Source organism: Mustelus asterias, chromosome 16 (assembly GCF_964213995.1).
Source record: "Mustelus asterias chromosome 16, sMusAst1.hap1.1, whole genome shotgun sequence".
NCBI lineage: Eukaryota > Metazoa > Chordata > Chondrichthyes > Carcharhiniformes > Triakidae > Mustelus > Mustelus asterias.
In genome coordinates this window covers 29,292,383-29,436,561 of record NC_135816.1, presented here as the reverse complement: position 1 = coordinate 29,436,561, position 144,179 = coordinate 29,292,383, and the positions used below count along the sequence as shown (strand labels likewise).

At 42.5% G+C, this 144,179-nt stretch overlaps 1 protein-coding gene across 3 annotated transcripts; it reads right to left on the bottom strand.

Annotated features, from left to right (window-relative positions):
* Nucleotides 1–32,831: 32,831 nt before the first annotated feature.
* On the bottom strand, nucleotides 32,832–135,696 carry acsl6 (acyl-CoA synthetase long chain family member 6). 3 transcript variants are annotated; one of them, XM_078230809.1, is made up of 21 exons: nucleotides 135,442–135,696; nucleotides 107,152–107,372; nucleotides 102,751–102,865; nucleotides 99,857–99,921; nucleotides 96,803–96,904; nucleotides 96,583–96,682; nucleotides 93,471–93,649; nucleotides 92,664–92,696; nucleotides 92,429–92,480; nucleotides 87,235–87,308; nucleotides 74,012–74,089; nucleotides 72,561–72,695; nucleotides 71,216–71,350; nucleotides 69,592–69,687; nucleotides 58,637–58,709; nucleotides 51,465–51,553; nucleotides 49,136–49,252; nucleotides 47,700–47,843; nucleotides 45,039–45,140; nucleotides 44,333–44,404; nucleotides 32,832–36,797 (listed from the first exon to the last, which is right to left on the bottom strand). In XM_078230809.1, exons 2-21 carry the CDS (start codon nucleotides 107,344–107,346, stop codon nucleotides 36,657–36,659), a joined length of 2,097 nt encoding a protein of 698 aa, XP_078086935.1. In that variant the 5' UTR covers nucleotides 107,347–107,372; nucleotides 135,442–135,696; the 3' UTR covers nucleotides 32,832–36,656. The 3 variants fall into 3 exon arrangements, with proteins under 3 accessions (XP_078086935.1, XP_078086937.1, XP_078086938.1); XM_078230811.1 differs by lacking the exon at nucleotides 45,039–45,140; XM_078230812.1 differs by lacking the exons at nucleotides 74,012–74,089; nucleotides 135,442–135,696 and adding an exon at nucleotides 74,137–74,214 and having other exon boundaries at nucleotides 107,152–107,370.
* Between the last annotated feature and the right edge of the window lie 8,483 nt (nucleotides 135,697–144,179).

Below are 144,179 nucleotides of genomic sequence, written 5' to 3'. Positions count from 1 at the left end.
GGGGTCACATGTAGGTAGCATGGGAGTTCTCCCCAGAGCATGGACAAAGTCATAGTCAAGAGCTGCTCAGAGTACTTAATAAACTGTTATTATAAGTCCTTGGAACTTAGCACTTCAACAATATTTACAGTGTCTCAGAAAATGAATGCATAAATTGAATTTTTAAAAATTACATTACTTTACAAATAAGCCTGCTTATACATGATCATTGGGGAGAGCCAGATTTTGACCGTTAGGCTTAAAAAGTTGAATGTCTGAACAGCTGGCCCAAAGCTTTTACTTGTCTTTCCTACAGCTGATTCACTGCCTCTCTTTCCCACTCGATGCTCCTCTCCTGAGCTCTTGCGCACAGCAAGATTTCCAAAGAGGAAGGCCGTGAGCAGGAAGCAAGTAGAAAGAGTTCATACATTACTGAACACAGTAACCATACACTTGGTGTACTGTGTATGGATATGTGCTTATCCTTTATAATAATTTTTACATGTCTCTGAAGAATTAAATTACAATGAGTCTATAAAACTATTTTTAAATTCTACTTATGGTTTGATTAAAATGTTCCAATATCCCAATTTGCCCTCACTGTTTTTCTGGTGAATACCACTTATTTACTTCAATTGTGCTGTTCTCAAGTGCTCCTTCATTTGTAATCCCCTCCTCTCACATGGCGGCCACATTTCTTGAGAAACATCTGCCTTCAGCCAATCATTGGCTAACTTACCTCAGATTACCTCCTGTTGTTGTTGGATTCCAGTTGGCCAGCATAGCTGCAGACCAGATCAAAAAATCCTGTGGGTCAGATGTGGCCTGCAGGTGTCAACGTATTTTGTTACGATTGTTGCCAAACCAGCGGTTGCAGTGAAGGATGTGTACATTAATAATGGAAGTTGAAATTTTAGTGTAATTATTATCCAAAAGGACTATGGTAAGGAACATGAGGTAAAAAGGTACTTCTTTTGTTACTTGTGTTTTCAGGACTAAGGGAGTGATTCTCCCAGCCCAGTGGGCCGGGAGACATAAGCGAAGGCTGTGTAGTGGGCTCCCCGCTGAGTGCCACGGCCTCCGCACATCTCCGGGCCCTGGACTTCCGGCGGCGGCGGTGCTGCCCCACCAGGCATTGGGTAGTCCCTAGGGGACAGGACCTGTGGGGGAAAGGGAAATAAAAACCAGTGGGGTTGGGGGGGGGGGGGTCCCCACTGCCACTCTGCACATGGGATCAGTGGCAGAGAAAGGGAGGACAGTGATTGGGACTGGCCATCAAGGTGGGAGGGAAAGAGAGAGAAAAGAGATCGGAGCAGGCCTGGAGATGTCCAGGAGCTCAGCGATCGGGGGGTTGGGGTGTATGTGTGTGGCAGCAATAGAGGGTTGCTGTGCTGGCCAGCGATCGGGATGGATAGTGATCGGGAGTACGGCAATGCGCCAACTCTCCACTCTGACAGATCGGCGCATGCACAGTGGCCCGCTCAGCGCTATGCTGCCAGCCTTTCCAGCAGGAATAGGCCTCATCCCACAGATTTTTATCGCAATTCACTCTGCAGTGCTCATAGTGTTGGAGATTCATTTTGAAAATCCTGCTAAAAAAGCAGCAGTTACTCCAATTTTATGCAAATTTGGCACTTCGAGTTTTTTTGAGAGAATCTCAGCCTATATGATTTCACCTGGTTCTAGATACAGAAAGCAGGCAACCTAAGGGGGCAGAGAGAAGCTAGTTGTTTGGCATATTGATTTAAAACAGATACTTGGTTAAATCTAATCATTTCACAAGATTTAAGTAAAAGTTTTGAATACAACTTGAGTCCTAGGACTCCATTTAAATGACCAAAAACTAAGTCGTAAAATTAGTTTACATACTGAGGAAAATGAGAGAAAACTTGATAATTAAGAAATAAAAATAAATGTTATGATTTACAACAGCAAACACACCTTCCACTGCTGAAGACTAGGACTTCTGTTCTGAAAAGACTCAATTCTTTTTGTCTTCAAAATGTTTCTTCGTACAGTTCTTTTCATTTGGAACAAATGCAAGTTCCTTAAGAATAAAGAAATGATTTTTTTTTCCTCAAACTAATAATCTGACATTCCCCACTCCTCATGATTCACAACTATGCCTTCCACCATCATTGCTCTAGAGTTGGCTCCCTAAAACGCTCATCCTCACTTTTCTTAAGATTTTACTTAAAATGAACTTCTTCTGATTACACATCTGTGCATAGCCTTGAAATATAAAGAAGTTTTTTTATAGCACACTGTGGTGAACCATCGTTGGTTCCCACTGGATAGTACTGAGCCAGGATCTGGCCAGTACTACAAGGATGTACATATGTTACTGTTGGGTTGTGCTACCTGTTGCTGTTGGGGTTAGGGTGGGGTTGTTACACCTTTGTACTGTAGTGTTGTGGTACATCCCAGTCGGGCTCCGCCTCCTGGGAGAGGTATAAAAATCCCTGCTCTGGCTGGGACCCCTTCAGTCTGGGATCGTGTATATAATTATTGGCTGCTTCATTACAGTAAATAAAAGCCTTTATTTCCCGAGCATCTAGCCTCGTGTTTGATAACGCGCATCACACACTAAATTACATTTTTTTTTAAATTAAAAGTTTTTTAAAGTTCTAAAATAAAAAATTCAAGATTGGAAGTATTAAAAGAATCAGATTCATTTTTGAAAAATTAAGAGAGCAAGAAGGAAAATAAAAAGCCAAAAGAATTCAAAAAAAGTAACCTTGAATACATGGGGTCTGGACTGTTTTCCTGAGCCAGCAATTAAATTTAATGGAGGTGCAGGGACTGCACTGTGTAAGGAGCCGAGCAATGTATCAGAGGTGGGAGGTTGAAGCTCCATCACATAATTCCGTATATCCATGCACAAGAGGTAGGCAGAATAAATACAGCACATTTGCTGCCAGATCTATTCATCTGGAAGTGACTCTCCTGTAGACTGTTGCCTCTGACAATCATATCCCTTAGTGTTTGCGAATCATTTGGGAGATTAGGAGATAGCCTCCATCTTGTGGCACCCTCTCACTCTCTGGCTGCTTGAGTAGCACTTCCCTTCCTCAGTGGGACTGCTGGCTATCCCTTCCTTGGGCCCACCCGAGAGCCCCTCCCAGGTCCATCTCCTGCCCACGGTCCCTAATTAACCTGATGATTGATTGCCGCAGGGCACGAGTGGGGTTGGGATCCACAAATGGTCCCAATGCCTGAAAATTATAAGTAGAGAAAATTATAGGTGAGAGGAATAAAGGGACACTAAGCATTTGTTAAGAAAAATTCGATTTGCCTCAGATTATTGTTACAATCATTACATCAGCTAGCTTTGCAAATTATGTATCACAAGAACATCTACACAATATTTGGCATAAAATTCCAAGGTTGTGCTGCAGAAATACCAAGTTACTCATTCTCAGCAAAGATATTCTTTTATCTCATTCATGATTTTCCACTGGCAATAGACTCTGGAACAGTCCCTGCAGATTGGAGGGTAGCTAATGTCACTCCAAGATTCAAAAAGGGAAGTAGAGAGAAAACAGGGAATTATAGACCAGTAAGCTTAACATTGGTAGTGGGGAAAGTTCTTGAATCCATTATCAAGGACTTTATAGCAGAGCATTTGGAAAGCAGTGGCAGTATCAGACAGAGTCAGCATGGATTTATGAAGGGGAAATCATGCTTGACAAATTTGTTGGAATTCTTTGAAGATGTAACTAATAGAGTTGACAAGGGGGAGCCAGTTGATGTGGTATATTCGGACTTTCAGAAAGCGTTTGACAAAAGTCCCGCATAAGAGATTATCGTGCAAGATTAAAGCGCATGGGATTGGGGGAAGTGTTTTGAGATGGATAGAAAATTGGTTGGCAGAGAGGAAACAAAAAATAGGAATTAATGGGTGCTTTTCAAATTGGTAGGCAGTAACTAGTGGGGTGCCACAGGGATCGGTGCTGGGACCCCAGCTATTCACAATATATGTTAATAATTTGGGTGAGGGAACAAAATGTAACATCTCAAAGTTTTCAGATGATACCAAGTTGGGTGGGAGGGTGAACTGTGACGAGAATGCAGAGATCCTTCAAAAAGATCTGGACAGGTTGGGCAAGTGGGCAAATCAATGGCAAATGCAGTATAATTTGGGTAAATGTGAGGTTATTCACTTTGGAAGCAAAAGCAATAAGACAGATTACTACCTAAATGGCTGTAAATTGGGAGAGGGGAGTGTGCAGCGGGACCTGGGTGTCCTTGTGCACCAGTCGCTGAATGCAAGCATGCAGGTGCAGCAGGCGGCAAAGAAAGTAAATGGCATGTTGGCCTTCACTGCGAGAGGTTGAGTACAGGAGTAGGGAGGGATGTGTTGTTGCAATTATACAGGGCCTTGGTGAGGCCACACCTGGAGTATTGTGTGCAGTTTTGGTCTCCTTTTCTGAGGAAGGATGTTTTTGCTCTCGAGGGAGTGCAGCCAAGGTTTATCAGGCTGATCGTGGGGTGGCAGGACTGATGTAGGAGGAGAGATTGACTAGGTTAAGATTGTTTTCGCTGAAGTTCAGACAAATGAGGGGGATCTCAGAGACTTGTAAAATTCTAACAGGACTAGACAGGGTAGATGCAGGGAGGATATTCCCAATGATGGGGGAATCCAGAACCGGGGTCACAGTTTGAGGATTCAGGGTAGACCATTTAGGATGGAGGTGAGGAGACATTTCCTCACTCAAAGAGTGGTGAGCATGTGGAATTCATTACCACAGGAAGTAGTTGATGCCAAAACATTGAATGCATTCATATATAAAAAGGAATAGAGTGGCAAGAGTGAATGTTGGACCCTTGGAGGACGAGAGGGGGGATTTAATAGTGGGAAATGAGGAAATGGCTGAAACTTTAAATAAGTTTTTTGTGTCGGTCTTCACGGTGGAAGACACAAATAGTTTACCGACTATTAACGATAGAGGGTTGGTAGGAGGAGAGGTACTCAATACAATTAATGTTACCAGGGAGGCAGTGCTTGGTAGACTAACGGGACTGAAGGTGGACAAGTCCCCGGGCCCGGATGGAATGCATCCCAGGGTACTGAAAGAAATGTCAGAGGTAATAGCGGATGCGTTAGTGGTTATTTATCAAAATTCGTTGGATTCTGGGGTAGTGCCGGCAGATTGGAAAACGGCTAATGTTACGCCGCTGTTTAAAAAAGGAAATAGACAAAAGGCGGGTAACTACAGGCCGGTTAGTTTAACGTCTGTAGTTGGGAAAATGCTGGAATCCATCATTAAAGAAGAAATAGCAGGCCATCTGGATAAGAATGGTTCGATTAAGCAGACGCAGCATGGATTCATGAGGGGAAAGTCGTGCTTGACGAACTTGTTGGATTTTTATGAAGATGTGACTAGTGCGGTTGACGGAGGGGATGTCATCGGGACCGCACCCGATGCGGTGTTTTTGGATTTCCAAAAGGCGTTTGATAAGGTACCTCACAAAAGGTTGCTGAAGAAGATTGGGTCACACGGAGTTGGGGGTAGGGTGTTAGCGTGGATTGGGGATTGGCTATCTGACAGGAAGCAGAGAGTCGGAATAAATGGGTGCTTTTGTGGTTGGCAGATGGTAACTAGTGGCGTGCCGCAGGGATCGGTACTGGGGCCTCAACTATTTACCATTTATATAGACGATCTGGAGGAGGGGACTGAGTGTAGGGTAACGAAGTTTGCAGACGACACAAAGATAAGTGGAAAAGTGAATCGTGTGGAGGGCGTAGAAGGTCTGCAGAGAGATTTGGACAGGCTGAGTGAGTGGGCGAGGATCTGGCAGATGGAGTATAACGTTGACAAATGCGAGGTTATTCGCTTTGGAGGAAATAATAGCAAATTGGATTATTATTTAAATGGAAAAAAATTACAACATGCTACTGTGCATGAGACGCAAAAAGCCAGTCTGCAGGTGCAACAGGTGATCAAGAAGGCAAATGGGATGTTGGCCTATATCGCAAGGGGGATAGAATATAAAAACAGAGATGTCTTGCTGCATCTGTACAGGGCATTGGTGAGGCCGCAGCTGGAATACTGTGTGCAGTATTGGTCCCCTTATTTGCGGAAGGATATATTGGCCTTGGAGGGAGTGCAGAGAAGGTTCACCAGGTTGATACCAGAGATGAGGGGTGTTGATTAGGAAGAGAGACTGAGCAGATTGGGTTTGTACTCGTTGGAATTTAGAAGGCTGAGGGGGATCTTATAGAGACCTATAAAAGATAATTGAAGGGGCCGGATAGGGTAGAGGTGGAGAGATTCTTTCCACTTAGAAAGGAAACTAGAACTAGAGGGCACAGCCTCAAACTAAAGGGGGGTCAGTTTAGGACAGAGTTGAGGAGGAACTTCTTCTCTCAGAGGGTGGTGAATCTCTGGAATTCTCTGCCCACAGAAGTGGTGGAGGCTACCTCGTTGAATATGTTTAAATCACGGATAGATGGATTCCTGATCGGTAAGGGAATTAGGGGTTATAGGGATCAGGCGGGTAAGTGGAACTGATCCACTTCAGATCAGCCATGATCTTATTGAATGGCAGGGCAGGCTCGAGGGGCTAGATGGCCTACTCCTGCTCCTATTTCTTATGTTCTTAAGCAATTGATGTAATTTATGCTCACTAAAAACTCCACTGGATGTTATGTATCTTTGAATGCATTTTTATTGCTTCAGTGATAGTCACATCAATAATTAAAAAGTTTCCACAAGTGGATTTCCTTAAACATGCTGGGGGATATTTTCTGGCCTTACACAGATTGCACCGACCCTGGAAGATAGTGTGCGGGTCTAAAAATTGGCTCCACACTCGGTGCCAAGTGGTTTGCAATTGTCCCAGCCTCTTTCTCCTGGGGCAAACCGGATTGCGCAAATCACTACTGACCTTCACTAGCAGAGACCAGGCATGGTGACCATGCCTGGGGTGGGGGTTTGAAGGCCATTGAAGCCCCCAGGGTGCAGGGGCATGGCTGGGCAGTGTGCATTGGACAGTACCCCACCAGACACCTCACAATACCCAGAAGCTGGCAGTGCCAGTTGGGCACTGCTGTCCATTAGGGGGTGTGCAAAGGAGGTGGGGGATTGATTGTGCAGGTGCGGAGCATGAAGGGGGGGGGGCAAGAGGGGGTGGGCCCCGATGCCCACAACCCATGTCAGGGAAGGTTTGCGTGTTGCCATTGAGGGAGAAGGGGTGGGGAGAAAAGAGTCCTGGTGTCCTTCGAAGGGAAGGGGGTCTCCCAGTGTGCTCGAGTGCTCTGCAGCTGGGCTCACTGGCCATTATGACATTTAGTTTTTTTGTGGAAAATTCTGTCTGCTATATCTTATGTGCATAAATGGTGGTTAGATGACTTGAAACTTGAAAGAAAAATAAGTGTTCAATATTTCCTCCCTCTCCCATGTTCTACGCACAGGAACAAGACTTTCTCAATACACCTGCCCACACAAACCCCCTCTCCCCACCCACACCCAACATGTGCACATGTTCACACAATTGCTCGATCCCTTTGCAAAAAAAACAGGAAATTTATAACAGGAAGAAGTAGCTGACATAAAAATTGTGCCTGAAAGTAATGTATTTGGCAGTCATGTAGTGCAGACAGGATGTGCACACAGATGTTCGGGGTCTGAATATACAGAACCATTCAGCAAGATGAGTCAATATTCTTAAATAAAGTATTGATAGACTTACAAAAGACATTCATTTAAAAATCTGGTCAGGAAAATGTTTTTTGCAACATAAAGGTCAACAGTACCAAATCAATATATCCTTTTTTATTCTTACATGGGAACATTTGTTGCCCTTTCCTAAACTCCCCACTAAAGGGGTCTCCCTTAAAATCTACATTAACATCTTAATTTTGTGCATGCATTTTGAAAATACCTGGTCTCTCATTGGAACACTAACCTATGGGCATCAGAAGCCAGCTTATTCATTGGAGCTGATTCGGAATCCACTTCCTCATGGATGAATGACAATTTCTTCAACTTCGAACTTGGTTTTACATCTGCAGTTATTGTTTTAAAAAAAAAAACTGGTTTAGTTAGAGAGAAGAATAATAGAATCCCTACAGTGCAGAACGAGGCCATTTGGCTCATCGAGCCTGCACCAGTAACAACCCAAGCCAGGCCCTAACCCATAACCCCATGTATTTAGCCTACTAATTAGCCTGACACTAAGGGGCAATTTAGCATGGCCAATCAACCCAACCCGCACATCTTGGGAGTGAGGGGGGAAATTGGAGCCACCAGAGGAAACCCATGCAGACATGGGGAGAACGTGCAAACTCCACACAATCACCGGAGGTCAGAATTGAACCTTGGTCCGTGGTGCTGTGAGGCAGCAGTGCTAACCACTGTGCCACCTAATATAGCTGTGTAGCTCATGTTTTAACAATCATAAGAACATGATATGGCTGTATAAGTCAGCTTCTGCAAGGGGTGCAGCATTGGCAGTAGAGGATAGGTTGCTTTTTATTCACACTATCAGATTTTTCCTTCACATTGATGGTAATGGTAAGGAGAATTGGCTGAGCGGTATAATGGGAGAGCAATTTGATTACCACTTACTTTCAGCCACTATCAAAGTTTAATTTTACCTCTTATGTTTTATTACACTGTCAAGACACAGATTTATTGACAGCTAAATATGTTGCATTGTTCTAATATGAAGCAGCACCAAAAATCAAACTGCAAGTTCCAATTTTATATAAAAAATGACTAAGCAAACTTACACCAATGAGGAGGAATCCACTGACACTTCTCACACTGGCAACTAGGAATATGACATGTTGGGGAAAAAGCCCTGTAAATCCATACGACTTAAATTTCAATAAGAATTGTTGAATCAAAGAACAAAGAACAGTACAGCACAGGAAACAGGCCCTTCGGCCCTCCAAGCCTGTGCCGCTCCTTGGTCCAACTAGACCAATCGTTTGTATCCCTCCATTCCCAGGCTGCTCATGTGACTTTCCTGTGAGAAAAATGTGAGAAACAACTTAGGCTAAACAGAAGTATATTTGCTATAAATGACAGCATTACCTCTGAGTTGTTTGATAGGGGAGCAAAAAAAAAAAGGCTTCCCTTCCTGGAATTAGATTTATAGATGGAACTACACAGGCAGCAATGTTCCTTGGTAAAGTATTAATTCCGCACTTGTTTAGGTTCATTTGAGGGTCCACTAAACTTCACCTTACAATCAGCTGATATCTGAAGAAGTCTAAGTTAAGGGAGGAAGAATTGAGATCATCTACATGTACAGTCAATTGCATAGTATCAGTTACATTACTTCTCTTTCCGTAACATTGGTTCATCTGTGTATTTGCACGCATTGGTTTCCAGTTTGATTGGCCCTTCATGTGAGGCATTACGTCTCCTACAGGAACAAATAAAATTAGTTTGCAAATTTTAAAGAAAAATCCATACTACATAATCATGGAATTACTTTCTTTCCCCCACCCCCAGGTGTTGACTGATACTGAAGTATAGTTTCACAGAAATTTGCATTCCTTCAGATCCTCATTTGATTAATTATTCAAGCATGAAGTCCCATTATCATGAATCATTAGTTAGAAATTGGAACTCTGCTTAAATTTTCTACACTTTTCTTCCAAAGCTACAAATATTGAGGACAATTTCATCTATATAGCACTTTAAAAGGAAAGTATCCAAATCTATTTTAAAAATTGGATGTTCAGCCAAAGAAAGAATCCAAAACCTTGGTCAAAGAGATGGATTTTATTAAAAAGTGGACCAAGTTTAGGAAGCAAATGCTAGAGCATGCACCTTAGCAGAACAACTATCAGTGATCTTAAATTGGAGTTTGGAGACGGTGGATTATCATGCTGGAAAAGATCACATAACAGGGAGAGTGAAGCCATATAGGAATTTAAACCCAGGGAATGGAGAATTCTAAATTTGAGGCATTAAATTTGAGGATTAGACTATACAAGTCAGCATAGATGGGTTGTAGGCAAATAGAACAATTGGCGGCAGGGAGAAGACAATTTTATGCAGTCCACAAGAGCAGGAAATGTTGTGTACATGAAATTCCCCAGTGTTGAGATACAGGTAGAGTCAGTGACATGTTTGTTGCATGTCAGCCTGTGGTGAGTTTGTACATTTCCATGCTATGAATATCCAGTGACAAATTTATTTTAATAATGTCCTATCTTTAAGATAAAGTCACTGGCAAGTGAGAAACGTTGTACCTGGTTCACAAAGTGGCTTGCATGAGATAGCCTTGTCCAGTTGTCTGAAGTATGTGGTTTTTCTTGTTGAATGTTATGGCATATTGGAGGAGAGACGTGTATAGCAGCTTGCATGGAAGCTCCGAGCTGGTAAGGGTCAGTCAGTGGTATCAGGGGAGGGTGATTTCGGGGAGTGGAGTCAGAGGCATGGGAGAGTAGGTGAGGGATCCAAGGGAGGACAGAGGGCGAGTTGGGGGTCATGGAACAGATACGTGGGAAGGGCCTGCTATCCTGGGGTGTTGAGGACAATCAAGGCATGAGGGGCCTAAGGGCAGCATCAACACTGTCCAAGTGCAGGTCCATCTCAGAGTGTTGGCTGATAAGAGTTTTACTTTATTCTTTCATTGGATATGGGCATCACTGACAAGCCAGCATTGGCATCCCATCCCCAATTCCCTTGAACTTAGTGGCTAGCTAGGTCACTTTAGAGGGTAATTAAAAGTTGATCAAATTGCTATGGAATCAAATGTAAGCAAGCCAGATGAGGATGGAAGATTTCCTTCCCCAAAAGGATATTAGTTAACCAGATTGGATTTGCGAAAATCAATTACTGAGATTAGCTTTTAATTCCAGATTTACTAATTAAATTTAAATTCCACCAGCTGGCATGCTGCCACAGCATTAGCCTAGTCTCTATTAGCCCAGTGACATTACCACTATGTCCCCCTAAAGTACTTGTAGAGCTTTGCATTCACCTGTGACATTTCAATTATCCCTGCTGAGAGCAATCTGAGGCAATGGGTGGGATTTTATGGCCTCGCTCGACCCAAGATTGGAAAATCCCACCCAAGGTCAACAGACCTTCCCACTGTCCACCCCTTGCACCCTCCAATTCCGGCGAATGTCTGCAAAATGAATAGAGGCAAGGGCCAGCTAAAGCCTGTAAGTTCAACCATGTCCTATAAAACAGCAAGTACAACACCACGCAAATGTGAACATTTAATGAATAGTGAACAAACATTGTCAATTTCTTCCACAATAAAGGAAATGTCCATACTTTCCTGTAATCAACGCGTGTCAACCACGAGGCATTCTACTACATTTGAACTCAACTATTATCTTACTTTTGGAGAGCTCTGATTCTGTGAGGGATACTCTTCTGGGAGTGGAGGATAAAGGGGGCACAAGGCTTGGGGCTTCACTCGCCTTCAGGGAGTGGAAAGCATTGAACCTTCTGGGAGTGGAGGATAAAGGGAGCGCGAGGCTTGGAGCCTTCACTTAGCTTTGGGGAGCAGAGAGCACTGAATCTGCGAGGGACACTCTTCTGGGAGTGGAGGATAAAGGAACCACGAGGTTCAGGGCCCTGATTTACCTTCAGGGAGCGGAGCGCACCGGACCGGAAAAAGGCAGCTACCAAACAGAGCACTCAGTTTGAAAAATCCAAAAATGACGTCGCAGCAAAGCAGTGAGCTGAGGTTGGTGAGTAACTGATGTTAGGGACTTGTCTTTAAATAGCTGAAGCTTAAATAACTAAATAAGGTAACAGTTAGGGAACAAAGCTAAGAGGATAAAGGAGTAAAGAAAGAGTGAATCTAAGACCAGAAGCAGTGGTTAAAAGACTGGAGTGCAAGGTTACATTTCTCTAAATAGCTGTTTGGGTGAGCACAGTTGGGGAGGTACTTACTAATATTATGGGTTATAATTGTTGAGATGATTTCATTCTGTGATTCACTGTTTGTAAGAAATATATTTATATAATAAGAGTGGAGAAGAAGGGCCCTAGTTGACACTGTTTGATATTGAAAGGATTAATTTAACTTAAAGGAAGACATGGCAGGAGAGCTCCAAGTCATGGTCTGCCCTTCCTGCTCCATGTGGGAGATCAGGACCAGCATATGTGCAGGAAATGTCTCCAGCTGCCGCTCCCAAGAGCTCGAGTTTCAGAATTGGAGCGGCATCTGGGGACACTGTGGAGCATCTGCGAGGTGGAGAGCATCATGGATAGCACATATAGAGAGGTAGTCACACTGCAGGCTCAGACTCCAAAGGCAGGAAGAGAATGGTGACCACCAGGCAGAGCAAGAATCTTCTGTGGCTATTCCCCTGTAAAACAGATATACCATTTTAGATACTGTTGAGGGGATTGGCCTCTCATGGGATAACAGCAGCAGCCAAATTCATGGTGCTCTGCTGCACAGGGGAGGAGCAAAAGGCATAGAAATGCAATAGTAAATAGGGGATTCAATTAGAGGGCAACATATGTTTCTGTGGTCGCAAAAGAAACTCCAGGATGGTACGATGCCTCCCTGGTGCTAGGGTCAAGGGTGTCTCAGAGCAGTTGTATGACATTCTGAAGGGGGAGGGTGAAATGCCAGTTGTTGTGGTGCAGACGGCACAAAGTCCTAAAACAGAATATACGGAGGTGGGAAGCAGGTTGAAAAGAAAGACCTCATCAAGATTACTACCAGTGCCACGTGCTAGTTAGAATAGAAACAGCATGATATACAGGATGAATATGTAACTGAAAACATGGTGAGGGGGGAGGGTTTCAAATTCCTGGGGCACTGGGACTGGTTCTGTGGGAGATGGGACCTGTACAAAATGCATAGGTTACAGCTGGGCAGGACCAGGACTGATGTCCTTGGAAGGTACTTGCTAGAGTGATTGGGGAGGGTTTAAACTAATATGGCAGGGCGATGTGAGCCCATGTAAGGATTCAGAGCAGGGGAATCAAGAACAAGAGAAGTCAGCGAGAAGAGTAAGAAAAGTAATAGGCAGAGAAATCAAGGGCCAGAATCAGATAAGGACACTGTAAAAAAAAATAGTAAGAATGGGACAAGGAGCATTAAAAAGACTAGCTTTAAGGTTTTGCACCTGAAGGCTCGGAGCATTCAAGATAAAATGGATGAATTAGTTGCACAGATAGATGTAAAAGGGTATGATATAGTTGGGATTACAGAGACATAGCTCCAAGGTGGCCAAGAATGAGAACTAAACATTGAGGGCTATTCAATGTTTAGGAAGGACATACAGAAAGGAAAAGCTGGTGGAGTTGGTTGTTGATTAAAGAAGATATTGATACAATATCGAGGAAAGGTATTAGCATAGACGATGTGGAATCTGTATGGATCAAGTTAAGAAACACCAAGTTGATTGTGCCACATTGTATGGAGATTTCCTAAATGTCCTACTACTTTCTCCATAATGGATTTTAGCATTTGCTTCAATGACAGACTAACTGGCCTCGAATTTCTTTGTCTCAGTCCTTTCTTGACTAGTGGTGTTACATCTCTGGTTTTCTAATCCACAGAGACCTTTCCAGAATCTAGGAATCCTGAAGGATTACTACCAATACAGCTACTATTTCTATAGACACTTCTTTTATAACCATGGGATGCACGCCATTAGGTCTCAGGGAATTGTCAGCATTTTCTTCCATTAGTGTTCCCAGGGCGGCATGGTGGCACAGTGGTTAGCACTGCTGCTTTATAACGCCAGAGATCCGGGTTCGATTCCCTGCTGGGTCACTGTCAGTGTTGAGTTTTCACATTCTCCCCTTGTTTGCGTGGGTTTCCTCCAGGTGCTCCGGTTTCCTCCCATAGTCCAAAGATGTGTGGATTAGCCATACTAAATTACTTCTGAGTGTCGGGGGGGGGGGGGGTTAAATTGTGGGGTTATGGGCCTGGGTGGGAATGTGGTCTGTGCAGACTCAATGGGCCAAACGGCCTCCTTCTGCACTGTTGGGATTCTATGTTTCACTTTTTCTCTAGTTATGGCGATAAAGTCCCTCACTCCCTTTTCCCCTTGGCTTTCTACAATTCTGGGATGTCTGTCTTCTACTGTAAGCAGAAATGCAAAATACATGCTTAATTCATCTATTTCCTTACCATTAATTCTCCAATACTCACTTCAGCTACTCCCTTCCTTTTCATAATGTGGAGATGCTGGCATTGGACTGGGGTGGGCACAGTAGGAAGTCTCACAACACCAGGTTCAAGTCCTAAAGGTTTATTTGGAGTCACGAGCTTTCGGAGCACTGCTCCTTCATCAGGTGATGCCCCATGCCTCCAGAGCTCATGACACTCACTCCATACCAGATAGAGTGGGGTTTTTCCCCGGAACCTTTCTCGGTCCAGTCCCACTTAGGCCGAGGAGAGATTTCCTTACACTTTTGACTGACCTGGATGCGATTCCACCCCCTGCCCCCCCCCCCCCCCCCCCACCACTTACAAAGTGAGCATCTTGTCCCTGGGAGACAGCACACCAATTTCGAAAGCAAATGTCTTGATGTTAAAAGCAGGGGGTGGGATGCAAGTTATGGGAGGGGTCCATGAGAGGAGGTTCACTTGATGAAGGAGCAGCTTCCAAATAAACCTGTTGGACTTTAACCTGGTGTGGAGAGATTTCTTACTGTGCCCACCCCAGTCCAACGCCGGCATCTCCACATCATGGCTATCATCGACACCGCAAACTGCTGGCTCAAAGTGGAGAGGATTTCCAAAAAGATTGCGCATATCGACACAGACATCAAGTTTCTACAAAAGATGCAACAGACAAGATCCCGAAAGGACTACAGATCACGAACCCACTCAGGTCGACCTACAACACAACTATGTGGAGAGACTGTGTCGTCGCACCTCTCTCACACTCCTCAATCACCTTGTACAGTAGCTCTACAGCAGACACTGCAACTTGGAAACCAAGATAGAATCCATATTTTCAACTTGCTCTCAGGATGCAGCAGAGCAGCGGCGAGACACCGCCAAGCAGACGAGACAATGGAACTACGCCACCTACATGCACACCAAGAACAGGAAACTTGAGAAACTCGGCATTACCACCAGCAGCAACCGAGCCTCCCACTGTAGAAAACAGTGCCACTACAGGGAAGTCCATTGTCAACTTGTCGGACCACACCCTTAAAAATAAAAAGCTCACTCACCTGATGAAGGAGCAGCGCTCCGAAAGCTTGTGATTCCAAATAAACCTGTTGGACTTTAACATGGTGTTATGAGACTTCTTACTGTTCCTTTTCATAAGCAGACATGCAATCACCAACATATCTGGGTCCAACTCCATTGGAGATACTTCAGTTTGTCAGAGAAGTGTCTTCAGAACCCATGCTTGGTCAAGGAGGAGTTTTCCAGTTTATACTTTCAGTTATTGTACAAGAAGAATGCATAGGAGCATGTGCACAAATATGTTTCCAACTTTTATAATGGAAGTCAGATAACATCTGTAGGGGTCACCGAGTAAAAATCAGGAATTGGATAACATTCTCGGGATAATGAGGGGTCATCTTAATTGAATGTGTTACCGTGGATTTGAACACCCTTGGAAATTAGAGCGCGTGTTAAAAACCCCTTGAATGTTAGATGTGAGGTTAACCCAAAACCCATAAGGACAACTTAGAATGCCGGTTCTTAATTGCTTATTATGCAATTTGGTATAAATGGAAGCAAAGATATGCAGTGAGAAAAGATCCAGTCTTGTTGTGATCAAAGAAAATTTATTAAATTGCAAAACACACAATAAAGGCCACAATACAAAAAAAACAACTAATTACAGTAATGGCTACACACACAATATACTTGAATTAACCCTGTTCCACGTCTATGTTCCTAAACTCAGAATGTTCCTTTTCCCAAAAGAACATCTCAAAGTTTAACTTTCCAAGCTAAATCCAGCAAATAATTACCACACGATATGTATCTTTATTTTAGGAAGCCTTCAGCAGCAGTCTAGAAGTCTGCTTTCAGGAGAACTCGGTTTCCAGCAGGGAGTAGCTATGATCTTAGTTGTTCATCAGTTATGCTTCTCTCTCTGCAGTACAGAACTAACTCTGCCACTGATATATCATTTATCCCTTTTGATCATAACCTAAATAACTCATTTCAGAAGTCATGCTTTTAGCACACAAGTGCGACATGCATTATGTCCCCACTTTGAACTCCCATCTTCTGTAGTTCTCCACTTAAATAAATATCTGTTTACCTGGTTGGCCAGCTAATTCACATATCAAAAACCCTCAAAAGCACCTGAACCCTTATCAATTCCCTTTTATCCAATTCATTAATCTTTATTTTATCCAAGTTTGACACAAAGATTTAAACAGTACACTACATTTTCAATATAGCACGAGATACAATGAACGCCTGTAGGTTTGTGAGAAACTTTCACCTAGTTGAACAGCAAATGTGGAAGGAGTTCATCAGAGCCCTGTGTAACACATGCTGTTAAGAGATCTGCTTGTTATGTGGTTTCCTGAGTTTTTGTACAAATGTCAGTTTTCACTCAGAGATGTCACTTCTGCTCAGTTGGATGGTCATGGGGTTCAAACCCCACTCGTGGTTTGATGAACACAGAAATAGATGGACATTGCAAACTTTTGAAGGCAATGTCTTTCAGATGCAACTTTAGATAATTAATCTCACTATACGTAACAGATGCACAGTGCCGCATTTATTGCCCATCCCTAGGTGCTGTTGAAGGGTAACAACATCTTGTTTGAGCCACTGCAGTCAGTTCAGGAGTTCCATGGTTTTGACCAGAGTTCCATTAACCTGCTGTCCTTGTGCTATATTGAAGGACCAAGATGCAGTCTTTAAACAAAGGCCAAAGCTGCCCTTTCAAATGGATCAAGACACTATTCAAAGAGGAGGCAAGTTTTCCTAATGTCCTAAACACTTTTCTCTAAACTAATGCCACAAAGAAACAAAATCATTTGGTCATATTTCTAAAAACATCCGTTCTTCATTGGGATGCAATTTGGACTTCAGTATCGAAATAAATCAAATTCCTTGGACTGTTCTGAGTGTGCACCATTTCACTGTGCTGACATAACTCCAGCATATTGACTGACCAGCTGTCAAAGTAGAAATCCAGATACGCATTTTTCCCACCCCACTAGTTCAGTAGTGTAGCAGGAAATAAGTGGGAGTCAAAACAAAACACCCGATAGGCTGCAAATCTTTTGCGTAAATCAGTCTTGCGCTGGGGAATGGCATGAGACCGATTTAAATATTCATACCTCAATTTAAATCCTTTTAGTGAGCTCCGGACGGTATTGTCTGGACTCACTAGGCTCTCCGACCTCGTCGGTGAAAGCTCCCAGCAGCTGGGGATCACAGATGGGCCAGACGTTATGGCCTCGCTATTGGGACTGAAGGCCCCTGGGAGGTTGGGGTTAGAGCAGGCAGTACCCCTTGGGATCCTGGCAATGCCAGCTTGGCATCGCCACTGGACAGTGCCAAGAGGGTGGCAATAGAGGGGAAGGGAGTCTGCATCGAGGAGGTGGTGACTTGCGGTGGGGCCGGTGATCGGGACTGGCCATCCCATTTTCCCGCCCATTGGACACATTTTTTTGGGGAAAAGCTCTCCTATAAATCTCTCCGTTTGTTAGCATTGCTATTATATAAACAAAAAAAAAACAGGAGGAGTAAGTCATTTGGCCTTTCAAGCATCCTCTTCCATTCATTATCATAGCTGATCATCCAATTCAGTAATCTGTTCCTGCTCTCCCTACATATACTTTTATATCAAGCTCTTTGGGTGAAATAGATCACTCTTTCTTGAAAATAAGCAATGTTTTGGCCTCAACTGTTTTCTGTGGTAGAGAATTTCACAGGCCCACCCACTTGCTGAGTAAATAAATTTCTCCTCACTTCAGTCCTAAATGGTTTACCCCATATCCTTAGGCTATGAACCCTGCTTCTGGCTATCTCCACCATCAAGAACATCCTTCCTACATCTACCCAGTCTTGTTAGAATTTTATAGGCTTTGATTAAGATTCGTTCCCATTCTTCTAAACTCCAGCAGATATAATCCTAACCGACTTGGATGTTCTCTGAAGAGACCATCCTTCCTCAGATAAGGAGACCAAATAATCAGGTGTGGCCTCACCAAGGCCCTGTATAATTGTAGGAACAGTAAGAAGTTTAACAACACCAGGTTAAAGTCCAACAGATTTATTTGGTAGCAAAAGCCACACAAGCTTTCGGAGCTCCAAGCCCCTTCTTCAGGTGAGTGGAAATTCTGTTCACAAACAGGGCATATAAAGACACAGACTCAATTTACATGAATAATGGTTGGAATGCGAATACTTACTAATCAAGTCTTTAAGATACAAAGCGACTTTGCGCTGTCATGCGTCGTGAAGGCCGCCTTGGAGAACGCTTACCCGAATATCAGAGGCCAAATGCCCGTGACCGCTGAAGCACTTCAGCGGTCACGGGCATTCGGCCTGATATTCGGGTAAGCGTTCTCCAAGGCGGCCTTCACGACACAGCAAAGTCGCTGAGCAGAAACTGATAGCCAAGTTCCGCACACACGAGGACGGCCTCAACTGGGATATTGGGTTTATGTCACACTATTTGTAACCCCCACAGCTTGCCTGGACCTGCAGAGTTTCACTGGCTGTCTTGTCTGGAGACAATACACATCTTTTTAGCCTGTCTTGATGCTCTCTCCACTCACGTTCTTTGTATCTTAAAGACTTGATTAGTTGTAAGTATTCGCATTCCAACCATTATTCATGTAAATTGAGTGTGTGTCTTTATATGCCCTGTTTGTGAACAGAATTTCCACTCACCTGAAGAAGGGGCTTGGAGCTCCGAAAGCCTGTGTGGCTTTTGCTACCAAATAAACCTGTTGGACTTTAACCTGGTGTTGTTAAACTTCTTACTATGTTTACCCCAGTCCAACGCCGGCATCTCCACATCATAATTGTAGGAAGACATCCCCACTCCTATACTCAAAACCTCATGAAATGAAGGCCAACATGCCTTTTTACTGCCTGCTGCACCTGTATGCTTACCTTCAGCAATTAATGTACGAAGACACTCAGGTCTCATTGCACATTACCCTCTCTTAATTTATAGCCTTTCAGGTAATAATTTGTCTTCCTGTTTGTGCCACCAAAGTGGAGAACCTCACATTTAGCCATATTACACTGAATCTGCCATGTATTTGCCCACTCACTCAGCTTGTCCAAATCATACAGTGATGTTTTGATTAAGTTTGTAATAAGGTCAGGCACCTAGTGGCCTGGCAGAACCCAAACCTCGTGTCAGTGAGCAGGTTAACTGTCAATGTCCATCATTTTGCTGATGATTGAGAATGGATTAATGAGGCAGTAATTGACTGACTTGGATTTGTCCTTTTTTGTGGATAGGACAAACCTGGGTAATTTTCCATTGTCAGGTAGATACCAGTCTTGCAAACTGGAACAGTTTGGCCAGGGAGCAACTAGTTCAAGTCTTCAGCTCTGTTTCTAGGATGTGTCATGGCTTTTGCAATATTGCGTGTTTTTACCCATATCTTGACATAATGTGGAACAAATCAAACTGGCTAAAAACTGGCATCTGCTATGCTGGGGATCTCAGGTGAAGGCAAAGATGGATCATCCACTCAGTAATTATTGCTGAAGGTGGCTGCAAATGCTTTGGCAACATCCTTTGTACTGACGTGCTGGGCTCCATCATCATGGAGGATAGTGATATATCTGGAGCTCCTGTTAGTTGCTTAATTGTCCATCACCATTCACAACTAGACATGGCTGAATTAATGGTTTTATCCAATCTATTAGTTGCAGGATCAGTTAGCTCTGCCCATTGTATGCTGCTTCCACTGTTTGACACGCAAGCAGCCTCTTGTTGTGGCTGACCCCTCATTCTTAGCTATGACTGGTGCTGCTTGTAGCATGTTTTCTTCATTGAACCAAGGTTGATTCTTTGGCTTGATGATAATGGAGTAATAAGGTATATGCTAGGCTATGAAGTCACAGAGTGTGGATGATGACAATTCTGCTGCTGTGGATGGCCCATGGCTTCTCATGGATGCTCATTATTGAGTTGCTAGATTTGTCCTAAATCTATCCCATTTAACCTGATCAAACATTTATTTCTATTCCTTACTTCACTAATGTACCAGGATACGATCCTGGTTGATGTTACAACTGGATGGGGAGATCCCAGAATGGAACCCCAGCTCAAAAGACCATAACTTTTACCATTCTTCAGAAACCATGGAGGCACAGAGTCACGGAACTGGTAATTAGTTTTAAACAAGAAAAAACATGAAAAGTTGTATTCTGATACAGCACTCATTCCTCCCTTAGCTTAACAAATGCACAGCTTACAAAGTATATCTTAAGCTCCAATGGTCTCAGTAACACAAAGTCCCTTTAAACACACGTTCCTCTCTGAACTCAAGTGAATGTCTGTGGATTTCTCCTCAAAACTGCACCCCTCGCCCCCAGATGATTTTCATACCATGAGCCACCTTGTCTCACTGAACTCTGGGAAGCCAGAGTTCAACTTCCACTTTCAAAAGACACACTTGCAAATCTCATTTTAAACTATGCTCTCTCTGAACTGGGTTCATCAAGGATCACTTATAGGTTTTACACCTTCAGGAATCCCTTCAGGATTTCTTAGTCTTCACAGTTGCTTTAAATCTTGACTCTCAGACTATTAAATTGTATCAAACTCTGCTTTCCCACTTTAAAATCTGGTTACTGCAGTGGTCTCTCTAACTCAAAAGCATTAAATGCTTTTTCTTGAATTCTGCTAAACAATACCTTTAACTCTTTTCTCTTAACTTCAGTCTTCCTAACAGATTTTTGTCCTAATTCCCTGGCTATCTGGTGTTTGGGAAGTCTGCCTCTTTGCAGCTTACTTGTCCTATCCAGCTTGACTTTTCCAGCAGAGTTGAGATGTTCACTTCCGAGTGTCCTATCTCCAACTGCAAACAAATTCAGCGAAAACTAAAGCTGAAAAAGCTGTTTGACCTTGAAAGGGCCCCCAGTTGATAAGCAACAATCATTTGCTTCTGCTAGCTTTTATTTATTTTTCACACCATAACCCTCTCCAAGTAGAACAGAAGCACAGAAACATTATATTAAACCCACTTAAGACTATACCTTATTTCTAATGCTTATGATACATATTGTAAACAAACATCTCTAATGTGTCACATGATTACATGGTGACATCAGAGGCACTTCAAAAAATGAGAATTGACAGAGTCGGAATCTGAAAGCCCAAAGGTTTGGAAATCCCTGACATATGATCATGACTGAGTCAAATTCAGATTCTACACCATTTGAATTAACAGCATCTGTAGATGTTAACTTTCAGATATGTACCTGAACCCAATGGTGGACAGACTCCCGAAAGCATGAAAGCAAAGACTACTGGAGTGAAAGGGGATGGATGTTATGTATTATAAACCAATGCATTTCTGTAGTGTATCATATGATAATGTGGTGACATCAGAGGCATTTGAAAGATTTTCCCTCTCTTCCATCCTAGACCGCAAGCAAGCAAGCAATATTCATCTAATAAAGCTCCATGAACTGATTAAGTAACCCACTGTGTGGCAACTTTTGTCATTCTTGTATCTTTGCTGTTAGAGTGATTTGACCACTTTCGTAAATCACAGTTTACCAATACAAACATAAATCACTTAACACCTTGAATGCATCAAAGCTAGTTACCGCAGTCATTCCTTATGGTTGCAATTTTCACTTTCTAACCACTGTTGGGTTAAAGTTTTTTAATTCATTTTACAAGGTGTGGGCATCACTGGCTTTGCCAGCATTTACTGCCCATCCCTAACTGCCCTTCAGAAGATGGTGGTGAGCTGCCTTCTTGAACCACTGCAGTCCCTGAGGTATAGGTACACCCACACCCACAGTGTTATTAGGAAGCAAATTTCAGTATTTTGACCCAGTGATAGTGAAGGAACGGCAATATATTTCCAAGTCAGCATGGTGAGTGACTTGCAGGGGAACCTCCAGGTGGAGGCATTCCCAGGTATCTGCTGCTCATCCTTCCAGACGGTAGTGGTCATGAGTTTAGAAGGTGCTGCCTAAAGAAACCTCGGCAAGTTTATGCAGTGCATCTTGTTGATGGTACACACAGCTGTCACTGTTCATCAGCGGTGGAGGGATTGAATGCTTGTGGAAAGGGTAGCAATCAAAGGGGCTGCTTTGTCCTGTGTGGTGTCAAGCTTCATGAGTGTAGGTGGAGCTGCACTCATCCAGGCAAGTGGAGTGTACTCCATTCTATCACATTCCTGACTTGTGCCTTGTAGATTGTGGACAGGCTTTGAGGAGGGGAGGGAGCAGTTGGTGGTTAGGAGGGGAGTTACTTGGCACAGGATTCCTAGCCTTTGAGCTGGTCTGGTAGCCACAATATTTATATGGCTAGTCCAGTTGCTGGTCAATGGTAACCCCCAGGATGTTGATAGTGGGGAATTCAACTATGATAATGCCATTGAATGTCAAGAGGCAATGGATACATCTTCTCTTGTTGGAGATAATTGCCTGGCACTTGTGGGGCATGAATGTTACTCATCAGCCCAAGCCTGGATATTGTCCAGGTTTGCTGCATTTGGACATGAATTATTTCTGTATCTGAGGAGTCAGGAATGGTGCTGAACATTGTGTAGTCATGAGCAAACATCCCTATTTCTGGCCTTATGATGGGAGGTCATTGATAAAACAGATGAAGATGGTTAGTCTGAGGACACTTCCCTGAGGAATTCCAGCAGTGATGTCATGGAGCTGAGATGATTGACCTCCAACCACAACAATCATTTTTCTATGTGCCAAATATGACTCCATCCAGTGGAAAGATTTCTCCCCAATTCCCATTGACTCCAGTTTGGCTATGACTTCTTGATGTCATACTCATTCAAATGCTGCTTTGATGTCAAGGGCAGTGACTTTCACCTCACCTCTAGCATTCAGCTCTTTTGTCCATGTTTGAACCAAGGCTGCAGTGAGGTCAGGAGCTGAGTGACCCTGGCAGAACTGAGTGTCCATGAGCAGGTTATTGATAACACTGTTGATGACCCCTTTCATCACTTTGCTGATGAGAGTGTAGACTGATGAGGCGCTAATTGGCCAGGTTGAATTTGTCCTGTTTCTTGCATACAGGACATAGCTGGACAATTTTCCACATTGCCGAATAGATGTCAGTGTTGTAGCTGTACTGGAACAGCTCGGTTAAGGATATGCTAAATTCTGGAGCAATGCTTTCAGGAGCGCAAATTTTCAGGACTATTGCCAGAATATTGTCAGGGCCCATAGCCTTTGCAGTAGCCTGTCCATCACAATATCATGTGGAGCAAATCGAAGTGGCTAAAGACTGACATATCTGTGATGTTGGGGACCTCTGGAGGGGGCCAAGGTAGATCATCCACTCGGCACTTCTGGCTGAAGATTGTTGCGAATTCCTCAGCCTTATCTTTTGCACAGATGCAGTGGTCTCCTCTATCATTGAGGATGGGGATATTTGAGAGTTGTTTAGTTGTCCGTCACCATTCATGGCTGGACATGGTAAACTACAGAGCTTATTCATTGATTGTGGGATCGCTTAGCTCTGTACATTACTTGCTGCTTAAACTGTTTGGCGCAGAAGTAGTCCTGTGTTGTAGCTTCATCAAGTTGACATCTCATTTTTAGGTATGCCTGGTGTTGCTCCTGGTAAGCCCTCTTGCACTCTTCATTGAGCCAAGGATGGTTTAGTGATAATGGTAGAGTGGGAGATATGCCAAGCCATGAGGTTACAGATTGTGGTGGAATAATAATCTGCTGCTGATGGCCCACAGTGCCTCATGGATGACCAATCTTAAATTGCTAGATCTGTTCAAAGCATATCCCATTTAGCATAGTGGAGTGCCACACATGATGGAGGGTATCCTCAATGTAAAGACGGGGCTTTATCTCCAGAAGGACTGTGCAGCTATCACTCCTACCAATATTATCATGGACAGATGCATCTGTGGCAGGCAGGTTGGTGAGGCTGAGGTCAGGTATGTTATGTTTTTCCCTCATCACCTGCCGCAGTCCCAGTCTAGCAGCTATATCCTTTCAGACCCGGCCAGCTCAGTCTGTGATGGTACTCTTAGTGATGGACATTGAATTTTCTCACTCAGAGCACATTTTTTGCCACTCTCAATGCTTCCCCCAAATGGTGTGGTGTTCAACACAGAGTACTGATTCATCAGCTGAGGGGGACAATATGTGGTAATCAGCAGGAGCTTTCCTTGCCCAAGTTTGACCTGGTGCCATGAGACTTCATAGGGTCCAAAGTCAATGTTCAGGACTCCCAGGGCCACCACTGTGTCACCAGCTATGGGTCTGTTCTGCTGGTGAGACAGGACGTACCCAGGAATAGTGATAGTGACATAGAATCCTAGAATCCCTACAGTACAGGAGGCCATTCAGCCCATCATGTCTGCACCAACCATAATCCCACCCAGGCCCGATTCCCGTAACTCTACACATTTACCCTGCTAATCCCCCTGACACTAGGGTCAGTTTAGTATGGCAATCAACTTAACCTGCACATCTTTGGACTGTGGGAGGAAACTGGAGCACCTGGAGGAAACCCACGTAGACACGGGGAGACACAGATGGTGGCCAGAGGATGAAATTGAACCTGGGTCTCTGGCGCTGTGACGCAACAATACTAACCACTGTGCCATCGTGCCACCTGGCATCTGGGACATTATCTTAAATTCTCCCGAATGTCCTTTCGGATCAACTGATTACACCTGGTTTTGCTTGATTCCCCTCAAATGAAAGCATTTCTCATGGACGTAATAAGGGTGCAAACCAGCCTCCCATCCATTGAATGTGTCTACACTTCCCATTGCCTTGGCAAAGCAGCCAGCATAATTAAGGATCCCATGCACCTCAGATATTCTCTCTTCCACCTTCTTCCGTTGGGAAAAAGGTACAAAAGTCTGAGGTCACGTACCAATCGACTCAAGAACAGCTTCTTCCCTGCTGCCATCAGACTTTTGAATGGACCTACCTCGCATTAAGTTGATCTTTCTCTACACCCTAGCAATGACTGTAACACTACATTCCGCACTCTTTCGTTTCCTTCTCTATGAACGGTATGCTATGCTTTGTCTATATAGCGCGCAAGAAATAATACTTTTCACTGTATGCCAATACATGTGACAATAATAAATCAAATCAAAGGGCGGATAAAACCTTTCCTCTGCCCAGGTCAGCCTTTCCTGATAAATATCAACCTCTTCATCCTAAATGAGAATCAGGATCCAACTGCACATCCTTCTTCAGGGTCAGTGCTGTGAAAACGGAAAGGACGGAGGCTGAAAATCAGACGAGGCTTGATAATGGTGTCACACCGCTTTCCATGAGCTAACGAGCAAGTCACTGAACAAGGGCCGGGTCCAAAACATCCCCCACCCACATAGCATTACACATCTTCATAAACAAGTGTATTACCTCTATTGAGTACGTGGATGGGAAAAGATTAGAGGGATATGGGCTAAACGCTGGCAATTGGGACTAGGTGGAAGGGCACCATGGTCTGGTTGGGCCGAAGGGCCTGTTTCTATGCTGTATGACTCTACCAAAAGAAAACATAAATCTGTGCACTTTCCAGGGGAGAAGTATTGAAATGGAGACGGTGGGTTTCAGCAGTAAAATGGCTCCTCGCTGGCTCGCTCCATCCACACTATTGGCGGCTGCTCCCTTCCGCGTGCCGGCGCGAGGCTGCTCCCCACCCAGCGACCGTTTGGCGCGAGCGTGGAGTCTCCGTCGCGTGCTGCTGTCGCGTGCTCTGCAGCTGCAGCCCGAGGAGGCGGTGCCCCATTGACAACACTGAGAGCCGCCCGGACCTGGAGGTGGGCTGCCTTCTAAGGCTGGAGGGCACCATGGAGCTTCCTCCACCACCTGTCCGAAATGCATCGATCTCACGATGGGAGGGGGATTATGGCTGCAGCAGGTGATTGCTTCTTTCACCAAAAAAACAATTCTCACCAACTTCTATTAATACCCAATTACACCATCTCGAAAATAAGCGGGGAAGCGATCTACCTTCCTTCACCACCCTGGCAAAGCACATTGTTCACCAGTACCTTTCATTAAAACACGGGGAATCTTGCTGTGTGGGAAAAAAAATGTGCACAGTCGAAGAACAAAGGTACAAGCAGATTACCTACCTAACCAGCGAAATATTGTCCACATCCAACGGAGTCTGGTCCTATTGTCAAATTGGTTCCAGGAAAGCATGTGGTTCACCTCATGAGCTTAATATCTTTTAGAGTTACCACCAGCTGATGATCATTCTCAGCACCTATTAACAGGTAATCAAGATGAAAACGTTCCCCACTCCACATTGGGAAAGGAGGAGAAATTTATTTTGACTCAACTATGTAGTCAGCAAACCATTGAATCCTTGGATAAAATTGCAAAAAGAATGGGAATGAGGGTTTGCTTTAAAGGGATGTATTTGTATTGTTAAACATTAGAAATGAGGTATAGATTTTAAGTGGGTTTAATTTAGTGCTGCTATGTGAGGAAGGTAAACCTAATAAATTCATTCTAGACAAAGGTGTTTGTCTAGAACGTACTTCTATTGTGCTTAGAGAGCTTATGACAAAAAGTAAATGAAAGCTTGGAGAAGTAAAGTTGTTGCTCAGCAACCAAAGGCAGGTTTAGGAAAGGAAGGCTCAAGTTTAGTTTTGGCTGGATATATGGTAGTGAAGGAAGGTAGCTTTTAGAGCTCTGATGGAAACAGTTGGTTTTAGAAGGCTGGAAAAGGGACACCTCTCAGCTTTGCTAGAAGAAATGGCTAAGAAAGCAAGGAAACTTAAAGAACAGCTAGTTAAGGAAACTATAGAAAAGAGGAGAATTTCCCCTGAAGACTGAAGTTAAACAAACAAACAGGAACTGCCTTTGGGAACAGGATCATGTTTATGGAAGTTAAAGTCAGACCCGGGAAGAGCTGTTGAGGTTGGCTACAAACCAGCCAGATATCTGAAGCAACTGTAAGGTTGGGTGTTCTTATGTTTGAAGCAATAATATTCTATTAGGGACTGAGTACCTGAATTTTTATGAAAGCATTTAAGCCAAAGGAAATCTGAAAGGAGGTGGAAAACCTGGTGCTGGGTTCCTTGTTAAAAATGGAGCAGAGGCTTTGTCTGAAATAAGTAGAACATTTGGAGTGGATTTTTTAATGCAAACAGCTGCGTCTTTTTGGGAGTGGAGTTTGGGAAATTCTCATGTGACAATCCCCTCCTGGTGATTGAGAGAAATTCATGGAAGATTGGTTTTTGGCATCAGCTATTTGGTTTCAGAGTAGGGTGTTATCTTTGAACACTGTACACCTCTCGAGCTAAAGGGGGAATAAAGGAGTATTGTATCATAATCAAACTTGATTTAATAAATCATTAGCAGTCCTGTGACTTTGTTTTCTAAAAAAAAAGTTATGATCTTGAGCCAGGGTTCCCTTCTGGAACCTTCCCATCCAGCCGTACCCCCCGACTGAGATGGGAACAGTCACGTTTTCAAACTTAAGGGGAAGAGTTTGAATGTGTACTGTAGACAGTGGAATATTTCTTGAATAAACTAGAAAATGACTTGAATAAAGTTTTATTTATTTGGTGTATTCAAAACAATGAAAAGAGTATCTGTTATGGAGGAAGTGATTGACAACTAGCTTCGAAATTATCTTCCTCAATCAGACATGCACAGTTTCTGCTGCAAAAATAAAGGACTCATTGAAGGTGCGATTCCATCAATGAAGCAGAGTAAGAAAAACCTCATGTTTGCTGTATTCAACTTGAGAAACCTACATAAAAAAGTCATTTGGATTACATAATAAAACTAATATGCATCTATATATGAAGAGGGGAAGACCACCAGAGAATTAATTTACAATCACACCACCAAGGTTGTAAATCCAGGTACAAAAGTGATACAAGCTGATCAAGATGTTTCAAAAGAACCCTTTAATGTATCCCAGGTTATTGCTCCACAGTGTCCTTTGCCCAAACATCTTCAGCTACCTCAACAATGCCCTTTCCTTTTTCATAAGTTAACAGTAGAGATATTCACTGAGTTCAGCTCCATTCACCATTTCTGTCAATGAAGCAACTTGCCAGAACAACTTGGACAGCACCAAAACTTGGGTTAACAAGTAGTCTGTAGCAGTCTCATCACATAAATGCGAAGTAATAACCATCTCAAACAAGAAGAAACCCAACAATTTTTTTGTGATCTTAAATGTCACAACTTGTTGCCACATCCAATATTCTAAGTCATGTTTGAGTAGGAGCGCAATTAATAGTTTTACTCTCTTAACTTCCCACCAAATATCATACAAACCCCTATACACACACATGAGAAAAACATTCCTGCAAGCAGTTCATAGAAACGATTTTAAATCATCCATGTTGGGTATAGTTAATTTTCATACCTAAAGATGTAGCATTAAAATATCCCATAACAGATACAGTACATAGCTGGGGCCCAATACTACCAGGTAATATGCCAGTGCCCTGACAATGCTCCCTGCCAGGGGCAGATCCTGGTGGGAGCCCCATCCGGGGGGGGGGGGGGGGGAGTGTGCACATTTACATGTGGTGGGGGGAGTGTGGCTACTGGGATTGAAATGCAGCTGATGATTGGCAGGGACTTTTAGGGGAAAATGCTGGCAGTGATAGTTGGGGTGGTGGAAGAAATTTTTAAATTTCTGATCAGGGTGCCCTGTAAAGATGGCACCCCAATCTCTGTGGCACCTGTTGCTGAGGCTCCAAGAGTCCCCATCTCACAAACCATGCCCACTCTTTTTTTCCCTTCAAATTCTGCAGAGAAAACTGGTCTGTGCAACTGGTGAGTTAATGCCAGTTTTCTGACTGAGCCTGATACTTTGACAAATTCTGATAAGATCATCCCCAATAGATTTATCTGAAGAAGGTGTTGCAGCTCAGTTGGTAGCACACTTGTGAACTGGAAGTTCCATTCCAGGGTATTTAATTTATTTTAAAATAAATTTATATCAAAAGTATTTAACATAACTGACACAAGCTCAACCCACCACTTGGAGAACTATTGGGAAACTAATGTTACTTCTGATGGAGAGGCTTGACTCCGGTTTTGATTCCGGCCTCAGGTCACTGTGTGGGGAGTTTGCACATTCTCCGTGTCTGCATGGGTTTCCACCGGGTGCTTCAGTTTCCTCCCACACTCCAAAAATGAGCAGGTTAGGTGGATTGGCTATGCTAAATTGCCCCTTAGTGTCAGGGGGAAAAAAGTCCCAGTCTATCCAGCCTCTCCTTATAACTCAAACCATCAAGTCCCAGTAGCATCCTAGTAAATCTTTTCTGCACTCTTTCTAGTTTAATAATATCCTTTCCATAATAGGGTGACCAGAACCGTACACAGTATTCCAAGTGTGGCCTTACCAATGTCTTTACAACTTCAACAAGACGTTCCAACTCCTGTATTCAATGTTCTGGTCAATGAAACCAAGCATGCCGAATGCCTTCTTCACCACTCTGTCCACCTGTGACTCCACTTTCAAGGAGTTATGAATCTGTACCCCTAGATCTCTTTGCTCTATAACTCTCCCCTGTTGGGCTGACAATTTTCCTATATCCACGGAAGATTAGAATGTTGTAACAAGTCCTTCCAGTGTTCCATTGCCACTTCCTTTAAGCAGCTGGGGGACTTGCCATCCAGACCAGCTGACTTACTGACCCTAAACACAGGCAATCTTTCCAGTACATCCTCCCTTTCCATTTTCACACTTTCCATTCCCTACCTTACTTTGACTGATACTTTGTTAGACTCCAGCAAACACTGATACAAATAACTCACGATGGATTCTAGCTTTGTCCAGAGATGAAGTATACATCACCATCTTGGTCTTTCTGTGAATGTCCAGCAGAGGAGAGTTTTGGGTTCCTTTAAGCACAGCGGTGTGCCTCAGGGATCGGTACTGGGTTTATTGTTATTTGTCATTTATATTAATGATTTGGATGAGAATTTAGTAGGCATTGTTAGTAAGTTTGCAGATGACATCAAGATTGGTGGCACAGTGGCCAGTGAAAAAGGTTATCTAGGATTGCAACGGGATCTTGATCAATTGGGCCAGTGGGCTGATGAATGGTAAATGGAGTTTAATTTAGATAAATGCGAGGTGATGCATTTTAGTTGATTGGACCAGGGCAGAACTTACTCAGTTAATAGCAGGGCATTGGGGAGAGTTATAGAGCAAAGAGATCTAGGAGTACAGATTCATAGCTCCTTGAAAGTGGAGTCACAGGTGGACAGAGTGGTGAAGAAGGCATTTGACATGGCTTGTTTCATTGGTCAGAACATTGAATACAGGAGTTGGGACATCTTGTTGAAGTTGTACAAGACGTTGGTAAGGCCACACTTGGAATACTGTGTCCAGTCTGGTCACCCTATTATAGAAAGGATATTAAACTAGAAAGAGTGCAGAAAAGATTTACTAGGATGCCACTGGGACTTGATGGTTTGAGTTATAAGGAGAGGCTAGATAGACAGGGACTTTTTTCTCTGGAGCGCAGGAGGCCTAGGGGTAATCTTATAGAGGTCTATAAAATAATGAGGGGCACAGATCAGCGAGATAGTCAATATCTTTTCCCAAAGGTAGAGTCGTCCAAAACTAGAGGGCATTGGTTTAGGATGAGAGGGGAGACACACAAAAGGGTCCAGAGGGGCAATTTTTTCACACACAGGGTGGTGAGTGTCTGGAACAAGTTGCTAGAGGTAGTATTAGAGGCAGGTACAATTTTGTCTTTTAAACTGTTTAGACAGTTACATAGGAAAGATGGGAATAGAGGGATATGGGCCAAACATGGGCAATTGGGACTAGCTTAAGGGTTAAAAAAAAGAGGCGGCATGGACAAGTTGGGCTGAAGGGCCTGTTTTCATGTTATAAACATCTATGACTATGCTTCCAGAAACGACACAGGAAAGCTGTGCCACTCAGAATCCCTAGAGTGCAGGCGGCCATTCAGCTCATTGAATCTGCACCGAGCCCAGACTTTATTCTTGTAACCCCACATATTTACCCTAATAATCCCCATAACATCATGGGATACTAAGGGGCAATTTAGTATGGCCAATCCACCTAACCTACAAATCTTTGGACTGTGGGAGGAAACCGGAGCACCGAGAGAAAACCCATGCAGATACTGGGAGAACGTGCAAACTCCACACATTCACCCAAGGCCGGAATCAAACTCAAGTCTCTGCACTGTGAGGCAGAAGTGCTAAGCACTGCACCACCGTGCCATGAATCTTTTACATTTCCAAACGTTTTCTTAAAATCCCTGTTTTCTAATATTAGTTTATTGCAATGTTTCTTTTTAAAACAAGACGATTGAAACAAAGTAGGGTGAAAACCGGCCACGAGTCAGGAGCCAGTCCTCTATTTGTGACGATGTGCTGGTGGGAAAATATCAGTTCCAATTTGAGATGCACATTACGACAACCTGCACTGTTGTAAACTTGAGAATTACTGTACTTTTCAATTCTGCCCCTTTTAAACAGTGCTGAATTTGCTGTCGGCGTGGCCTTGCCAAGCTGTGGCGCAATGTTTGGCAACTGATATAGTGAGTTCTCTGCCCTCTCCCCAAATTCTAATTGTCTGGGGGAGCATTGGTGTCCACTAGCTTACTAATGAGCAGGCCAGTTTCCCCAGTGGGCCCATTCACACCTCCAACTTCATCATGGGAGGTTATCCTACCACTGGGGAGATTGATATGTGGCCTCTCCCGTGCTTAAATGGGTCTGGGCATTATGCTTTTCACCCTGACGGGCTACATTAACCAATCCCAGGTATTGACGGCCACTGCAGTGTTCATAATGCAGTTCATCAGACTGTTAATTGGCCTGTCATTCCTGCAACACTCCACATGCTTTTCTCCATTGGAGAACAATATTAGGATATGCATATGAATTTAGATTGATGAATAAACAAAATCAGTTTCAGTTGCCAAAATGCAAGATGTAGCACAAACAAATTCAAATAATACCACAGAAAAAATAACCTCATGTAATACTGCACCCATTTGCAAATTAATTACATGAAATTCTAACTATGCTACTTTGTATAAAATATCAATGTCACAAATGAAGAATCTTAAAAAAAAACCTAAGAGAGAGAAGCAGTAATTTCCTGTTACTTTTTAGGTTTAAAAAGAAAACCGAGAGTGGCATTGGAATATGAGGCGAGCTGCCACTGTTTAGAGAACTTGTCATGGGCCTCAGGACTTTTTTTAGACAACTTCCCCATAAGGAGTACATAAGTAGTAACCTTAAGGGGACATGCTAGATTCGCAACTAAATATTGCAATGGTGATCCAGAAACCAAGCTTCTCCTGAATGAACCTATGCAGTAACAGAGGCAGGTACAATTTTGTCTTTTAAAGAAGACAAAGAAGCAAAAGAAAATGGGTTGAGCTGCATGCAGATTCATTCATGAAAAACTGTAGAACATGAAGGGAGACGTTGCATGTCATGAAGATATGTCCCATTTTATCCATCAATTACGCTCAAATATATATTTTCCATCACAAAGACCAACAGAAACATATTTTATGGTTGTCAATTTTACATAAATTCATGAAGGACATAAAAAATATCGTTAGGGATAATTGTCCACATTTTCTAACTAAGAAAGATTAGGAATTTAAGTTATCTTGCATTTCCGCATTTTTATATTCAAATAATGTACATCTACATAAAACCATTTCTTTGTAGTTATATTTGGATGATATTTATAGTTTTTTTTACATATCATATTGACTGCATTCACTTCATTTAAAAGTCAACTAATGAAAATATTTGATAGTTATTTTATTCTGTTAACTATTTTTCTTTATTTGAATTTGAAATTCTTTGCAATATAACTCTGCATTACAGAAATATACATAATGTAAATATGTTGATTGATTTGCTTTCATGCAAAATTACTTTTTTCATTCGCTGCCCTTTATGGTAGCAATATAGCATCCTGTACAATATAATTTGTGCTTTGTCTGATCTCTTTTAAAGCTGCAATATATCTGAAAATGAAAGCAATGCTGCTTTAATTTCGGATTTCGACTCAAATACTTAAGAACGACATACCCCATTGTTTCTCTAGAGAAATATAACTTTTATCAAAGGTATGGAAAAAAGTCAGGTACCCTTTTTATTGTGGTATTATCATACACAAGGGATACAATGGCATTTTCACACCTCAAAAGTTAGTGTTATCACATTGCAAGATCAAAAAGTTTTACAAAGTATTTGTTAATAAAGATGGTTCTATTTAAAAATATAATGAAATACATGGAAATGTTAAATATTTAAACTTTGTTTGAGACAACTTCTTGAGCTTCAGAGCCAATGAAAACTTGAGCTCAGTTCTGCTCGGGTTTAGATCACTCAAGTTTAATTGAAAGTTTGAAGCAGAATGCAAACCCCTTTGCTGAATACAGATTATATTCTACCAAACTGTACTAAATGAAAGGTTTATGTATAGCATGAATTATTTTCTTCAAATCTCATCACTGAAACAGACAATGAAAATACAAGCAAAAGCAAGTTATGTTCATTGATAACTTTCAAAAGTAACATTTTAGTGCTCCAAGCTGATTTTATGTAGGATGCTGAAAAGCATTAGAAGGAATCATTCATTCCTTCGATCCAAACTGAGCTAAAGTCTAGGTTGTATTGATGGAAAGACTGTGTACTGATCCACTGCCACTCAAATCCACGCCAGGGACATGTTTCAAAAGTAACTTTACTTTCGGCAAATTGTATTCTCATCAAGGTGACAAATCAGTGTTGGCAATTTTTTTTTCCTTCACTGACGAGTATTTTTGCTAAACTAATAAATATATCCCTCGGTTTTACAAAATACTGAAGCTTTAATTTTCAATTTGTCTTCACATTTAAAATAATAAATTCGGTGTAAAAACTTTCCAATGTAATCCAATGTTTTTGTAAACATTGCAGTCATTATTGAATTTTCTGTCATTCATCTTTCCAACCTCAACACTGTAGTAGAGAGCAACTCCTTTCTGGTTTCTGCCAATATTGCTTTAATTGACAGGTGTGAAGTTTTTGAGTGTAATTTTATGTCGACTCTCCATCCAATCTCAGTATTTTGACATTCTCCTTCATTGGTATGGATAATATTGGAAACCCAATAAGATTGAACTTGCACGTGAAGTCATACGCTATCAATTTGTGGCAGTGTGTTGATACTTCAAAGATAATTGCAACTCAGATGTTTATATACAACTGATTATTCACACAAAACAAAAAGTGATGTTTGATTTTTGTCTTCAATAATAATCTGCAGGGTGAATCAAATTCTGTGTGATTTGGCTAATTATTATTTACTTAGAAGTCAAAAATCTACCCCAGTGCGTGAAAGAGCTGTGATATTGCACGATTGTGGGTTGAATTTCACCAGTAACCAGTTAAGCTCTAAAATATTGTCAGGAGTCATGCCATTGTTGCTGTGCCCACTGCTGGCCAGCCGTCCCTCACCTCCACCTCAATTTTACAAGAGGAAGGAGAGGCAGAGTGGGTTGCCTGCCCGTGGCCCAGTTGAGGCTCTTAAGTGGACAGCTGATATCAAATTAAGAGCTCCATCCACTGCCACTTTGATTTAACAGGCAACGAGAGAGGCTGGCCGGTTTAACCCTGTGGACTACCGGCCTGTTAAAGGGCCGAGGGGGAGATTCCTCTTGCCAGGCCGCTCCCCAAAGTTTGCCTCCCTATGTCCACCCTCCCCTTTCCCCACTGACTGCTCTGCCCAACATGATCACCACACCTGTTGCCAATCAACCTAGCCTCTTGGAGATCACGAATCATCACTGAACACCACTTCCTTGGCTTATCTGACAGCTTTACAAGGCAGGGCTTCCTCCTAGAAACGGATGGAAGTTGTACCTTTTTTTTCATTCCTTCACTGGGTGCGAGTGTCGCTGGCTGGACCAACATACAAGTGTTTGGTTGGACTGCAAATGCAAATCAAGTAGAATTCTTAAATAATTGTCCAAATCTCGATCAGCTGCCTTCTTTGACAAGCTGCTTCATGTTTCCAATAGTGTATATTTATATTCTGTAGGATTTGATCACTTCTAACCATACATCACTCTTACTCCCATATCTTTCCAGATATTCATCCAAGTTGTTTTGATAGAGATAACCCACACAGGATTTGTTATTTTAGCTTAATCTTATATTTATTCTTGAAACTCAGATTTCTGTAGCAATCAGCATGTCATTTTCACATTCCAACCCTAAAAAAGTTACAAGATAACTAGTGACTTAGCATAGTCAACTCTACTCAAATAATACAGCTTTTCTCTCAATCACAATTGGCAATGATGGATACTGCAATGTATAGGTGTCAGCCTCAAAAATCAGTGATGGCACTTATCTCTGATACAAAATTATCGCTTCAAGTCCTACTCCAGGATTTGAGCCGATAATCAAGGCTGACACCCTATCTTCCAATGACACAAAATCTCCCATTGCAATTTTCAAATAAGATGGAGGTTCTCCCTGGTGTCCTAACCAACATTTATCTGAACACTAACCCAATAGATTAATTGGCTTTTTATCCATTTGTAAGCAAATTGGCTTCTTTAGTGTACTCAGTGACAGCAGTAACGATAAGTGACCACACTATAAAAATCATTACGTAATTGTAAAGCACTTTAAGATGGGCAAATATTTTTTCCACACTTCATTTACTTGCTTATTTCAAGTTAATTTGTCTATCATTTTCCCATCTGATTTCTCAAATTACATTGATATGAAAATTGATTTCCTCTAGGTAGAGGCAATGCAAGCCCAGTTCTTGCTTCCACTTTATATCTCCATCATTATGAACAACAAAAAAAGATATCCATCTTCTCCCACAACATGGTTTTTGATCATGATAGGCAAATAAGGTAGAAGATTGAACTAATGCACAACTACAATAACAAAATAGTTCTAATTACACATTCTCAAGCCAAATGGTGTGATTTTTCTCCTTATACTGTACTCAATCTTTGCAATCACTCAATTACTTGCAAATTTTCTGAACATTTCTAATGCTATGTTCTCATGAATGTACAGTATTCACAATTATCTGAATTACAAAATAAATCAAAATACTTTTGGTTTTGGTACTGCTACTGCAGTCCTGAAAATGCTAATGCTTGTTAATAGGAAAAATAAACTTACAAAATCTGCTTCATGTATTTATGAATGCACTCAGGTTAAGGAAATTAAATGTTTAGATAACAGACAGATTTATGTACATATTTATATCTACAAATATATCTATAATCAATGACATTTAGAGGTGCTTAACCCTGAACCTAACTTTTTTCTTTTTACAAAATATGTACATTTCAATTGAAGCTATTAGTTATCTTCATATAAACAAAGCAAATATCACCGAAGAACATATAAAATTGGCTCTAGCATACTGCAGCTTTAAAAAAGAGCAAAACTTTATTATACACTGAGTTCTTAAAGTTAAGCAAGACACCTTCCAGTTGACTGAAGGAAATTAATAGGTCTCTCAAAATAGCCAAAGAATATATTTCGTATTTATGCATCATGATTACTTTACATAAAATAATCAGTACACGAGAATAGGAATGTTCATGTTCCAAATATTTTCATATTGAAGTATTAGCATAAAGCTCCTCAATTTGTTTCCGGAAGTAATTTCTCATCTCTGGCCTCTTAGCCTTTAGTGTTGGGGTCAACAGTCCATTTTGGACAGAGAACATTTCATAGTGGAGATTGATGGCTTTTACCTAGAAATCAAGAAATCAAAACGTTCAAATAGATTATTTATTCAGGTAATCACACTTAAATTTTCTTTTAAACCTCTTCAGATCACCTAAATTTTCTCCTAGCTTCAGCAATTTGAAAGACCCGCTGTTGGCCCTTGACCCAGGTTACTACTACAACTCCATCTTTATTCCCCTGTCTATTTTTATTCTATATTTCCTTTTCACAACCATCTGACCTCCATATTAGGGAGGTGGGAGGGTGCTGAAAATAGCATTACTGGCCAGTTTCTTCACTTCATCCCACTTCCAGGCCATTGGGCTGGCACGGTGGTTAGCACTGCTGCCTCACAGCGCCCAGGGATCCGGGTTCGATTCCCGGCTTGGGTCACGGTGTGGAGTTTGCACATTCTCCCGGTGTCTGCGTGGGTTTCCTCCGGGTGCTCCGGTTTCCTCCCAAAGTCCAAAGACATGCTGGTTATGTGAATTGGCCATGCCAAATTCTCCCTCAGTGTATCTGAACAGGCGCCAGAGTGTGGCGAGTGGGGGATTTTCATGGTACCTTCATTGCAGTGTGAATGTAAGCCTACTTGTGACTAATAAATAAACATTAACTTTACTTTAGTAGTTAGCCTCCAGGTTTTTAACCCACATTTGAACTTGATGGCGGGATTCAGAAGTCCATAGCAAAAATCCTGCCACCTACTTGATTTGATAGTCACTATGTTGTATTGATGGCTTCCACATTTGGTGGCATGGTAGCACAATGGTTAGCACTGCTGCTTCACAGCGCCAGGGACCCGGGTTCGATTCCCAGCTTGGGTCACTGTCTATGTGGAGTTTGCACGTTCTCCCCATGTCTGTGCGGGTTTCCTCTGACATTCTGAAAGACGTGCTAGTTAGGTGCATTCACCCTAACAGGCACCGGTCTGTGACGACTAGAAGAATTTCACAGTAACTTCATATTAGTGTTAATGTAAGCCTTACTTGTGACTAATAAATAAACTTCACATTTGCTCTTGTCCACAAGTTGAAAAATTGTCAACATTTTTCATATTTCTAAAGACTATTAGATCACTGCCACCTTTCACCACCACCCCAATTTCCACCAAATCCCAGCCTTTTCATGGAAAAATAGACCCAGACTGTTCATCCTTTTTTGATAGATATGATCTTGCAGTTCTGATATCATCCATGCAATTTTTCTTGACTCACAGTCCAGCTGAATCATTGATAATATGGTGGTCAGAACTTATATGGTACTTAAATCAAACCTTGATAGAACCCACAAGTTTAGCATTACTTCTCTAATTTTAAAATTTTATTTCTTGGGAAATTAGTCCTAGTGTTCGATTTGCTTTTGTTGCAGCCATATTCACAGCTCCAGGGACCTGGGTTTGATTCCCGGCTTGGGTCACTGTCTGTGTGGAGTTTGCACATTCTCCTTGTGTCTGCGTGGGTTTCCTCCAGGTGCTCTGGTTTCCTCCCACAGTCCAAAGATGTGTGGGTTAGGTTGATTGGCCATGCTAAAATTGCCCCTTAGTGTCCTGGGATGCGTAGATTAGAGGGATTAGAACATAGAACATAGAACATTACAGCGCAGAACAGGCCCTTCGGCCCACGATGTTGCACCGACCAGTTAAAAAAAAACTGTGACCTTCCAACCTAAACCAATTTCTTTTCGTCCATGAACCTATCTACGGATCTCTTAAACGCCCCCAAACTAGGCGCATTTACAACTGATGCTGGCAGGGCATTCCAATCCCTCACCACCCTCTGGGTAAAGAACCTACCCCTGACATCGGTTCTATAACTACCCCCCCTCAATTTAAAGCCATGCCCCCTCGTGCTGGATTTCTCCATCAGAGGAAAAAGGCTATCACTATCCACCCTATCTAAACCTCTAATCATCTTATATGTTTCAATAAGATCCCCTCTTAGCCGCCGCCTTTCCAGCGAAAACAATCCCAAATCCCTCAGCCTCTCCTCATAGGATCTCCCCTCCATACCAGGCAACATCCTGGTAAACCTCCTCTGCACCCTCTCCAAAGCCTCCACATCCTTCCTGTAATGTGGGGACCAGAACTGCACACAGTACTCCAAGTGCGGCCGCACCAGAGTTGTGTACAGTTGCAACATAACGCTACGACTCCTAAATTCAATCCCCCTACCAATAAACGCCAAGACACCATATGCCTTCTTAACAACCTTATCTACTTGATTCCCAACTTTCAGGGATCTATGCACACATACACCTAGATCCCTCTGATTAGTGGGTAAAATATGTAGGGATATGGGGGTAGGGCCTGGGTGGGATTGTGGTCGGTGCAGACTCGATGGGCCAAATGGCCTCTTTCTGTACTGTAAGGTTTCTATGATATCGATCTGTCGAACAATATTTAGTGATCACCCCATTTAGCTTTTTCTTACCAAAATGTAATGCCTCACACTTACCTACTTATTTGCCAATTACATGTCCATTCTGCAAGTTTATTAATGTCATCTTGCAGTCCTCCTCCGTGTTGACTACCCCCTCAACTGTGTTGTCTTCAAATTTAGAAATTGTCTTTTCCATTCCAAGATTTAAGTGGTAATATGAATTAGGAACAAGAGTGGTCCTGCCATTGATTCCATCTTCTGGCTCTCCGAATAGCCACCCTTTCCAGTTTAGTAACCAGCTAGATATTCATTCTGATATTTGTACTCTGACTCCACATGCTCTGACCTTATTAGTGCACTTTATTATATGGTACTTTGCCACGAAGGACGGGATTTTTGCACCTCCTGCCATGTATATCACAGTGGCGGAGGTGGCCCACCATTGGTTGGCAGCAGGATTTTCTGGTCCCGCTGCGATCAGAGTTTCCCGTTTTATGCACCCCCTGCCTCAGGAAACCTGCAGCGGTGGTTTGCCATTGGCAGGACCAGAAGATCCCACCAGCGGGAATGGCCAGATAATTCCGGCTCAATTCTCTGGCAACACAACTTTTCAAACAAATGGGTAATAGTGCCTCTGCTATTGTTTCCTTAGATTCTTTTAAAATGTTTGGATGTAATCCATCCAGTTTAGGGGGTTCCGCTGCTGCTCTGCAGTTGTGATCGGTCTGGGCAACAGGGCTATATTTCCGGGCAGTGTGGGGCTTGCGATTGTACGCATGCTCCCATCAATGCAGGGTTTGGGGGGGGGTTGCTGGATTGAGGCTGGCTGCATCAGCAGGAGGCCTGATAGCTCCATCTTTCTGTCAGCCCTCTGCTGTTGAACTGTGCATGTGCAGAGACAGAGGTCTGCACATGCGCTATAGCTCCCTTTGCTGCCTGATCAGGCTGACTGGTGAGTTAAGCCCCACCCACTGCTTTTAGTAGCTAGAAACAGTCTTGCCCATTTTTTCATGCACTAAGTGCATAAGATTGGGAGTAAAAACTCACCCAAAAAACAGATCTGCAATTCTCCCATTTCATGCTAGCTGGACACAGAGGTCATAAAATTCCACCCTATATTCAAATATTGGAGAAAATATGGGAGTTTTAAAAAAAATTCTTGGGCCACAGTGGCAAAGTGGTTAGCACTACTGCCTCAACGCCAGGGACCTGGGTTTGATTCCCAGCTTGGATCACTTTCTATGCAAAGACTACACGTTCTCCTGGGGCCCTATTTTACCATTGCGTCGTGCCCGTTTTCGGGCGTGAAAACGTGGTAAAGTCGGGTGTGAGGCCATTAACGCAGTCTGCGCAGATGGCCACTTTACTGAGACCCGGGGAATGGCCGCAATCTGATTTGCACCCGAAATGGGCTCAACGGTGCCTTTACCACCACATTTGCCAATCCAGAATCGTGCCGAAATGAACATGCTGAATAAAAGTCTGAGTTGGGCACTCCAGCTGCTGAAGAGGCGAGTTCAGAGCTTCCAACGGCTGTCTGACTCAGATCAGTGGTGGTGGTGGTGGTGGTGGTTGGGGGGGGGGGGGGCGGGTGGGGGAGAGAGAGGCAGTTCAGTTCATTCTCTGGTTGGGGTTGGGGGAGGGAGAAAGAGCTGGGAGGGGAGTGAGGCTGGATCATTCTTTCTCGGGGGCGGGGGGGGGGGAAAGAGAGTGACGCCAGATCATTCTCAGAAGGAGAGGCGGGGGGGGGGGGGGGGGGAAGAGGAGGAAAAGGGAGAGAGGAGGGAGGGAGAGGAGGGCAAGATGTATCTCTGGTGGGGGGAGGGGCAATCACTCACTGGTGGGGGGCAGATGGATCTCTGGTGGGGGGGACGGGGGGGTCCACTGCCACTCTGCGGCAAAGAACAAAGAACAGTACAGCACAGGAAACAGGCCCTTCGGCCCTCCAAGCCTGTGCCGCTCCTTGGTCCAACTAGACCAATCGTTTGTATCCCTCCATTCCCAGGCTGCTCATGTGACTATCCAGGTAAGTCTTAAACGATGTCAGCGTGCCTGCCTCCACCACCCTACTTGGCAGCGCATTCCAGGCCCCCACCACCCTCTGTGTAAAAAATGTCCCTCTGATATCCGAGTTATACTTCGCCCCTCTCACCTTGAGCCCGTGACCCCTCGTGATCGTCATCTCCGACCTGGGAAAAAGCTTCCACAGTTCACCCTATCTATACCCTTCATAATCTTGTACACCTCTATTAGATCTCCCCTCATTCTCCGTCTTTCCAAGGAATACAACCCCAGTTTACCCAATCTCTCCTCATAGCTAAGACCCTCCATACCAGGCAACATCCTGGTAAACCTTCTCTGCACTCTCTCGAATGGCTCCATGTCCTTCTGGTAGTGCGGCGACCAGAACTGGACGCAGTACTCCAAATGTGGCCTAACCAGCGTTCTATACAGCTGCATCATCAGACTCCAGCTTTTATACTCTATACCCCGTCCTATAAAGGCAAGCATACCATATGCCTTCTTCACCACCTTCTCCACCTGTGTTGCCACCTTCAAGGATTTGTGGACTTGCACACCTAGGTCCCTCTGTGTTTCTATACTCCTGATGACTCTGCCATTTATTGTATAACTCCTCCCTACATTATTTCTTCCAAAATGGATCACTTCGCATTTATCCGGATTAAACTCCATCTGCCACCTCTCCGCCCAATTTTCCAGCCTATCTATATCCTGCTGTATTGCCCGACAATGCTCTTCGCTATCCGCAAGTCCAGCCATCAGTCCAGCAAATCAGGGTGGGGGGGGAAGGGGGAAGCAAATCGGTCTGGGTAGCAGGGGTGGTGGGTGGAAACAGGGGACAGTGATGTCTGTGGTAGCCATCACTCCCACTTTCTGCGGCCTGGGAGTGATCTGACACGGGCACGCTTTTTCAATTTTTTTTTCTAACTGCACATGCGCAGTTCAGAGCTCCGATCGTTTTGGCCACGCTAAGCCCTGCCCACAGCGCGAATGGGACCCACAATTTTTTTTCAGGCTGAGTGTGTATGGGGGCGCCTGAAAGCAGATTTCCAAGTCGGATCCGAATTGCGCCCAGATTCAGCACTTAGAATGAAAATGGTAAAATCAGGCCCCTGGTGTTTGCGTGGGTTTCCTCCAGGTGCTCCGGTTTCCTCCCACAGTCTGAAAGACATGCTGGTTAGATGCATTGGCCATGCTAAATTCTTCCCAAGTGCGGTGTTAACGTAAGCCTACTTGTGACACCAAAAATTATAATTATGTCGCAGATCATGCCAACTTTTTAGTGGTAAAATCTTTATTTGGAACATCAAAAATTGGAATACAAGGGATTAGGTTACAAAGCAGGCTAGATGACAACCTACAATAATTTGCAGTTTTATGATCAACTTTTATGGCAGCTCTAGCTAATGTTTACCATTGCCTTTAGTTTGTGTTTATTTCAGTTGAGACTAACAAAGGTTACAGCTGGTGTACTCCTCAATGCTTTGCCACTCCTATTAACTTACTGCATGCACCTTGAGTCAGGGAGAATTGGAGTGCATTTACTATATTGTATTTCTGTATTGGACACTTAGATCATATTTCTAAAACAAAAATTGAAATTCTAGCATTATATGACTAGTGTTTTGATCTCTATTTACAGAGCACCGTATTTTGTCCAGAAATAAAAAAATGGCAGACTTGGATAATTCAGCTTAAATTTTGGACCTCTAAAAATTTGCTTGTTAAAGAGTATATGTTTCACAAGATAATTACAATTTTAAAAACATTTGAATAATTGTTAATGAATAAATCATCTTAATCAGTGTATCTAATCCACTATGGCTATCTGATTATCCAAAAGCCTAGAATTTTGAAGTTAGAAGTTCTAATTTTTTTTCTTCTTTCTAAACTAACCTAGAGATCACTGTCCCAGCAATTTGTGCTAATTATTGTGCCTTAACATTAAATTCATATCGTACATAATATGCATGGAGTAAAGAACTTGGCAAGTAGAATTATAAAGAAAATTTAGTTTTATTTCTCAAATTGGCTGTTATAAGATAAAAATGTTCATGATCCTTAAAATGTGATCAAAATATCTCTTTATTCTGTGTCCCTTATTTACCAAAAAATGGCAGTGTGTTGGTTCTGGTGAGAAAAATGGCATGTTTCTCTCCAAATCTTACCACACAGTTATAAAATAAACAGGTGTCTGTGTTTCACACCATCATGTAGAGGGAAGCCTGGCTTCACTGAGGTCATAGCCAGCACCCTCTCCACCTCCCAAACAGCCACTGCCAGTATCCCCAGCTCCCACGCCTGCTTCCCCGCCTCCGCGCACTGCAAATAAGGGAATACCCCTTCCGCATGGAGGCTCTAAGAGGTCTGCTCCTGGTACAGGTTGGCACTGCAAGGTTGACATGGGCATGGTGCCAACCTATGCCAAGTGGCACTGCCAGAGGGCATTGCCTGTCCACATCCCTCTTCCCCAGGGACTATACTCACCTTTATGCCCCCAGGGGAATCCCTATGGCAGGTTCACATCTGTTGTAAACCGCTTCACATCACATTGGCATGGTTTGAAAATCAGGGGGTGAGGGGGTCTTTCATGTATTGCTATGCATTTAAATCAGGTTCACGCCCATTGTGGGCCTGAACACGATTACGTCGCTGGTGAGGGGCGATGAAAATCAGAAGTCGCAATCTCACCAGCTAGATTTGCAACCTCCAGGTTTCACTGGATCTTGAGCCCTGCCTCCATTCCTGCGCTCACGAACTTCACCCCCAGTTTTACTAAAAAGAGACCATCAAAATTCTAGCAGCAAATACAAAGCAAAATTTTAAAGGAAATATTGCAATATTCAAAACTATCATTGCATATCATTTTACAGCTGAAATGGCTTCTCGGCCTTTTGGCTAAGGTCAAGCATCAGATCAAGTCTAAGATGGGGTGCAATGCTTATCCTGTCAGCTTGAATTTGATTTGTCTCTTGTTGGGGACCATGAATTGGATTTTGAATTTGGTTTTTGGAGCAAGCAAGAAATGGATTTGGGTTTGCCTGGTCCACTGAGCGTAGGCTTTGTAACTTTAAGGATGGAATAAAAAAATCATTTTACAGCTGAAATTTCCCTCATGGACAACTGGAAGAGAAGATTTTCAGCTTATATTGTCTTACCTGTTCAAATGAATAAAGGCCAGCCTGTTGCCCCAGTTTCACCATGTCCTCCATAATAGCTTTTTTAAAACCCTAAATTTAAACAATACATTCTATTAAGTAACACAGACCCAAAATGAATCCTGGTCCAAGAAATATCAACTCTTGCATAAAGAATAAATCAATAGTTTCTGACTTAAGTTACATAAAATATATTTATTCAAACAAGTTCATGTAAAAGATTAATAGTAGCATTTTATATATCACCAAAATACCAGCTTTCTGTGTGTAAAGTCAATTCACCATTTTTGTAGTATGACATCTATTTTGTTTAGTTCACACCGTGTCAAGAATATAACACAGCAGAGCTGTTGGCCTAATTTCTCCCGTCACATGGCAGATTTAGGGTGGGCAGGATGAAAATTGCTCGGGATAAAACACTGCAGAGTTCCCACCCCCTTGCAGTTCCTCACCATTTTCCACTGCTTAGATGTCAGCTTCACTTTGTTATAGGCATTCAAAGCAGAAACTGAAAACGCACCCAAAATGGGAATGTGGATTATCCATGATATTGATTGAGCCAAGTTGAAATCATACAGTACTTTTTCCTACCAACAGAGGTCATCCTATTAATACAATGTACCGAGAGTATAACTAGTCCTGTTGACTGTTCGGTCATGTCTAGCTCAAACACTATATAGTCTAGATATAATTAAAAAAAACATACCTCTGATTTACACAGTTCTGCATATGAACTCTCAAAACCCCTTTTCCTTGCCCAGGCATCTGTGGCTTCTGGATCTGGTACAACAATACCTACCAAGAAGGACTGTACCAAAACAGAGAAATAATGCTTGCATGTTACACAGAATACAAACCTGCAATTAAGTTTTAAACAAGTTTGAATATTCACCAACTTTCCTGCTGTTACCCAAGAAGAAATGTACAATAAAAGGCGACACTGACATTTGTGTTCACACACTAAAAATGCAAAATGAGTATAAAAAACTTCAAACTACATTGGGTTTCATTTTTTGCTTGTGTTTCACCCAATTTTTTTGCACCAAGAGGAATTGTTAGAAATAGTTTGAATAAAAACTATTTTTTGGGATGATTTTCTGTTTACAATCAGCTCTACTGAGCAATGGTTAAAGCACAGTTTAATAGGTGCAACAGAATATTTCATTCTTAAGAATACTAATTCTCACCTCAAGAAGCACAGTGATCACCACTGTAACTGTTTCTTTCTCCCTCTAATTTTCCCTTGCCCAAAACATGCACATTGCCCCAACACTTCACAGAATTTGCTAAAGTTACTCAAACTTCTAGGAAGAGGGTGAGATTGCTGTGGGTTGGTTTCAAGTTGATTTCTTGTTTTCCCCTCCACATTGTGAAAGTCATTGGGTGGGATTTTACACCTCGCTCAAGTGAGACTGGAAATTCCCACCCAAGACCAACGGACATTTCAGCCACTAAAAGCAACATTCATTCTACCTCAACCTTGTAAAGACTCATCAGGATCTTGTGTTTCCATCAAGTCACCTCTTACTCTTCTAAACTCCAGTGGATACAAGTTTCGCCTGTCCAATCTTTCCTCACAAGATAATCCTACTATTCTAGTAAAGCTTCTCTGAACTGCTTCCAACACATTTACATCCTTCCTTAAATAAGGAGACCAATGCTGTACACAATACTCCAGATGTGGTGAATGCGCTGTAAAATTGAAGCATAACCTCATAACCTCCCTACTTCTGCACTCCATTCTCCTCGAAATAGCAATAACATGCGACTGGCTTTCTAATTACCTGCTGTATTAGCCTTTGCAATTCATGCACTAGAACAGCCAGATTCCTCTGCACCTCAAGAGCTCACCATTTAGATAATACTTTTTTAAAATTCTTCCTGCCAAAACAGACAATTTCACATTTGCCCTCATTATGCTCTATTTGCCAGATCTTTGCCCACTCACTTAACCTATGTAGCCTTAGGAATCATACTTTTGGTCCATTAATCTAAGTAATTTATCCAAATTGTAAAAATTTGAGGCCCCTGCAGTATTCCCTGTGCCACTCGTTTCACCTTGCCAACCAAAATGTGATCCATTTATGCCCGTTCTGCTTCCTGTTGGTCAATCTTCTATCCATGCCAACATGTTGCCCCTAAACCATGAGCTTTTACTTTCCCACAATAACCTCTGATGTGGCACCTTATCAAATGCATTCTGGAAATCTAAATACAGCATACCCAGTAGAAGTTCCGCTTTTTCTACAGCACTTATTACTTCAAAGAAGTCCAGAAATTGGCTAAACACGATTCCCCTCTCTCAAAACCATGTTCACTCTGCCCGATTGAATTTATCGAGGTGATGTTCTTATAATATCTTTAATAACAGCTTCTAACAGTTTCCCACAGAGTTGTTAAGCTAACTGGCACGTAGTTTCTGGTTTTCTGCCTCCTCCCTTTTTGAATAGTAAGAAGTCTCAACACCAGGTTAGTGTCCAACAGGTTTATTTGGTAGCACAAACTTGAGGTGACCTGATGAAGGGGCAGCACTCCGAAAGCCTGTGCTACCAAATAAACCTGTTGGACTTTAACCTGGTGTTGAGACTTCTTACCGTGCCTACCCCAGTCCAACACTGGCATCTCTACATCATGGCCCTTTTTGATTAACAGAGCTGCATTTGCCATTTTTCAACCTACTGGAACCTTCGCTGACGAGGGAAAGTCAAACCCAATGCATCAACTATCTCACTAGCCAGTTCTCTGACTGTAGGATAAAGCCCACAGCTCCAACAATTTGTTCAGTACCATTTCCCTGGTGATTGTAATTTGAGTTCCTCCCTCCCATTTCCTGATTACAACCATTTCTTCTATAGTAAAGACTGATGCAGAATAAGTGTTCAATTCATCAGCCATCTCTGCTCACTCAGTTAACTCTTTTCTAAATATCTTTAGAAACTCTTGGTTTTTATATTTCTATCTAGCTTTCTTCAATTTTTCTCTCTCAATTAATCTTTTAGTAGTTCTTTATATTCTGTCCAATCTTCTGACCTGCCACCCATCCTTGCACAATTGTATGCTTTTTTAAATTCAGTGCAGTCTTTAATTTGTAGTTAACCACAGATGGCGGTTTCTCCCCTTGAAATTTTGCTACAGTATTGCATTGCTATAATAGACATTGTGACATATTTAATGTATTTCAACACATTAGTTGTAGCAATAGACGGTCGTAAAATACAAAACACAAAATGGGAAGTGGAGAAAAAAGATAGCAAATAACCAAAAAAAGGTGAAAACATATTCTTTAAACGAGTCACATAACTGAAATGTTCAGGTACAATTGTTATAATTCATTTTATCATTGAAAATATTAAAAATCCATTTTCACCTGCAAACTATCTCCATGCACATACACTTGGGCCACAGGCTCGCTCCGTACATAGATATTCTCAATTTTTTCTGGTGCAATGTACTCTCCTTGAGCAAGTTTGAATATATGTTTCTTTCTGTCTATGATTTTCAAAGTGCCATTCTGTGGGTAATAAAACAAAAATCCCACCTTCTTGTCATTAAGTGCATTATAAATCACAGTATTATTCCTTAAAAAAAAAGTGCATCAGAATGTACAAAAAGAGACAATGGCAGGGAGGTGGGGCGACTAACCTGATCGCTGGCCTCCCTCCCTCTGCCCAAATGCAGAGTGGCAACATGATCCACCAACTGCCCCCCAGAGGCTCTGCCCCTGCACCCCCCCCCCCCAAAAATCAGGCCATACTCCTTAGCACTGCCCTATGCCCACTGGACAGTGCCAGAGTGTCCCCTGGGCATTGGCACTTGGCCCCTTGGGCAGTGCCAGGGGCCCAGGCTGGCACTGCTAAGATGGCAACGCCCAGGGGACACCCCCCCACCCCATGCCCAACACTCTAGGGGACTTCGATTGCCCCCCCCTCCTTTCACTTCAGCGGGGTCAGGCCACCAGCTCCCCACAGGTGGGGAGCTACACTGAACCCCATTGGGGTGAACCACTCCTGGCAGGGAGCTGGGGAGGGGGGGGGGGGGGGAGAAGAGGCAGAGCGTAGTGGGCTGAGAGAATTGCCCCCTTGATGTGCCAATCAGTTGTGTAATTGCCCATCATTCTATAAACAGATAGATTTTATACTTATATTCATAATGTTTTGATATGAATCTAGAATAACATTCAGAGTTGTGCATTGTGTTTTATAAAAAGGCAACATTTTCAAAATGTATTGGAAGTGATTTTAAACCCACGTTACCCAGTGTAAACGGCAACGTGACCACGCAAGTTGGAAAATGTTCGATTTTCCACATCCCTCACTGGTGATGTAACAATGTCCCTCCCACCCAAAATGGGACAGGAACCTAATTTCAATAAATGTAATAACTGGGTAAAGGGCTTCCCCACAATATATCCCCCCACTCGCTGAATATTCTTACTCACCGTCCCCCGCTCACTGAATATTCTTATTCGCTAACATTTACAATCAGTATGTAAAAACTTGTCTGTGGGGGAGGGGGGAGTTTATTTCAAATGCAGAGTTACAAAATGGTGCCTCAATCCCTGACCTCTGGAGTCGGTGTTGTTGGCTCTATCAGGCCCACCCCACCAGAGTGATGGCAGAAACCACACCCCTCGATTCTCTGTGGAAAACCTGGTGTGCAGCTGGAGTGCCACATACCAATTTTCTCACTGAAACTCACATGACAAATTATCGGAGGATTCTGCCCATTATTTCTAAATCATTACCATAAATAAACAATTTCTCAGTTATACCAAACAATGATATTTAAATGATAAATTCTTACAGGTAACCATTTTCCAATGTCCCCAGTATGCAGCCAACTGTCTTTGTCCAGTGCTTCAGTTGTTTTCTCAGTGTCTTTGAGATAGCCTTTGAACACATTTGGTCCTTTCACACAGATCTACAATAGAATAATCATTTGCAATCATGTGTCAAAAAAAAAAACCCTGTTTCAATAATAGGTCACATTGCTTCTAAATTCAGACATAGGCTAGGCCCCAATGACTTGGGACAGCAAAACAGGTGTCAGGTTTGTGACTGGAATTGAGAATGGTGGTCACTAGCACTTTGAGTATGGAGATAGGAAAAGGGCTGCTGTTCCAATCCATTTGGGGTGGCACAATGGCAAGCACTGCCGCCTCACAGCACCAGGGACCCAGGTTCGATTCCCAGCTTGGATCACTGTCTATGTGGAATTTGCACTTTCTCCTCGTGTCTACGTGGGCTTCCTCCGGGTACTCCAGTTTCCTCCTACAGTCCATAGATGTGTGGGTTAGGTTGGTTGACCATGCTAACTTAACCCTAGTGTCAGGGGTATACAGGAATAGTGCCTGGGTGGAACTGTGGTCAGTGCAGACTTGATGGGCTGAATGGCCTCCTTCTGCACTGTAGGGATTCTACGAATACGCAAGGTTTATCTTTTTGGCGGCAGTACCTTTAAAAGATTTCATATCAAGCCCCAAGTGGGCCTAGCTTTTCTCAGTGTGGTCAGCACTGGCAGCAGGGACAATCCTATATTGCAGAAGGTCCTCAAAAACTGTTTATTGCTTGCTTCAGGCATATTGGTATACACTAAAAATAGATTTCCAGGGCACATGCCTAATATTGCCAAGTATTGTACGCTTTTAGAAAAACCAGGCCTACTTGGTGATTAAAATGCAGTATTTAAATATATTGTATTTACAGTGTTTAAAGGCCACCAAGATTATAAAATAAACCTAGTGGTGCTGGTATTGTTCCTATGCCCCCTGCATATCAGTTTGCGGGGAATAGAAAGTTTGCCCGCCCAAGCACAGAAGGCTGTCTATCTGCCTATGACAATCTTTGAAATAGCTATTGAATTAGCTCTAAACTGTTGCTTGATACTGAAAAATTTCCCTTCTTGTAACCTGCCAATTTAATTGAAATAATGAATGGTATTGAAAATTGAATACCTAAAATTGGGTAGGAATATAAGTGAGATAACCCTGGCCCTACACTCAACCCTGGAAAAACTGGATAACAAAGATACTTGTGTCAGACTCCTATTTATTGACTACATCTTAGCCTTCAACACCATCATTCCTACAAAACTCATCTGCAAACTCCATGGCCTCAGGCTTGGCTCCTTCCTCTGTGACAGACCGCAATCAGTAAGGATAGGCAATGACATCTCCCCCACGATTATCCTCAACACTGGTGCTCTGCAAGGCTGTCTCCTCGGCCTCTTACTATACTCCTTATACACCTATGACTGTGTGGCCAAATTCCGCTCCAACCCAATTTTCAAGTTTGCTGATGATAGCACCGTAGTGGGTCAGATCTCAAACAATGACGAGTCGGAGTACAAGAAAGAGAGAGAATCTGGTAAAATGGCACGACAACAATATTCTGTCCCTCAATGTTAGTAAAACAAAGGAGATAGACATCAACTTCAGGAAGTGTCTTGGAGGACATGCCCCTGTCTACATCAACGGGAATGAACTGGAAATGGTCGAGAAGTTCAAATTTCTAGGTGTCCAGATCACTAACAAACTGCTCTGGCTCCTCCACGCTGAAGCTATTGTCAAGAAACCCCACCAACGGCTTTATTTTCTCAGAAGGCTAAGGAAATTTGGCATGTCCGTTACGATCCTCACCAATTTTTACAGATGCACCATAGAAAGCATCCTTTCTGAATGTATCACAGCTTGGTGCAGCTCCTGCTCCAACCAAGACTGCAAGAAACTGCAAAGGGTCATGAATGTAGCCCAGTCCATCACGCAAACTAGCCTCCCATCCATTGACACCGTCTACACTTCCCACTGCTTGGAAAAGCAGCCAGCATAATCAAAGACCCCACGAACCTCTTTTCCATTAGGAAAAGAAGTCTGATGTCACGTACCAACCAACTCACGATCAGCTTCTTCCCTGCTGCCCTCAGACTTTTGAATGGACCCCTCTTATATTAAGCTGATCTTTCTCTACACCCTAGCTGTGACTGTAACACTATATTCTGCACCCTCTCATTTTCTTCTCCGTTATATGCTCTATGAACAGTATGCTTTGTCTGTATAGCACATAAGAAACAATACTTTTCACTGTATACTAATATATGTGACAATAATAAAATCAAAAGATAATCATTTACCCACCTCTCCTTCTCCTTTTGCAGAAAAGTACTTCATTTCATCTACATCAATAAGTTTGAGATAATTACATGGTAGTGGAGCCCCAACATGACCTACAGAATGAAAATGAGGCAACTTAATAACCAAATATCACAGAAGGAGAAAGTGTAATTTAATTCAGGGTTACATGATAACTAGGTTTATAGGCTGAGCACAGAACTAAAGGACATGGAGACAAAATAAGAACACTTTTACATAGAGTAGGGGGACCATGGCATTCAGATACAGAGGTCGTTAAAGGTAGCAACAAACCTTTACTTTAGCGATGGAAAAGGATAGGTATATACCGCAGGGCAAGAGTTATAGCTGGGGGAAAGGAAATGATGATGCGATTAGGCGAGATTTAGGATACATAGGATGGGGAAGGAAACTGCAGGGGATGGGCACAATTGAAATGTAGAGCTTGTTCAAGGAAAAGCTACTGCGTGTCCCTGATAAGTATGTACCCGTCAGGCAGGGAGGAAGCGGTTGAGCGAGGGAACCGTGGTTTACTAAAGAAGTTGAATCTCTTGTGAAGAGGAAGAAGGAGACTTATGTAAAGATGAAACGTGAAGGCTCAGTTAGGGCGCTTGAGAGTTACAAGTTAGCCAGGAAGGACCTAAAGAGAGAGCTAAGAAGAGCCAGGAGGGGACATGAGAAGTCTTTGGCAGGTAGGATCAAGGAAAACCCTAAAGCTTTCTATAGGTATGTCAGGAATAAAAGAATGACGAGGGTAAGACTAGGGCCAGTCAAGGACAGTAGTGGGAAGTTGTGCGTGGAGTCCGAAGAGATAGGAGAGGCACTAAATGAAGATTTTATCATCAGTACTCACACAGGAAAAAGACAATGGTGTTGAGGAGAATACTGAGAGATACAGGCTATTGGACTAGACGGGATTGAGGTTCATAAGGAGGAGGTGTTATCTATTTTCACACTTTCCAGAATTGCTAAGTCCCCTGGGCTGGATGAGATTTATCCTAGGATTCTCTGGGAGGCTAGGGAGGAGATTGCAGAACCTTTGGCTTTGATCTTTGTGTCGTCATTGTCTACAGGAATAGTGCCAGAAGACTGGGGGATAGCAAATGTTGTCCCCTTGTTCAAGAAGGGGAGTAGAGACAACTCTGGTAATTATAGACCAGTGAGCCTTACTTCTGTTGTGGGCAAAGTTTTGGAAAGGATAAGAAATAGGATTTATCATCTAGAAAGGAATAATTTGATTAGGGATAGTCATCACGGTTTTGTGAAGGGAGGTCGTGCCTCACAAACCTTATTGAGTTCTTTGAGAAGGTGACCAAAGAGGTGGATGAGGGTAAAGCGGTTGATGTGGTGTACATGGATTTCAGCAAAGCGTTTGATAAGGTTCCCCATGGTAAACACAGAGGGACCTAGGTGTGCAAGTCCACAAATCCTTGAAGGTGGCAACACAGGTGGAGAAGGTGGTGAAGAAGGCATATGGTATGCTTGCCTTTATAGGACGGGGTATAGAGTATAAAAGCTGGAGTCGGATGATGCAGCTGTATAGAACACTGGTTAGGCCGCATTTGGAGTACTGCGTCCAGTTCTGGTCGCCGCACTACCAGAAGGACGTGGAGGCGTTAGAGAGAGTGCAGAGAAGGTTTACCAGGATGTTGCCTGGTATGGAGGGTCTTAGCTATGAGGAGAGATTGGGTAGACTGGGGTTGTTCTCCTTGGAAAGACGGAGAATGAGGGGAGATCTGATAGAGGTATACAAGATTATGAAGGGTATAGATAGGGTGAACAGTGGGAAGCTTTTTCCCAGGTCGGAGGTGACGATCACGAGGGGTCACGGGCTCAAGCTGAGAGGGGCGAAGTATAACTCAGACATCAGAGGGACGTTTTTTTACACAGAGGGTGGTGGGGGCCTGGAATGCGCTGCCAAGTAGGGTGGTGGAGGCAGGCACGCTGACATCGTTTAAGACTTACCTGGATAGTCACATGAGCAGCCTGGGAATGGAGGGATACAAACGATTGGTCTAGTTGGACCAAGGAGCGGCACAGGCTTGGAGGGCCGAAGGGCCTGTTTCCTGTGCTGTACTGTTCTTTGTTCTTTGTTCTTTGTAAGCTATTGCAGAAAATAGGGACGCATGGGATTGAGGGCGATTTAGCAGTTTGGATCAGAAATTGGCGAGCTGTAAGAAGACAGAGGGTGGTGGTTGATGGGAAATGTTCATCCTGGAGTTCAGTTACTAGTGGTGTACCGCAAGGATCTGTTTTGGGGCCACTGCTGTTTGTCATTTTTATAAATGACCTGGATGAGGGCGTAGAAGGATGGGTTAGTAAATTTGCGGATGACACTAAAGTCGGTGGAGTTATGGACAGTGCGGAAGGATGTTGCAGGTTACAGAGGGACATAGATAAGCTGCAGAGCTGGGCTGAGAGGTGGCAAATGGAGTTTAATGCGGAAGAGTGTGAGGTGATTCACTTTGGAAGGAGTAACAGGAATACAGAGTACTGGGCTAATGGTAAGATACTTGGTAGTGTGGATGAGCAGAGAGATCTCGGTGTCCATGTGCATAGATCCCTGAAAGTTGGCACCCAGGTTGATAGGGTTGTTAAGAAGTGTTAGCTTTTATTGGTAGAAGGAGTGAGTTTCGGAGCCATGAGGTCATGTTGCAGCTGTACAAAACTCTGGTGCGGCTGCACTTGGCATATTGCGTACAGTTCTGGTTGCCGCATTATAGGAAGGATGTGGAAGTATTGGAAAGGGTGCAGAGGAGATTTACCAGGATGTTGCCTGGTATGGTGGGAAGGCCTTACGAGGAAAGGCTGAGGGACTGGAGGCTGTTTTCGTTACAGAAGGTCAAGAGGTGACTTAATGGAGGCATACAAGATGATCAGAGGATTAGATAGGGTGGACAGTGAGAGCCTTTTTCCTCAGATGGTGATGGCTAGCACGAGGGGACATTGCTTTAAATTGAGGGGTGATAGATATAGGACAGATGTCAGAGGTAGGTTCTTTACTCAGAGTAGTAAGGGCGTGGAATGCCCTGCCTGCAACAGTAATGAACTCGCCACCATTAAGGGCATTTAAATGGTCATTGGATAAACATAGGGATGATATTGGAATAGTGTAGGTTAGATGGGCTTTAGATTGGTTTCACAGGTCGGCGCAACATCGAGGGCCAAAGGGCCTCTACTGTGCTGTAATGTTCTATGTTCTAAAAGTAGGTAAAGATGTTCAAAAGGATCCCCAGAATGCTTTATTTTCAATCTGGTCATTGAATGCGAAATCAGGAAAATATTGACCATGATGGAGATGGGGAAAATAGTGGGAAAAGGAGTTAGGTGATAGCAGTATGGGAAGGGAGGAAAGATAATTCCCCCATGAGTTTTTAAAAACAGGAAATAAAACAGCAAAATGGAGTAAACGTAATAATGATCAATGAAGGGACAGACACCAATGTGATTGACAGAATAACCAAATGGAGGGACAAATTGGAATTTAATTACTAAAGTTCAAACTCACTGTCCTGACTGTCCCTGGGTCTTTCCCCATCTCCTCCTCCTCCCTCTCTTCTAATTCCTCATCTCCTTCCCTTCCCCTCACCCAGTGTTCTCTTATTGATGTCTTTTGGCCGTGGATTCTTCTACAGATAGGAACAGTTTCTCCCTTTTCAAATCTTATCAAACCTTCCCTTCGCCAAGGAGAACAGCCTCAATCTTTCCACCCTATCAATATAACTGAAGTTCCTAATCATAGAAATCATAGAAACCCTACAGTGCAGAAGGAAGCCATTCGGCCCATCGAGTCTGCACTGACTACAATCCCACCCAGGCCCTACCCCCACATATTTACCCTCTAATCCCTCTAACCTATGTATTTTAGGATTCTAAGGGGCAATTTTTAACCTGGCCAATCAACCTAACCCGCACATCTTTGGACTGTGTGAGGAAACCGGAGCACCCGGAGGAAACCCACGCAGACACGAGGAGAATGTGCAAACTCCACACAGACAGTGACCAGAGCCGGGAATCGAACCCGGGACCCTGGAGCTGTGAAGCAGCAGTGCTAACCACTGTGCTACCGTGCCGCCTGGGACCATTTCTCTGGGACCATTTCTCTCCAATGCTTTAATATCTGTAGACCGAGCCACCATGCGAGAACGTGATGACATGGTTATGTAGGTCATGTAGTGGGAGCCATTCCTGGGATCTCGGGCAGAGCACAAATACTGTATGTAGCTGCTGAACATAGTAATAAACTACGTTTGTTGGAAGCCCTCAGCAGCAGTGATTTGAGGAATCCACAACATTCTACAATATCCTTCAAGTGTGATGCCCTGAACTTGTCACAATTACCCAACTGAGGTTGAGCTAGTGTTTTGCACAGGTTTATCAAAACTTCTTGATTTTGTACTCTAGACCCCTATTTATAAAACTCAGGATCCTGTTTCATTAACCACTTTCTCAACATGTCCCACCACCTTCAATTATTTGTACACATATATGCCCTAGGGCCCTTTCTCTGCTCCTTCATTCATTTAGAATTGTTGCCTCTTCTCGTTTATCCACCAAAATGAATCTCTTCACACTTCTGCTTTAAGTTTCACCTGCCACTTATCTGCCGATTCCACCAAGCTATGTTCTTTGTTCTACAAATGGTTCACAATTTAAGCTTTGTATCATCTGCAAATTTTGAAATTGTGCTCTTTACATCAAGGTCTAGGTTATCAATACATATCAGGAAAAGCAGGGATCCCAATACCAATTCCTAGGGAACTCTACTATTAACTTTCATCCAGTCCTGTCAACTATTCACCACTATCTGCTTCCTGTCACTCGGCCAATTTCATTTCCATACTGTATTTTCTTCCATGGGCCCTACATTTTCTGACAAGCCTATTCTATGGCACAAATGCTATTTGGAAGTCCATGTGCACCACGTCAACAGTATGACATTTACCTCATACAAAACTCAAGTTAGAATAAATACTTTTTGCCCACAACAAATTTGTGCTGACTTTCTTTAATGAATCCACATTTATCCAAGTTACTGGTACCATCATGCTCATGATTCCACTCTTCACCTCTTCCACTCTACTACTACTTTGCCCTGTGTCTGCGTGGGTTTCCTCCGGGTGCTCCGGTTTCCTCCCACAGTCCAAAGATGTGCGGGTTAGGTTGATTGGCCATGCTAAAATTGCCCCATAGTTTCCTGAGATGTGTAGGTTAGAGGGATTAGTGGATAAAATATGTAGGGATATGGGGGTAGGGCCTGGGTGGGATTGTGGTCGGTGCAGACTCGATGGGCCGAATGGCCTCTTTCTGCACTGTAGGGTTCTGTGATTCTGTGATTCCTCCTTTTCTTCCTCTATTCCTTGAGATGTACAAGGCAAGTATTTTTTTTATACAGAGGGTGGTGGGTGCCTGGAACTTACTGCGGGGGAGGTAGTGGAAGCAGGTACGATAGTGACTTTTAAGGGGCATCTTGACAAATACATGAATAGGATGGGAATGGAGGGATATGGTCCCCAGAAGAGTAGGGGTTTTTAGTTCAGTCGGGCAGCATGGTCGGTGCAGGCTTGGAGGGCCAAAGAACCTGTTCCTGTGGTGTAAATTTTCTTTGTTCTTTGACTTTGTCCACCATCTACTTTCATTACTCTTCTCATCTCCCGAAATTTTTCTGCTTCCTTCCTCCTCTTTCACCATCTCCACTTCCCCCAGTCTCCTCCGCTTCCATCATCTCCACCACTTGTGTTCACTGCTTTCCTCTCTCTCCTCCATTCACTGGGCCCCTCTCATCTCTCTTTTTAACCACAATTCCACTCTATTCTTTTATCCTAATTATTATTTCACCCTCCCTCTTTTGGCCTATTCATATCTTTCTCTATGCCCCTCTTCTCTCCCCCCTCTCCTTTTCCCTCATGTCCCGTCCCCATTTCCTGAACAGTTTGGCCCAGCCATTCTCACACGTGGGATCTTCTGGTCCCACCAATGGCAAACCCACGCCAGAGGTTTCCATTTTGGCGGGGTACAAAGAACGGGAAACCTGGTTGACAGAGGTGGGATCAGATAATCCCACCGCTGGCCAATGGTGAGCCTCCTCTGCCCGTGAAACATGCTATGGGGTACAGGAAATTCCACCCCTTTGCCTTTCTTCCTCTTCCCTCCGGTCTCCTTTTTCTCCTTACCTCTTCCCTGTAATTCTCTCACCACTTTCCTTCCCATCATTTTTAGCTCTTCTTTCAACCTTCATTTCCCTTATATCTCTCCTTTATCCTTCTCCCCCCTCTCCTTAACCCCACCCTTCTCTCCCCTGCCATAACTATCATTACTATTATCTCGTTATTCCTCCTCTGCTCTCATCCCACATTTCCTCTCACTTCCCCACCTCCAGCCCTCCTCCATTTCTCCCATAGTTTCATGCCCCCATTTCTTTCTCCATCTCTTCCCATGTTCTCAATCCATTATTCTCATCCTTGTTCCTCTGGCTTCTTTCCTGTTTTTTCCTTCTCTCTCAACCTTTTACCAGCTCCTCTTGTCCTTTCTTCCTCCACCTCATCCATCCCCCTCCGCCCTATCATTTGCAAAATTCTTCCTTAGTGCAACTATCTTCTTGTTTTCTATCCTTACTTGATCTAAAATGTGCCTCAGTCTCAATATTGTGGGAGTAATTTTGACATTGGCCATTAGTTTAAGATATGCAATAATGCTTTGTCCAGCCATTAAATACCTCTCCCAATTTGTATTTCAATTAGGTGGCCAAACTAATAAAAGTTCCATATTATTGTCCACTGTCAAAATTACCTCCCCAATATGTGCAACGCTATGGGAGATTAACAATTTTTAAAATTCCAAATATAAAATCCAAATTCCTTCACAAGTAATATTCATGATTTCGCCTTTCTTTGGTCTCGCCATGTCACCAAAATCTTCGACTGAGTTAGAGGATAGGTAAGCATGTAGCTCTCAAACCTCTGCTAATTCTGCTCTGAAGTCAACCAGAGAAGCTCTTCCTTTTCCCTAAACATCATCTGGCTGATGTTTCCCAAAGGATAGCAACTAATGTTCAGAACTGAAGAGTTAGGGCATTTTGCTATTAACTCTCTAGTACACCATATTATAACAGAACCTGGGGCATACTTTATATATAGTGCACATTTCCTGGAAATAGCAATAGAGGCATCATTTAGTACCTGATGTCCAGTCTCCGGGTGTGGTGAAGGTACATCCAGCTGTGCACTCAGTCTGTCCATAACCTTCGTAGACCTAACCACATCACACAATGGTTACAGATATGTGGGAAAAGAAGAAAATTACAAGATTAATGCCCATTCACATAATTTCTAGTTCTATCATGTTCAGTTTATTCACAAGCCTAAACAAACAATTGCTATACAATTACTGACATCTCTCAATTATACTGTTGAGCTGCTTTTAGCCAATAGTTGAGATGGACACATCTATAATAAACAAAAAAATATGGTAAACAGGGCAACTGACAAAGGGGCAGACAACGCGGATTGACAGAGTAGCCATAATGATAGAGACCACACTATACTTGACAGAGTAGCCATAATGATAGAGACCACAACATACTGTGAGCAATTTTGGGCCCCACACCTCAGGAAGGACATACTGGCACTGGAGCGGGTCCAGCGGAGATTCACACGGATGATCCCAGGAATGGTAGGCCTGACATACGATGAACGTCTGAGGATCGTGGGATTATATTCATTGGAGTTTAGGAGGTTGAGGGGAGATCTGATAGAAACTTACAAGATAATGAACGGCTTAGATAGGATGGACGTAGGGAAGTTGTTTCCATTAACAGGGGAGACTAGGACGCGGGGGCACAGCCTTAGAATAAAAGGGAGTCACTTTAGAACAGAGATGAGGAGAAATTTCTTCAGCCAGAGAGTGGTGGGTCTGTGGAATTCATTGCCACAGAGGGCTGTGGAGGCCGAGACGTTGAGCGTCTTCAAGACAGAAATTGATAAATTCTTGATTTCTCGAGGAATTAAGGGCTATGGGGAGAGAGCGGGTAAATGGAGTTGAAATCAACCATGATTGAATGGTGGAGTGGACTCGATGGGCCGAATGGCCTTACTTCCGCTCCTATGTCTTATGGTCTTATGGTCTTAAACCATCTTAGTTGACTGATTGCTGTCTGTGAACCAAAGAACCCTGAAGCCTTTTCTTTCAAGGCGGATAAAACAAGCACCCATACTTTAAAATACCGGGGGTGAGGAGAAAGAGCTGTAAACTGCAGGACTGCCCAGAGTGTCATAATTCCCATCTTGGAACACTTCTAAACTGCTTTCAATAGAATGAGATATCAACACAACTTCACCTAGTTGCTTGTTGAACATATAAATGTGTGCATATATATGTTTTGATTAGCAAAGCAAAACTTAACATTTGTTGTTGAGAAATTATCCACACCTATAATTAAGGATGAGGGAACTGAACATTTTGAAAAATTTCAACTGATCACAGTGCCAGCGTGGTTTTGTAAAGGGTGGGTCATGCCTGACAAACCTAATTGAATGTTTTAGAGATGTGACTGAAATTGTGGACAGGAGAATATTAATGGATTTATAATGGACTTGCAGAGGCAGTTGATAAGAGATAGATACCTCAAGTTAAAGCTCATGGAATTGAAGACAAATTATTTACTAAGCTAGGAAATTGGCTGTGTGACAGGAGTGTAGGGATAGCAGGTAGGATTTGATTAGTGGCATCCTACAGGGGTCTGTGTTGGGGCCTCAACTATTTCACTATATTTATTAACTTACATGATGGGGTAAAGAGCTAGTATGCAAGTTTTCTGATGTCCCAAAGATAAGCAGTATTGTGAGCAGGATAGATGGAGCATAAAATTACATAAAAATATTAATAGATTAAGTGAACGGGCACAATTGTGGCAAGTGGATTTTAAAATGAGCAAGTTTGAGATCACCTACTTCAGACTCAAAGATAGATCAGAGTGCCTTTTGAATGGTGAAAGGATTTTGGGGTCCATGTTTATTCATCATTAACATACCGTGGGCAGGTACAAAAATAATCAAAATGGCAAATTAAATATCGACTTTTATATCTATAGGACAAGAACATGTTACAATCCCAGCTAATGTTAATACTGGTCAAGTCAATTCCCACAATGAAACCTGGCTTCATAGATCCTAACCTTCATGGAGGGCAGTTACTAAACACATCCAGGAGTCTGCTTGTGTACTTTTAACACAACGAATAAACAATATTAAATAAGAAAAAACTATATGCTAAATAAAATCTTGGAAAGAGTTCAATACAAACATCAGTAAATGAGTCAAATCAATCATCCTTCACCCCAACGATAATTTTACAGGTACCTACAGATTAATTATACTTTAATGTGAATTATATGATACACGTAAATTATTAGGTGAAATGTGGTCAGACCCACCACGCTCCATACAAGTGACAGACGCCACCAAAGCAGGATTCCAGGAATTTCTTAATCACCCAGACATCTTAACACCATGAACCAAATAATCTCACTGAAACTCTCTCTCTCTCACACAAAGGCTTCCAATCTCCACACTTGATGGACTCATCCTTGGTATATTCTCCCAAATGTCACTTCCACTTGGATGCCTTTAATAAGGATCCACCTCTAGGACTTCAAACTCATCTTCTGATGTTCCCTTTCCCATTCTCTCTTCACCTTCTAAGCACACTTGAACAAATATTCGGCAATTCCAAGCAGAACACCACCGCTCCAAAGGGTACCTTTGCCCTTATGCTCACAGCAGAGTCACCAACCTTCAGCTGTCCTTGCGGACCTTCTGGTTCCTCTCAAGTCCACTTTGCTTCAAGTCTGCTCACCGCAGCTTTCTAACTCAGACCAACTACTCTGCTCCTTACATGAGGCACATTTCAGATTCCTGTTGCTGTTCCTCAACTTGGACTGGCTTGTGTGACCTCTTTCTATCCATCTTCCTGATTTAGGGCCTTCTTTTTGGTTTCAAATAATCACCCTGTCATGTCCCGCTTCTTGGGACACCTCTGAAATAGTATTCCTCTTCAGGTTGCCTGACCTCCAGTTTCATACTTTCATTTCAACTTTCGTTTCTGGGCAGGTGCAAGGCCAGTTCCCAATCTGAAGCAATTAAAAAAAACTGCACATTGCAGAGTGTCGCAGCCTGAAGATGTGAAAAATCAACAAACTGCAGATGTGTACCATTCTTCAGCTGATGCACGGGCAGAAACACGGGCCTTGCACCTGCCCAAGGCCAGCTGGGAACTGAGGTTTTCAACCTCCGATCACCAATTTAAGTATTTTTTTTTCCTTGGGGTTTATCACACCCTCCCCTTAAAGAAAAAGTTCCATTCCAGTGAAGATTTCTTTACAATGGCATTATGGCCTTTATACAAGAACCCAATCTCATTTCCCAACTACACACATCATATTGCATAACTACAAAGACTTAAGAAAAGCTCAGCAGGAAGAATTTACACATCATTGCATTCTCATCATGGTTGGTGTAATTCCATTCTCCAGCTCAATTTCTGAACTAGAATGTGGCAAATTCTTATTGCGTCAGGTGAAAATGGCAAATTTATGCATTAACAACTCATTCTCCCTTTGACCAAAATATATTTTAGCTATTTCAAGGAATGTGGAGATGCTTTTTTACATTCACACAATAGGGTTTCATATTCCTGCTCGGTTTTAAATTTGAACATTTTACAATCATGCAGATTTCTCCCAATCAATCCCAATCCCATTTTCAATGGGTTTTTAGTCCTTTGAGTAACATCAATCCTTTCCACCTCTGGAATTTTATGGTTCTCACTAATTCACAAGCTACATCATTCCACTCCTGGGCACGTTTTGAATGGTGTCTTGAAAACTGTCCACTTGCCTGGATTCTAACTGCTGTAGCTTGTGCATCAACACTGGCAAGCACTATCAGTATCTCTAGACATTGATTCCTCCTCATAACATATTTCCTCTTAGATGTTCTCTGGATTTCATAGAGGTTTAAGAACCTCGTTACTCTTTTCACAGGAAAGACTTGTTTCTCCTAGCGGATGGGTCAATTATCAGGGAGCATCGATTTAAGATGATTGGTGGAAGGATTAAAGGGACATGAGGAAAAACTTTCACCCAAGGAGCGATGGGCATCTGGAATTCACTGCCTAAATTGGTGGTTGGGGCCAATTAATTTAAAAGGTATCTGGGTCTGCATCCAAAATGTTGAAACCTGCAAGGCTACAAACAAGGTGCTGGAAAGTTGGCTTAAAATAAGTGGCTAGTTTCTTTTGCTCTTTTTTGGCTGGTGTGGAAACAATGGGCTGAATGGTCTCTTTCCGCACTGTAATTTTTCTATGTTCCATAATTTTAAAATTTTAATTTGCTTACTTATTTTGTTGGAGTAGTAAGGATACAATTCTCCTCAAGAGATAAAATATGCAGAATCTCCCGTAGCCAAACTTTCTTTAGCAGTAATTGAGGAAGAATTCTCTTGACTATCTTGAGCTATATCCTCTTTTCTAGTAGGCTCTGAGGGAACACGTTTCACCTTTTACCACTGCTATGGCTGCAAAACTCATTTCCTTTTCTGGTAGAATCTTTTCTGAGAATTCCCCTAGAGTTCCTACTGCTGCAAATGGGTTCCCGTTTAATTTCCGATAATTAGCTTTGTTATGTCCCATCTTATCACAATGGAAGCACATCATTTTCTTTGTATCCTTTTAGATTCTAGCCAAGCTCCTTTCTCACATTTGCGCCCATCTGTCTATTCTCTAGAACTATTTTATCGTTCATCACCAGATTTTCTATTTCTCCAATTTTCCTTTCAACCTCCCTATGACCATCTCCTCACACTCTACTTCCTGTGTAATTTATCATTAGGTATCCATTAAAACCACCATTTCTTGGAGTTTTTTTGCTTGACACTCATCCAATTCTTACTGGTTACTGGAATGTTATTTCCTAATTTTTCCATAATCATGATTTCCCCTCACCTTTACAACATTTTTATCTAACGTCAGTGATCCAAGAGCATTTCTTTTTTTCTCCCAAATTCTGTGAAGGTCTGATTAGATTTATCTCTTATGGTCCTAACCTTTAGCTGATGGGCTTCAGGGATCAGTTCTGAACATCAAATATTGATGCTTTTAACACTTCATAGTTTGCAGACTGCTCTTCTGACAAACTAGTGTACACATGTACTTTTATACCTGACAGGCCACTTCATAACATTAAAGGTCCAAGCTTCTTTTGACTAATTCAACTTCACAGCTACATTTTCAAATGAGGTGAAATTTCTTTCAATGCTATAGTCTGCTAAGTTACGTACTAACAGAAGATTTTTGGTTAAATCTAATTAGTCAGAGGACCTTCGGTCCTCCAAGCCTGCACCAACCATGCTGCCCAACTGAACTAAAACCCCCTACCCTTCCGGGGACCATATCCCTCCATTCCCATCCTATTCATGTATTTATCAAGACGCCCCTTAAAAGTCACTATCGTATCTGCTTCCTCTGCCTCCCCCGGCAGTGAGTTCCAGGCACCCACCACCCTCTGTAAAAAAAAAAACTTGCCTCATACATCTCCTTTAAACCTTGCCCCTCGCACCCTAAACCTATGCCCTCGAGTAATGGACTCTTCAACCCTGGGAAAGAGCTTCTGACTATCCACTCTATCCATGCCCCTCAATCTTGTAGATTTCAATCAGGTCACCCCTCAATCTCCAACGTTCCAGTGAAAACAAACCAAGTTTCTCCAACCTCTCCTCATAGCTAATGCCCCCCCCCCCCCCCATACCAGGTAACATCCTGGTAAATCTTTCTTTGTACCCTCTTCACAGCCTCCACATCCTTCTGGTAGTGCGGCGACCAGAATTGAACACTATATTCCAAGTGCAGCCCAACTAAGGTTCTATAAAGCTGCAACATGACTTGCCAGTTTTTAAACTCAATGCCCCCGCCGTTGAAGGCCAGCATACCATATGCCTTCTTGACTACCTTCTCCACCTGCATTGCCACTTTGTGACCTGTGTACCTGTACACCCAGATCCCTCTGCCTATCAATACTCTTAAGGGTCCTGCCATTTACTGTATAATTTCCTATCTGTATTCGACCTTCCAAAATTTGAACGATCATTTCTTCTTTTACCCCAAGGCATGTTATCTGATTTCTTTCATGCTCTTTCTTCACTTGCCAACCTCTGGATTTCAAGTTCTTGCATTTATTTTGCTGTTTCTGCTTCTAATTCAAGTTTTACCCACATTCTCTCTCTGTCACTCGCTCAAGCTGTTTCATTTGCAACTGATTCTTAGCCAACTCTAGCTGAGACACCCCAACATAGGGTTTCTCTCCTGATGGGCAATTACTTTAAATCGTGTCATACTAACAAAATCCTGCGATTTACCTGCTAACTCACAGTTTAGCCTTAGTCAAGAACTTCAAATAATCTACTGTTGCAACTTCTACATTCAGAAAAGCCTTGGCAACTGTCAAAATTATTTTGATAAAATATTTCACAGCAAATCAGATTCCTATGCACAGTACCTCCACATACACATATTCACAGATTCCACTGAACTTCAACAATTTTTAATCTTGCAAGAGACCTCACCTTACTACGAACTCTGATGAGCCCCCACTTTGTTACAATCCCAGCTGATATTATACTGCAAAAGTCAGATCCCGGAGTGAAAGCTCATTTGATAGTTCTCAACCTTATTTTTTTTTAAGCAAACCACGGAAGGCAATTACTGAAGACATTTACAGGAATCTGCTAGTGTATTTTTAAACACAAAGGAATAAAATATTTATTAAACAAGAAAAATGAGCTAGATTTGCACTCGACAAAAAGTTGGAAAGGTTTCAATACAGATATCAGTAAGTGAATCAAATCACACTACTCCTTCATCCACTAAATCTTTACAAATATATACAAATTCCCCCAAATAAAACAATTTATCGCTCATTTTGAGATATTCACAGCAAATATGCAGTACATGTAAATGAATAGATGGACCATAATTGGACACACCACACTCCAAAATGAGTGACGGATGCCACCAAAACAGATTCCAAGAACTTCTCAATAGCCCAAGACACTGGTTACCTCACCAGCCAACCAGTCTCACTGAAGGACTTCCAATTTTCTCACTCCCAAGAACTCACCTTGGAATTCACTCTCAAATGTCAGTTCCACTCAAAAACTTTTAAAAGGATTCACCTCAGGGTTTCAAACTCCATGTTCCTTTCCCCAGATCTCAACGTACATTCAAGCTTCAGCTTCCAGGCATACTTATATATTCAGCTATGCAATGCAGAACACCAATGATCCAAAGGGGACCTTTACCCTTACAGCAAGGGGTCACTAATCTTTAGCTGTCCTCTCCGATCTTCTGGCTTCTCTCAAGCCAGTTCGCTTCAAATTTGCTCACTGCAGCTCTCTCTCAATTACGAGCTAACTGCTCTGTTCCTCAACAGGACCCCATTCAGATTCCTGTCATTGTCCCTTAACTTCGACCATCTTGTGGGACCACTTTGTCTCCCTCCATAGTTTGGGACCATCTCCCTGTCCATCCCTCCCAGTATCCTGCTCCATTTGTCACTTTCTCTGGAATGGCATTCTCTTCAGGTCACCCAACCTCTTTCAATCTTTCTTTTCATTCTGTGCCAGCATAGGGCCAGTTCCCAATCTGAAGCAATAAAAAAAAAAACTGTGCAGGGTCATGTAATGGCCTGAAGATGTGAAAAATCAACAAACTGCACATGTGTGGCCATTCTCCATCCGTAGCATGCAGAGAAACTTGGAACTTCCTTCGACCACCGATTTCATCACAAATACAAGGGGTGAAGTTATATTTCCATTTCAAAGCAGTGGTTAAACCAACCACATCTGTTAGTGACTCAGTTCTGGGCACCATACTGTTGAAAGTACATATTAGCCTTAGAAGGAGAGCAGTATAAATTTAGTAGAACAAAGAGGGATTGTATATAGTGTTTTTTCATTCACTGGAATTTATTAAAGAGCAATTTTATTGAAGTTTTTGAGACCTTATGGAGAATTGATAGAGCAGAGAGAGAGAGAGAGAGAGAGAAAGAGACAAAAAAATTTGGTAAATGTTTGGAACACTTTTGCAAATGGCAGTTGATGCTATGGTCAGTTATTAATTTCAAACCTGTTGAGTTGTCAGTAAACTTCGCCTGTAAAAGGATATGGGCTTGTTTCTGTCTAAAGTCCATATCCAGCACTCCCGGCCTTGCAGGCTCCATTGCCAAGATAGGCATTTCCTACTCCTCCGCAATTTTCATGCAGCTGAGCTAGATATTGTTTTTTAAAGTTGTAGTTCACTGCCCCTCAGAGCAGTCAGGAACCTAGTCTGCGTGAGGGGATCTTTCAACAGGTACATTCAAAAGGTCCTCATCATGCCCCCAGGCTCTGCCTTTCCCACCCATCCCCATGGCTCTTCATCAACCACCTCAAACTCTGCCCTTTCATCCACATGCTGTGGCCTCTCACGCCCAGCTCTGCCCTTATACCCACTCATGGTCCTTCATGCGCCCTATGCCTAGCTATGGCACTTTGGTTCTTAGTAGTGTATAGTGGGTCAATAGGCATCAATGAACCCTGTGGTATATAGTGGTCTGTTTAAGTAAAATAAAAGCAATTGATTCACAACTTCCTCCCATGTTGAAAAAGTAATTTCATCACAAGCTAAAAATGTCAATCATCCCTTTTCAAATATTAATAAAAAATATATAAACCCTTGAAACCACTTACAAACAGACATTGTGAATTTTCCTTAGCTGAAGAGTCTAAAACCAGGAAACACCATCTCAGAATAAGGGGCAGGCCATATAAGACTGAGATGGAGGAGAATTTCACTCAGAGGGTAGTGAGTCTTAGGAATGTTCTGTCCCACAGAGTTGTGGAAGCTCAATTTGGCAAGACGTGTTGGATTCTGGGGAACTGACGAATCTCAGGTGGACGTCCTTGAATGGCATACCATCCATTCATTGTACCTGAAAACTACTTACATCCCAGGGTCATAGGATCCTGATACAGCTACTTAAATGTGTGAGTCATGGAACAGCCCAAGAAGGGTACAGGTTTCAATATGAAAAAGAAACAGTTACGTATCGAAGTTTGCTGATGATACAAAGCTGGGTGGAAAGGCAAGTTGTGGAGAGAGCACAGAGGCGGCAAAGAGACATGGATGGGTTATACACGATATTTCGGAAAAACAAATGAAATGGCAAAGAAAGAGGGGGAGTTCTGATAGCAAACATGACAAGAGAAGGGATCTGGCCTCTGAAATCATGAAGTAGAATCAGTATGGATGGAAATTAGGAACAGAAAGAGTCAAAAAAACATTGGTGCAAGGAATTTATAGGCCCCAGAGTCATCACTGGGCAAAACGTTAAACATGAAATCACTGAAGCTTGTAACAATGGCGACATAATAATTGTGGGACTTCTTCATATAGGCCAGGACAATCAAATTGGCAAGGGTGGTCTCAAAGATGAGTTTGTGAAATGCTTTTGAGAGTTTCTTGGACAAATACATTTTTGGAGCTAACGAGGGATGAAGCTATCTTAGACCTAGTGTAGGTTAATTAATGTCACAGCAAAAGATCCATTGGGAAATAGTGATTATAATACCATCGTATTCCAGGTTAAAATTGAAAGCGACATACTCTGAACACAAACAAGAATCTTAAACTTAAGCAAAGCCAATTACGTAGGTACAAGGGGAGAACTGACAAGGTAAGATAAAGGTAAGTTTAAAGTTTATGTGTGTCACAAGTAGGCTTACATTAATACTGTGTGTTGGGGTCCCAGCTAGTTCTAATCTATATTAATTACTTAGATCAGGGGTCTCCAAACTACGGCCCACGGGCCACATCCGGCCCGCAGCGGGCCGCTTCGGATCGGAGTTGAGACCGTTGACTTAGATGAAGAAGAAACAGAGTAATGTATCTAAGTTTGCTGATGATACAAAGCTAGGTGGAAAGGTAAGCTGTGGAGAGAACACAGAGGCTGCAAAGAGATATGGATGGGTTAAGGGCAACATGATGACAAATGGATTATATAGTGTAGGGAAGTGTGAAGTTATTCACTTTGATCAAAAAATAGAAGAGCAGAGTATTCTCTGAAGGGTGTAAAACCTGTAAATGTTGATGCCCAAGGAGACTTGGGTGTGCTCGTACAAGGAATGTAAAAAGTTAATATGTTGGGACAGCAAGCAATTAGGAAGGCAATTGGAATGTTGGACTTTATTGCAAGGGGACTGGAGTACAGGAATAAAGACATGGTGCTAGGATTGTACAGGGCCTTGTTGAGACCACATCTGGAGTTTTCATCTCCACATTTAAAGAAAAGATATACCTGCAATGGAGGTGGTATAGCGAAGGTCCATTAATTGGCCCTTGGGATGTAGGGGGTTGTCCGATGATGAAAGGCTGAGCACATGGGTTTATTTTGTCTTGAGTTTAGAAGAATGAGAAGCAATCTCATTGAAATGTACAAGATTATAAAGGGTTGATGCTGAGAGATTGCTTCTGCTGGTCAGGGAATCAAAAAAACGTGGGAGCACAGTTTCAGTTTAAGGGGCCGATCATTTAGGATGGAGATGAAGGAAATTTACTTCACAGCATATCTTTGGAATTCTCTGCCCCATCATTGAATAAATTCAAGATGGAGATAGACAGATTTTTGAATTCCCAGAAATCGAGGGATGTGGGGAACAAGCAGGGAAGTGGAGTCAGAGCCCAAGATCAACCATAATCATATTGAATCGCAGAGCTGGCACAATGGTCTACTCCTGCTCCTATTTCATGTGTTCTTTATAACTTCTGAGGCTAAGATGACAGTCAGTCCTGTTGTGCATCCATACCTGCTTTTGAATTGATTTTATGAATCATGAGACATCTGCCTACGCTGGCATTTATATTCAACCATCCCCCACAGAATCTATCCCCAAGTAGATCAGGTACAACCAGAAGAGAGGACTGAACATATGGTGGTATTTGGGAATTTTTTTGGAAAGTAGGTAAAAAAAAAAAACACCTCTTATTTGGATTTTAAAACATTATGAAAAACTTAAAAAGTTGTAATGAAAAGTGCTAGTTTTCATACCTGGCAACCCAGTGCTGCTCTTAGGAAGCCAAGTACAGCAGGAGAGGCAGGAGCAGCCCCCGTTACAATCATTCTCACCTTGCCCCCAAGGCTATCCTATAGAAACAAAATATATCCAAATTAGCAGAATACAAATTGGCCAAAAACAAAAGCAAGGCATAAATTGCACAACCGCTTTATGCTGCTGGAGGCAGCTACTTAAGCTGGGTTTCAAAGTGCAATCAAAAAATGCTCTTAATCGGAGTGCTTTCAACAGAAATTAAAAATACTAAAGATTTGCATTCCTTTCAATCCTGAAAGAACAGCGAGGAGGTGGCTGAGCCACAAAAACCCAGTATTGGTTGACGGTGCTATATTTTTAGCTAGCTCTATTTTTACTCATCTTAGATCCCTCCCATGTGGCCCAAACACCAATTTGCAAGACTCCCCATGGAGCATCAAGCTAATAATCCCATTGTTAATGTCAGTAGAACTGCTCTCTGAAAAATGGAAATAAAAATAACTCTTAAAACACTATACTAAAAGTGGGAACTAGCACAGAACATTGAAATCAGTTCTTATATTGCAGTCCTTTGACATAATAGAAGGTAATTTGGCGATGACTGTAGCCAGTCTTTGTTTTATTAAGTGAGCCTGGTATAGGCTGAATGGCTTTCATTATCCACTGAATGCCATTTCTCATCTCCTTTTATCATGTGTGATGTGATTATTGATAGCACAGAAGTTGTTGAAGAAGATTTCACTGGTGTGCAGGAGGGTACACCATTTCCTTGCTGTAATTAAAAATCATTTCTAATGGGCGAAAATATAATTTTTTGAATCAAAGATAAACCATTGACTTTACAATTTTTTGTAATAATATGCTGACCTATATTTTATATGAAAAAAAATTCAAATTAAGAGGTAATCGTAAAACGTACAAGATCCCGAGGGGATTTGTCAGGGTGAAGGCTGATAGAATGTTACCTCTTGTGGGAGAGACTAGAACTAGGGGACACAGTTGGAAAATAAGGGGAGAGATTCTCTGGTCTCCCAGTCGCATGTTTCCTGCTGGTGGGAGGTGGTGCGTTGTTTGCTCGCGGCGGGATTTTCTGGTCCCGCCACCGTCAATGCGAATTTCCATTGACATCACCCCAATTTGGCCGGAAACCCGCGAACGAGGTGGCGTTGTCGGCAAGACCAGAGAATCCGCCGACCTGAATGGCCGGAGAATTCCGGCCAAGATCTTCCATTTAAGACAGATACGAGATGAATTTTTCTGTGAGGGTCATGAATCTTTGGAACTCTCTTCCCAGAGTGTGGTGGAGGCAGGATCAATGAATATGTTTTAAATTGAGGGAAGAAGTAGATAATCAAAGGTTATCAGGGGTAGGTGGAGTGTTGCGTTGAGACCATAAACAGATCAGCTATGATTTCATTGAATGGCGGAACAGGCTCAGAGGGGCTGAACAGACTCCTCCTCCTCCTAATTAATATGTTCAAACTGCAAGAATTAATTTTTCAGCACATCATTTTAGGAGCCAAAATGTATTCCAAAGCGCTTTCCAGGAGAAAATTCTACAGACAGGAATACTGATGTGTTAAGCCTTGTCCCTAATGGTTTCAAAATGAGCAATTTTTTTACCTGTATTTTTTTGAAAAAGAGTTTGTCCCATAGGCTGTCATTCCTTATAATGCCATTCCGCACTTCGATTGCTTTTCTTCTAGCAGCAAATTCCAGTAGCCAGCGTTTTACTGGTGTACCTGCTTGGCTAAATATCTAAATTAAATTGAACAAAAATTGTACTTTAGTCTACCACAATCATAAAAATTTTCACTTGAGCATTTTTAAGGCTGTTCATTTGGTGGAAGCTGGGCAGAAGTGCAGTTAAAATTGCCAGTGGGACCAGCCTGCTAAAATCCTGCTTTTTTCCCGCAGAAGGTTCTGATTTTAACCCGCTCTTCTGAGCACCAGAAATTGTCGACTTCTGACTAACCAAAGGTTTGTGTGGGAAGCCAATCTGTGTTAGGTTTATCAGCTTGCCTTGCCTAATCAAGATGCTTGCTGGACTGCAAAAGTAAATTAGTGTAACATTTTATGTTTTAATAAGAAACATTTGGGCTGGATACTCAATGAATGCTTCTAAGCATAAACAACTGATAAAACAGGCAAATGCAAACAAGGCTCCTGAAAGCTAGTTTGAAGACTGCAGATGGGCTGTCTTGAGGGAGTTGTGGAACCGTTCATGGGAAACGGCATATGAAAAGATTGGGAGGATGATACAAAAGCCTGGTTGATCAAGGACAGATGGCAGGGACAAAGGCATTAGAAGCTCATGGAAGGTGAATGATGTAAAGAATTGTAACTAGCAATATAGAAACCACTGGTCTTACAACACCATTGATGCCAATCTCCATCTATTCCAGGCACATTAGCGACTGGAGCCTTAATAAATCCTAAAAGGTGTTCGGGATGCACCTCATGGTCGAAGATTTCACACAAAGGGAAAACAGAACCAATTTCTGCAAGGTGTTGCGCGCCCCACACTCATCATTCTCCTTCCATCAACGCCACCTTGGCTATAATTTTACCTGCACTAAGTTACAAAAACCCCATCTCCATGCATCAAATATATACTTATATTCAAATTCCTCAGTGTTCTCTTCCCATTTTACCTTTGTTATCTCATATCTCATCTAGTCTTATGGCTGCCCAAATCCTTCAGGTCCTAATTCTAGACTTCTCTACATCTTCCCCACCAGTGGTCAATAAAAGATAGTGCTTTTATCCCAACCTCAAATTCATACTCTCAAATCACATGGCATCTATTCCCCTACACATCTTTTAAAATCTATTTTAATTTTATTCACCTCTTTATGAAGTTCTTTGATATTTCTTGATTTTCCAGGCACAATATAAATGCAAGCTATTCTTATTACCTTGTAACACGTTATTTATAGATTGTGCATTACTACACAATAGAACTAACCTTATCATACATTCGATTTAGCAGTCTTGGAACAACAGGAAAAATAGTTGGATGAAGAGCCTTCATATCATCAGATAGGAGCCTAATGTCACCTTGGAAGAAACCTATCCGGCCTCCATGGCATATAACTACAGACTGAAAGAAAATGAAATCATATTTAATGAAAACAGCCCCAATAATGCCGTTATACCAATTGTTCAAAGCATCTCAGGTTAGCCATGAGCAGAGAGAATGTTTGCAAGTGGCCAGTCTGTGGGGGAACATTTGACCAAGAGTGTCCATTGTATCCTAAGGTTTAGATTAGTAAAGAAAAAGGAACAATCTTAAGTGAAATTTCTAAATTTTTTAGAGTATTGATTTCAGTGGGATGAGGGGGATCTAGCCAGGGTAAAATTAAACCAAAGATTGACAGCAAAACTAATGGAACAATGGGTGATCTTTAATAAGATGTTTTAGGTACAGGCCTGGGTACATTCCAATAAAGAGGAACCATGGAGGAACCAATGCCAGAGATACTTGGATGATGATGGAGATAAATGCCGGATGGGAAAACCTCATTAGAATTTTAAAAAGTACCTGGATCTGCACCTCAAGTGCTGTAAACTATAGGTCTATGGACAAGGTACAGAAAGGTGGGATTAGAAAGGGTACCCCGGGCTAGCATGGACAAATTGGGCCAAATGGCCTTCTGTGCTGTAACTTTTCCATGGTTCTATGGACACCATCAACCTCAAGAATGGGTAATCTTAGGCATATGTTTACAGACGGATGCAAAGTACATGAGACAAACAAAATATTACTTTCAAAATCTGCCAGATTATAAATAAATACAGAACTGATATCAGGAAGTCTTTCTTTGTACAAGAGGATCAGCATGTTTAAAATGGTAGCTGGAGGGTTGGGGGGGGGGGGGGGGGGGTGCGGAAGTGGGCCGGCCTCAGGATTAGCTTCAGAAACATCTAGATGTTGTTATAGGAAAATTAAAGGGTTGACATTCTGGACAGATCATGTGCTGAATTACCATTGTCCTTCAATCCTGATTTGTGGGCACATTAAACTGAACTCAGTCATGATAATTGAGAAAAAAAATGCATCATGTTACATTGACTTTGAACAATTTGTTAAGCTGTGTATGACAATATTGATATAGACTATCACAGAATCACAAACAATGTATTTATAAGGTAATGAAATTGAAGAATCTTAGAAGGCACAAAAACGTACTGTGATCAGTGGCCACAGTATGTTACTGTTCTAGTCTGTTAATAAACAAATGCTGCAATATTACTGTTACAGTTTGTTAATAAATAAATGCCTACACTGCTCTTCACCAAGACTTCACTGAAAAGCAGGAAAGACAGAACAGCAAATTAGTGTAGACTTTTGAAGATGTGAAGAAGAGTGGCAGACATTAGTTTGCTGCCCATATAGACTCAATGGGCCATTCTTACCTGTACCATTCTTTCAAACATGTGTGCTAATGGCAAGTAGGAAATATGTACATCATCAGATGTAGGCAGCCATTGGCTCTGTAAAACATAATAAGTGGCACAAGCATGGTGAGATAGACTCTTACCTGGATAACTCTCTCAAACATGTGCGCCAGAGGCAAGAAGGAAATAAGGACATCATCCTGTCTTGGAAAGATCACTTTCTGCAGAGGGTATGAGGGAGTGTGAGACAGAGAGGAGAATACACTGACAGAGAGACAAAGAGAAAGTTACAAGAGAAAAGAAAATGACACTAGAAGAAGCGGACATGATTTTAAGGGGCTTTGTTATCTAACAGAGTATGTGCAGAAGATTCAAAAGGTTAGTAACACCTCAAAACTCCGCTGTCATCACAACACACTTTACAACTGCAAACTTGGCCAACACAACTCGGGTGAAAGATCAATCCGGGCGGGTGGACGGATGGACAGACAATCTTAACCTGCTGAATCTTGCCAATGTTTTGATTGTATTTCAGATTTCAGTGTCCGCAATACTTAGGCTTTTGCAAAAATGTATACATTTTAAAATTAACATTGTTCTCCATTTTTAAAGGTCAACTTCCTCAAAACGTGCTGTTCCCTTGACTCCTGGCCAACAGGCATCTGTTAATTTACTCTACAACCAATTGAAGCGATGGTAACCGCTGTTAAATTTTTCTTGCCTCAAAATGAGGAATGCTCCTTTATGGCTAAATCAATAGCTTGTCAGAGTGATTGGCTATCAAAAGCTAGGATAAAAGCAAATTACTGCGGATGCTGGACTTCAAACATCAGCTCTTTTCTCTCCTTACAGATGCTGCCAGACTTGCTAAGATTCCCAGCATTTTCTCTTTTGCTATCAAAAGCTACATTGCTTCACGAAAGACTATTGCATTAACGGCTATAATTCCCTCCCTCACCACCCCATCCCATCCCAGCTTTCTGCAGTCGCCTGCAATATCAGGCGTCTAAACTGGCTATTCCTCAGCTACAAGTTGGGTGTGAATGATGCCATTGACATCACAGCTAAATGTTCAGATCACTTTGTGACATAGCCCCTTTAAGAGTAAATAACAGCGTGCAAAATATTAGCCAACACAAACATTGGTAAATTGTCAATCTTGAGGTTTTCAATTCAAACAACAGAAAATGTCTTTCAAATGACATTTGGAAAAAACATTTTTTTCTTTAATTCAGCTTCTCTCATTAGGTTTTGTCTGCTTTACATTTAATTTCCTCAAGTAAAATAGGGATAGGTAACCCGCTTCCAGGCTCAGCCAATCCAGACTGTTCAGCCGCTGACAAGAAAGTGCGCATGAGAACTGTGCACCTGCTCTAGATATTTAAAATTATTTCACTGCTTGTCATATTTGCATTGCAGCAGGATGCAGCTGGAGATAATTACAGTAAAGGCAAATATTCAACATGACAGTCTGGCATAGTAACCTAGTGTGAAATGCAAAAGTAAGTTGGCCAGAATTGTCAACATTGCAGGAAAAATCATTGGTAGACAGCAGACACAGCTCATTAATCTATTTAGCGATGCAGTTAAGAGGAGAACTCAGGCCATCATTGGTGATCCCTCTCACTCTTTATATCTGTAACTTGAAAGGCGCCCTTCAGGCCACACTTCAGAATACCTATTGCCAGGAAAAATCTGTTCAAGAGATCTTTTGTTCCCAATGCTATACGTTTACTAAATAACAATGTGAACTCAAGCCACAGTTTTTATTTATTCAACTGCAGTAAGTGCGTTAATGGTAGAGAGCAATGTGTTATGCATATGTGGTATGGATGTGTTATATATGCACAAAATGTATGAACGTAGATATCCATGAAATATTCACTACTTTTAAACTAATCACTGTACGAGTATACTGGAGGCGAAGCCAAAGATAAATTTCCACTTTTGCATGAACAATAAAAGTTCTATTCTAATTCTCTCAAATGACCACCAGCAGGAACACAAATTTCCTGCAGCTGTCATACCAATATTCAAATCACAGATCTCTTGTTCTGCAAAGGAAAAATCAAACAATCTGAAGTCACCATGCCATTATCAACTAGAGAAAGCATCGTTTCTTCCCCTCTCAACGTGGGAAAAATATTTGGTTGCTGATAATTTCCTCCGTTAGATTCTTGAAGGTTACAACCCTTACCTAACCATTGTGCGTTGCAATAATTTGACTTCAAATGCATGCAGCTAAAGAATTTTTTAAACATGTGTTCTCCGAATTTAGTAAATCAAGTGCAAAGATGAGTAATATAGTTTGTTTTCCACAACTACCTTCAACACTTCAGAGCTAAATTGTGAGCCAAATTGCTTCAGCCTCCGCTGGCAAAGAAATAATCAATGTTTTTTGGGGGGCGGGGACGGACACATAATTCAAGGATAGTGAGTGTGGAGGAACAAGACTTTGTGACAAAATCCATTTCTGCTGATGCTCTCATTTCTGGCAGGGATAAGACATTTCTGATAGAGGGCTTAATTTTCTTTATGCTCCCCCTCAATGCATCATATTTAATTTCCTCAATGATGGCGGCTAAATTCAATAGTTCCCAAAATGATTGAGGGGAACACAATGCACAATTATCGTGGTTCTGTTCAACATGGATGCAGGGCTTTGTGCTGCTTGCCACCTTAAATAATTTCAGTGATCAGTCAGTGATAAATGTGGGATTGAGTGGCAGAGTATTTCAGGAGGTGACCGATATTGTAAGTGGCTAGCATCAGTTAAAACACTGCTTAAAGCCAATCAGCAACTTTCAAGGGAGGTGTATTATGGATGGGCTTGGGACCTGTAGTTGTGCAGAAGAGAATCAGACATGTAAAACATTGAAGAATGGCATCACATGAAAGACAGCAAGCGCTAAGGTTTTTGGACACTGCACTGAGGTCTTTATGGATAGGAGAAGGATGTCCTACATCCACAAGGTGCCAAGAGGCTCTCCAGATGCACATTCAGAAGCCAGCGGGAGCAGAGAGGTCAATACTCCGAGGACTTGAGGCAATGTTGTAAGAATTTCAATAACCTCATGAGTGGTCAGTGAATAAATCCACAAATGTCATATTCGACTAGCCATATCGGCCCCAGACCAATGCTTCTCAAAACCTTTTCCACTGTGTGCTTCCATTTTAATATTTCACATTTGGTGTATCTTTGATGTTCAAAAGGGAGGGGTTTGGTTGGGATGAGAGGAGCAAGAGTTGAATGGAGAAGAGTACTGACCAGGGTTTTTTTTATGGGTGGGGTGGGGGGAAGAAAAGAGGGTAGATTACTGACCAGGTTTAGGGGAGTTTAAACACCTGGATTATTGGCACACAAAAATAAAAACAAGACACCTGCCATGATTTTGCAGGCTGTTGCTGTTGACAGCTATCAGGCCTGACAGTTTATGTTAATCCATGTCTATCACAAAAATCACATTTAAAAAGGGGCCTTGCACCCAATCCTAGGGTTGTCAAGTCTCAAATCTTCACTCCAGTCACCGTGGTCATCTCAGAGCTCAGGACCCCACTGTTCATCCCACAATGCCATTGGGGTCACAACCCAAAATGTGGAATTCCCTGCTTCAGACACTGCTCCAGTCACGACACCCCACCCCACAATATTTCACTGAACAACAATCTGGCTTAGTCAGGACTCGAACATGACTTCCGTATGTTCCACTGCACCCTCAAAACACTGCTGCAAGCCTCATTTATCTCACAGCTTGTACACACTGATAACGATAACAACCACATAACCCAAAAACAGGTTTCGGGACACTCATTGACATACTTCTCCCTCTTCCAGGACATGGTGGTGCACAAACAAAAGCAGCAAGTGCTAACCACTCATATAAGTGAGCCTGAACCTCCTGATTCCCATGGAGGATACATGACTGGCCATTACTGGGTTGACCGTTGCTCAGACCATTGCCAATAGAGAGGCTGAAACCACCGAAAATGACAGAATCTTCCTACTTAATCCTCCTCCTCACCCCACACGATCTTCCGATTTACAAATTGCAGATTGGTGAGACCATGCCCCTCAATTCCTTTTGTGTCTTAAAGAGAAATATAAAACCCAGCCAGGCAGCAGGGAAGCAAAGAGAAAACAGTGATGTTGAAGGCACAGCCCATCACATTAATCAGATACTGTTTGTAATTTAGAGGATAGCATAGAAGTTGGACCTGCGTACAGTGAATCAGCTTATATTAATCAGCTTCACCAGCCTTCCACTAGCAATAGCCATAGGGGTAGCAATACAGAGAGCCACCAGGATGGGCAAAGACAAAGACGACAGGCATTTAGGGAATGCCCAAGAGTGATTAGTTCATGACTCTTGCAATATGGAATAATTTCGTACATAAATTTGGTTTGTCATTTGTATTTTGCACCAGTGTTCATTTTTGCATTGAGCAAGCAAATAGGACAGAGGAAAGGTAAGGTGCGAAATTGTTGGCTAATGGGGGAATTAGGGTTTTTAAAAAAAAAACTGGTATTACATTCAGATGAGTTTTTTATGGCCAGGCAGTACTGTCTAGGTTTTGTCTACTCTTCCTTATTATTCAGTAGCCTTCCTTTGATATTTCATGTTGCCTGGGTGACTATAGGAAAGAATAGTGTCGGCTTACACTATTCTTTCCTATAGTCACCCAGCAACTGATGGGAAATATTTGGCTCTGGTATAGAGCAGACTTGTGCATGCAATCTTTAGCAACCTGCACCACGGGGAAAGCTTACAATTCTCATGAAGCTCATGCTCACTCTACATGCTGGTCTCTGGCAAGAGAATTACATGTAGTCAGCACTTGAGTGTATTCAGGAGGAATTTCTCATTCAGTATGTGGATGGCCCAACTAGAGGGGGAAAAACTTGACCTCCTCTTGGGAAATAAGGAAGGGCAGGTGACAGAAGTGTTAGTGAGGGATCACTTTGGGACCAGTGACCATAATTCTATTGGTTTTAAGATAGCTATGGAAAATGATAGGTCTGTCCCAAAAGTTAATATTCTAAATTGGGGCAAGGCCAATTTTGATGGCATCAGGCAGGAACTTTCAAAAGTTAATTGGGGGAGTCTGTGGGAAGGAAAAGGGATGTCTGGTAAGTGGCACGCATTCAAAAGTGTGTTAACCAGGGTTCAGGGTAAACACATTCCTCTTGGAGTGAAGGGCAAGGCTGGCAGAAGTCAGGAACCCTGGATGACTTGGGATATTGAGGCCCTGGTCAAGAAGAAGAAAGAGGCACATGACGTGCATAGGCAGCTGGGATCAAGTGAATCCCTTGAAGAGGAGAGGGGGTGGAGGAGTAGAGTTGAGAGAGAAATCAGGAGGGCAAAAAAGGGACACAAAATTGTTTTGGCAGATAAGACAAAGGAGAATCCAAAGAGCTTCTACAAATACATAAAGGGCAAAAGAACAACAAGGGAGAGAGTAGGGCCTCTTAAGGATCAACAAGGTCATCTATGTGCAGATCCACAAGAGATGGGAGAGATCCTAAATGAATATTTCTAATCAGTATTTACTGTTGAGAAAAGCATGGATGTTAGGGAACTTGGGAAAATAAATATGGATGTCTTGGGGAGTGTACATATTACAGAGGTGGTAGTGCTGGAAGTCTTAAAGCGCATCAAGGTAGATAAATCTGTGGGACCTGATGAGGTATATCCCAGGACGTTGTGGGAGGCTAGGGAGGAAATTGCGGGTCCCCTAGCCGAGATATTTGAATCATCGATAGTCACGGGTGAGGTGCCTGAAGATTGGAGAGTGGCAAGTGTTGTGCCTTTGTTTAAAAAGGGCTGCAGGGAAAAGCCTGGGAACTACAGGCCAGTGAGCCTCACATCTGTGGTGGGTAAATTGTTGGAAGGTATTTTGAGAGACAGGATCTACAGGCACTTAGAGATGCAAGGACTGATTAGGGACAGTCAGCATAGCTTTGAGTGTGGAAAAATCATGTCTCTCAAATTTAATTGAGTTTTTTGAAGGGGTAACCAAGAAGGTAGATGAGGGCAGTGCAGTTGATGTTGTCGACATGGACTTTAGCAAGGCCTTTGACAAGGTACCGCATGGTAGGTTGTTGCATAAAGTTAAATCTCACGGGATCCAGGGTGAGGTATCTAAATGGATACAAAATTGGCTTCTTGACAGAAGCCAGAGGTTGGTTGTAGAGAGTTATTTTTCAAACTGCCTGTGACCAGCAGTGTGCCTCAGGGATCAGTGCTGGGCCCACTGTTATTTGTCATTTATATTAATGATTTGGAGGAGAATATAGGGGGCATGGTTAGTAAGTTTGCAGATGACACCAAGATTGGTGGCATGGTGGACAGTGAGGAAGGTTATCTCCAATTGCCGCGGGATCTTGATCAATTGGGCCAGTGGGCTGAAGAATGGCAGATGGAGTTTAATTTAGACAAATGTGAGGTAATGCATTTTGGTAGATTGAGCCAGGGCAGGACTTACTCAGTTAATGGTAGGGCGTTGGGGAGAGTTACAGAACAAAGAGATCTAGGGGTACATGTTCATAGCTCCTTGAAAGTGGAGTCACAGGTGGACAGTGGTGAAGGCAGCATTCAACATGCTTGGTTTCATTGGTCAGAACATTGCATACAGGAGTTAGGGCATCTTGTTTACAAGACATTGATAAGGCCACACTTGGAATACTGTGTGCAATTCTGGTCACCCTATTATACAAAGGATATTATTAAACTAGAAAGAGTGCAGAAAAGATTTATTAGGATGCTACTGGGACTTAATGGATTGAGTTATAAGGAGAGGCTGAATAGACTGGGACTTTCTTCTCTGGAGCGTAGGAGGCTGAGGGGTGACCTTATAGAGGTCTATAAAATAATGAGGGGCATAGACAAGGTAGATAGTCAATATCTTTTCCCAAAGGTGGGGAGTCTAAAACTAGAGGGCATAGGTTTAAGGTGAGGGGGGAGAGATACAAAAGGGTCCAGAGGGGCAATTTGTTCACACAGAGGGTGGTGTGTGTCTGGAACAAGCTGCCAGAGGTAGTAGTAGAGGCGGGTACAATTTTATCTTTTAAAAAGCATTTAGATAGTTACATGGGTGTAGAGGGATATGGGTCAAATGCAGGCAATTGGGATTAGTTTAGGGGTTTTTAAAAAAAAGGGTGGCATGGACAAGTTGGGCCGAAGGGCCCGTTTCCATGCTGTAAGCCTCGATGACTCAATTAATAAAGAGCATCAACTGGCCTTGTAGACAGCAACTGAGATGCTGGAGTTATCCCCAACATCAGCCTGGTGCCCAATTCAGCCCAATGCATAAACAGTTAATCACCGCCATAATGTTCATAGTCACTGGTAATGGTCATTGCCCTGCTCTGAGATTATAGTTACGACTGTAAAAGGTGACAGATTTTAGTGAGAATCCCTCCTTGCATGGGGCTCCCATGAGGGTCCCTTGCCGACACAGGCTTCCTCAGAGACTATACTTGCCTTTGCTCCCTGGACAGATCCCCTCGTTTTGCAAGAGCTGTTATGAAATTTGCAGACTTCAATATTCAGTGGTAGGAATCAAAATGTATTTAAATGAATTAAAATGAGGTTCTCACCCCTTGTGGGCGTTAACTTAGTGATGTCACCGATCAGGGGAAAAAAAAAAATCAGTAAACTTGATTTCCTTCGGAGAGAATTGTGCTTCCCAATTATCTGGATTTTCTGCCTGCGTATGCGGTTGTTTAAAGTTTATTTATTAGTGTCACAAGTAGGCTTACACTGCAATGTCGTTACTGTAAAAATCCCCTAGTCGCCACATTCTGGTGCCTGTTTGGGTACACGGAGGGAGAATTAGCACGGTCAATGCACCTAACCAGCATGTCTTTCAGACAGCGGGAGGAAACCGGAACACCCGGAAGAAACCCATGCAGACATGGAGAGAACGTGCAAACTCCACACAGTCACCCAAGCAGGGAATCGAACATGGGTCCCTGGCGCTGAGAGGCAGCAGTGCTAACCACTGTGCCACCAATCCGTCTTTGTGACACTGTAGACCACTACTCGATCAAAATCTCCTCCTGTTTCCACCCCTCCCAGGCGTGTTTTGTGGCTGCAGTGGTGGCATCTTCCAATCCTGCTCCTGTCAAAAGGGTTCCCAGTTATCTGCACTCTCCAACCCTGGGGAACCCGTGGCAGGGGGTCCCCATCAGTGGGATCATACCAGGAGTGGCCAGAAAATCCCACCCAATTTGTAGGGAGCTACAACAGGTTGCTTCATAGCTCTATAGATTAGCATGCATCATTACACCATTTATATTTAAAACTTAATAAGGGTGATATAGAAATGATTTAACATACTGGATGCTCACTTATCATTTAAACTAGGATATTTTAGACTCATTAGGATTTGGAGTTTGACACATCAACCTACGCGGAAGTGAAAAGTCTACCATTATTTTTATTTTTGGACAACAGGTCAGTTAAGGGAACTTACTCATTGGGAGAGCCAAAGCAAACTACCTTTTTGGCAGATTTCAGTTTCAATGTAGTCATTTTTTTAAAAAATCATGTTCAGCGTGGGAGGTAGTGAACATCAACTATGAAAAGATAGATTTAACACTGGGTCACCACTGACCTGCTCATCTTATCAGTATATAGCTACTTTTATTCAATATCATTGTATTTGCTAAAAAAGACTAAAATTGTTTTTATTTTCCAAGAAGGATTTGGCCCAATTCGATATACTTTTGTAAAATATTCTAACAAAAATGACTGCAGTGTCTCAAGGAGGAAGGTCCACTGCCTTCTCAAGCAACTACTGATGACCAACAATGCTTTTTCATAGTCATGATGAGGAGATGCCGGCGTTGGACTGGGGTAAACACAATAAGAAGTTTACTGGTGTTGTTAAACTTCTTACTCTTTTCATAGTCATCCATTGTCCAAGAACAAATTCAATTAAAAAATTATAAACATGACAGATTTGTACCGAATCTTGCTAACGGAGATAATCGGGTTGACAGAGGAACCATATCGACCTGGTAAGGGTTTTTGAGAGAGAAAAAAATGTCGAGAATAATTAATATCAGCACAACCATGGATACCATGAACTGAGGATGTTACTAATAAAAATGGAGAGGCTTGTTATATTCTGCTTTCCAATTTTACTGCACGTTAGGGGGGGGAAGGGGTCAGCTTAAGTAAACAATCTCTAGCCTTTTTCGTCTTCTGTCAAATAGCTATTGGCATCTGTTTCACACATTGCATTGTATAAATGGTGGGAGGAGGAGGAAATAATTGTATCTTATACTTAATTAAGTCTCAGGAGCACATCTAAGAAATCGAGTGAAACATTGGGCTTATTAGTGGCTGCTTTTTCTCTGCTACAAGCGCCCTTAGAGCTAAAAAAGAAATGGCATCCGTGGTGGGAACACACTGTCTATGGTGAATGGCACAGGATATCATATTGGCGAAGGTGTCAGTGCAGACAAAGCTACTGGAAGTATGCAGAGCAGGCAGATGTCAATTAGGATACTTGGTGCCAACATTACAATTGTGCTTCCATCAGTGCTATTTGATGCAATTATCAACCATGTGTAGGTCACTTGCTGGGTATTTTCTATGATTCCACAAGTCTTTGCTGGTTCTATTGTTGTTTCAAGTTATAAAAAAAAGACAGGTAGATACTGAAGAACATTTTGCTGATTTCAAGGCTTCTGGTCAAAATACAACACGACTTTGAGACTGAAAAAAAAGCCGTGCTGCTGGAAGGAGGGAGGAGGAAGGAGAGAAGGGCTTTCAGCAGGGATTCAGGGAGCAATTATCTCAACTGTATCCCAGCTAGAGCCAAGAGACAAGCTATCTGTACGTCAGTCCTCACTGAAATTTATCACCTGCTGCAACCTCAGGACAGGGCAAAGCCCACATCATCAGTGACTGTGAACTTGACCACAGCAATTTTTATGCATCTGGTTCCATATAGGCTGGAGATATTGGCAATTTATGGATCACTGAATAGAAGGACAGTCACTGAGGGTGGAATTCTCGCTTGCCCTGCTGGTGTGTTCAATAGTGGACAGGGGACGAGAATGTGGCACAAGTGTAATATTCTGTTTCACACTGATGTGAATTTCCCCACAGTATTTTCAGTCAGTGCTCACCATAGAAGGTCAGAAAACACGCCTGGGGCCGGCGTGAAATGGATTTGCATTCCGCTAATGGGATGCAGATGTAGGGCTGACCACCCAGGCCCAATTCTCCACAACGGCAGTGGGAAAACCGATTGGCGCAAAGCACGTCTGGAATAACAGAATGCAGATATCATGACTCAGTTGAACAATGCCTGGGGCTGCCTCCAGAATTCGGAGCAGAGGTCAACAGCAACCCTGGACCACCATAGCAGTGGGGGTAGAGAGCACCTCAAGGTGGACCTTCCAGGTTGGGTGTCCAGGAGATCTATCTTCCAGCCTCTCTTCAATAGTGGGTCAGTGATGTTGGGCATTCAGATGCCAAGACAGACTTCACACCTTTTTGTCTGCGCTGCCACACAATATGGTGCAAAATGCATGGTTAGATAGTTAATGAGTTTGGGACTGGAAGATATGGCATGTTTTCCTGCTGCCTTCACAGTGGAAAACACTTCACATTCCCACCCCCACCATGGGGCTTCATCTCAGATGGGAGAATTCTGTCCTGACATTTAGATTCAATGAGAGCCAACTATATTTTATTCTCTCTTGCCAATGCTAAGCAGATGGAGTGACTGTATGCTTTTGCTGGATTGTAGGCATCCCAATGACTCAGGATGCCATTGACTGTGCATACTTTTTTTATGGATGATACATGTCAACTCTGCACTGGGATTCCACTCCCTCCCAATGTTCAGCTGGTGTGTGTGTGACCATGCTGCAGGTTTGGGAAGGGGGCAGCCCATAATCATGCAGGTCAAATGCCTGGTATCCTGGCGGCCATCATGACGACAGTCCACTGTGGTAGCTGCATTTGAGCCTCCATAAACCACGGTTGACTACAGGATGATAAAGACTATCCCCTGATGACTGTGGCACAATTCGTCAACATGCATACAATAAAAGCCATATTGCCACATGAAACGTAATAGAGCAGACCACTAGTATGCTGAGACAATGTGTCCACCACCTGGACCACTCTGGACTTTATCCTGGTCTGTTACAAGCTGCGCAACATTGCCTGCCATCCAGAGCAGACAGAGAACAAAGAACAATACAGCATAGGAACAGGCCCTTCGGCCCTCCAAGCCCGTGCCGCTCCCTGGTCCAAACTAGACCATTCTTTTGTATCCCTCCATTCCCACTCCGTTCATATGGCTATCTAGATATGTCTTAAACGTTCCCAGTGTGTCCGCCTCCACCACCTTGCCTGGCAGCGCATTCCAGGCCCCCACCACCCTGTGTAAAATATGTCCTTCTGATATCCGTGTTAAACCTCCCCCCCTTCACCTTGAACCTATGACCCCTCGTGAACGTCACCACCGACCTGGGGAAAAGCTTCCCACCGTTCACCCTATCTATGCCTTTCATAATTTTATACACCTCTATTAAGTCTCCCCTCATCCTCCGTCTTTCCAGGGAGAACAACCCCAGTTTCCCCAATCTCTCCTCATAACCAAGCCCCTCCATACCAGGCAACATCCTGGTAAACCTCCTCTGTACTCTCTCCAAAGCCTCCACGTCCTTCTGGTAGTGTGGCGACCAGAACTGGACGCAGTATTCCAAATGCATGCAGCAATCATCTAAATAAACAGACAGAACAAAGTGGGAATGTTTTCTGCATTACATTTAACATGTGTAGACTAATTATACATCACGATTCTCCACGCCTGTTTTTGGGGATTATCCAATTTACCCCCTATATACACTTTAAAGTCATTTAAACATTTAAATCTGGGATTTTCCAAAACGTACTAAACATATTGAGAGTGAAACTCAATGTTCCATTTCCCTGCCTAACTTCCTAATTCACAAAATACACTAAGCTTTACTGCTGCCTAAACCAATGCACTTAAAAAGCAAAAGACAATCAAATGTTTTAAGATGCATCTAAAGGGATTGAATTGGTCACAGAAATCATTGCAATAGTTATAATTTCCAACAAGTTATTCATGAGTTTTAAGATTGCACATAAACCCTCACTGGTGATGATATCTCAGATATATGTGGTTCAAATCTTCACAATCCTGGCGAACTATAACAATGATGTGGAGATACCGGCGTGAACAGAATTCCCACTCGCCTGAAGGGGCTTAAGGCTCCGAAAGCTAGTGGCTTTTGCTACCAAATAAAACCTGTTGGACTTTAACCTGGTCTTGTTAAACTTCTTACTGAACTATAACAAGTCAGCACACTGCATTGTAAGATCAAAAACCAAAGTTCCACTTCTGCAACTGTAACAAAAGATCTGACTTTCAACCATGCTATCAAAGAGGTGCCAAAAGAGGCAGTTTAAGAACTGCATTGGGAGCATGTCACCTACCCACCTTAATGGCTGAAAACTAGTGTATTACCCAGGATGGGGAAATCCTGAAATAAGAGTATTTAGAAAAGCAAAGCAAGATATTAAGCCTTTCAATGAGTTTTCCCTCCATGAATATCAAACCAAGGGAATTAATATATTCCAAGAGTGACTTGAATTTTAAGACTTTGGGATATTTTTATTTAAACCAAGGGCTGGATTTTCCTATTGCGCTCACCCCGAAACTGGAAAATCCCACCCAGGTCAACGGACCTTTCCATGGTCCGCCCCTCGCCCACTATTATTCCCATGGCCGGCTGAATGAGAAAAGTTGTCCCTATACTTGTAGGCACGGTATTATCAAGGACTGAATTATTGAGGTCCTCAGGAGATTAATCAGAAGGAGAGTCAATGCTGTCACATTCAAACACTTTGCATCAACTTTCTCAAGCTGGATTCTCCCATTTATAGCATCTGTCGGGGGAAAAAATTCAGCATTTTCACAGCAACAAAGCAAAGCAAGTTCAAATCACAGTTCTTTGTAGCTGCACTCACATGAGCCCTCTTTTCACTTATTACAAAGAGCAGGTTAAAAAAAAAAGCAATTTAATTCAGGTCAAACTAAAGACAGTACAAGAAAATATTAAAGAGCTAGATAGAACTTCAACTTTATGCAATGTTAGCAGAGTAACAGGACAGAAAAAAATACTTTCAACAGAACTTTTGCAACATTTTACTTGCAGCCAAAAATCTGTGTGTATATATATTCACCTCTGTAACCTTTAGAAAGCCTGAAAAATCAGCCACCACATTTCCATGTGTAAGCATGGCCCCCTTGGGGTTCCCTGAAAGGAAAAATTACATGGTTAAAACAATTATTTGAAAAAAAAAGCACAAAATAGAAAACACATAAAAATCATAAACAAAAGCCACATTCGAAATAAAATTGAGACTTTTACATAGACAAAAATCTCCAGGATCTGATGTTTTATTAAAAATTATTTCACAGGATGTGCGCGCAAGGCCAGTGTTTGTTGTCCATCCCTTGAACTGAGTGGCTTGCTAGGCCACAAGAGTCAACCCCATTGTTGAGGGTTTGGAGTCACTTGTAATCCTGACTAGGTAAAGATGGCAGGGCATTAATGAACTGGATAAGTTTTTAATAATAATCAATGATAGTTTAACTGTCACAATTAGTAGACAATTCCAGATTTTAATAACTCAGTTTAAATTCCACAAGCAACTGTGGTGGGGAATTGAACCCTTGCCCCCAGAGGATTAGCCTGGGCCTCGGTTACTAGCCCAATTACATTACCACTTCCACCTCGGGGCATTAAATGTAAATGAAAAAAATGTAGATGCTTTAGTCATGAGCTTCCAAACTCCTCTTGATTCAATAATTAACCCCTCCAAATGAAATAGTCAATGCCACTGCATTATTTAAAGGAAGATGAGGAAGTTAATAGAATCGGTTATCAAAGGGCAGAGCGACTGAGCACTTGGACACATTTGAGTTGATTAGAGAGCCAGCATTTTTTAGATAAAGTGCAAATTATATCTAACTAAGCTGATGTTCAGTGGCCACTAACATGCTACATCAGGCAATGAATTTTATTTATATGGATCTGCAGAAGTCATTTGATAATGTTCCGCAAAAGGAAAAACTGAAGTACATGGAATTTGAGGCAACCTTTCCATATGGGCAGAAAATCAGGCATGATAGACAAAGAATAATTGGCAGGTACTCTAACTGGCAGGAAAGAACTACTGATAGTCCCCTGGGATCTGTACTGGGCTTCAGCTTTTCAATGTATTTAAGATCGACTTAGGTGAAGGAACAGAGCCCCGTTATCCAAGATTAGTGATGAAACTAAAATGGCATATAAGCAATGTGAGTAGCAGCAGAAAGCTGCTCCTTCAGGTACCATGTCCGAAGGAGACAAAGGCAAACATTGTCTTCCTTTGGAAGAATTCACCCATGCACTTGGTATAGTATTACCAGTAAAGGTTTGGAAACTTTCCTGGTCTCTCCACCTGCCATCAGGTGTATTGGGAAGACTTATAGGCTGTTAATTAACCTGTTTGGTCACATTACGTACACACCTTCCATAGCCATCAAGTCCTGAAGTGGGACTTGAACCCAGAATTCTGGAGCAGAGGAAGAGACACTGCCACTGTGCCACAACCTCCTGCAAAAGGGATGAGAAGTTGATAGAATAAGTGAATGGGCACATTCATGGAGTTCAACACAGGGAAGTGCAAGGTCAACAACTTTGAACCCAAGATAGATTAGAGTGTTTTCTCAATGGTGAAGGAGATTTAAGACACTTGAGGAATCAGAAACTAGTGGACAAATACAAACAGCTAATGAACTGTTGATCTTTATCTCAAGAGGGTTGGAATACAGTGAGATAGATGTGTTACAGTTATATAATGTTGTGCTGAGACTGCACTTGGGAGAACAAGTGTTGAATTCTGGAAAAGCACCTCAGAATGTATGTACTGACTTTGGATTGGGAGCAACACAGATTGACCAGCATGATGCAGGAATTAAAACGGGTAAATCAGTGACACTAAACAGCTTCCCACAGTGATCCCATTTTAATGTTAGAGGGAGGATGTCGTGTGTTTTTATGTCCAGGACTCAAATTAAATACATATCTACACTACTTCTGCATCTCCCAACTGACCCCTGCCAGCTGTCTCGCTACTTTCACACAGCTTACAGAAGGGACATTCACACAATCATGCTTTGTGTGTCATATGAGGGCTGGTACAAAATGTATCGGCATTAAAATAATTTCTGTTCCAGTGGCACAGTCACTTTTGTATACTATGGAGCACAATGAGCCAGATGGGTTTTAACGACAACAGTTTCATGGTCGCTGTTACTAAGACTAGCTTTCAATAAGTCTACCAGTTGCTTTAGTGGGATTTGAATCTATGATAGGGCCTCAGGAATACTTGTTCAGGGACATTACCACAATGCCATTTCTATATTTGACAAAAGACCTGATCTCAGAGCATGCATGTGACCTTGCTCTGCATACAACTACACAATAAATTGCAAAATGTACCCCCAGAGAACAGGTGGTTCAAATTCAGGCTGAAATGTGTACTTGTGGGACCTGTAACAGAAATACCACCACCTTGCTCCTGCCTCCAAGGGTAGCCTTGTGAATCCCACTAGATCAAACTTAAGGCAGCAAAATGGTGGCTGGCTCGAGCAGATTTCACAATAACCAGTCGACTCTCCCCACCAAGCATGTTGGGAAGTTGTAATTCTATTGAAGTAGCCTGTTGCTAGAGTTACATTTGGCCACTCTACAGCTATCAAGTCCTGGAACTTGTAAGCTCAATATTCTATTTTACAACTCCACTGGAGGTCATGACCTATGATTTGGGAACCCGTGTGTTAAATCTTCAGGATGGTTAATTAGATTCATATTCCCACAAAGTAAATTCAAGGGGTGATGAGATATTCAAGGATTTATTTTTTTAAAAAACATTCATCTGTGGGACATGGGCATTGCTGGCTGTCCAGCATTTATTGTCCATCCCTAATCGCCTTGAACGGAATGGTTTGCTAGGCAAGTTCAGAAGGCAGTTGACAGTCAACTACATTGCTGTGGCTCTGGAGTCATATGGAGGACAGACCAGGTAAGGATGGCAGATTTCCTTCCCTAAAAGGACATTAGTGAACCAGATGGGTTTTTCCAACAATTGACAATGGTTTTGTGGTCATCGGTAGATTCTTAATTCCAGAAATAGGTTAAGTCTTCTAGTGGTGGTGTCCAGAGCATAGGTGTTAAAATTAGAGCTAACCATTTAGAGTCAATTTCAGGAAGCACTTCTTTAAAAAAAAAGGACATTGGAAATCTGGAACTCTCTTCTACAAAAAGCTGCCAAGTCAATGGCAATTAAAAATATCAGACAGAATTTTAAGGAATAAATCTGAACTGAGAGCTAGTTTCAGTAATAATGACCATGAAATAGAATGCTTGCATACAGCCATCAAGCATAAAATAAGAGGAAAGAATTCACACCCAACACCAGTGTCCAGGTGCTACTTCAATATTAAACCCAGAAACTAAATTCAAGGGAAATTATACTCAGTTTATACCATGAAGCATAGAACCATGGAACCCCTACACTCCTGAAGGTGACCATTCGGCCCATTGAGTCTGAACCAACTCTCCAAAGGAGCATCTTACCCAGCCCTTTCCCCCGCATGTATTTGTCATGGCTAATCCACCTAAACCTACACATCTTTGGACAGAAATGAGAAAGGTGAATTTCACAAGTAGCAGATATGGAAGAATGTTCCAACACCGAGCAGAAGGAAACAGTGTGACCTTGATTAGGTGAAGGAGTTAACACAGTAGGGCAAGTCAAGGCTGAAACAAACCACTTAAGTTTGGTCACTGTTCTGTAAAAACAAACATTAGATTTTTAAATATAGGAAATAGTCCATCATCACTTCCTATAGTATACTTTTAGCAGGGCGTCAGGACCTACACTACATTTGTGAAAGAATGAAATTGAGGATTAACAATTATTAAAACCCTATTGTGCTCAGCTTGTCCCGAGTAAACAAGTTTGTGTTTGGAGGTTTGTATCTGTAGCCAATACATTCCTTGGAACATGCACAGAAATATATTCCCTCCGGTCTGCTGCTAATCTAAAACTTTTGCAGCCTTCTAATTACTCGCCAAAAGGCCTCCATCTCAGATCCCATAAGGGGACAAGAGATCCAGCATCATAAATCTCTGGCTTTTTTTCCCTCTGCACTTGGAAACTGAATGTTCTCTAGGCAGAGTGAAAATTTGCCTTAATATGCCCAACAATTAAAGCTATTAAGAGAACATATACACCAGTTCTCCAAAAAGACAAATACATAAATGGTATTAAAGACAAGCTGTACATTTACTCAAATAAATGGAAATGAATGGGAATGGAAATGGAAATGAAATTGTCAGACCATAGAGCGCCAAAAATAATTTTGGGGTTAAAATATCAATAGTCGGACTTTCACATCTGGGAAAATCTAGAAAATTGAGATCTGGGAATTGCTGGAAGGTATATTGGTAGAATGAGCTGAAGTGCAAAATAGGATCCTGGTATATGCCTTGCTTGATATTCAATTCCATTGGGATGTGCCAGTCTTGCACTACTACTTAAATGCATTTATCCCTGAAAAGCTACAATGAATTTTGTGAATGTTTGGTAATTTGCAGTGAGAAAGGCATTGTGAGCACTTTAAAATCTCTCAATTCTGGACTCCAAGAGATTTTATTAACAAAAGATCCCCATGTCAATGTAATGCTCGAGAGCAGAAGTATCAGCAGGATTCTTAATAGGTCATTGCAGGGGAAAGCTTTTCGGGAGGGAATAGATACCATTTTGCTCAGCAGTTACTATGGAGGGCAGCAAACTGCACGGTGAAATGATCTTTCAAATGCAAGCCATTTGGAAAAATGTTAGAAGGCAAAAAGTAGGCATAATCTGTTACTGTACTAATTTCATTTAATTAGAGTATGTGAGAAAGTTCTACACATTTAAAGAAAACTGATAAAGAGTAGTGATCCCTAAATTAGAAAGACAGAAAGGTCTATTAGGAATAGAGATGGTTTGTAGAAGTGCGAGCAGTATTACTGATCGAGACAGAATCATGGATTCTGATAAAGATAAAAGGAGATACAATCCCCAGATAGTAACTGAGTGACCCCTTAGTCTACCAAGACAAACAGACCAAGAATGAGGGCACCTAATGCCCAACCATCACAAACATGTATGGTAATTTAACTCACTGATGTCTGACTGTCACATTTTTCTTAACACACTCACAAGCACTGATTCTAAACCAGCTTCTATGATCATGGGCAGAGAGAAAGGAATGCCAAGTTTATTCTAATATTCAATGCTATTAATTAATGTAACCAACTGTATTTCTTGTGGCACATACCTGTTGTTCCACTAGTAAAACAGACAATAGATAGATCCTCAGGGCGTGGGGGCTGAGTAGAAAACAAACAATAATTAAGAAACTAAAGGCAGTGCAAGTTGCAGAAGAAACATATTGGTGTCAAAAGAGCAATGCGCATTTATAATGCTGGTTGTTGTTGATGCACATATCCAAGTTACTGTCTCTTGAAACATGAATGAAATATCTACAAAACAGTCAATCATGTTTCACTCACCACAGGAGTGCGCCTGTTCACCCGTCCAAGGTTCTGAAAGCAAGAAAGGATGAAAGTAACCACACCGTGAAAATGTGACAATTTTATTCTAAATGACATTTGTTTTTCCCCCAAAGAGTACGGCAAAGATTGCTCTTCACTTAGTGGCTAACTATCAAATAGTGGAAAAAACCCAAGTGCTGGCATGTGGTTTTATTCTTTATTCTGAGCTTTGCGTTGAACACTTGTTTATAAAGTACAAGATAATGTAAGCTATTCTTAAAAAGCAATTAAGCATCAGAGAATGAATTGTAAAGGATCTGCAATTGTACATCACTATTTCCATAATCTATTTTCTCTGGCATAGGAGCTCACCAGGCCCTCCCACTGATGTCCTTTCCAAACACTCAGTCTCTCTCTCCCTCATCAGTGAACCCCATCTGCAGCCTGGTACCACAAGCCCACCTCAACCAAGAAATAGATTCTAAAAAGAATAATCTGATTCTCCCAGGCAGAACTAAAGGGTAATCTGTTCTTCAGGTTTTCCAGTCACAAAATATGCAACCGCTCCCCCACTGGCACCATCACCCCTCTGCTTCTCTGTAAATGTTGTGGCCTTAACATCCAGGTCTCTCTTGCTATTTTTGAGTCAGTTGCATATGGTACACACCAATTTATCCTCCAGCTTTCTTTTTATTCGGTGTCAAATCACCTCGTCTTTATTTGGCAACTGGGCTAAAATCCAGATTTATAATCAATAATGTGACTAATACATACTATAGCATATTTCTCTATAACTGCATTATGCCACTGATATTATTTGCATACCTCCACTTCCTGGAGTGCCAGTATTTGCACCCCACAGTCATTTCCCATCTCAACCAAGTCCATCTCAAATGGGTCCATGAGGATGACAATCTTCAAGCCTGGAGTCTCCTTCTTCTCCACATTCTTCAAAAGAATTTTAGCTTTTTCCACCTTGTCACAGATAACTGTGGAAATCTCAGCTTAAAAAAGGAGGTGCATGCATTAAGAGTGTATAGTGAAATGTGAGAAATTAAAGATCAAGATACAAATAACTCTAGAAATTTGGTAACTTGCTTTCTGCATTGCCCCACACACAAAATAAAACACAGCGAAGTAGAAATTTTGCTGGGGAACAGAGGTAATGCTCCACTTAGACCTCATCATTTGTAAAAGTGGTATTTAACGCTGCAATGAAGTTACTGTGAAACTCCCCTAGTCGCCACACTCCAGCGCCTGTTCGGGTACACCGAGGGAGAATTTAGTATGGCCAATCCACCTAACCAGCACATCTTTCTGACTGTGGGACGAAACTGGAACACCTGGAGGAAACTCACGCAGACACAGGGAGAACATGCAAACCCCACACAGACAGTGACCCAAGCTGGGAATCAAACCCGGGACCCTGACACTGAGGCAGCAGTGCTAACCACTGTGCCACCATGCTGAATTTAGGACTAGAAGACCATGAGGAAGACTTCACTCTGTAATTTAGTAAATAAAAGACAACAATTACATGCAAGGCCTAAACCCAATCAGAATCTCAGTCAATCAAGGATTTAAAGGTTATTTTTAAGGTAATGGCATTCTCAATATGCAAGGTAAGATTGCATTTTGATTGCACTCAGAATCAATTAGCAAGATAATTGTCACAGTAACACATGCCTAGCTTGAGTTCCATTATTAACTATCTGAAGCTCGTTTAAATTAAACACTAATTACGCACGTCAAACTGCTTGGGAAACATTTTGAGGAGTCAGAATGTATCATTTTCATTATAATGATGATCTGCTTCATTTTGTGTATCCTTGAGAAATTGTTTGTCAAAATACTTCTTAATGCAGACAGTACCTTTTAAAATTTAAATCAAAAAATGAAGTCAAATGATTTTTGAAAATGCTATTTTTTGGGGAGAGGACATTATTTGAATACAAGTTTTCTGCTAACAATAGGTTCAGCCACTGGGAAATATATGAACAGCTGAACACAGTGGGAACAAAATCCTGTGGCCCTGACAGATTGGTATAGGCATTTTATGCTGGAGGTTGGACTCTGAAAGAATGGCATTCAAGTGGCAATCTACTGGGGATAAAATTCAACTTTGGCATGGGTGCAAACCATGTTCAACATCCATATTGAAGTTTAACTTTAAGTTTAACTGGGGTGGCATGGTAACCATGATGTGGAGATGCCGGCGTTGGATTGAGGTAAACACAGTAAGAAGTGTCACAACACCAGGTTAAAAGTCCAGCAGGTTTATTTGGTAGCACAAGCAGCGCTCCGAAAGCCAGTGGCTTGTGCTACCAAATAAACCTGTTGGACTTTAACCTGGTGTTGTGTGGCATGGTAACACAGTGGTTAGCACTGCTGCTTCACAGCGCCAGGGATCCGGGTTTGATTCCTGGCTTGGGTCACTGTCTGTGTGGAGTTTGCACATTCTCCTAGCGTCTGCGTGGGTTTCCTCCGGTACTCCAGTTTCCTCCCACATTCTGAAAGATGGGCTGGTTAGGTGCATTGACCCGAAAGGCGTCGGACTGCAGTGTAAGTAAGCAAGCCTTAATTGTGACTAATAAACAAACTTTACTTTAAACTTTAACCCCCATATCCGAGTGTGACGTTCTCCTAATATTCGTAGAATCATGGAATCTGACATTGCAGGAGATGGCCATTTAGCCCATTGAGACTGCACCGACTCAGTGGGTCTTACCCAAACCCTCTCCCCCATACTATTCCCATAACCCTGCACATTCACTGTGGCTAACCCATGTAACCTACATGTCTTGAAGTTTAAAGTTTATTTATTCGTGTCACAAGTAGGCTTACATTAACACTATCTTGAAGTTACTGTGAAAATCTCCGGCACTTGTTCAGATACACCGAGGAGAATTTAGCATGGCCATTTGCATCTAACCAGCACGTCTTTCAGACTGTGGGGGGAAACTGGAGCACCCAGAGGAAACCCATACAGACACGGAGGACGTGCAGACTCTGCACAGACAGTGACCCAAGCCAGGAATCGAACGGGGGTCCCTGACACTGAGACAGCAGTGCTAACCATTGTGCCACCATGTCTTGGGATGCTAAGGGGCAACTTAGCATGGAATATCCACCTAACCTGCATATCTTTGGACTGTTGGAGGAAAATGCCACACCTGGAAGAAACACCACACAGACACAGGGAGAACGAGCAAACTCCACACAGTCACCTAAGGCTGGAATCGAACTCAGGTCCCTGGCGCTGTGAGGCAGGAACCTGTGCCACCCATGCACTTGAGGTACAAATTTTTAGTTCAACAGAAAGAATGATATGGTATCAATTTAAAAGTGACACAAGATATCCTAAAGCACGATTCTCTTCTGAACATTTGTATTTGTAGAATCTACAACTCATCTTCAGATTTACTGCCAAAGCAGGAATATCACTATACTGGGGAGAAAATTTAATCATTTGCTTCTGAAAAACCAAGTTTTTCACATTTCCAACAATACAACATTGGTGGTCCCAAGGATGTGGATGCAGCATGAATAAATATATTAAGGAATTACTCCAGGAAGCCATTTTTTGTCCCAGTCATGATAACAGTGCTTTAATTTATTTTGCAATTCATTCATTTTCCAATCTCATCTCGGATTAGAAAACTCTAAAAATCAAACGTGTTTTTAATTTTGGAATAATTTTTTTTAAATGCAGATTTGAGAGATGTTATATGGAATTGTTAATTATTCCACTACCACCGTCTGGATTTCAATACGATATTTATTGCCAATCATAATTTAACACGAGGAAGTTTGGAGCTCAGAAGATTGTTACTTCTAACTCCTTGAATTTAAGCATCCTTTGATTTCATCTTTTTGGCATTTAAATTTTGTAAGTGGCATATAATTTTGAGAAGCTGCTCATTATTTTTTTTTTTACCTGTGTTAATTATGTAACGAATGGCTTCAGGTCCAAGTGTGTCATAAAGTGGCACTATCACCATGGAGTAAGTATAGCATGCCAGCTCAGCAATAATCCACTGGTAGAATGTTGCAATTATGAAAATACAAAAACAAACAAGGAAACAAACTTCATGTATGCAAATAAATACCACAAAAAGTTGTAAAAGCACTTCTGAATACTTATTACCATCTCTCACCTCAGGTCTGTTTTGTGCAAAAACACCAATAAACTGGTCTGATGAGGACCTGCAGTTTTTTTCAAGCAGTCCAGACCCCAACTCCTCAGCTCGAGTTGCTACCTGTCAGGCAAATAATATTGGTTATGTGTCATTTGTTTCCAAACCTCAACTAATTAAACAGAATTGAGTTGCCCTGTGACTATTGCACCATTAAGTTGCATCTTTGCATCTGATGGCTCGTCACCACATAAATAAATGGAATCCCAATGTACTCAACTCTGAAGCATCAAAACCCTCCACAAGGGAATGATTTCCCTGGATGCCTCCAAAGAGAATGTGAAACAACAAGGGTTGTGTGCGCTGTTGCTTTATTGCTACTGAAACGGTGTAGATTCAGTCCAAGCTGATCGACTCCCAGAATTACTGCTACTGGGAGCAGCACTATAATATTAAAGCAGGTGGCTATGCTGTGTAGCATAGCTGCACATTCTTACATGTCTAACATGAAAACAGGGACTGACCAATCCAACCATGAACACTGAATACACAATGGGGGAAAAACAGTTGAACTGGGTCATAACGTTATATACTATGAAAATTGACACCCATTGTTTACATACATAAATAATGCTGAAGTTTTGGTTTAATATGCTTTTCAATCATTTTGGATCAAGGCTATACTGAGATCAGAGTTGGACAAAACAGCTGAATATACATGCAAATTAGCAGACCACTTGGACGCTTGAACCTGCTTCGCCATTCGATAAAACATCAACTTCTCATTCCTGCCAATAACCTATCACTCCCTTGTTCATCAGAAACTATCTACTTCTGTCTGAGGCATAATCTTTGAATATCTTTCAACCACCTTTTGAGGAAGAGAATACCAAAGTCTCAACTCTCAAGAGAAAAATCTTTTCCTCATCTGGACCTTGGGCAACCCTTCACTTTCATATAGTCCTCCCGAGTTCCAAGTTCTCCTATGCAGAGGAAACAATCTCTCCACAAGCCATCCTGCCAAGTCCCCCAAAAGGACTGTTTCAATCAAGTTGCCTCTTACTCTAAACTCCAGTGGATACAAGCCTAGCATGTCCAACTTTCGTCATATGACAACCCACCCATTCCACATACTAATCTAGTAAGCATTCTCTGAATGACTTCTAATGTATTTACATCTTTCTTTAAAGGAGATGGCCAATATTGTACACAGCACTCTAGATGTGGTCTCATTAATGCTCTGCACAACTGAAGCATGACCTCCCTACTCTTGTATTCAATTCTCCTTGCAATAAACAATAGCATTGTTAGGTTTGCTAACTGCTTGCTGCACGTGTGCACCAACCTTTTGCAATTCATTCACCAGGACATGCTCTGCATCTCACAGCCCTCTCACCATTCAGATACAAGGTGGGATTTTCCAGCCACGCTCGCCCCAAGGGTGGAAAATCTCATCCCAGGTCAACTGACCTTTGCACGATCCATACCCCACCTGCTACGATTCCCATGGTGGGGGGGAGGGGGGAGGTGAAATTCTGCCCAATGTGTTTTATTCAGCCTGCCAAAATGGGCAATCTCATTTTCCCACATGATACGCCATTTGCCAGATCTTTGCCCACTCACCAAACCACTATATACTTTTGTAGCCTCCTGATGTTCTCTGCACATCTTGCTTTTCGACCTACCTTTGCGTTCATCAGCAAATTTAGTACTTTTGGTCCCTTCATCCAAGTCATTTATATAAATTGTAAAGAGGTGAAGCCCCAGCACTGATTCCAGTGGCACACCACTTGTCACATCCTGCCAACCAGAAAAAGACCCATTCATGTCTACTCTCTGCTTCCTGTTAGCTAGCCAACCTTCTATCCATGCCAAAATATTACCCCCCTGCACAATGAGCTTTTGTTTTTGCAATAACTTTTGCTGTGGCACTTATCAAATGCTTTCTGAATATCCACCTACAGTTCATCCACATGTCCCCCTTTATCCACAGCAGATAAGACTCCTTGAAAGAACTCCAATAAATTGGTGAAACATGATTTACAAAACCATGTTGACTTGGCCTGATTACCTTGAATTTACTTAAGTGCCCTTGTAGATAGAGACTTGGGAATATGGGTGGTATGCTGGAAAGGCAGCTGTGTGAGTCTATACATTAATTAAACTGGGAGAAGGTTAATAGAGACAGCGCGTCTGTGAGGGTTGAAAGGTAAATGGGGGAAAAAAGGTGCTAGGTGTATGCATTTGCAATTAGAGGCTATGGTGAAGTAGATTTCTGCAATGAGGGGCTATGGTGAATGTGGATTTAGAATTTTGCATTCGGAGTTAGATAGGAACTTGGCTTTTTAGCTGTTAAATTCCAAAAGGGGATTTAGGACTTTGAGTTCCTCCTGCACTTCTAATTTACAGCAATTTCTGGAATGTTACTCGTATCCCCTCTGGTGAAGACTGGTGTAAAATACCGGATTAATTCATCGGCCATCTCATTTTCCATTAACTCCTCCTCAGACTGTACAGTACCAATGCTCACTTAATTTTTTAGCTAGATTTCTCTCAAATTTTAATTTTTCTAGGAACTTGACAACATCCAGGACAAAACAACCCACTTAATTGGCACCTCATCTGCCACCTTAAATATAACTGGTGCACATGGCTGCAGTCTGCATTTGCAAGATGCACTGCAGCATTTCAACAAGGCTCCTTTGACAGCATCTTCCGAATTGGTGGTCTCTATCACTTACAGGCAGCAAGTGCAAGCGAACATGGTCACCCTTAATTCCCCTTCAAGTCACACACCATCCGGACTTAGAAATATATTGCAGTCCTTCCACTGCTGTCAAAATCTCAAAACCCTTCCTAATGGCACTTTTGGTATACCGATACCACATGGACTGCAGCGATTCAAAAAGGTGGCTCACCAGCACCCCCTCAAGGGCAATTAGGGGCAATTAATAAATCCTGGCCGAGCCAGCGATGCCTATATCGCATGAACAAAGGAAAAGGAAAATCATGAAATTAAACAGCATCATGTACAAATGAATGCAAGAACAATGGTTCTTTCAAATCTGTTCTCACCTGTTTATAAGAAAGCCATTGATAAGGGTGTTTGGGTTTTCTGAATCCTAAACAAGGTCCATCACCTAAAATAGAAGCAACACCCAAATTACTTTGTAACATTAGGTAATATTAAGAGATTAAACTGCTGCAAGGGTTATTTCACAATAGCAGAGGGGTATTTTTTTCAGAAAGACATTAACCAGTAATTTTCTTTGCAACAATAAAGTATTTTTGACTGGTTACTGATGAATACTATTTTCTTTACCTATTGCAGGCAGATTTCAATAAATAACTTTGCTTCATCACGCTCTACATATAAAGTGCATTCCTGCAAGCAATTTAGGAAAACAACTCTTCCCATTCATAGATCACATATTCAGATCATGGGTTCTCCAATGAATGGCATAAAACAAGGAAATACATTAATTTCTATCTTTACCACAAAAAACTCTCAAGTCTTGCAAAAATATACATGTTTAAATTCAGAATTTATTAATTATCTCTTCACAAATTGAATCTAGGTCATATTTTCAAAAGTTTATAACACAATAATTACTTTGAATAGGAATGAAACAAAATAAAGGAATATAACATAGATACTTGGATTTTTTTTTACAAAACAGCTTTTCCTATCTTCTGCTTTACTATTGAACTGACCAACAGGTAGTGTATATGAACATGTAGATTTGGAGTAGGCCACTCGGCCCACTTTGTCATTCGATGCAATGATGGCTGATCTAATTTTAACTAGAACGCCACATTCCTGCCTACCCTTGATAACTGTTCACCCCCTTGCTTTTCAAAAAGCCATCTACCTCTGCCTTAGAAATATTCGAAGACTCTCTTCCTCACAACCACCAGAGATGAGATTTTTCCTCATCGGTTTAAAAAAAGTGGCCCCTATTTCTAGATACCACCACAAGGGGAAATAACCTTTTGTTAGGAAAACAATGATAGTTTAAGGGATTTATATTTGTATGGGTAAACATTAGAAATAAGGTATAATGTTAAGTGTGTTTAATTTAATCTTTCTGAACCTGGAAGGATAAAACTTAGTTTGATGCTGGCCAAAAGGTGTTCATATTTGTGAGGATTGGTTAAGTTCCAACTGTGTTTCTGTTGTTCTTAGAGAGGGCTACAACAGTCCAGCAGAGAAATGTGGGCATTGCTTAGCAACTGGAAGACCTTTCAAGGTAAAACAAAGCTTTAGGTTTAGTTGGATATATTGCAGTTGAAGACAGGATACTGGGGAGTGAACATCTCACAACTGTGTCAGGAGAAGCGAGTTACAAAGATGCAAGCTTCCCAAGGAACAAAAGTTACAGTCCAGATAAGCAGGGAATTGGGACCAGAAGAATGAATTGAGTTGAGAGAAAAGAGACCGAAGCATTGTTCGGATTCAAGGAAGAGTAAATAAAGCGTTCGGAGTTGAAGAGACAGTGGCCGGAATTCTACTGTCTCGCCCGCCACGGAATCAACGCGGGCAAGAGTCCGACGACAGAAATCTCTGTTGATCTCGAGCGGGAATTTCTGGTCTCGCCCGAGCGAGGCCGTAAAATCCTGCCCAGTTACAATGATATGATTTTAAGTGGAATAGCTGCCTTCAAAGACAAATCAAATGTCTGATGCAATTTTAATACTGTCTGGGAATCGCGTGTTAAAGCAATTGTGAGCAGTTTGAATAGCAGGAACTGTTCTGTTGACAGGGAATGAAGCAGGCACTGTAACTGGCTTTCCCATGGCCATTACGGTGGACTACCAAGCCCCCCCTTCACTTCCAAAGCACTTCCCCCAGTGTCGTGCATCCCTGCTGAGAGCAGAATCATAATTCTGCAGAGCATAGGGGTGTTGTGTCAACCCACTGCATTTCAATCCAGAAAGAAATGCCATGAAATTCAAATTAGAAATGCTCTGGGAATGACTTTATTTGGAACAAGACTTTACTTTGTTAAAAAGGAAAATAAGAGGGGAGGGGTCTCGGAGGCTGGAATCATTGGTAGAAAAGGAGTTTTTTAAAAAACACCATTAGTATTCAAGGTTCCAAAGAGTCATCATATTAGACTCGAAACATTAACTGTGTTTCTCTCTCCACAGATGGTGCCAAACATGGGTTTTTCCAGCAAATACGGTTTTAATTTCAGATTTCCAGCATCTGCAGTATTTTGCTTTTATTACCTTCGTATTTCTGCTGGTTTCATTCCCACCAACAGATCAGCTGTTTGGGACTGTTCACTTCATAATATAGGTCAGAGTCGCAGTTGGAGCTCAGCTGATCACATTGGGACAGCCTAAACAGCCTTTCAAAAGGACTGCATTGAGTTATGAAGGATAAAATTGTCAGTATTGCTGCTGATCAGCACCACAAACTCCCCCACTCTCCAGCTCTAACAAAGTCAACAAGAGCTCCCACACCCACAACTCAGGCAGGATGCCAAGCATGCCTTCCCATCAAGGTACAGGCAGAGAAGATACAAATGTCCAACTTGTCAGGCTAAAATCTCTGCTATAAGATTGACTCTCTCTCCTGTTTACCTTTTCAAAATGTAAGAAAGGAAAAGCATAGGAATAAAAAGGAATCAAAGAATATGGCGAGGGAGGGGAAGAAGAGAAAGAAAGAGAAATGAAGGAGATGGGAGAGAACTAGGAGAGATGAGAGGCATACAGACAGAAGCAAAAGGAGCTAGTAATGTGGTCCAATGAATTCAAGAAATTCAACATTGCTTCGAAATTCCTAATCAATGTTTAATTGTTACTCGGTCAAAAATAAAAGTGATACCCAAAACGTGCTACTGCTTCGAGATTAAACACCTTACTTTATCATTTGAAGGATTTCTTCCCTAACAGCCTTCCAGTATTTGTAAACAAATTCTTCAAATTCAAAATGAGAATTGTTTTGGGATCTAAAAACTTGCCTGTTATGTGTAATCCGCGTTGGTATACTTCATACATAGTCTTTGCATCATCGTGGTAGTGTGTCATAAGCTGAATGCTATCACCTAATACAGACCCACGAGCTTGATCGGCACCCTAATGAAACAAAAATGTATTACGTTCATATGAACTTGCATAAAAGTGAGTTGTACAGTGGAATCATGATAAATGCATCTAGTTTGTCAGCACCTCTTGTTTATGAACCAGGATTATATTTAGATCAGCATTTCTATAAAATCTAGAGAAACCCGCTCACTCACTTCTGCACAAAGACCAACATAGAAGGGAATTACCAAAGGACAACACAAAGTGGGAAGCGATGCGAACTATGAATGGTCGAGTTGAACAAAAGGCTAATGTTGTAGAAACAGCAGACATGAGGGAACTGGGGAAGATCACGAGGTAGTGTGATGTAGTATCATTAAGGGATCCAAACGTGAGGATACTTGTTCCAAAATCAACTGACTACTGCAGCTAAGGAAGGATATTGGCAACAGGAGAACATGTGTTTGAAGACAAAGGAGGAGATGTTTTGAAGAGCTGTAAGAGAGAGTTGAGACAAGAGGAGGTCATTTAACCAAATATTAGAGCATCAAGATAAAATTCCAGAACAAAGGTTGATGGGTTTTCATTAGATAAGAATATTAAGGGTTCCGGAATCAAGGAAGGTAAATGGAGTTAAGTACAAATCGATCATAATCTAATTGGATGATAAAACAGGTTCCAGGAACTGAATGGTGAACTCCTGTTTCTATACACTGACCTCACGTTATCAAATATAGACAGTTTCACATTGAGGAACATTTACTTCATCTCAAAAAGGTTGCAAGGCAGATATCATAAAAGACAACAGCAAGGCTTACTCCCAAAACATTTCACAATCAAAAGAAGAGCTTTAAAAGATGCATTTCAGCACTTGGTTATATATACATTTTTGGGGTTAAGCACAAATGTAGGTACATCTATAACTGACATGCAGAAACCAACAGCTCAATTAAAAAATGTTCAGCTTCGACAATGTGTCATTAATTGTAATCCTGCCTTCGAACCAATCTGATTCTGACATGCTCAAATGAAGGGCCAATGTTGACAACCTCTGGATAAAGCCAATTTTTCTTCTAAAATACTGAGGGACAAACTCAGTTGAAAAACTGCCAGCTTAAAGAGCTGATGATTAGAACTTGTGCAGCACTGCTCCAATTATGTTCTCTCAAAGCATTTCTTACTTAAACAATCCATGTTTTTCATGGATTCACCAGAAAAGATTTTTTTTGGAATATAACGTCACGATGACCAAATGAGTTGATGCGCAGTCAGCATTTTCAATAAATTTAAAGACAAGTCAAAATCAAATTAAATAAATTTAGAATCACATGATAATTTATTTATGCCAGCTTAACATTCAGGCATTTTAAAATAGTTTTCTTTTATTAAAGAGTTCTGTTCTTTCTCCGCATTGGAATATTCAATTCCACAAATTTACATCATTATAAAATCAACATGTCAGATACGACATTCGTCGATGTTGAAATAACTAAAGGTAAAGACCTTCATTATCTCAGAACTCATTTCCTTTCAAATAACTTCTGTTCTTCCCTTAAAATATATACAGTTTTTTCTTTGCCTTTCTTTTGATCTTGGTTTATTTTCCCTCCACTATTTCCTTCTCTTTCTTCACTGGTATGGACAGCACAGTGGTTAGCACTGCTACCTCACAGGGCCAGGGACCTGGTGACATGGTGGCACAGTGGTTAGCACCGGTTCCTCTCAGCGCCAGGGACCTGGGTTCAATTCCAGCCTTGGAGTTTGCACATTCTCCCCATGTCTGCATGGGTTTCCTCTGGGTGCTCTGGTTTTCTCCTACAGTCCCAAGATGTGTAGGTTAGGGGAATTAGTGGGGTAACAGGGATAGTGTGGGCCCGGGCAAGATGCTCTGTCAGAGGCAGTGTAGACTCAATGGGCTGATTGGCCTCCTTTGCATTGTAGGGATTCTATGTTTCTTCAGGGATGTAGACAACTGACATAAGTGTGTACACTCCTTCAAAATAAAATACACACCTGGAATACTTGAACAGTTCTGGTCCCCTTATCTCAGCAAAGATATACTGGCATTGGAGGCAGTCCAGAGAAGGTTCACTAGGTTGATCCCAGATATGGAAGGATTTTCTTACGAGGAGACGTTGAATAGGTTGGGCCCATTTATTAGAACTCATTAGAATTTAGAGGAATGAGAAGCGACCTTATTGAGACATATCGGGCAGGCTTTTCCAGCCACTCACGCCCCAAAGTTGGAAAATCCCACCCGAGGTCAACGGACCTTTATATGGTCCGTGTCCTGCCCGCTACAATCCCCGTGGTAGGCAGGACAGCAAAATTCTGCCCATAGGATTCTCAGGGCTAGACAAGGTAAATGTTGAGAGGTTGTTTCCCCTTTTTGGAGAGTCAAAGATCAAAGGACAAAATCTCAGAGTAAGGGGTCACCCATTTAAGACAGATGAGGAAGAATTTCTTCTCCAAGGTTAGAGAATCTGCAGAATTTCTTTTTAAACCACAGAAGGCTGTAGAGGCTGGGTCATTAAGCATGTTCAAGGCTGAGGGACAGATTTTTAAATCAGCAAGGGAATCAAAGATTATGGGGATAAGGTGGGAAAGTGGAGTTGAGGAATTTCACATCAGATCAGTCACAATCTCATTGAATGGCAGAACAGACTTGATGGGCCAAATGGTCTACTTCTGCTCTGCTGGAGGCTGTCGCATACATATTCCTGGAATAGTCGTGGGACCTATTTCCCTGATGGGTTTGGGATCTTACATAAAATACTGTTATAAAATGACAGTATTCTAATATCAGAGAAATCAGAGATTGACGATCATAATTAAAACATTCTCCATCAACTTAATCCTCTTGTTCTTACTCCCATGCCCCTGGATCTGTTCCTCCTTGTTTTTAAAAACTATGGCATGAACCCTCTACTAGCTGGTTTCATGAATTTCTGTGCTATCTCTCGGGATATAAAATGAATACTGGTAATGAATTGGATAATCTTCCAAATACTACTTCTGGTGTGAGACAGGTAGAACTTATCTCAGGCTATCCTATCCCGACTGGCACGGAATTTTAATACAACTTCCAGAAGCATTTGTGCACCTTCTAATGGAGTTAAATTCAAAAGGGTACCAAACTAAAGAAATGCAGTGCAAAACATGCATTAGATCATTGATACCACAATGTGGTTAGATGTGGGTTTGAACATATCCATGATCTTTACGTGCTGAAATCCTCACTTCAAGTTCTCCGTGTGGGAAATGCTTTTCCATCAGAAGGAAGAAAAAAAGCAGCAAAATCATTCACAACAAGTTATACATTTTACAGCAATTTAGAATCATAGAATCCCTACAGTGCAGAATGAGGCATCTGGCCCATCGAGCCTGCACTGACAACAATCTCGCCCCAGATCCTATCCTCATAACCCTACATATTTACCCTCCTAATCCCCCTGACACTAAGGAGCAATTTATCATGGTCAGTCTAACCCGCACGTCTTCGGACTGTGGGAGGAAACCGGAGCACCCGGAGGAAACCCACGCAGACACAATCACCCGAGGCCGGGATTGAACCTGGATCCCTGGCGCTGAGAGGCAGCAGTGCTAACCATTGTGCCACCATGCCACTTTAACTGGCAGGCTGAGGCCTTCAACCATGCTCACTCATTTGTCCTCTGGAATGACAAGTGTGCGTAGGGATGACAAACAGAAAATAGCTCTAAGATTAAGAGAAAGAAAGCAGCAAAGGCCATTTATCAGCTGGAAGAATCAACGCCAGACAAGTCATCTGATAATACGTGAAAGCAACAAGGATTTGAGGAAACTAGCAGAGCAGAAAAGCATGGTTCCAGCATCATGGTCTGTTGTCATGTGGTTCTTAGGTGCATTTTGCAAAGATGGAAGAGGAAAGGTTCAGGACTTAATCTTTGAAAGACTTCTAACAGTGCAGGAGGCAACGTATTTCTATAGACGCTGCGGCTACAATTGGATAGATAAGCAAGTTGGACAGAAAGAATCAAGGTTGGAGAATGATCGTGTGATTAATCATGATGCTGGTTTGCAGAGCACATGGAGAACGAGGTGGGATAACACACCATGGTCACAATCACAGGGTCTGGTTTTGAGCTTGCAATGGCCTTTCTTTTAAAAAAAAATGCTGTGGGAGGAGCGGAATGAAAACATAAGACCAAGTCTAAAGTGTGCATCAACTCAATTCAATTTTCTTCTCACCAGTGTAGTGCTGTGGGCATAAAGCTTTTGGGTGACAATCTAATCAAGCCAAGTTAGTGCCACATTATCAGCATTATTGATGCCACACCGACTTAGCAAGGACTTACTTCAATTTCCACTGACTGTTGTGAAAGGTCGCAGGGTGGCTTCAGGGCTTTGGGTCTGGTAGTTAGCCAGTAGGCTACAATAGCTGCAAATGAAGCAATTCCAACCAGTGTTGGTGGAGGAATGGTCCGAAAAAACTGGCTGAATTCATCTAATTCCAGCAGCCGCAGGTTCCTCAAGACTTCCTTTGCTTGCATCTTTTCAATGAGTGAGCTAAAAAATTCTGTGAAAGGAAAAACAAAAATCAGTGAGATTACCTTCCAGAATTTGATCAGAGGGAGAAGGATGTTGAAAAAGGAAATCTCTGTCACTCAGCAAGACCTTCAATCACTGTTCCATACGATAATGTAATATTCCATTTCTATCAGCACGTTACTGTGCAGTAACAGCTATCATTGAAAGGCAAATGACATTGGCATGACGAAATATACATATTAAATTAAACATTGGGAATTCACTTGGTATTTTGAATTATTGGCTTCACCTATTCATAATACAGTTAATAGAATCACAATACTCCAGCGCAGAAGAGGCTCTTCAGCCCATCGAGTCTGCACCAACACATGAAAGGCCCTGACCTGCCCAACTAACCCCACTTGCCAGCACTTGGCCCATAGCCTTGAATGTTATGGCATGCCAAGAACTCATCCAAGTATCTTTTTAAAGGATGCGAGGCATCCCGCCTCCACCACCCTCCCAGACAGTGCATTCCAGACCGTCACCACCCTCTGGGTAAAAAGGTTTTTCCTCAAATCCCCCCCGAAACCTCCCACCTTTCACTTCTGTGTCCCATGGTAACTGACCCTTCAACTAAGGAGAACAGCTGCTCCCTATCCATACCCCTCAATCTTGAACACCTCAATCAGGTCACCCCTCAGTCTTCTTACTCCAGAGGAAACAACCCAAGCCTATCCAACCTTTCTTCATAAATTAAACGTTCTATCGCAGGCAGCATCCTGGTGAATCTCCTCTGCACCCCTTCCAGGGCAATACACCACTGGAGTTAAGAAAAAGAGCAACAGCATAGTGAATAGCATTGATCCATCAAATTGTGTTCTATCACACCTTGCTGTTCCCTATGCTTCAAACAATAGCAGAAAGTCTATTCTTGCCAGCTGTGAATTTTTGTTATCATTCATGTAACTGCATTGAATCACAGAGCATATGCTAAATACTCCCTTGCAACGACAGAGGGAGGGGGTATCGTAGAATTGTACAGTGCAGGAGGCGGCCATTCGGCCCATCGAGTCTGCACCGACCACAATCCCACCCAGGCCCTATCCCCATAACCCCATGCATTTACCCTAGCTAGTCCCCCTGACTGAGGGGCAATTTACCAAGGCCAATCCATCTAACCCACACATCTTTGGACTGTGGAAGGAAACCCGGAGCACCCAGAGGAAACCCACGCAGACATGGGGAGAATGTGCAGACTCCGCACAGACAGTGACCCGAACCAGGAATCGAACCTGGGTCCCTGGTGCTGAGACACTGTAGTGCTAACCACTCTGCCACCGTAGCGCTCTGAGGTGTCAACTTCCGCGTCTTTAAACAACTGGTCACACAGCACCACTGGCAGAGGAATGGATGCAGATCATGTGCCTGTCCACACAAATACAACGCGACAGGCTTGGCTCAGTGATGACACTCAACCTCAGAATCTCACAATTGCTGGTTTAAGCCCCACTCCCGAGATTTGAGCACCAGAATGTGGTTGTAGCACTGGAATGCTCCTCTATTGGAGATACTGTATTTTGGATGAGATGTTAAACCATGATGTTAAAATGCTGGACGGCTTTGATGAATGTTAAATGGTGCCAGAAAGAAGAGGAGCAGTATTCTCCAAGCACTCAGGACCATCATTTATCCCTCACACAACCAACTAAACAAAATGGCTCAGACTGGTCTGCAGGGCACTGGCAGCAATATTGTGGGATCTGGACTGTTGGAACGGTCTATACCTGAACCAGGATGGGACTGGTGTTCTCGTGAGCCGCATAACAAGGGAAGCGGAGAAGGTTTTAAACCAATTCATAGAAACAAGAGATCAAATTTGAGAAGATGTGGTAAACCAAGCGGTAGAGCCAAGGCAAAAGAGAAAGGTATAAATGTGGGAAGTGACAAATAGAATGCAACAGGAAGGGATAGAGAGCACAATCCAAAGAGTAAGGGAACAGATAAGGCTAGAGGTTGTAAAAATAACCAAGGTCAAAACTAAAGGCTCTGTATCTGCACATAGCACTTGAAGCAAAACAGGGTGAACTGATAGGCACGAGAGATACTTGTGGGAAAGGTTTTTTTAAAGTTTATTTATTAGTGTCACAAGTAAGCTTACATTAACACTGCGATGAAGTTACTGTTAAAATCCCTAGTCACCTGTTTGGGTACATGGAGGGAGAATTTAGCATGACCAATGCACCTAACCAGCACGTCTTTCAGACTGTGGGAGGAAACTGGACCTGAAGGAAATGCAAGCAAACTCGGCACAGTGACCCAAGCCAGGAATTGAACCCAGGTCCCTGGTGCTGTGATGCAGCAGTGCTAGCCACTGTGTACAAGCCAGTAGAGATGCAGTGGCAGATCTTTAAAAGGACATTTCAGAATAGATCCATTCCAATGAGAAAGAAAAATCCCAAGAGGCGGACCTATTATCCGTGGATAACTAAAAAAGTTAATGACAGTATCAAATTTAAAGGAAAGCATATAATTGTGCAAAATGGATGGCAGGTCAGAAGATTGGACAGAATACAAAACTCAAAAAGATTAATTAGAAGGGAAAAAATTGAATATGAGAAAGTTAGCTGAAACTATAAAGGCTGTTAGGAAGAGTTTATATGGATACTTATATAAAAGAAAAGTGTTGGTCCTACAGAAAGTTTGTTTGGAGAGTTAATAATGGAAAATAAAGAGATGGTAGATGAATTGAACAGGAATCTTGCATCAGTCTTCATGCAGAGGATACAGTAATATCCCAGCAATAATTGTAAATCAGGAATTGGAAGGGAGAGAGGGACAATCACCAGGGAAGTGATACTTAGCAAATTGTTGGAGCTACAGGCTAACAAGTTTGTGGATGCTACTAAACTTCAAGGGGCAGTTAATGCAATGGTTTTAAATTTTGAAAATTCACTGGATTGGCAGATAGCAAATGCAACTCTTTTATTCAAAAGGGGAGACAGAAAGCTGGAAACTACAGGCCAGTTAGCTTAATATCTGTCAGAGGGAAAATGTTGGAAACTATTGAGATGCTATGCCAGGGCACTTAGAAAAATAAATGGCAATCAGGCAGAGTCAACATGATTTTGGGAAAGGGAAATCATGTTTGATCAATTGATTGGAATTCTTCGAAGCAGTCACATGTGCTGTGGACGAAGGGAAACTGGTGAATGTACTGAACTTGGATTTGCAGAAGGTATTTGATAAGGTGCCATATCGGAGATAAATGCAGAGAATAAAAGCTCATGTTATAGTGGGTAATATATTGCATGGATTAAATATTGGCCAGCTAACGGAATAAAAGGGTAGCCATTAATGTTTTTCTGCTTGGCAAGAGGTGAGCTACAGGGATCAGTACTGGGCCCTCTATCTTTTGCAAAATTATATAAATGCATTGGATGAAGGGACCAAAAGGTATGGTTGCAAAATTTGCTGATGCTACAACTATACTTGGGAAAGGAAATTGAGAAGAGAACATAAAGAGGCTACTTGGGAATATAAACAGGTTACGCGAATGGCAAAGATCTGGAAAATGGGGAATAATATGGGAAAATGTCAAATTGATTATTTTGTCAGGAAGAATAAAAAATACATTATCTAAATGGTGAGATATTGCAGAGCTCAGATTCAGAAGGATTTGGGTGTCCTGGAACATGAGTCACAAAAGGCTAGTATGCAGCTCAGCAGGTAATTAGAACATTATCGTTTATTGTGAAGGAAATTCAGTTGTACATGGCACTGATGAGAGCACATTTGGAATACTGTTGTATACAGTGTTGGTCTCCTTATTTAAAAAGGATTTAAATTCATTAGCAATTCAGATCTGATTTGTCACGTTTTAATATACAGTGAAAAGTATTGTTTCTTGCGCACTATACAGACAAAGCAGACTGTTCATAGAGAAGGGTGGGCGAGATATTGTGCAGAATGTAGTGTTACAGTCATAGCTAGGGTGTAGAGAAAGATCAACTTAATGCAAGGTAGGTCCGTTCAAAAGTCTGATGGCAGCACGGAAGTCGTTGTTCTCGAGTTGGTTGGTACCCTGACCTCAGACTTTTGTATCTTTTTCCCGATGGAGGATGGCGGAAGAGAGAATGTCCGGGGTGCGTGGGGCAGCAGGAAGTGTAGACAGAGTCAATGGATGAATTGGGCTACATTCACAACCTTTAATAGTTTCTTGCAGTCTTAAGCAGAGCACGAGTCATACCAAGCTGTGATCCAAACAGAAAGAATGCTTTCTATGGTGCATCTGGAAAGGTTGGTGAGAGTCGTAGCTGAAATGCAAAATGTCCTTAGTCTTTTGACCAAGGTATGCTAAAGTAACATCAGAAATGGTTGGACAGGCTAGGCTTGTATCCACTGGAGTTTAGAAGAGTATCAGACAACTTGATTGAAACACAAGATCTTGAGGGGGTCTTAACAAGGTAGATGTGGAGAGGACGCTTCCCCTTGTGGGAGAATCTAGAACTAGGGGTCACTGTTTAAAGTTAAGGGGTTGCCCATTTAAGACAGATGAAAATAAATTCTGAGGGAACTTCCTTCCTCAGAAGGCAATGGAAGCAGAATCTTTGAATATTTTCAAGTCAGAGGTGGATAGATTCATAAACATGGGGGTGATAGGTCATCAGGGGTGGATGGGTTACAGTCAGATGAGACATGATCTGATTGAATGACAGAGCAGGCTCGAGGGGCTGAGTGGCCTACTCCTGCTCTTAATTCGTATGTTCACAAATGATTTAAATTCATTGCTTTTGTTGGACTTTGACATGCACAAATTAGTTGTCTTTTTTGCCTATATTGCACCAGGGGTGACACTTGCGTAACTGAAACACTTCAGGATGTGAATTGTAACTGTACAAACGGACTTATTTCTTATCTATTTGGTGCGTCATGCTCAAAGCATGAGATACTGGATATTATGAACAGCAAAATCACTGTGAAAGTGGCCACAAAACCTGTGAAGATGGCTACAATTTAATACGTGACCATGGGCATTTAAACTATGGACAGTATTCACCTGTGGCCAATATTCAGTTTAACATGGCTTTGAATAAGGCTACTTTGTAGTTACCCGTGAAGTTTAAACATCCCATTGTTTTGTGATGAACTAGTATTTGAGGAAAAGGGGATCTTTAGATTGTTGGTCTCTGAACAAAGGAGAAGATTTGAGCTCCAGTTGGGGCAAAGATCTGAGTGAAATGATCATTTTTCTGCAGCATGGTGGTCTGGGATGCAACCATGCGATTGAAATACCTTAAACAAAGCAAATCCAAGCAGACAAACATCTAAAAAAAGCTGAAACTCTTCTAGAGCAACCAAAGTACTACATCGCCAGCTTCCAAGTCCACCCAAAAGCCAGTTCCCTCACTATTCATCTGCAAGAGTCTTCACAGTTTCACAAAAATCTTCTATTTCACTCCAACTAAAAGGATCAACTTAACCAAGAAGACAGTAGGCCCACAGCGATTTGGATACAGAGTTATAAATTAATGTTTAATATTAACTTTAACTTCATCTGCATCATGTGCGATAGTGAGTGAACGAGACAGTGTTTCAAAAACATCCAGGGTATGTGCAAGATAATAACCCTCAACTTCTCCCTCTTTAGAAGCGCAGTGGGTGCAACTACACTACATGGACTGCAGCAGTTCAAGGCAGCAACTCACCACCATTTCAAGTGCAATTGGGATGGGCAATAAATGCTGGCCTAGCCAGCGATGCCCACATCCCACGCATGAATAAAAAACACTAGACCCAAATGCTAGAAGTTCAAAAGGAAGCTCATGAGTCTTGTTGAGCTCCATGAGATTAATCTTGAGGAGAATGCTCCTGTAAGTAACATGGCAGATCAGGCAGTGGCACTGGCTGCAGAAATTACCCTCCAGTACTATTACCTTATTCATGACAGAACCTGACAAAATTCCCCAAGAGAATTGGAATTCCCCTCATTAGCTCCCATTCCCCTCTAAAGAAATGAGCAAGGGCCTTGTACTGCTCAGAGATACCAGAGCCACACTATGTTTGATGCTGGGGGAAGACCAGAAACTCTCTCCCAGAAACGTCCTTGTATGCCAAGGTGGTAATCAATGATGTTGGAGGAGGATTCATTCCATTTCCTCCATCTAGTCCACTTAGAGTGAGATAGTCTTGGGCCTAGTAACTGCAGGAATTGTCCCCGAGCTGTCTGTGGCAGGGATGGATTTCTTACTTGGGAATGATTTGGCTGGTAATAAAGGTGGTTGCGTCCCCTCCTTATGGTTCAAGACCAGCCCTATGAGAAAAGGCAACAGCAGGGAGTCCCGGGGATTGTTTAGTGACCTAGCCCCAAGCTAGACAGGCAAATTTAAATGAGAAAGAGCCAGAAACGCAGCCGGATGAGCTGGAGGCCTAGTTAGCTGAAACCTTCTTTGGAAGCCTGGAGGAGGAGCCACTCAGTTGAACTCCACAATTAAAGCACAGCAGGTAGATCCTGGTTTAAAGCACAAGAGGAGAAAGCTTGAAAGATGGGGTAATAATTCAGAAGCAGAAGATCCCCTGCGAGACATTGGACAGTGCTTCATCAAATTGTAATACCCTAGGATATAAGAAAATCTTGCATGCTATTCCAATGGCTGGATACATGGACACTCTCAAAGCCTTAACCCACATAAGCAGACACTCTTTCTGGTCTCGCCTCTCGTCTGATGTGGCAGCGTAATGCAAAACCTGTCACAATTGTCAGGTTGCAGGGAAATTTCAGGCCAGTTAAACCAGCGCTCCTCAAATCCATACCAGTGTTTGGTGAACCTTAACCAAATCTGTTCGTCAGTACATCCTTACTATAATGTACTTAGCCACCCAATTCAGAGGCCTTTCTCCTCAAAATCACAGCCAAAGCCATGATTGAGGGACTGAACCAATTTTTTCCCTGGCACGGCCTGCCAAAAGAGATCTAATCAGATCAGGGGACAAATTTCATGTCTCAACTCAGGAAGCTGTTTTCAGCCTAGGAATAGCAGCTGAAATTGTCGGCCTACAGCATTCAAGGGGCATTAGAACAGTTTAACCAACCCCTAAAAACAAGGATTCAGACCTGCTGCTTAGAATATCCTCATGACTGGAATAAAGGCTTGGGCTGCCTGTCTTTGGAGACTTAACCAATGAGTTCACATGCTTCAATCCATGTGAGTTAATTTGTGGACCAAAGGTGCACAGCCCTTCTGAAGGTAATAAAAGAAAAATGTTTCTGGAACCCAGAGAGGACACCTCACTGCTGAGACATGTGAAAACATTCCCAAGAACGACTCTTCAATGTCTATGCTGTGGCCAAAGTCGTGAAAAGGCAGGCAGACAGGCATGCTAAAAGTCAAACTCTCCAGCTGGGACAGCAGGTCTTAATGCAGTTTCCACTGCCAAATAATCCATTCAAGATCAAATTTAGTGCTCCATACTGAGTGGCTAAAAAGATCAGTGAGGTAAATTATAGGTTGTGCACTCCAGATCAGAGGCAAAAAAAAATTGTGTCACTTTAAGATGTTAAGGTAAAACAATCACAGCCAAGAGCCTACTCAATCCGGGAAGTGTTTGCCAGGTATTAGAAATAGCAGCTGGGAAGAACCAGGTGAGAGGGAGGAAATAGAGGACCCCAGGTTGAAGACTGCAAGATTGGCAAACGCCAAAGTCTAAGTGTCTTGTTAACCTGACAGATGACGTGGAGATCCTGACAGATGAGCAGCAGGAGGATATAGGCACCCTGCAAAGGGAATTTAAAGAAATCTATAAGGAGCAGTCAGCACCTACCCCACTGGCAAATCACAATACCAATGTAGGGGATTACCACCCCCCGACAAATCAGAATTCCTACCAACTGAGTCACAAAATAAATCAGATACATGTTAAACAATGATACAAATCGAGAGCAGCTGGAACTTCCCCATTGTACTAACCATAAAACCAGATGGATCCATTTGGCTCTGTACTGATTATCGGAAGTTAATGCATTCATCCTCGGACCAATTTATGTCCTATCCCGCACATCAAGGATTGTACAGATAAGGAGCATTGGCAAGTTCCTATGGTCCCTTAAGTGGAGTAAATCTGGGCATGTGCTGGTTCTACCAAAGGATTATTCCAAATCTTAGCACCCTAACTGCCCTAACTAACTGGTTTGCTAAAGAAATCCACCAATGTCGAACAGACAGATGTACCAAAAGGATTGAGAAATTAAAAGCCATCATCACAAAGGAACCCATGCTAGCCATCGCAAATTTCAGTAAATCTTTTACAGTAGCTATCGACATCAGTGACTTAGGAGCTGTCCTTCTCCAAGATGATTTTTTTCCTAAATTATTCATTTACGGGATAAAAGTAACAAAGTTTATTTATTAGTCACAAATAAGACTTACATTAACACTGCAATGAAATTACTGAAATTCTCCTGGTCGCCACAGTCCAGCGCCTGTTCGGGTCAATGCACTTAACCAGCACGTCTTTCAGAATGTGGGAGGAAACCAGAGCACACGGAGGAAACCCATGCAGACATGGGGAGAAAGTACAAACTCCACATAGACAGTGCCCCAAGCTGGAATCAAACCTGTGCCCCAGACACTGAGGCAGCAGTGCTAACCACGGTGCCGTGCCGGGATGTGGGAGTCACTGGCTAGGCCAGCATTTATTGCCCAGAAGCGGGGTGGTAAGCTGCCTTCTCAAATTACTGCAGTCCTCCAGATGTAGGTACACCCACAGTGCTGTTAGGGAGGGAATTCTAGGATTTTGACCCAGCAATAGTGAAGAATGGCAATATATTTCCAAGTCAGGATGATGAGTGACTTGGAGAGGAATCTCCAGGTGATGGTGTTTCCAGGTATTGGTTACCCGAGCTCTTCTAGATGGTTAACGGGTTTGGAAGATGCTGCCCAAGGAATCTTGGTGAGTTCCTGCAGTGCATCTTATAAATGGTACACTACTGCCACTCTTTGTTGGTGGTGGCGGGATTGAATGTTTGTGGGAGGTGTAGCAATCAAAAGGGCTGCTTTGGCCTGATGGTGTTGAGCTTCTTGAATGTTGTTGGAGCTGCACTCACCCAGGCAAGTGGGGAGTATTCCATTAACTCCAGACTTGTGCCTTGTAGATGGTGAACAGGCTTCAGAGAGTCAGGAGGTTGAGTTACTTGCTGTAGGCTTTCAGCCTTTGGCCTGCTCCTGTAACCACAGTATTTATGTGGCTAGTATAGTTCAGTTTCTGTTCGATGGTAAATCCCAGGATTTTAATAGTGGGGGATTCAGTGAAGAAGATTTTGGACTTGAGCCCCGATTGGTTAGTTCACAAAAATATTAAATAAATATCAGCTAAAGTATAGTCAAGAAGGAAACACAAGTATTTGGTTAGCTCTCCAGAATTGCAAGGTCCACGTTAGCAATGGGCATCAAGAGACCCTAATATACACCAAATTATAACCCTCAAGTTGACTATTTCAAGAGTGTTTCAATGGAGTTTACTCTTGCAGCTTTTTAATTTAAAGATTACAAGCATTGCTAGAAAGAATATCACGGACACGCTATCCAGTGTATAAGCTAGCCAGGGGATGCAAAACTAACTGTATCCTGTGTGAATGCTAGAAATGTGTACTTTTTTTGCTTGCTTCACAGGATCATCATGTAAAAATATTATATTCCACTTTTTGAAATTTTGATTTATTGTCACATTAGCATAGTGAAAAGTATTGTTTCTTGCATGCTATACAGACAAAGCATACCGTTCATAGAGAAAGAAACAAGAGTGTGCAGAATGTAGTGTTACAGTCATAGCTACGGTGCAGAGAAAGATCAACTTAGTGCGAGGTAGGTCCATTCAAAAGTCTGACAGCAGCAGGGAGGAAGCTGTTCTTGAGTCGGTTGGTGCGTGACCTCAGACTTTTGTATCTTTTTCCCAAAGGAAGGGGGTGGAAGAAAGAATGTCCGGGGTGCGTGGGGTCCTTAATTATGCTGGCTGCTTTGCCGACGCAGCAGGAAGTGTAGACCGAGTCAATGGATGGGAGGCTGGTTTGCGTGATGGATTGGGCTACATTCACAATCTTTTGTAATTTCTTGTGGTTTTGGGCAGCACAGGAGCCATACCAAGCTGTGATACAACCAGAAAGAATGCTTTCTATGGTGCATCTTAAAAGTTGGAGAGAGTCGTAGCTGACATGCCAAATTTCCTCAGTCTTCTGAGAAAGTAGAGGCATTGGTGGGCTTTCTTAACTATAGTGTCGGCATGGAGGGGACCAGGACAGATTGTTGGTGATCTGGACACCTAAAAACCTGAAGCTCTCGACCCTTTCTACTTCGTCCCCATTGATGTAGACAGGGACATGTTCTCCTTTACGCTTCCTGAAGTCGATGACAAACCCCTTCATTTTGTTGACATTGAGGGAGAGATTATTGTCGTCGAACCAGTTCACCAGATTCTCTGTCTCATCATTGTTTGAGATCCGACCCACTATGGTGGTGTCGTCAGTGAACTTGAAAATCGAGTTAGAGGGGAATTTGGCCACACTCAGGTGTATAAGGAGTATAGTAGGGGGCTGAGAACACAGCCTTGTGGGGCACCGATGTTGAGGATGATAGTGGAGATGATGTTGCTGCCTATCCTTACTGATCGTGGTCAGCAGGTTAGGAAGTTCAGGATCCAGTCGCAGAGCCATGCTAAATACAAAGATGAGGAGTTTGGACATTGCAGACTACAAGATCATTCTTTATGAAAGTGGTTACAGATGGCTGTAACTTAGAACATAGAACAGCACAGCACAGAACAGGCCCTTCGGCCCACGATGTTGTGCCGAGCTTTATCTGAAACCAAGATCAAGTTATCCCACTCCCTATCATCCTGGTGTGCTCCATGTGCCTATCCAATAACTGCTTAAATGTTCCTAAAGTGTCTGACTCTACTATCACTTCAGGCAGTCCATTCCACACCCCAACCACTCTGCGGAAAGAACCTACCTCTAATATCCTTCCTATATCTCCCACCATGAAACCTATAGTTATGCCCCCTTGTAATAGCTCCATCCACCGAGGAAATAGTCTTTGAACGTTCACTCTATCTATCTCCTTCATCATTTTATAAACATCTATTAAGTCTCTCCTCAACCTCCTCCGCTCCAGAGAGAACAGCCCTAGCTCCCTCAACCTTTCCTCACAAGACCTACCCTCCAAACCAGGCAGCATCCTGGTAAATCTCCTCTGCACTCTTTCCAGTGCTTCCACATCCTTCTTATAGTGAGGTGACCAGAACTGCACACAATATTCCAAATGTGGTCTCACCAAGGTCCTGTACAGTTGCAGCATAACCCCATGGCTCTTAAACTCAAACCCCCTGTTAATAAAAGCTAACACACTATAGGCCTTCTTCACTGCTCTATCCACTTGAGTGGCAACCTTCAGAGATCTGTGGATGTGGTCCCCAAGATCTCTCTGTTCCTCCACAGTCTTCAGAACCCTACCTTTGACCCTGTAATCCACATTTAAATTAGTCCTACCAAAATGAATCACCTCACATTTATCAGGGTTAAATTCCATCTGCCATTTTTCAGCCCAGCTTTGCATCCTATGTCTCTTTGCAGCCTACAACAGCCCTCCACCTCATCCACTACTCCACCAATCTTGGTGGCATCAGCAAATTTACTGATCCACCCTTCAGCTCCCTCCTCACAAATAGCAGAGGACCAAGCACTAATCCCTGTGGCACTCTGCTAGCAATCTGCCTCCAGTCCAAAAATTTTCCATCCACCACCACCCTCTGTTTTCGATCAGATAGCCAGTTACCTATCCAATCGGCCAACTTTCTCTCTATCCCACACCTCCTTACTTTCATCATAAGCCGACCATGGGGGACCTTATCAAACGCCTTACTAAAACCATGTATATGACATCAACTGCCCTACCTTCATCAACACATTTAGTTACCTCCTCAAAAAATTCTATCAAATTTGTGAGGCACGACTTGCCCTTCACGAATCCGTGCTGACTATCCCGAATTAATCCGCATCTTTCTAAATGGTCGTAAATCCCATCCCTAAGGATCTTTTCCATCAACTTACCAACCACCGAAGTAAGACTAACCGGCCTATAATTACCAGGGCCATTTCTATTCCCTTTCTTAAACAGAGGAACAACATTCGCTACTCTCCAGTCCTCTGGCACCATCCCCGTGGACAGTGAGGACCCAAAGATCAAAGCCAAAGGCTCTGCAATCTCATCCCTTGCCTCCCAAAGAATCCTAGGATATATTTCATCAGGTCCAGGGGACTTATCGACCTTCAGTTTATTCAAAACTGCCAGTACATCCTCCCTCCGAACATCTATTTCCTCCAGCCTATTAGCCTGTAACACCTTCTCTTCCTCAAAAACATGGCCCCTCTCCTTGGTGAACACTGAAGAAAAGTAGTCATTCATCACCTCTCCTATCTCTACTGACTCCATACACAAGTTCCCACTACTGTCCTTGACCGGCCCTAACCTCACCCTGGTCATTCTTTTATTTCTCACATGTGTAAAAAGCCTTGGGGTTTTCCTTGATCCGACCCGCCAAGGACTTCTCATGTCCCCTCCTAGCTCTCCCAAGCCCCTTTTTCAGCTCATTCCTTGCTAACTTGTAACCCTCAATCGAGCCATCTGAACCTGGTTCCCTCACTCGGCCATTTCCTCCCTGCCTGACAGGGACATACCTATCAAGGACACACAGTATTTGTTCCTTGAAAAAGTTCCACTTTTCATTAGTGCCTTTCCCTGACAGTTTCTGTTCCAATCTTATGATGTTGTGGACGATCCGGGGCATAGGTGTTTCAGTAAGTGTAGGGAAGCTGGTAAAAGAGGTGGAGGAGTAGCATTGTTAATCAAGGGTAGTTTAACGGCTGCGGAAAGGCACTTCGAGGGGAATCTGTATACTGAGGTAATATGGGCTTGATGCGCGTTATCATACACGAGGCTTGATGCTCAGGAAATAAAGGCTTTTATTTGCTGTAACAAAGCAGCTAACAATTATATACACAATCCCAGACTGAGGGGTCCCAGCCAGAGCAGGGACCTTTATACCTCTCCCAGGAGGCAGAGCCCGACTGGGATGTACCACAATACTACAATACAAAGGTGTAACAACCCCACCCTAACCCCAACAGCAACAAGTAGCACAACCCATCCCTAACCCAACAGCAACATATGTACATACTTGTAGTACTGGCCAGACCCTGGCTCAGTACTATCCAGTGGGAACCAACGATGGTTCACCGCAGGGCTGAAGTTAGAACAATGCCTAATCACATCATAATTACCTCTCCCCCAATTATAAACTTTGCCCTGCCGTACGGCTCTATCCCTCTCCATTGCAATAACAAAAGACACCGAATTGTGGTCACTATCTCCAAAGTGCTCTCCCACAACCAAATCTAACACTTGGCCCGGTTCATTTCCCAGTACCAAATCCAATGTGGCCCCACCTCTTGTCGGCCTATCCACATATTGTGTCAGGAAACCCTCCTGCACACAAACTGCTCCATCCGAACTATTCGACCTACAAAGGTTCCAATCAATATTTGGAAAGTTAAAGTCCCCCATGACAACTACCCTGTGACCCCCACACATATCCATAATCTGCTTAGCAATTTCTTCCTCCACATCTCTATTACTATTTGGGGGCCTATAGTAAACTCCCAACAACGTGACCACTCCTTTCCTATTTCTAACTTCAGCCCATATTACCTCAGTATGCAGATCCCCCTCGAAGTGCCTTTCCGCAGCTGTTAAACTATCCTTGATTAACAATGCTACTCCTCCACCTCTTTTACCAGCTTCCCTACACTTACTGAAACACCTATGCCCCGGAACGTCCAACAACCATTCCTGTCCTTGTTCTACCCATGTCTCTGTAATGGCCACAACATCGTAGTCCCAAGTACTAATCCACGCCACAAGTTCATCTACCTTGTTCCGGATGCTCCTTGCATTGAAGTAGACACACTTTGACCCACCTTCCTGTCTACTGGTACCCACCCTTGACCTTTATACCTTCCCCAATACCTCACTACCCTCAACACTGACTTCCGGACTACAACTCCTTTTCCCATCCCCCTGACAAATTAGTTTAAACCTCCCTGAAGAGCCGTAGCAAATTTCCCTCCCAGGTGGTTCAGGTGCACCCCGTCCTGTTTGTACAGGTCCCACCTTCCCCAGAATGTGTTCTAATTATCCACGTAGCTGAAACCCTCCCTCCTACACCATCCCTGCAACCACATGTTTAACTGCACTCTCTCCCTGTTCCTCAACTCGCTATCACGTAGCATCGGCAACGTACCAAAGATGACCACGTTTTGTCTTGGCTCTCAGCTTCCAGCCCAGCTCCCTAAATTCCTGTTTTAAATCCCCATCCCTTCTCTTACCCATGTTGTTGGTACCAATGCGTACCACGACTTGTGACTGTTCCCCCTCCCCCTTAAGAATCCAGAAAACACGGTCCGAGATGTCACGGACCCTGACATCCGGTAGGCAACATACCATTCATGAGTCTCTTTTGCTGCCACAGAACCTCCTATCTATCCCTCTAACTAACGAGTCCTCAATAACTATTGCCCTCCCGCTCTCCCCCTTACCCTCCCGAGCCACAGGGACGACTCAGTGCTGGAGATCCGCTCACTGCGGCTCACCACTGGTATGTCGTCCCCCTCAACTGCATCCAAAGCAGAATACTTGTTGCTAAGGGGATCCCTGCACTGACTGCTTCCTCCCAGGCCCTCTCACTGTCACCCATCTATTTTCCTTTCCTTAACATGTGATTATAGGCATTTAAGCTATGGACAGTAATCAATTCTGTGGCCAATATTTAATTAAATATGGACCTGAATAAGGGTGCTTTGCCACTACCTGTGAAATTTTAAAATCTCATTGATTAAGGATATCATAGAAATCATAGAAACCCTACAGTGCAGAAGGAGGCCATTCGGCCCATCGAGTCTGCACCGACCACAATCCCACCCAGGCCCCATCCCCAAATATTTACCCGCTAATCCCTCTAACCTACGCATCCCAGGACTCTAAGGGGCAATTTTTAACCTGGCCAATCAACCTAACCCGCACATCTTTGGACTGTGTTTGAAGAACATGGAATCACCAACAATCCAAAAAAAGACCAACAATCTTGTCTGAATGCAAATTGAACAAGGAATATGTGAGCTCCAGTTGGGGCAAAAATCACAGTGAAATGACCATTGTCAACTGTAGCATGGTGGTCTGGACCATGCAATGATGTGATTAAAGCTAGCTTTCAGAGACTGCTGTTTAAAATATTCTGAACAAAACAAATCCAGCAGGGAAACACCTGAAATGCCAGTGCTGAAAATAATTCAATGCAGCCAACGTACTGTACTTGTTCCAGCTTTACCAGAGAGCCAGTCTCCTGACTAGTCATGAGAATCTTGGCAGCTTCACAAAAATCCTCTTCTAAAAGATCTTCACTCTAAACAAAGGATCAACTGAACTAAGAATACATCTTGCCTGCATCGACTTCTCTGTATCTAATCTGTGATGGTGTGAGCGAGACAAATGGTTGAGACGTTGCATTTCAAACATCCAGGCCAAGTGTGTGATAATAATTAACCTTCTTTACGAAAGAATCACCAAAAATCCTGCTAATATTTTAAAATATGAAATTCACTAGAAATCACAAAGAACAAAGAACAGTACAGCACAGGAAACAGGCCCTTCGGCCCTCCAAGCCTGTGCCGCTCCTTGGTCCAACTAGACCAATCGTTTGTATCCCTCCATTCCCAGGCTGCTCATGTGACTATCCAGGTAAGTCTTAAACGATGTCAGCGTGCCTGCCTCCACCACCCTACTTGGCAGCGCATTCCAGGCCCCCACCACCCTCTGTGTAAAAAACGTCCCTCTGATGTCTGAGTTATACTTCGCCCCTCTCAGCTTGAGCCCGTGACCCCTCGTGATCGTCACCTCCGACCTGGGAAAAAGCTTCCCACTGTTCACCCTATCTATACCCTTCATAATCTTGTACACCTCTATTAGATCTCCCCTCATTCTCCGTCTTTCCAGGGAGAACAACCCCAGTTTACCCAATCTCTCCTCATAGCCAAGACCCTCCATACCAGGCAACATCCTGGTAAACCTTCTCTGCACTCTCTCTAACGCCTCCACGTCCTTCTGGTAGTGCGGCAACCAGAACTGGACACAGTACTCCAAATGTGGCCTAACCAGCGTTCTATACAGCTGCATCATCAGACTCCAGCTTTTATACTCTATAGCCCGTCCTATAAAGGCAAGCATATCATATGCCTTCTTCACCACCTGTGTTGCCACCTTCAAGGATTTGTGGACTTGCACACCTAGGTCCCTCTGTGTTTCTATACTCCTGATGACTCTGCCATTTATTGTATAACTCCTCCCTACATTATTTCTTCCAAAATGCATCACTTCGCATTTATCCGGATTAAACTCCATCTGCCACCTCTCCGCCCAATTTTCCAGCCTATCTATATCCTGCTGTATTGCCCGACAATGCTCTTCGCTATCCGCAAGTCCAGCCATCTTCGTGTCATCCGCAAACTTGCTGATTACACCAGTTAGTTACACCTTCTTCCAAATCATTTATATATATCACAAATAGCAGAGGTCCCAGTACAGAGCCCTGCGGAACACCACTGGTCACAGACCTCCAGCCGGAAAAAGACCCTTCGACCACTACCCTCTGTCTCCTATGGCCAAGCCAGTTCTCCACCCATCTAGCCACTTCTCATTGTATCCCATGAGCCTTAACCTTCTTAACCAACCTGCCATGTGGGACTTTGTCAAATGCCTTACTGAAATCCATATAGACGACATCCACGGCCCTTCCTTCATCAACCGTTTTTGTCACTTCCTCAAAAAACTCCACCAAATCTGTAAGGCACGACCTCCCTCTTACAAAACCATGCTGTCTGTCACTAATGAGATTGTTCCGTTCTAAATGCACATACATCCTGTCTCTAAGAATCCTCTCCAACAACTTCCCTACCACGGACGTCAAGCTCACCGGCCTATAATTTCCTGGGTTATCCCTGCTACCCTTCTTAAACAACGGGACCACATTCGCTATCCTCCAATCCTCAAGGACCTCACCTGTGTCCAAAGAAGCGACAAAGATTTCCGTCAGAGGCCCAGCAATTTCATCTCTCGTCTCCCTGAGCAGTCGAGGATAGATGCCATCAGGCCCTGGGGCTTTGTCAGTTTTAATGTTCCCTAAAAAACCTAACACTTCCTCTCTTGTAATGGAGATTTTCTCTAACGGGTCAACACCTCCCTCCGAGACACTCCCGGTTAACACGCCCCTCTCCTTTGTGAATACCGATGCAAAGTATTCATTTAGGATCTCCCCTATTCCCTTGGGTTCTAAGCATAATTCCCCTCCTTTGTCCCTGACCACAGGGAACCTTATCAAACGCTTCGCTGAAATCCATATACACCACATCAACCGCTTTACCCTCACCCACCTCTTTGGTCACCTTCTCAAAGAACTCAATAAGGTTTGTGAGGCACGATCTACCATTCACAAAACCGTGCTGACTATCCCTAATCAAATTATTCCTTTCTAGGTGATTATAAATCCTATCTCTTATAATCCTTTCCAATACTTTGCCCACAACAGAAGTAAAGCTCACCGGTCTATAATTACCACGGTTGTCCCTACTCCCCTTCTTGAACAAGGGGACAACATTTGCTATCCTCCAGTCTTCTGGCACTGTTCCTGTAGACAATGACGACACAAAGATCAAAGCCAAAGGCTCTGCAATCTCCTCTCTAGCCTCCCAGAGAATCCTAGGATAAATCCCATCCGGCCCAGGGGACTTATCTATTTTTACCCTTTCCAGAATTGCTAACACCTCCTCCTTATGAACATCAATCCCATCCAGTCCAACAGCCTGCATCTCAGTACTCCCCTCAGCAACACTGTCCCTCTCCAGTGTGAATACCGACAAATAATATTCATTTAGTGCCTCTCCTATCTCTTCAGACTCCACGCACAACTTCCCACTCCTGTCCTTGACTGGCCCTAATCTTACCCTAGTCATTCTTTTACTCCTGACATACCTATAGAAAGCTTAAGGGTTTTCCTTGATCCTACCCGCCAAAGACTTCTCATGTCCCATCCTGGCTCTTCTTAACTCTTTCTTTTGGTCAAAGTAAGTCCTGCCCTGGTTCAATCTACCAAAATGCATCACCTCGCATTTATCTAAATTAACTCCATCTGCCATTTGTCAGCCCACTGGCCCAATTGATCAAGATCCCGTTGCAATCCGAGATAACTTTCTTCATAATGCCACCAATTTTGGTGTCATCTGCAAACTTACTAACCATGTCTCCTATAGTCTCATCCAAATCATTAATATAAATGACAAATAACAGTGGAACCAGCACCGATCCCCGAGGAACATCCCTTGTCACAGGCCTCCAGTTTGAAAAACAACCCTCTACAAACACCCTCTGGTTTCTGTCATCGAGCCTATTTTGTAACCATTTAGCTACCTCACCTTGGATCGCGTGAGATTTAACGTTATGCAACAACCTACTATGCGGTACCTTGTCAAAGGCCTTGCTAAAGTCCATGTAGACAATATCAACTGCACTGCCCTCATCTACCTTCTTCGTTACCCCTTCAAAAAACTCAATTAAATTTGAGACACATGATTTTCCACTCACAAAGCCATGCTGACTGTCCCTAATCAGTCCCTGTGTCTCCAAATGCCTGTAGATCCTGTCTCTCAAAATACCTTCCACCAACTTACCCATCACAGATGTGAGGCTCATTCGTTGTCAGTGCAGGCCCGATGGGCCAAACGGCCTCTCTCTGCACTGTAGGGATTCTATGATTCTATGACCCAGTGGCTAGAGTATAGAGGCAGTGCACCAACTACCTGCAAAGAGAGTCTGGACTGAAGGGACAGTATAAACTCATTCCATAACAGGTGGCACAAGTAATAAATGCAAAAGTAGTAAAATAATGAATAGTGTAAGGGCTTTTTTACAAATTTTGAATTCATTAGGGCACTAAAATCCTGCAACAGCCAATGCTGGCCTGATTACAAATCTCCACTTAAATATATCAGGTCAGCACAGTGGCTAGTACTGCTGCCTCACAGTGCCAGGGACCCAGGTTCAATTCGCGGCTTGGGTCACTGTCTGTGCGGAGTTTGCACATTCTCCTCGTGTCTGCGTGGGTTTCCTCCCACAGTCCAAAGATGTGGTTGTTGGGTTGATTGGCTATGCTAAATTGACCCTGGTGTCAGGGGGACTAGTAGGGTAAATACACAGGGCTACAGAGATAGGGGTTGGGTGGGATTGTGGTCGGTGCAGATTGGATGGGCCTCCTTCTACACTGTAGCTATTAAAGCAAAATGTACCGTGCTTTTTATTTGAGTATCAAAATATTGTAGCAGCAGTTAATGCGACATTATATGAAGTTAAATTATGCCAACACCTAGTACTGTTTTCAATTTGGCATCTGATCAGCTGGTGATGCTTTTAAACCAGTAGGGTAGGGGGCTCTCTGAGCTGTATATGTTGTATATGGTAGTAACCTTTGGTAAGAAAGAAATTGCTAAGCTTTGGAATGGGCACTACAGAGTCATCAAATCTAAGCCAGCTACTGTATTACAATTAGTTCGGAGGAGGATAGTTAAAATCTCTTCCTGTGCAGTCAAGTGATCCTAGATGAGGAATGAATTTGTATAGCTATTAAATTAATGCAAGATCAGAATTAACTGTGATGCATGAATCATAGAATCCTACAGTGCAGAAGGGGGCCATTCGGTCCATCAAGTCTGCATCAACCACAATCCCACCCAGGCGCTATCCCCATAACCCCATGCATTTACACTAGCTAGTCGCCCCCGACATTAAGGGGCAATTTAGCATGGCCAATTCACCTAGCCCGTACACCTTTGGACTGTGGGAGGAAACTGGAGCACCTGAAGAAAACCCACGCAGACATGGGGAGAATGTGCAGACTACACACAGACAGTGACCCAAGCGAGGAATCAAACCAGAGTCCCTGGCGCTGTGAGGCAGCAGCGCTAACCACTGTGCCACCCCACAAAGAATGGCTGCTTCTACATGTAATGCCATTGACCTGCCGGGACCTTTGAAACCATCCCCCAGCACAAGATACCCGAGATTTATTATTGAAATAAAAGTGTCACAAAAGTTTCATGCCAACTCCTACTCAAAGATGATATTCAATTTTTTCTGTCCTTATTCGGAGAACCAATTTTGTAAAAAAAAAGACACTCCTTGAACAGGACAGAAAGTGCACCACACACGACAAGAGAAATTTAGTTACTGATTTGATCTCATTTAGATTATGGACAGTACATTTCAGCTGTGTATAATAGATGCTGGAAAAAAGTAACCCTTTGGAAAGTCTGGGTATGAACTGCCTTCAGTCTTAGCATCTTTTTGCATGTCGAGCAACTTTTGCCGATACAAAATAATCCTTCTTCAACATTGGGTGGAGGGAAAGGACAGTGCATATCACTTGCCTGCCCTTTTGGCAGCTTTGTGGAGTCCATGGATCATGCTTATATAGGTTGTTTTAGATTTTCAGTTGTTTAAAAAACCCGCTTCCCATCAACAGGTCCAGGCAGCGGGTGATTAGAATATCATCCAACCTGACTGTCTGCCCCTCTACTGTGACCACATTCACAGCATCCCTGGAGAGGGAGCACGGAGAGTCCACCAACATGACCCTTCCATGCCCAGTGGGCACTGGGTGCATTACTGGCTCTCGAGTTTAATTTGTGATTTATTTTTTGTTTAAGGCAGTACCCTTTTAAGGGGCTGTTCCTTTCCTTTGTCCCTCAGTTTATGTGTTTTAGCTTACTTGGTTATTTGATTTCCCTCAAAATAGGGTATTGTCACTGAACTAGTAATCCAGAGAACCAGGGCAATGCCCTGGGGACCAGAGTCCACATTCCACCACAGCAGATGGTGAAATTTGAATAATAAGAGAAAATCTGAAATTAAAGGTCGAATGATGACCGCAAAACTATTGTCAATTGTTGTAAAAATCTATGTCCTTCAGGGAAGGGAATCTGTCATCCTTATCTGGTCTATATGTGACTCCAGATCCACAGCAATAAGGTTGACACTTAAATGCCCACTGAAATAGCAAGTCAGTCATTTGGTCAAGGGCAAGTAAAGGGCAATTAGAGGGGTGGGCAATGAATGCTGGCCCAGCCAGTGACGCCCACATCTCATAAATATTTCTTTTAAATGCTGTGAACAGAAACTTATTTTCACCACATCTAATATATGCTAAGCAGTTTATTGATTTTATCCGACGGGTTTATTAATACAAGGGCCAATTTTACTACCCACTCCCTTCCCCATAACCATCCACCCTACTGAACAGAAATGGTGTACAAGAGGAGTTAAAATCAGGCTACAAAAGTTCCTCATTCCCACCTGCCTCCATTTTTAGTTTTTAAACTTTCAAGTCAACCAAAGATTCCAAAAGCCTCATGATATGTCATCCTATGGTCTCATGTAATCTGCACCTCAATATTGCTTTAACAGAAAGACATCCTGCCCATCAGCCATTAGAGGAAAACTGGTGGGATCACTCTGAACTTCTACCGCTCAGGATCCTTCCAACACGTGGGAGTGTCAAGGTCTTCCTGGTCATCGTGATCAATGCACTATTTCCCAGAAGATATCAACGTATATCTTCTCTGTCAATACGCAAGTTTTTGATAATGTGTTTAGAACATAGAAAAACTACAGCACAAAACAGGCCCTTCGGCCCCACAAGTTGTGCCGACCATATCCCTACCTATAACCCTCCATCCTATTAAGTCCCATGTACTCATCCAGGAGTCTCTTAAAAGACCGGGGTTTTTGTACAAATTGGACTAATGTTTTATGGCTTTTTAAGTTAGCCACTTTTAAAATAGGTCAGTTTGAATTTATGTTTGATAATTATCAAGGCAATTGGGAAACAGGAAGGCAGTTGCTTGCGAGAAACTATGCTGAATGAATTTAATGACTTCAATGACACCGCTAAGTTTGAATTAAAGGAGTTTTCTGCTTTGAAGGAATAGTTAACAGCATGGAGTTCAATAGTTAGAACTTAGGATGGCACCTCAGGTTTAAACAAACCACTTTAATGGATCCGCATCAGAAGGAACCCGCTATTTTCTGATATTATGATAGGATGTGTTCTTGGGTTAAAAAATGTTGACAAGAAAATGTGACTTTGTGACTTCTGCATCTAAATGAAATGGATCATTTGTTTGTAATGGAATGTAAATCTCTGGGGCGTAAATGAGTAAGAGAAAGCTATGTCTCAGTTTATGACCATTAGCAGGGGTTGCAAAGGTGGGGCAAGATAAGATGACTGGCACCCAATAGCCCCAAGGTTACTTCCAAAACAGGGATCCTGGATTAATGAGAGTAGGGATAAAAGTTGGAGAATTAGTGTCCTCGTTGCCACAGTTTTTAACCACCACTTCAATGGTATAATTCTCCTGAGACATAGTTCATCATTACTTCTGAGACAGAAAATCCTAGGTGCTGAGGATAAAGTATATCCAGGCTGCCTTCACTGCTCAAGTATATTTACATTTTATTTAATTTCTGCTTAATTCACAATTACTAGTCATTCATGCCTGATTATGTCAAGCCCAATGGAGGACCCTATTGTTACAAATTTGGATGTTAAAAAGGGTTTTATATCTTGGAATCCACAAATCTTACAGATGACAACAATCAAAATAAAAGTGTGTGTTTTGGAGTTCCCTGAAGTGACTCAATCTCAAGTGTAAGACATCATTCAATACACTCTTGCACCTCAGTGCCAGCCAGGAGCTTTCAAGAACTCTTAAGGGCCTCATTCTACCAGTATTCAACTTGTGCGACCCTGCCAAGCGCATCAAGCAGATATGTACCAGGTTCATAGGCAACCACACTGATTCATTAATTTTGGGACACCCCAGCTTAGAGTAGATCAGATATAATGGCTGCCACGCCAGCACAAAGTGGTGATCAAACTCATCATCAGGCTCTTATGGTTTAGGTGCCTTGATCATTCCTGGTAACGAGAGGGCATAAAGGAGGCAATGCACTCACCTTTCATTGTCTAATAATGTTACTGAATCTTCTGTGGCACTGCATGTCTTATTACAAGAGAGCATGGCAGTTAGAATTGACCAAGTTTTGTTTTGTTTCCAACTTCTATACACACAACTCACTCCGTGTTCCACTTGTATACATTCCCATTACAATAAATTTCATTATTCCTTCCAATAACTATATCTGATTTAGCATAAAGATGGATAATTTGTAAAAAGTTGACTTATGCTTAGGCGTGTTTTTTTTAAAAAGTGAAAATGCCACTAAATTGTGGTGAATGTCAATTACGATAGTAATGTATGTCATTAAAGTATCAAAGATAAGTGATTGTGTTCCAATTGCCAGTTGGATTATCAGGATGTAACAGTTATGTATTACAGTATGATAACCCAGTCAAAGCACAGATGGTGCATGGTATTCATGGTGCTAGCTGTCACAGGGTATATGATAGAACATAGATTTCTACAATTGGTCGGAAGGCAGATCATTGAGGCAAGCAAAAACATTCTTGCAGCATTGGTCTTGCTGAATGGCTGATGTGAGATTGTTCGACGCTGATGCCAGATAACGGATGTGAAAGGTATTCCAGTGCTCACCACTCATTTCCTTCAGGTTGATCATCATAATAATAGATAACATGATAGCTGGAATTGCCCAAGTATTTCCTCAGAGGAATGGGCAACTTGGGTGAAAATTAAATATACAGCCTAAAGGATCACAGAATTTTGGGCAAGTCAACTATGTGCACAGTACAATACTTCAGTCAAATTCCCACAATCTTTTATGATCCTGTATTGATGGAGATAGTAAATGTTTATGGATGGGGTGTCAATCAAGAGAGTTACTTTGTCCGAGATGGTATTGAGTTTCTTGAGTGGTGTTGAAGTTGCACTCACCCAAGCAAATGGATCACACTCTTAATTTATGCTTTGTAAGATGGTGGACAGGCTTCGGAGTCAGGAGGCGAGTTGCTCACCACAGAATTTCTAGCCTCTGACCTGTTCTTGTAGCCACAGTATTTTTTTAGTTGGCCCAGGTCAATTTTGGGGCAATGGTAACCCCCAGGATGTTGATAGTGGGGGATTCATCCAAGGCAATGCCATTGGATGTCAAGGGGTGATTGTTAGATTCTCTCTTGTTGGAGATTGACATTGCCTGGCACTTTGTGGTCACTTGCCACTTGTCAGCCCATGTCTGGATATTGTCCAGGTCTTGTAGCATTTGAACATGGACTGTTTCAGTATCTGAGGAGTCTGAAATGGTGCTGGACAAATGAACATTCCCACTTCTGATCTTATGATGGAAGAAAGATCATTGATGAAGCAGTTGCAGATGGACACTGCACTGAGGGACTCCTGCAGTGATGTACTGGAATGGAGCGGACTGATCTCAAACAACCACAGCCATCTTCCTTTGTGCCCGGCATGACCTCCAACCAGTGGAGTGCTTCTCCTCCCTCCCCCCAAAACCCCAGCCTGACAACAGATGAAATGTCAGTGTATGTTGCAACAGGAATGGAATATAAAAGTAGAGATATTTTACTACAATTGTATAAGGCATTATAAGACCATGATTGCGTATTGTGTACAGTTTTGATCTCCTTCTTGAAAGGAGGACAATTGCATTCAGAATTTGTTCAGAAAAGGTTCATTCAACCGATTCCTGCGATTAGGGCTTATGTTACGAGAAGTGATCTTATTGAAACATACAGGATCCTGAGGAAACTTGATAAAGTGGATGCTGAAAGGATGTTTTCCCTTATGGCAGAGATTAGGATTGTTTGGGGGGGGGGGGGGGGGGGGGGGGGGAGAAGGAGGAGGAGGAGGAGACCATTTAAAAGTGTGGTTTCCTATTTCAGACAGGTGAGATCTTTTTTAACCACACAGAGGATTGAGAACCTGCAGAATTCTTCCTCAGACAGCAAGAGGGATAGGGTCATTCAGATTTAAGGCTTAAGTATAGAATCATAGAATTCACAGAAGTAGACAGTTTATTGATGAACAAGGGAATCAGAGGCTATTGGGAGTAGACAAAATATAGTGCTGAGGCCACAACAGATCTTCTGCATGTACGTTTTGTAGTGCAACACAAAACGTAGTGTTGAGAAAATGTTGATACGATTAGCATGCATGTCACAATATCCTCTACAGCAGCACAGATGAGAAATGGTAAGATTGACTAATAGCATTTTTGGATTAAACTTGTAGGTCATCATTGAATCCCCTACAGTGCAGGTGGTGGCCATTTGGCCCATCAAGTCTGCACCAACTCTCCAACAGAGCATTTTACCCAGGCCCACCACGCCACCCTATCCTCATAACTCCACACATTTACCATGGCTAGTCCATCTAACCGACACATCTTTGGCACCAAGGGGCAATTTAAGCTCTTCGAGCCTGCTCCACCATTTATTTTGATTATTGAATTCAATATCCTGATCCCCCTTCCTCTCCATATCCCTTGGTCCCTTTAGCTCCAAGAGCTATATCTAATTTTTTTACTTGAAATCAGACAATGTTCTGGCCTCAACTACATTCTGCGGTAGTGAATTCCACACATTCACCACCCTCTGGGTGAAGAAATTTCTCCTCACCTCAGCTCTAAAAGCTCAAACTATGCCCCCTAGTTCTGGACTCCCCCACCACTGGGAACATTCTTTCTGAATCTATCCTGTTAGAATTTTATAAGTTTCTATGAGATCTCCTCTCACTCTTCTAAATCCAGTGTATATAATCCTAACCGACTTAATCTCTCCTCGTATGACAGACCTGCCATCCCAGGAATCAACCTAGTAAATCTTGGCTGTACTCCCTCTATAAGCAAGGACATCCTTCCTCAGGCAAGGACACCAAACCTGCACACAATACTCCAGATGTGGCCCCACTAATGCCCTCTACAATTGCAGCAAAACATCCCTATCCACAAATCCTCTTGGTATGAAGGCCACAGACCATTTGCCTTCTTTACTGCCTGCTGTACCTGCGCACTTACTCTCAGTGACTGATGCACGAGGACTCCAAGGTCTCACTGAGTATCCACCTCTCTCAATTTACACCCATTCAAGTAATAAGCTGTCTTCCTATTATTGCTACCAAAGTAGATAACCTGACATTTGTTCACATTATTCTGCATTTGTCATGCAGATGCCCACACACACAGCCTGTCAAAGTCACGCTGAAGCATCTCTGCATCCTCCTCACAGCTCACCTCCCACCCAACTTTGTATCATCTGCAAATTTGGAGATAACACAGTCAGTTCCCTCTTCCAAATCATTAATATATAACATGAACAGTTGGGGTCCTAATACAGATACCTGCAGAACCCAATTCTCAAAAGGCTGGATGGCTTTTTAAAAAAAGATATAGAAATCAGATATTTGCTGTGTAGAATTTGTAATGAAGCTACATAGCTATAAAGTGCAAGTCTTTTATTGAATAACAGGTGATTCTGCTCACTTTATCCCAAATCTACCTGCTATAAGATTGTATGTGGTGTAAGATTATACGGTCAGACAATGCTGCATCACAGCCTGGTGGTTTCCAAAGCTCGAAACTCCTAGCCTTATACGTGCACCGCCCTACACAACATCTCCTACAACATGAAACCATTCCAATGTTCCTTAAATAGTGGGATGGCAGGGAGAGAGGAGGGAAGGGAAACAGGGCAGAGCAGAAAAAAGCAAATGAGACAGAAGGATCTGAAGAAAATTGAAAGGGAAAAGTGAGGCTGGGTTCAGCTTAGGTCCGAAAAGGCAGCTAATATTCACAATCAAGTGGACACAGAAAGATATCAAAAAACAGGATCATCAAGATGGAGGGTTGGAAAAGTTATATGCATTCACTTCCACCTGATTTTAGGGAGAAGAAAGTTATCTTTCTCTATAACATCAACTGTCATGATACAATAAATTCCCCAGGAGAAATAAATAGGAGATCCTATTAGAATTCACTTGTGGTAATGTGAGGCAACCACTTTAAAAAAAGTGGCCCATTGGACTTATGCAAATTACTTTTTCAAGGCCAAATTACTCTCTCCCCTTCCTCAAAACATGAATCTTTCATGTTTCCTACATACAAGTGTATGCACGATGCTTCAAAAAAACTGAAAGCTTTACAAAGGCTGCAACAATATGTTTAAGTCTCTTTCACACCAATCATTCTTATGAATGAGCTAAACCACTTCCTGCCATCTCCTGGAGAGTATTATGAATGGACATTGCAAAACCAGTCATCTCTATTCAGTATTCTGCATATTAAATGGAGCTTCAGCCTTTTTAGTTTATATGTGTACTTGTTAGATTTTAAACCCAAACTGTGATGGTATTTCTTAATGATCTTAGGCCTTTTTAAATACGAGAATGGCCTTACAAGTATGAAAGTGATATGTGCGCTAAAGATCCAATGTACCGTCACAGAATAGTGTAACATAGCTTAATCCACAATTCCTTACACGTCAAGTTGCTGCAATCAGTACTGCTCGTGAGGCAGTCACTGCCAAAAGTAAATTGGGTACTTTCTCACACAGAGGAAAGGGGAAATTGAAGGATAGTTACCACAGGATGTCTACAATAGTTGGTTTCACAGCAACATTGGCAACAGCCTAAGAAAAAGTTGTCCATCCTTCCTCATAACCAGAATGCGTCATATTGTAATAGTCAGAGGAAGGCAGAGAGAAGGAAAAATACCTTAAAAAATATTACTCAACACAAAATAATTTACTCCTTCTCATTTCCAAAATATTTTCTTGCCTGCAAGTATTCCACAGTATACAGTCAATAAACACATCTTAAGATGTTCTACAGCTACTTTTAAATTTAAACTTTTTCCACAGATCCCATAATCGTAAATAAAATAATGCTACCAAAGAAACAAGAACAACCCCTACAAGGAGATAAAATGGTATTACTCCAAGTCTCTTTATTAGCAAGGTATGAAATTGCTTTAAGATCTTACCTCAAACATTCAGCATCCTTGGTGCAGCAGCTGCCTTGGGCACTTTCCATTTGAAACAAAGCTGCTGTGGACGTGAAAATGTCTTTTATACTGGTGGAAGGAACAAAGTTACAGCACTTGAATCATCTGTGTGCTGCTTATTAAAAAAACGTGGCTTGGTGCCAATCCCACACTTTTATAAACCCCCAAGAATATAATCTACTACCTCACACTACTGAATTCATCCAGTTACGATACAGCAGAACCTCCCACTCTGAGATAACCAGCCTTATGCCCGACAGTAAACTCTGCATCGGATTTGCAATAGGCTGCCGAGTGGAACAGCTGACTAAATCAGCCCTGCCTCCCTCGCCCTGTTAAAGTGTCAAAAAAAGGCTTCGTTCCCCTAATAACATTTTAATGAGCTTCAACACATCCAAAACTAATGCAGAATCTTAATGTCCAGTTGGGTAATTTAATCTTTGCTGTTAGCTTGGAACACACAATGATTTCTTTAGACAAGGCTTCGATACATACTAATTAGAATATTTTAACCCATTTTTACACGCCCCTCTCGGGGAGCTAAATTATGTTAAGCAATTCTCTCCAGGGTACAGTTTCCACTTTTCTAACCTTCACGAAAAGAGGAAGAGGTGGAATTTCTTAAGGTCAATCTGATAAGTAATTAAATAGAAATAAATATAAACAAAAAGTGCTGGAGATACGAAACAGGTCCGTCTTTAATATAATGATCAGCAATAAAATTTTGGATCCAGGCCATCTGCCGAAGTTAAGAAATGCTCATCGCCTTTTCTGTTTATGCTATTTAGGTTTTAAAATGCCGAGGTTAAACACTTTGAGAAATGCTTAAACGCAATTGGTTTTAAATACTGTTATCATCAGGCATTTAAAACGTATAAAGGATTTCTTGATGGAGAAATTCGATGCCGTGGGATCGCAGCGATAAAGTCACTTAATAGTGATGCAGATAAAATCCGTGCTGCCGGCTCATGAATATGATTGCTGCAGCCAGGGCTAGTTCATTGGCTGCATATGCATGAATGGGGTCTGGAATTCAGGAGGCCACACACACAACACTGCTGAGAAGCAGCTTTAAAGGGGAGGTGCATTGTAGCTCTAGCAAGTGGTGTCAATGCAGTGAGCGGGCCCAAGGGAACATGCAACAAGACTCTCTGCTGCTCCAGCACTGGCAGTCTCGGTACAATAAGTGGCAGGGAAGAGGGACATCTTCTAGCCATCAGGAAGCCATCCAGGACTCAGATGCATGGGCAGTTCGAAGAATTCATGGGCAGTTGTCATGGATGCAGTGCAGGAAGAAGCTGAATTAGTTCACGAGTCAGCAAGCTTCTGATCACAGCTACACCCACTCACTCTCATTGACACTAGCTCACACTTCATTCCCACCACCCTGTGCTTTGCTGCAAGAGTATGGCACACTTCATATAAATATTATTTATCTCACCCTCACACTCAGCCCCATTGCACCTCCCCTTAAATAGCCCATCGCTGTCACATTACCCACACAAATCAGGAGATTGTACTCACACACATATCTTTCTCTTGCAGGAGAAAGTGGTACATAATGAGGGACAACAGGCTGCCATCCGTGGAGAACCAACACCCTTGCGTTTCTTTTACCCTATAAAGGTGATGCTGGCAGTAATGGGAAAAATAGAATGGAGGCGGTGACTAATAATGACACTGGAGGATATGGGAAGCAAGCTTCCTTTGTTCTTTTGGCTTTTTCCTCATCTCTCACTGTTTGCAAGACAAACTGCTTTCAACATGCTGTTCTTCCTCTCAGTTCGCCCTCACACCACAACCTAACCTTTGACCCACTTTCATTTCAGCTCCACAGAATACAGGAGGAAGTCCCTAAGTTTGAGGAACAAGAGTAACAGTGTGTATAAATCTGCACTATCACTCAATCAAACCTTCACAAGCACCAGCTCATTTACTGATCCAATGCCAGCCACAAGTCATTTAGTAGCACTCTCTTACAAGAGGCATTGGTTCAATTCTCAACTGAGAGATTTGAACACAACATTCTAGGCTGGCACCCCAGTGCAGTATTGAGTCGCATGCTGTCTTTTATTTATTAGTGTCACAAGTAGGTTTACATTAACACTGCAATGAAATTACTGTGAAAATCCCCTAGTCGCCACACTCTGGCGCCTGTTCGGGTACACTGAGGGAGAATTTAACATGGCCAGTACACCTAACTAGCACGTCTTTCGGGCTTTGGGAGGAAACTGGAGCACCCGGAGGAAACACACTCAGGGAGCAGATTCGGCACAGACAGTCACCCAAGCTGGGAATTGAACCTGGGTCCCTGGCAGTGTGAGGCAGCAGTGCTAACCATTGTGCCACCATGCTGCCCCAAAACATCAAATTGAGGCCCGTCTGCAGGCTTATGTGGACAGAAAATATCTGTTGGCATTCTTTTCATAGAAGGAAGACCATTGTTCATCCCTCACTGAACATCACGAAAAGAAAAACAGGTGATCTGGTTAGCATATTGTTATATGGGATCTTGCTGTGCTCAAGTTGGCTGCCATGTTTCCTACAAAGAGTTTCCTACATTTCCAAAGTACTACATTGACTGTTATGTGCTTTAGGATGTCCTGTCATGAAAGGCACTATATAAATGCAACTTTCTTTTTTTTTAGTTTTTCAGAGATCAGGTTAGAGGAAGGATCTGCACCTGGCGCACTCACTAGGTAACAGTGCACAGGACCAAAGGCAGAGAGATAGGAGGCCACAGATGTCAGCTGATCAGAGAGCAAGGTCACAGACCGGTTCTGTCAGTTTCAGACTTTATTGGGCCAAAGCTACCAAATTGTACCAAATACCAACATTGTTGACCATGCACCAGGAATTGCTGCCAGGGAGTTTGTGCACAATTTTGCTGATCAGTGAGGAGTCCACCTCTAACATGGCACAATACTTACAACATAACATCATGTCTATCCTTTCCAATGTGTTTACCACCATCAGCATCGCAGTGGAACCCACCATGCTGGAGAGCATCTAATGATGAATTTGACAGTAAATATGGCAGCAAAACATGACCCAATCTCCATGCCCTTATTGGCCAGCTGTGCAATAGAATGGTCTTAAAATATCTCAATTAGATTTATACTCTTCTCTCTATGACTTGCCTCTTTTTTGTGGGAATCGATTTAAACTGAGGTTTCTTACCTAGCTCCAGTTTTGAAAATGGCACACATAATGTAAACCCATTCACACCATCAGCCTTTAATAAAATCTTGATGAAACTGGATTACTGTATGGTTTATTTCCTTTCTGAGTTGTTTTCAATTTGGTTGGAGTCAATGTTATACTGTCAAGTCAGTTTGGAATGTTTATGCTTCCAAGCATTTTCTTTCAAACAAAAAAGATTCTTTGATTAGAGTTTAAAAGTTGCCCCTCTGGAATATTGGGCTGGATTTTACAGGGGAAGGGGGGAGGAATGCAGAGTGGACTTGGCACAGTGGGGTGGAGAGTGAACATGGGGTTGGGAATACCTTTGCCTCTGATGGCACAGGGGACCATTAAGGTGGTACCCCACCTCCCCCTTGAGCGACCACCAGTGTGAATAGTAAAAACTGCTGTGTTACATGTTTTCTCGGGGTTAAATCCTTTAAGAGTGTATTAATGGGCTACTTAAGGGACTCAGCCAACCTATTGTGGCGGGGGGTGGGGGGGGGGGGGGGGTGGGTGGGTGGGTGGTGGGTGGGTGATGTAGGGGGGTTGGTGGTGAGCCTCCCTATACCTTCCCTGTTGCTGGGACAATTGCAGCATGTAGGCATTGAGAATGGTGCCCAAAGCTGCGGCATGGTGATACAGTAGTTAGCACTGGGACTGGAGTTCGATTCCCAGCTTGGGTCACTATCTGTGCGGAGTCTGCACATTCACCGCGTGTCTGCATGGGTTTCCTCTGGGTGGAAAGACGGTCCGAAAGACATGCTGGTTAGGGCGCATTGGCCATGCTAATTTCTCCTTCAGTGTACCCGAACAGGCGGTGGAGTGTGGCAACTGAGGGATTTTCACAGTAACTTCATTGTAGTGTTAATGTAAGCCTACTTGTGACTATTAAATAAATTTCAAAGCCCTTGCGCTCTATTTTATGACCCCAATTCCACCTGCCAACCTGCCCCAGGGGACAATAAAATGCAGCCCATAACAACTTTACACCGGTTTATCATGGATAGCTTGACCTTACCAAGTTATGAATATTTAACTGAAAATTTAATATATGTATTCCTGACTAACTAACAAAATAGAGCACTATTGTAAACATGATGAAATAGGAACAGAAGTAGACCATTTAGCCCCTCAAGCCTGCTCTGCCATTCAATGAGATCATGGCTCATCTGTTTGTGTTTCAGTTCTATATTTCCATACATGCCCAATAACCTTGCTGAGCAAGAATCTATCTACCTCTGCTTTAAAAATATTCAATGACCCCACCAACACCAGCTTCTGAGGCAGAGAGTTCCAAAGTCACACAACCCTCTGAGAAAAAAAATTCTCCTCATCTCTGTCCTAAAAGAGCGACTCCTAATTTTGAAACAGTGTCCCCTAGACCTGGGCTCACCCACAAGAGGAAAGATCCTTCCACTTCCACCTTGTCAAGACCATTCAGAATCTTATATCCTTCAACCAAGTCACCCCTCACTCTTCTAAACTGCAGTGGAAACAAGCCCAGTATGTCTAACCTATCCACATAATACAGCCTGCTCATTCTGAGGTACCAATCTAATAAACCCCGCTCTGAACTGTCTCCAATGCATTTACATCCTTTCTGAAATAAGGAGGTCAACATTGCACCCAATATTTGTGATGAGAGCTGGAATTTTACTGGCCTGCTCGCCATGGGAATTGGAGCAGATGAGGGGCAGAGCATGCAGGATTTTATGGTTTCGGGACGAACAAGGCCATAAAATCCTGCCTCTGGTCTCAACAATGCCCTGTATAACTGAAGTGTATCATCCTTACATTTAGAACATGAGAACATAAGAAGTAGGAGCAGGAGTGGGCCATCTGGCCCCTCAAGCCTGCTCCGCCATTCAATAAGATCATGGCCGATCTTTTCGTGGACTCAGCTCCACTTACCCGCCTGTTCACCATAACCCTTAATTCCTTTACTGTTCAAAAATTTATCTATCCTTGCCTTAAAAACATTCAATTTAATAGGAATTGAACATAAATAATGTTCAATTCCTATTAAATTCCCTTGTAATAAAGGATAGCTTTCCATTAGCTTTTTTATTCCCAATTTGTAAATGTATTCTGGAGTTTCTACAGAGAGTTAAACAGTCATATGTATAAACCAATATGGCTTAATTTCTGTCATTTGCTTGTTAGATTTCAATAACTATCTGCCATTTTTCTTTAAACTGATGGTATGGTCGTGGTTTCAACAAGTTTGCAAGCTACATATGGTAGGTTTTCTTGCCAGGTGCCAAACTTCTTCCTCTTTTTCAGGCAAGATGTTGCCTAGATTTTGTGTGACCCGCAGCATTGACCTTTCTTCTACTTTCCACACCACCGTCTCAATCAGTTTCATGTACAGGATGATGACGCTTAGCAAAATGGACACAGACAATTATAGTAACACAAAGCAGCTTTTTCATTCACCTTCAAAAAGAAACAACCTTAAAGAACAAATGTTTACCAAAGCTTTGTACAGTTATTTGCAACTTCACAAATGCCACAATGTAAACCTTGCTGAAATCAAAGGCAACAGTATAAGCCTTGCTAAAATAAACCATTGTGAAATTATTGTATGTGTCATCGTTCCAGCAAAAATGATTTTCTATGTCCATTTTCCACGACGACAATGCTCCTTTAAAAAATGAATTTTACTCAGATCTATGGAAGAATAAAATCATATACCTGTGAAAATGAATGCCTCCCCACTAGATCACCAGTGATTATGTTTCTCCCACTCCAACCCAATTAAACTGGCAAGAATTTAATTTATTCACACTAGGATAATAGCTAAAATATATTTTTGACTACACTCAAAGGCAGCAACTTATTGCTAGTAAAATAGAATAACAGAACAATGGTGGCATCCAAATGCACAAATTGTGCCAAAGTTGGATATCTGTGAATTGACCCATACATCCAATTGCAAGATATTTAATACCGCAATTCCTCTGAATATATACAAAGTGTGAAGTCCTTCAAGTCCTTGTGTGAACTTTGACCAATTGTCACTTTAGTTACATATTATACAGCAATTCAGCTCTCAACTTTAGGTTTTTGCTAACTTTCAAGGTCTCTTCCTTTCTGTTCAGTCCTCAACCAGCACAAAACTACATACACACAGTAAGCCTTTATAAGTAAATATAAAACATAGGTACTTTCTTCAAGGGTATAATCTAATCCCAGGAATCAGATCATTACTATAGTACTATCCGAGTTAGTTAATTAAACCGTTACTGTTGCATTTGGAGTAACAAGATTGTGCTGAAGCAGTGCAATATGAAACTATTGGATTTATCCTTGACCCCTTCCTGCTCTACATGCTGCCCCATGGAGATGTTATCTGCGGACATGTGGTCAGCTTCCATCAGTATCACCTCACCAGCACTCCTCCCTCCGGCCCACTGCCTCCAAAACCGCAAGAAACTACAAAAGGTCGTGAATGTAGCCTAATCTATCCTGCAAACCAGCCTCCTATCCATTGACTCTGTCTATACTTCCCGCTTCCTCGGCAAAGCAGCCAGAATAATTAAGGATCCCACGAACCCTGGACATTCTCTCTTCCACTGTCTTCCTTTGGGAAAAAGATACAAAAGTCTGAGGTCACGTACCAACCGACTCAAGAACAGCTTTTTCCCTGCTGCTGTCTTGGACTTACCTTGCATTAAGTTGATCTTTCTCAGATCACCCAGCTAGTCACCCTAGCTATGACTGTAACACTACATTCTGCACTCTCTCATTTCCTTCTCTATGAACGGTATGTTTTGTCTGTATAGCGCGCAAGAAACAATACTTTTCACTGTATGTTAATACACATGACAATAATAAATCAAATCAAATCAAATCTGTGCAACAAACCTCTTGTGCAACATCCATAGAACCATAGAATCCCTACAGTGTAGAAAGAGGCTATGCAGCCCATTGAGTCTACACCGACTGTCCAAAAGAGCATCCCACCCGGGCCCTCCCATCCGCCCTATCCCCATAACTCCACACATTAACCATGGCTAATCCACCTAACCGACACACCTTGGGACACTAAGGGGCAATTTAGCATGGCCAATCCACCTAACCTGCACTTCTTTGGATTGTGGGAGGAAACCGGAGCACCCAGAGAAAACCAGGGGAGAAGGGGAGAGGAGTCAAGGGGAGAATGTGCAAACTCCAGACAAACAGTTGCCCAAGGCTGGAATTGAATCTGGGTTCCTGGTCCTGTGAGGCAGCAGTAACCGCCCCCCCCAACAACCCCCCCCCCACTCCGATTCTAAAGCCTAAAAGCCCAGCATGTGCTTCCAGCATCCACAGTGTTGTGCTTGTGTTTCTTTATAAGTGTATTTCCATTTATTAACCTGCCTCAGGGTGTGAATTGCACTGATAAACCATTCTTGTACATGAGGTGGGCGAAGCTTTAGGTCAGTAACATTGTTTAGGCACTGCAGCTCATTCATCACCACCCGCCATTCTCAGTCAGAAAATGCTTTCAGTGTTTTTCAATTGCACTACTCTTTCAACAGCGTGAAGCAGATCACAATAGCATAAAACCAGCAGAGGTATCCTGGCTATATGCCTACAAATGATTATCATTTCAGTGTTAGCAACTGAAGGACACTTGCTTTTCGGGACTTTTGTTAGTATCAACTCATTGCATTATGCAAAGCAATTGTTAGAACGTTCAAGGACTCTAAGGAATATCAGACTGATTTATTCTTGGCAGTTCTCTGCATCACGCCACTTTCAGGAAAGCATGTCAATGGAGACATTTTATTTCAAATGCTGGCTGAATTCTCTTGCCAGCTAAGAATGCTTTGGCAACCATATTAAATGGGGTGCTTACTGCAGTAAGCCATAGATAAATGAGGAACCAGTAGTCATAACAATATTTTAAAAGATTCTCCAATTGTCCATTTTAAGCAAATGGCTTAGGCGGCACGGTGGCACAGTGGTTAGCACTGCTGCCTCACAGGCACCAGGGACCTGGGTTCAATTCCGGCCTCGGGTGACTGTCTGTGTGGAGTTTGCACCTTCTCCCCGTGTCTGCGTGGGTTTCCTCTGGGTGCTCCGGTTTCCTCCCACACTCCAAAGATGTGCAGGTTGGGTTGATTGGCCATGCTAAATTGTCCCTTAGTGTCAGGGGAATTACCAGGGTAAATACATGAGGTTATACGGGGATAGGGCCTGGGTGGGATTGTTGTCGGAGCAGGCTCAATGGGCCGAATGGCCTCCTTCTGCACTGTAGGGATTCTATGATATTTCAGGTAACATTATCCTGAGTGTTAAGTTGATTACTCGGATTAAAGTTAGGCTGTTTATACTCCAGTGATAACTTTTGTTTTTCCCCACCCCCCCCCAAATTATGCTCCTCGCTGTTTTTTCAATTCTTCAAGTTATATATCTCCTGTATGGAAAAACAGAGTTGCTAGTCTGGTCTCAGGCTATCACCAATAATTATTTTGCTTGACTGACGGGAAGTAAGCAAACAATACCTGGTAATACCTAAATTTTAAAATTCCCATCCGAGATTT

Bases quoted from the DNA above. Each gene is read 5' to 3' on its own strand.
- acsl6 (XM_078230809.1), bottom strand. From the start codon at position 107,346: ATGCAAGCAAAGGAAGTCTTGAGGAACCTGCGGCTGCTGGAATTAGAT. The intron at 96,683-96,802 runs GTGAGAGATGGT...ACATTCTACCAG, and splicing joins TTGCACAAAACAGACCTGAG to TGGATTATTGCTGAGCTGGC. The intron at 58,710-69,591 runs GTATGAAAACTA...TGATGTGGTTAG, and splicing joins GAGCAGCACTGGGTTGCCAG to GTCTACGAAGGTTATGGACA.